The sequence below is a fragment of the Bufo bufo genome, chromosome 10 (genome assembly GCF_905171765.1).
Source record: "Bufo bufo chromosome 10, aBufBuf1.1, whole genome shotgun sequence".
NCBI lineage: Eukaryota > Metazoa > Chordata > Amphibia > Anura > Bufonidae > Bufo > Bufo bufo.
In genome coordinates this window covers 142,050,845-142,195,023 of record NC_053398.1, presented here as the reverse complement: position 1 = coordinate 142,195,023, position 144,179 = coordinate 142,050,845, and the positions used below count along the sequence as shown (strand labels likewise).

At 47.3% G+C, this 144,179-nt stretch overlaps 4 protein-coding genes across 10 annotated transcripts; 2 read left to right on the top strand and 2 right to left on the bottom strand.

The window, feature by feature from the left end:
• Positions 1–27,465: 27,465 nt before the first annotated feature.
• Positions 27,466–68,747, top strand: PKD1L3 (polycystin 1 like 3, transient receptor potential channel interacting). The gene is made up of 24 exons (XM_040409411.1): positions 27,466–27,929; positions 29,203–29,331; positions 29,636–29,852; positions 31,386–31,579; positions 34,508–34,738; positions 36,402–36,503; positions 36,693–36,868; positions 42,892–43,038; positions 44,756–44,946; positions 46,140–46,342; positions 46,980–47,163; positions 47,238–47,430; positions 47,520–47,739; positions 49,960–50,059; positions 50,142–50,285; positions 52,229–52,411; positions 54,252–54,534; positions 54,620–54,753; positions 61,054–61,181; positions 62,454–62,614; positions 63,576–63,786; positions 64,925–65,026; positions 66,453–66,584; positions 68,467–68,747. The coding sequence occupies exons 1-24, from the start codon at positions 27,606–27,608 to the stop codon at positions 68,572–68,574; spliced, it is 4,197 nt and encodes a 1,398-aa protein (XP_040265345.1). The 5' UTR covers positions 27,466–27,605; the 3' UTR covers positions 68,575–68,747.
• A 566-nt stretch (positions 68,748–69,313) lies between these two features.
• Positions 69,314–92,508, bottom strand: IST1 (IST1 factor associated with ESCRT-III). Of its 5 annotated transcripts, none has more exons than XM_040409412.1 (10): positions 92,357–92,508; positions 85,809–85,908; positions 80,779–80,959; positions 79,661–79,748; positions 79,426–79,509; positions 79,238–79,348; positions 75,072–75,245; positions 71,844–71,960; positions 70,008–70,050; positions 69,314–69,908 (listed from the first exon to the last, which is right to left on the bottom strand). In XM_040409412.1, exons 2-10 carry the CDS (start codon positions 85,894–85,896, stop codon positions 69,727–69,729), a joined length of 1,068 nt encoding a protein of 355 aa, XP_040265346.1. In that variant the 5' UTR covers positions 85,897–85,908; positions 92,357–92,508; the 3' UTR covers positions 69,314–69,726. The 5 variants fall into 5 exon arrangements, with proteins under 5 accessions (XP_040265346.1, XP_040265350.1, XP_040265347.1 ...); XM_040409416.1 differs by having other exon boundaries at positions 71,844–71,957; XM_040409413.1 differs by having other exon boundaries at positions 92,353–92,497.
• A 4,630-nt stretch (positions 92,509–97,138) lies between these two features.
• ZNF821 (zinc finger protein 821) lies at positions 97,139–106,162 on the top strand. Its single transcript, XM_040409043.1, has 7 exons — positions 97,139–97,354; positions 98,052–98,138; positions 99,451–99,558; positions 101,098–101,231; positions 101,890–101,991; positions 102,146–102,312; positions 105,157–106,162. The coding sequence occupies exons 2-7, from the start codon at positions 98,099–98,101 to the stop codon at positions 105,791–105,793; spliced, it is 1,188 nt and encodes a 395-aa protein (XP_040264977.1). The 5' UTR covers positions 97,139–97,354; positions 98,052–98,098; the 3' UTR covers positions 105,794–106,162.
• Positions 106,163–116,190: 10,028 nt separating this feature from the next.
• On the bottom strand, positions 116,191–129,622 carry ATXN1L (ataxin 1 like). Of its 3 annotated transcripts, none has more exons than XM_040409042.1 (2): positions 129,494–129,622; positions 116,191–118,919 (listed from the first exon to the last, which is right to left on the bottom strand). In XM_040409042.1, exon 2 carries the CDS (start codon positions 118,800–118,802, stop codon positions 116,727–116,729), a length of 2,076 nt encoding a protein of 691 aa, XP_040264976.1. In that variant the 5' UTR covers positions 118,803–118,919; positions 129,494–129,622; the 3' UTR covers positions 116,191–116,726. The 3 variants fall into 3 exon arrangements, with proteins under 3 accessions (XP_040264976.1, XP_040264975.1, XP_040264974.1); XM_040409041.1 differs by having other exon boundaries at positions 129,433–129,619; XM_040409040.1 differs by having other exon boundaries at positions 129,449–129,619.
• Positions 129,623–144,179: the final 14,557 nt, after the last annotated feature.

Below are 144,179 nucleotides of genomic sequence, written 5' to 3'. Positions count from 1 at the left end.
CAGATTGCTGTGCAGCACTGTGTGGGCGGAGCTTATGCAGATTTCCAGGCTGTAGGCTCCACCCACACAGGCTGGTAGCGCCATCTGTGTCTGCAGGCTGAATAGTGAAGCGGGGAGAAGTCTTCCTGCTTCACCATTCAGTGCGGGAGAGACAGAGCGCAGGGAGCTGAGTGACTGAGTGTGCTCCTGCAATGAACGCTTCCATCTATATTGATGGAAGCGCTCATTGCTTCTAGGCTCTGGCACCCTGAGAGCTGGCAGCCGGGGTTGGACCCCCACCCCTCCCGGGCACGCCACTGGTAACATAACAAGTTAATTGTGCTTTCATTACCTTCTAATTTATAGATCACTTCAGACATCGTAGCTGAGCTGGGGAAAGTAGCGCCAGACATCTGGGATGTGGCACTTGTATCAAAGGCTTCGGATATCCTGGCACAGCTTATCAACACCAGTAATCTGTTGTCACCGGAGACTCAGGTAAATGCATATGCTAAGGTTCGTCTTGGACAACATTACTCTGGATTGTATTACAGATCTGCAGGTAGAAACCTGTTAAAGCTACTGCATATGTCCAGGACTCATGCACACAGTTGTATTAGGGTACGTCCACACAGGACTTAATTTGCTGTGGATCAGTGGCTAAATCCGCAATAAATCTGCAGCAAAATCTGTGGGTTATATGCAGATTTTTTGTGGATTTTGCTGCGAATTTCACCCTGTGCATTTCAAAAGGGTGAAATCCACAGTGAAACGCTGCAGCATAATTTGTCATGCTGCAGATTTCAAATTCGCAACACAGGTCAATTTACCCTGCAGATTTTTTTTTTGCCAGCATGTGAATGACATTTGCTAAAATCTCATCTACTTTTCTGGTAATGTAGTTTGCTGCAGATTTACTGCACACAAACCCGCAGCAGTAAATCCACAGCATATCCATCCCAATGACTGCTATAGAGGTCTAATTTTTATTTATATTTTTTTTAACAGTAGCATATGGGGTTTTTCTCTGTCAGAAACGGACAGAATAAAAAGGGTGACATACTCTGTGGGACTCAACGTGTACGGAGGACTTGCCCATAGAATCATTACCTGTAGGGGAGAACATCTTCACACATACAGTGTCTGACTGAGCCTGAGTCCTAAAGCACAGACCTCTCAAAGCTAACTACATGCCGCACTAACCTCAAACAGTGCAGCTACTGTACCATGTTGATTCTGCATGTTGAAAATTCATACATATGCACTTCAGGGATCTACATTGAACTGGTACCAGAGTAGTGGTGCAATTGGCCACATTAGCATTGGGGCCCCATATTTATATTTACTGTAGGAGCCCCTCTACTCTGAGCAGATTATAAACCATTAATTATCTTGCTGTTTGTATTAGGTCAACGCTAGTGATCTTCTGCTGACTCTCGGGGGGCAGCTGTCGGGCTCATTGGATGTTAATATCTCCAGTCAGGTGGTGATCGACGCAGCGCAGTCTCTATTCAACACCTTTGATCTCACAATGAAGGCGTCTCTGGAGAACTTTGAGAACTTGACCTCTGATCAGGTTTTCTCCCATTTTTAAATTTTGTGGTACTAAATTAAATACTATGGTCGAGATTTAGCAAGTCTGATTCTTTCTGCTCCTGTCTTGATATCCCCTGCGCTGCCGGAGGATGCACCTAATATACGATGAGTCGTACGTCTCATCACAAATTAGGCTCACCCTCCTGCAGTCTGTGCGCCTAACCAGAAATCTACAACAGCTTAGAGCTGCCATTGATTTCTGTCTTCATGTATACCAGAAAACTGAAGTAAATGAAGATAAATTTGTCACCGTGTCTGGCCACGCCCCGTCAACGGCTTTGCCATACCCCTTTTTTTTAAAGTGGCAAGGACGGCGGAAAAGGGGAGATGAGACAATTTTTTAAAAAGTTGCACCTGTGACTTTTTAACTTCACTTTTCAGGCGTAAAGGGAATGATAAATCTCCCCATTAGGGCTCATGCACATGAACATATTTTCTTTCCGTGTCCGTTCCGGTATTATTGCGAAACGTATATGAAACCAAACATTTCAATGGGTCCGCAAAAAAAACGGAAAGTACTTTGCGTGTTTCCGTATTTCTGTTCCGCAAAAAAATTGAACATGTCCTATTATTGTCCGGACAAGGATAGTACTGTTCTATTAAGGACGAAAATACGGAATGCACACAGACGTCATCCGTATTTTTCGCTGATCCGTTTTTTTGCGGACCGCAAAATACATACGGTCGTGTGCATGACGCCTTAGAGTTATAATGTTATTTTGTGTGGTTAGCAGTCACTGATGTGTTTTTTGTGTCTCTTTTTTGGTGATCTTAGAATTTTTTAGTGTGGACATACTTGTCTTTTTTTTCGTTTGTTTCCCATTTTACACAGGTGATTTGGATCATGGATTCTTCAGTATCATCAATGGATTACGTAGAAGATGCATTGTTGTCCCTAAGAAACAATTCTGTACAGAGTCACTCTTTTTCATCCAACTTATCCAGCATGACGTTGACCAGGTACAGTACATCAATCTAATATTTATTCCTTGTACCCTAATTTATTAAATAACATAGCATATTAAACTAATCATTGTGCTAGCAATATATGCCCATTGAACAATGTATGTTCAAACCATTCCACTCCCTAGGAGTCAGCATTATTAGACCTCCTTCACATGGGTATTTTTTTGTTTGGTTTTACCTTTTTTGTGGCTTTTTCCAGGATTTATAATGCCATTTTTTTTTACTTGTAATACATAAACATATGTTTTTTGCTGGTGTTCTTCAAGTCCTATAGAGAAGCCTAAGGGAAGAGCATTTTGCATATTTAAAAATGAGCGAGATACTAAAAACACTCAACCACAATGCAGACGTGCCCCAAAACAACAACAAAAAATGCTTTGTATGTAGTGCATTTCATAATGCTCTATATATTTTAAAGTATGGTCACATAAAAAAACGCTGTGAAAAATGGCTAAAATGCTCACACAAAAACATGGGCCAGATTGCAGTGCAAAACTAGACTACACACTAGAAACTTGGATGGTAAATTTGATAATCTAGTCTAAGTTTTTACCACTGATGTGGTGGTCTACTTTGTGCTACAATCTTGCATCAGAATTTTGGTGCATATTAAAGGGAACCCGTCAGTTCCAAAAACCATCCCAAGCCGCCAGCAGTACCTGACAGTAGCCAGCAGCATGTTTCCGACGATTATTTTCTAACTGAAGGCCGATGTGGCTAAAGCTCAGAAAACGTTATTTTATCCTTGCTTCAAGTCAAGATAACCACGCCCCCTTCCCTGCCCCTTTGCTGTGACTGACAGCCGGCAGTTCTGCTGGCTTTGCCAAACTCTCTGCATAAGAGCTGTCAGTCACAGTGAAGGGGCAGGGAAGGGGGCGTGGTTATCTTCAAGCATGACGAGAGAAGCGCGCTGGCAGGAGATAAAAGAACATTTTCTGAGCTTTAGCCGCATCGGCCTTCAGGAAGAAAATTATCGTCGGAAACACGCTGCTGGCTACTGTCAGGTACTGCTGGTGGCTTGGGATGGTTTTTGGAGGTGACTGGTTCCCTTTAAGCCACATTCCCTCTGTCGCTACGTCTCCCTATCTATTCATGGTTGGCCATTGCATAATAAGTAATGAATGTGGTACACAGCCTGTGCTATATTTCTCGCTCGTATCATTGGGGGACACAGGACCGTGGGCATAGCCGCTGCTGCCGCTAGGAGGCAACACTAGGCTAAAAAGTGTTAGCTTCTTCCGCCGGCTATATCCCCTCCAGCCTGGAGAGAGCATATCAGTTTTTAGCTTAGTGTCGTAGGAGGCAGACTTCCCTGCTCTACAGGGTCAATTCAGTTTTTTTTTATTTTTGTTTTGTTCCCTTTTCAGGTTGGGGGAACAGGGCCGTCTGGCCTCCCTGTTCTCCAGGGGACCATGACCTGGGTCGGCTTCCCTCCCAGTCCAGCTCCCTCAAGAAGAAAGAGGACCAGGGCAGCCTCAATCCCCTGCTTCTCGCCAGCCAAGGGGGTCAACTGGATCTGGCCCTTCCTCCTTGCCAGCTTCCTGCCACTTCGGTGCCAGCAGCTGAGGAGGTGACCCTGCTGGACCCGTCGAGGAAGGGTTAACAAAAGAGGAGGAAGATGGGGTGAGTAGGCCGGATTGGGCAAATATTTCTGTGTTCCCCCTATTCCCCACTGCCCGCTCCCCTTCTTCCCTCCCTGGGGCCCAAATGTCCACCTCCCTTGGGATCACCTGGCTCAGGGGGTTCCAGCCGCATGCCTCTCTAATTTAAGCCCCAGTCCCTATCTTTGGCCCCCTTTTCTTCTCCCCTGGCTGGTCTCCTGTGTGCGTCCTCTCTTCCGGGCAGCCTCCGCTTCTCCCGTGCCGCCTTTGGTTTTCGGCCAGCCGGAAGTGGTTCGCGGCCAGCCGCCGCAACTAATTTAGCCCACGACTTCCTTTGCAGCCTACCCCGGTTTGCGGCCCTCCCGGCCCCTGCATACCTCTTTTCTTCTCCTCTGGTGGGGTCTCCGGCGTGTGCCCTCTCCTCTGGGCAGCCTCCGCTCCTCCAGTTCCGCTCCCGGTGAACGGAAGTGCGTTGCGGCCGGCCAGCCGCTGCAGCTAATTTAGCTCCCGGTCTCGGGGCCTACTAGGCCTCAATTTCTCCGGACCCGCCCTCTATGCTTGCGGGATGGGGCCCTCGGCCGCCAGACACTCGGGCCCTGGGAGAATCTGGCATTCCCTCCCTCTGCACCTCGGTCGGCAGGAAGATTTACTGGGGGACATCAGGACCTGGTTCCACCTGCACTTGTCTGGTAGGACAACCCTATATCTCTCCAGCCCTGGGACCAGCTCTTAGAGCCATGTCCGAACCCACGTTTGACGCACGCCACCAGCCCCCACCCACTACGCATGCGCAAAATGCGAGCTGACGTTTACTCGTGGCCAGTCGGACTCCCTGTGTACTGCACGCTGTGCGCCCAGACCTGACCGTGTGGAACCGGAGTGTCCCAGGCAGTAGAAGACCTATCGAAAGTTTCCCAATACCAATGCCCATGACCGTGACTTCTTTACCGCATGCAGTTGCCTGCGGTTTTGTATGGGTGTTCAACCACGGGTGAGGGCCGCTTGTCTGTGGCCTCACTTGTGGTTGCCGCGGGCAACCAGTGTTGTATTTTGCAGCAGAGCAGCCTGAGCGTCGCTAGGCAGCTTGCTGCCCTGGCATGCGGTCACACCTAGCAACCTTTATGTTAGGTGTGTGTATGTTATGCACGTTGTATGTATTGTGTGCACTTCCCATTTATGTGTCTTTCCCTTCTGTGGTACTGGAAGGGTTAACTTCCTTCCCAGTGTGTGTGTGATGTCACTGGGTGTGTCCAACCCTTGGGTGTGGCCACTTGGGCCTATATAGACCCTCTCTCTAGCAGGGCTCAGTAGGTTGCTTCAGTCTTGCTAGCTGAAGCAGCCTCCTGTGTTTTCCATCCGTCTGTGAGAGCCACCACTGTGGTCATAGTTTATGTTTTCCTGTACTATTTAGTGCTGCCATGTATCTGGGTTCCGGTGTGTGGATGAGTTTGTGCTGACGTCTGTCTGCTATTTGTGGACTTCAGCTTTCCTGCACACGGATCCAGTCAGCAGGGCTGTGGCAGGTGGCTGGAACTAGTGCAGCACCTGCCATATACATAGGCTGTTTATGTTTCCCCTTTTCCAGCAGCTTGGCCGTTGAGACTCCTGCTCCTCCGTGCTTAGGAGGAGTGGGTTGTCTTACTCAGCTCCTAGCTTAGGGCCATCTTGAGGGCTAGCAGGGACTTCTAGGTTCCGGAGCATGAGCCCTCCTACCATCAAGGTTGGCTCATGTAGCTAGGAGTCAGGGTCAGGTTAGGGATGCGTTTAGGAGGTGACCTGCTCCCTAATCCTGTCTTCTTGGTCAATCAGCCATAACATCACCTGGCTCCACACGGCTGAGGATTTCCCCCATCCTCAGCCGTGACACTAAGGCTACTTTCACACTGCCGTTCAGAGCGGGTCCGTCTGATGTCTGCTCAGACGGATCCGCTCCTATAATGCAGACGTTTGTATCCGTTCAGAACGGATCCGTCTGCATTATAACTTAGAAAAAATTCTAAGTGTGAAAGTAGCCTGAACGGATCCGTCCAGACTTTACATTGAAAGTCAATGGGGGACGGATCCGTTTGAAGATTGAGCCATATTGTGTCATCTTCAAACGGATCCGTCCCCATTGACTTACATTGTAAGTCTGGACGGATCCGCTTGCCTCCGCACGGCCAGGCGGACACCCGAACGCTGCAAGCAGCGTTCAGGTGTCCGCCTGCTGAGCGGAGCGGAGGCTGAACGCCGACAGACTGATGCATTCTGAGCGGATCCGCGTCCACTCAGAATGCATTAGGGCTGGACGGATGCGTTCGGGGCCGCTTGTGAGCCCCTTCAAACGGAGCTCACGAGCGGACACCCGAACGCAGGTGTGAAAGTAGCCTAAGGCGGTCTCTGAATGGGCCCTTCGCCTGCACCAGGACATTGTGGCTGATCTTCCCCCGGCGGACCTCCAGTCTTTGGCCCTGCAGATCTCTCAGGCGGGGAAGTACCTCTGTGAGGCCTCTTTGGATGCGGGCTCTCTTGTTGCCCGATCATCCACGCTCGTGGTCGCCTTACGGCGTGAGGTGTGGCTTAAAGTCTTGGCTGCAAACTTCTTGTCAAAGCGTTCCCTTACGGGGCTTCCCTTTTCGGGTTCTCATCTGTTCGGTACTCGGTTGGATGAGAACATCTCTGAGGCCACGGGCGGTAAAAGTACCCACCTCCCACAGGGCAAGGCCAAGCATTCGGTTCACTCCAGGACCTCGAGCTCCCGTTTGCACTCCTTTTAATGCTTCTCCGGCACACGCCCGTCGGCAGGGGCGCCACCCAGGGTTTCCAAATCAAGAGCAGAAGAAAAAAACGTCCTATAAAACCCAACCAGCCTGGCACCCGCGGGCACAACCCGCCCGCGCCCAGGCCAATAGACAATCTTCAGCATAAAGGGGCGCCCCCGCCCTTTCTGGTGGGGGTCGGCTCCTCCTTTTCCAGGAATGGGTACTCAAGATAGTAACCTCAGGTTACAAGATCGAGTTGGCCTCCACCCCACCAGACTGATTGTTAAGGGGGAATATTAATTACCAATATTTATGCAAATATTAATAATTAATATTCATAAATAGGAGGAGTCGTCTACTGATGACTCTGCCTATTTATACCTTAAATAAAGATAACACACTATTCCTTTGCTTTACACTACCCGCTAAACTAGCTGCATGCGCCTAACTGAACTAACTACCGCTAATAACCACACGTTACACAGTAGGTACAAATAATACAAGATATTTATTAACACCTACAGTATACCACGCACGCAATACACTAACAATACAGCGCTAACTATACTACACAATCCCAAATTCCACCCACAAACTCTAACTAATACACACACACACATACACATTAGCAGCCCACCCAACCTGGCTCTAAACTATCCCTATGAACGAAGGGTTAACGGTGGCACTGCAGGGGTTAATGCAGGCCACAGACGCAGGGTAACAGCAGGGGAGAAAGGGGTAAAGGGGAGCAGGGATGCTCCTGCAGGGATAGGACAGGGGATTGGTGGTTCAGGGGTGATAATTGTTGGTGGGATAGTGGGTGGAGAATATGGGCAGGTAGTGGGTAGAGATAGGGGAGAATATGGGCAAGTAGGGGTTAATAGAGTGGGTTGAGGTAGGGGGGAGTGGTAGTGTCACGGATGGTGTACAGGAAACAAGACAATGCAATACAATAATGACTCACTGGATCCACAACTAAGGAACAAAAGGGAGACCCCTACATGAGACCTGCCACTCTCCCTAATTGCTCAGCCTATGCGAACACCCCAAAGGTGGATGGGCGCATATCCACGTACCTCGGCTATCTAATACCTGAAGACCCTACAATAGTGAGGGGACACGACCACCGGCTCCCTACACTAGACACGGAGGGAGTCAGGGTCACCTGAAAATCCAGCAGACAGAAAATCACAAATAAAGGAACAGCACTTATCTTGCAGAGGACTGGGAAATAGAAACAGCAAGCACACACACTCCAGGAAGTTGTATAAGCCGCAACCTAATGCATCATGGGGAGGAACTTAAAGGGAAGCAATCAGTCCAACTGCATGACAGCTGAGATAGACTAACGAGATGAGGAACTTAACCAAAACAAAGAAACTCAAGGAGGAGGATCTGGAAAGCTCCTGTCAGAGCTTCTCAACTGTCTGGGTGTGACAGTACCCCTCCCTCTACGAGTGGACTCCGGACACTCAGGGCCCACCTTCTCAGGATGGGACCTATGGAAAGCCCTGATGAGACGAGTGGCCTTAATGTCCGTCACTGGGACCCACATCCTCTCCTCAGGACCATAACCCTCCCAATGAACGAGGTACTGGAGGGAACCGCGGACAAGACGAGAATCCACAATCCTAGAGACCTGAAATTCAAGATTTCCATCAACCATAATCAGAGGAGGAGGCAAAGGCGAGGGTACAATAGGTTGAACATAAGGTTTCAATAAGGACTTATGAAAAACATTATGGATCTTCCAAGTCTGAGGAAGATCAAGACGGTAGGCAACAGGATTGATGACAGACAGGATCTTGTAAGGCCCAATAAACCTAGGACCCAACTTCCAGGAGGGAACCTTCAATTTGATATTCTTGGTAGACAACCACACCAGATCACCAACATTCAGGTCCGGACCAGGCACACGTCTCTTATCTGCCACACGCTTATATCTCTCACTCATGCTCTTTAGATTATCCTGAATCTTTTGCCAAATAGATGACAAAGACGAGGAGAATCTGTCCTCATCAGGTAAACCAGAAGACCCCTCTCCCGAGAAAGTCCCAAACTGCGGATGAAACCCATATGCACCAAAAAATGGTGACTTATCAGAGGACTCCTGACGACGGTTATTTAAAGCAAACTCAGCAAGGGACAAAAAAGAACACCAATCCTCCTGATTCTCCGCCACAAAACAGCGCAGATATGTCTCCAGATTCTGATTGACGCGCTCTGTCTGGCCATTCGACTGCGGGTGGAAAGCAGAAGAGAATGACAACCGAACCCCCAAGCGAGAACAGAAAGCCTTCCAGAAACTGGAAACAAACTGCGTGCCCCTATCAGAGACTATGTCTGAAGGAATACCATGCAATTTGACAATGTGGTCAATAAATGCCTGCGCCAGCGTCTTAGCATTGGGCAAACCAGGAAAAGGGATGAAATGCACCATTTTGCTAAAACGGTCCACCACCATCAGAATCACAGTCTTCCCCGAGGAACGAGGCAAGTCCGTTATGAAGTCCATGGACAGATGTGTCCAAGGACGGGAAGGAATGGGTAAGGGAAGGAGAGGACCTGATGGTCGTGAATGAGGGACTTTGGCACGAGCGCAAGTCTCGCAAGCTGCCACAAAACCCTCAACCGACTTACGAAGCGCAGGCCACCAGAATCTCCGAGCGATGAGATCCAGTGTGGCTCTTGCCCCCGGGTGCCCAGCAAGGACCGTATCGTGGTGTTCCTTAAAAATCTTGTGTCTCAAAGCGAGAGGCACAAACAACCTCCCAGGAGGACAAAGATCAGGAGCCTCTGACTGGGCTGCCTGCACCTCTGCCTCCAATTCAGGAAAAAGAGCAGAGACCACCACACCTTCAGCCAAAATGGGACCCGGGTCTTCAAAATTCCCACCTCCCGGAAAACAACGTGACAGGGCATCTGCCTTCACATTCTTAACCCCAGGGCGGAACGTGACAACAAAATTAAACCTTGAAAAGAACAAAGACCATCTGGCCTGTCTCGGGTTCAGACGCTTGGCTGACTCCAAGTAGGCCAGATTTTTATGGTCAGTAAACACGGTAATAGGGTGTCTGGCTCCCTCTAGCCAATGGCGCCATTCCTCAAAAGCCAACTTGATGGCCAACAATTCCCTATCTCCCACATCATAATTTCTCTCTGCGGAGGAGAGTTTCTTCGAGAAAAAGGCACATGGTTGCCATTTGGCAGGAGAGGAACCCTGAGACAAGACCGCACCCACCCCTACCTCAGAAGCATCAACCTCAACTATGAAGGGTAACGAAATATCAGGTTGTACCAGGATGGGAGCTGAAGCAAAACTCTCCTTGATATTAGAAAAGGCCTTACGCGCCTCTACCGACCAGGAAGAAAAATCTACCCCCTTTCTGGTCATATCAGTGAGTGGTTTAACAACAGAGGAATAATTCAAAATAAATTTCCTGTAATAATTGGCAAAGCCCAAAAAACGCATCAGCGCCTTCTGATTCTCAGGAAGCTCCCACTCAAGCACAGCGCGGACCTTCTCGGGGTCCATGCGAAAACCAGAAGCGGAGAGAAGAAACCCCAGAAATTGAATTTCTGGAACCGCAAACACACATTTTTCCAGTTTCGCGTATAATTTATTCTCCCGCAGGATGAGCAAGACCTGACGTAAATGTTCCTTATGAGTCTTGAAATCAGGAGAAAAAATCAAAATGTCATCCAAATACACTAATACAAATTTTCCCATTAAATGATAAAAAATGCTGTTCACGAAATGCTGAAAAACGGCTGGGGCATTCATCAAACCAAAAGGCATAACCAAATTCTCAAAATGGCCCTCAGGGGTATTGAAAGCCGTCTTCCATTCGTCTCCTTCTCTGACCCTGACCAGGTTGTATGCCCCTCTTAGGTCTAATTTGGAAAAGACTTTAGCCCCAACAACCTGGTTAAACAGGTCCGGGATCAGAGGAAGCGGATAAGGGTCACGAATAGTGATACTGTTCAGCTCCCTGAAATCCAGACAAGGTCTTAAAGAACCATCTTTTTTCTTAACAAAGAAAAAACCAGCGGCAACAGGTGACTTCGAGGGTCGTATGTGTCCTTTTCTCAGACTCTCAGAGATATAAGCACGCATAGCGACCCTCTCAGGTTGGGAAAGATTGTATAAACGAGATTTAGGCAGCTTGGCGCCTGGGATGAGATTAATAGGGCAATCGTACTCCCTGTGCGAGGGCAAATCCTGAACTCCACTCTCAGAGAAGACATCCGAAAATTCAGAGAGGAAAGGTGGTACAGTCTTAGTAGAAACCTCAGAAACAGATGTCATGAGGCAATTCTCTCTGCAAAAGTCACTCCAACCATTTATTTGCCTCGCTTGCCAATCAATGGTGGGGTTATGTTTAGTGAGCCAGGGTAGCCCCAACACTAGAGGAGTAGGAAAACCGCTAAGGACGAAACATGACACATCCTCAACATGAGCATCACTCACAATTAAACGGATATTGTGAACTATGCCCTTTAATGATTTCTGAGAAAGTGGAGCGGAATCAATAGCAAAAACAGGAATATCCTTTCCCAAAGTGCATACCTGAAAACCATGAGTTATTGCAAATTGATTATCAATGAGATTGACAGCTGCTCCACTATCCACAAAAATCTCACAAAAAATGCTTTTGCTCTCTAGCGCCACCCTAGCAGGCAGGACAAAACGGGAACTACAAGCAAACGGAAAACCTTCAATTTCCGCCTCAACCCTGCCAATAGTAACAGACGGAACATTTTTAAAAGATTTTTTCCTTTTTGTTTCTTTATTACTCTCAGAAAACTGCCTGAATCTCCTAGAGGGACAAACATTTGCCAAATGATTTATACCTCCACAACAAAAACAAACCCTCCCATGCGGGCTGAATCTTCTATTGTCAGAGGCAATCAACCCCAGCTGCATGGGCTCCTGCTCAGAAGGGGCTGACAGCGACTGAGACCCCTGCGCACAGAAAGAGACCGCTGCACTGTCCCGGGACTGAGTATGACAGGAAGGAGAGATCTCTCCTCTCTCTCTAAGACGCCTGTCAATACGAACGGCCTGAGACATAGCAGAATCCAAGGAGGTAGGTCTCTCATGAAAGGCAAATGCATCTTTCAATCCCTCTGAAAGACCATGGCAAAATTGACTTCGGAGTGCAGCATCATTCCAACCAGTATCAGCTGCCCATCTCCGAAATTCTGAGCAGTATATCTCTGCGGATTGTTTACCCTGGCATAACAGACGTAGTCTAGACTCAGCCAGAGCAATACGATCCGGATCATCATATATATTTGACCCAGGGCTAAAAAGAATTCATCCACTGAACGGAGGGGCCGTGCCCCCTCCGGCAGCGAAAAGGCCCAGGATTGAGCGTTACCCCTGAGCAGCGATATAATGATCCCCACCCTCCGTTCTTCATCACCAGAGGAATGGGGAAGAAGGCGAAAATGGAGTTTGCAAGCCTCTCTAAAACGCACAAAATACTCACTACCCCCGGAGAACGTATCCGGGAGCGAGATCTTAGGCTCAGAACAAACTCCATGAACACAAGCTGAACCGGTCACTTGAAACTGAGAAAAAGTCTTACGGAGATCAGCTACCTCCAATGAAAGACCCTGGAAGCGCTCAGCCAAAAGTGAAACCGGATCCATGCTTGAGACGGTTTTGGCGGCTTATAATGTCACGGATGGTGTACAGGAAACAAGACAATGCAATACAATAATGACTCACTGGATCCACAACTAAGGAACAAAAGGGAGACCCCTACATGAGACCTGCCACTCTCCCTAATTGCTCAGCCTATGCGAACACCCCAAAGGTGGATGGGCGCATATCCACGTACCTCGGCTATCTAATACCTGAAGACCCTACAATAGTGAGGGGACACGACCACCAGCTCCCTACACTAGACACGGAGGGAGTCAGGGTCACCTGAAAATCCAGCAGACAGAAAATCACAAATAAAGGAACAGCACTTATCTTGCAGAGGACTGGGAAATAGAAACAGCAAGCACACACACTCCAGGAAGTTGTATAAGCCGCAACCTAATGCATCATGGGGAGGAACTTAAAGGGAAGCAATCAGTCCAACTGCATGACAGCTGAGATAGACTAACGAGATGAGGAACTTAACCAAAACAAAGAAACTCAAGGAGGAGGATCTGGAAAGCTCCTGTCAGAGCTTCTCAACTGTCTGGTTGTGACAGGTAGGGGATAAGGGTTAAATATGATAGTGGTAGGGGAATATGGATAGTGGTATGGGAAAATAAGGGTTCATTGGTGGGATAGTGGTATGGAAAAATAAGGGTTAAATATGCAATATGCGTTGGTGGGATAGTGGTATGGGAATATAAGGGTTAAATAGGAATATCGTTGGTGGGATAGTGGTAATACTCGTTGTCCTGGGGGTCTTCTGTGGGGGGGCAGCTCGGCTCTTCTGCCCCAGTGCAGGGCCTGCCGGACATTTATGTCCGGCGGCCCGCACTGCCGCACCGCCCACACTGGGGACGCAGTGCCGGCGCAGTGAGATGACGTCACTGCGCCAGCCCGCTCGTCCCTGCATGAGCACATCGGGGCCGCGCCACTTGCTGACAAGCGGGAGAAGCCTTTGATCTCCCGCCTGTAGCACTTTGCATTCCGGGCAGCGCGATAGTAATCGCACTGCCGGAATGCACATAATAGAAGGAGGGGAGGTTTCTCCCCTCTTCCTATTATGCATAATTATCTCCAGTGGCGCTGGAGATAATTAATACAAAGGACTCCGATTCTATTGAATCAGAGTTCTTTGAAGCATGCAGGATGACCGGACTCTTGTCCGATCATTCTGATGCAATTACCCAGATAGCATCAGTGTGAATGCTTGGGGCACATTCACACTGATACCTCTGGTTTCAGGTGACATTTTCCCATCAATGGGGCCTATGGATAAGGGGGTATACGATTTATAAGGGGACATATACTATAAGGGGACACATATAAGGGGGCACATGTATATTAAAGGGACATATAAGGGGGCACATATTCCCCACAGGGTCCACAATGAGCCCCTGTGGAATATTAAGGACAGATGTGCGCAGATGTTGGGCACATCTGCGCACATCATCCTATAATGTGCCTATTTATGTATGCATATATATTATACATACATGCACGCACATGTTCGCATGCATATACATATATATATGCATATATTTCAACCCTTCCTCAACAGATTCTTTCCCAGCCGCCCAGAGACCGAGTTCGGGCTGCCGCCTTTTTTCAGGCATTGCAGTCCCTTCTCGCCTGGGGAGTTATCTCCCTGGTTCTGCTTGCGGAGCAGTTCACAGGTTTTTATTCAAACCTGTTTGTTATCCCTAAGAAAGAGGGATCCTTTCGCCTGGTTCTAGTTAAGTTGCTGAACCGGTTTGTCAAGGTCCAGCACTTCAGATGGAGTCTCTCCGCTCCGTGGTTGCCTCTCTGGAACGGGGCGAGTTCCTTTCCTCAGTGGACATTCAGGACGCGTACCTTCACATTCCCATTGCTCCCGCGCACCAGCCTTTTCTTCACTTTGTGGTGGAGTCTCAACACTATCATCAGTTCGTGGCTCTACCCTTTGGCCTAGCAACAGCACCGCGAGTGTTTACGAAGGTGCTCGTTCCTCTCCTCTCCCTTCTCCATTCCAGGTGCATCGCCCTGATCCACTATCTGGACGACATCCTCGTCAAGGCTGCGACCTTCGGTCAGAACGGACGATTTTGTCACCCTGGAACAAGATACCGAGTTCCTTGGACCATACCATCGCCCTTCCTCCGCAGGTGCGGTCGGAACTCAGGTGGTGGCTCTCGTCTCCGGCAAATCCTTTCTCCCGGTCTCATGGTCGGTCATCACCACCGATGCCAGCCTCCACGGTTTGGGCGGAATCTTCCCACCTCGGACAGTCCAAGGCAAATGGTCTCTGTTGGAATCCAGACATCAACATCCTGGAACTTCGGGCCATTCATTTGTCTATGCTTCATTGGACTCCTCTCCTGAGGTGACTGCCGGTCCGGATCAAGTCGGACAATGCCACAGCGGTGGCGTACATCAACCGCCAGGGGGGAACCCGCAGTCGAGCGGTGATGGCGGAGTCGGCCAAAATTCTAAAGTGGGCGGAGGAACATGTACCAGCGCTATCGGCAGTCTACATTCCAGGAGTGGAAATTGGGACAGTGGACTTCCTCAGCTGGAAGACTGTGGACCCAGGCGAGTGGTCACTGCACCCAGAGGTGTTCGACTCCATCTGGTCTCCGTTGGAGTCAACCAGAAGCTTCCCACCTTCATCTCGCAGACAAGAGATCCCCGGGCATGCGCAGTAGACGCTTTGGTGGCCCAATGGGACGTATTTTCCCTCTTGTACGTCTTCCCCCTCTCCCTCTCCGACCCCGGGTCGTTCGCAGGATCAAGAGGGAGGGCATCCAGGCGATTCTCATCGCCCCGGATTGGCCGCGCCGAGCCTGGTACAATGATCTCATCCTTCTTCTAGGAGACGCTCCGTGGCCGCTTACGCTCAGGGATGACCTTCTCTCTCAGGGACCCTTCTTCCACCAGCATTTAGAATCGCTACGTTTGACGGCATGGCTATTGAAACCGCCATTCTGAAGCTGCGGGGTTTCTCAGATGGATTCATTTGCACCATGATTAAGGCCAGGAAGCCGACGCCATCCAAGATATATCACAGGACTTGGAAGTCTTTCCTGCGCTTCTGTGCGGACTGTCGCCTCCCTCCACTCCGTTTATTCCTTCCCACAGTCCTCTCCTTTTTGCAAATGGGGCTGGATTTGGGTCTTGGTCTTAGTTCCTTAAAGGGGCAGGTGTCGACGCTTGCAATCTTTTTCCAGCGACCTCTGGCGCAAAAGGCCCCGGTTAAGACCTTTCTCCAAGGGGTGGCTCACACTGTCCCTCCTTATCGCCCCCCTTTACCCTCTTGGGATTTGAACCTTGTGCTTGGTTCTCTCCAATCAGCTCCCTTTGAGCCTCTTGACACGGTTTTTCTCCGCCTTCTTTCCTGGAAAGTGGCCTTTCTGGTGGTGGTTACCTCCATCAGACGTGTGTCGGAATTGGCGGCGCTCTCCTGTAGGGAGCCCTTTCTTATTCTGCACCAAGATAAGGAGGTGCTTCGCCCTGTGCCTTCCTTTCTTCCGAAGGTAGTCTCCGCCTTCCATGTCAATGAGGACATCGTTCTCCCCTCATTTTGTCCCTCGCCTTCACATCCTATGGAATGGGCCCTCCACCAGCTGGACGTGGTTCGTGCCCTGTGGACTTATTTATCCACTTCAGAGTTGTTTCGGCGTACCGACTCGCTGTTCGTTATTCCTGAGGGTCCTCGCAAGGGTTTGGCAGCCTCCAAAGGAACTATTGCCAGGTGGATCTTCTTGACCATTGCCGAGGCGTATTGCTCCTGGGGCAAGGCTCCACCCCTCCGTATCACGGCTCATTCGACCAGGGCGGTGGGCGCTTCTTGGGCCCGTTTCCACCAGGCTTCCACTTTACAGTTGTGTAAAGCGGCAACCTGGTCTTCCTTGCACACGTTCACCAAGTTCTACTAGGTGCATACCTTTGCATTGGCAGACGCCGCTCTGGGGGGCAAGGTCTTGCGGGCTGCGGTGTCTTAGACTCTCGCAGCTGTGACTTCCATGGGAATGTGGTTTCTCCCTCCCCGTGGACTGCTTTGGGACATCCCACGGTTCTGTGTCCCCCAATGATACAAGCGAGAAAATGAGATTTTTATGGACTCACCTGTAAAATCTCTTTCTCGCCGAGTTCATTGGGGGACACAGCTCCCACCCTTTGTTTTTGTTTCTAATTGTGCTGCAGGTGACTGCAGTTAATTAACTGGTAGGGTCCTCAGTTTTGAATTCGGACCCACTGGTTATTGTTATGTTATTTCATTTCTGATTTCTTTTCCTCCTACTGCTTGTGCACAAACTGATATGCTCTCTCCAGGCTGGAGGGGATATAGCCGGTGGGAGGAGCTAACACTTTTTAGCCTAGTGTCGCCTCCTAGCGGCAGCAGCAGCTATACCCACAGTCCTGTGTCCCCCAATGAACTCGGCGAGAGAGAGATTTTACAGGTGAGTCTGGCTCAGTATTTCCAATAGTAAATCTAACCCTATGTGTAAAACACACCGAGGGGGGATTTACTAAGACCAGTGCTCATACTCCAGTCTTATTGCAAGGTGTGTTGGAGTAAATGCTTCAAACATGATTGATGTAAAAAATGAAAATGAGACATCATATAGTACATTGCACTAGAACCAGCCCTGTACCTCACATGGGTCCAGAGATCTCCACATTCACTGTTCCAATTGTTCTGCTACATTATCTTCAGCCTGATTGTTCAAGGAGCGTGTCCTTTCTGCTGCAGCTGTCTCCCTGTAACTGCCACAGCTTCTAACAGAAGATATGGCTGGTAGCAGTTGAAGATTTAAACTGAGCATGTGCGACCAGCTCAGTGAGAAGGATAAAGTATAAGGAAAAGAACAAACAGCAGGTGGCGCTATATGGAAAAAATGTAGAATATGTTTTGTGACACAACCCCATTAAGAGGCAAAAGCCTCTTAATAAATTTGTTGACTAAAGCGCCTAAATTTGTATCTGTCTGCTGCCAGTTTTATTGCACAGAGGCAGTGCTAAATTTTCCCATAATGTTTTTAGTAAAAAAAACATTTTTGAGGATTTTTTAATTGCAAAAAATGCAGTAGCCAGGTGTTAGTTGTAACTAAATAGAGAATTATGAAACATATTGCGAACACTGTTTACTGCAGTTTTGCGCTTTTTGGGTTCATGGAGGTTTCTTTCAAAATGAAGCACGCTCTAAGTATAGCATTTTTCAGGCTTTTTCCTATATACTGCTCTGTAGGTAGAAACATGACAGAAAACACGAATAAGAAATGCCGGTTTCCTCACTGCGACGTATTCGGCGTAGTGAGGAAGCCGGCGAGCGTCCTTCCCTCACTGCACCTGCGCCGAATACTTTCCCCCGCAGACAGGGCCGGCAGGAGGAGACCAACGCTGGCCCGGCCCTGTCAATCAAGCGTAGAAGGCCGTGGTAAGAGGTGGGCGAACAAAGCCTCTAGGAGCAGGTGCAACCTCCCCCCTGCTCCTAGAGGCTCATTTGCATATTATAAAAGTTCTTTTTTCTAAATAACGGTGGCACATAGTGACATGGGACTAATATAGTTATGTTCAGAAAACCCTTTAAGAAAACCTTAGCCGAGCTGTACTTCCATGTTTATGGTAGAGTTGGGTGCAAATCAACATCTATCTCATGTGTATGGCCAGCTTTAGGTGTACATCTGCTACTTGCAGTCAGTCAAATTCAACCTGCTGTGATTTGGCGCTGGATGTCTCCGGTGGCATTCTGTAATGTAGAAGACACTGAAATTATGTATTGTTAGAATTTCTTTATTTTCTTGCATGGAATCTGGCTCATTAGAGTGGCGTCTTCAAACCTGACCTCAGGATCTTTCACCACTGACAGTCCAGCTGGCTGCAGAGTCACCTTCCCCACTTCTGCAAATCTGCAAGAAAAACTTGCGCCCTATGAGACGGTAACTGTAATGGTAAGTGACATTTATGTGGCTGGGCTGGACAGTAAAAACGAGATTTTTGTACTTACCGTAAAATCTGTTTCTCTTACGTTCATTGGGGGACACAGGCTTGACCATAGGTGTAGCTGTTGCCACTAGGAAGCGGACACTAAGCACAAAAGTGTTAGCTCCTCCCTTCAGCTATACCCTTCCTACAGGGACTAAGCTAAATCAGTTAGTGCAAAAGCAGTAGGAGAAGCAAGACAAAAACAGGAAAACCAAACTATGTACAAACCCAGAACCACATAGGCCATAAGAGGCCCGTAAACAGGAGAACGGGTGGGAGCTGTGTCCCCCAATGAACGGAAGAGAAACAGATTTTACGGTAAGTACAACGGTAAGTTTGTTCATCCGTATCATTGGGGGACACGGGCTTGACCATGGGACGTTACAGAGCAGTCCTAAAGGTGGGCATAACAAGAAACCCTCCTGCCAATCGGAGAACCGCTGTCTGCAAAATTCAATGCCCCAGAGAAGCGTCAGAAGACTCAAAGGCATGTACTCTGTAAAATTTGGAAAAGGTGTGCAAAGACAACCAGGTAGCCGCCTTGCATACCTGAAGGGCCAAAGCCCCATGATGCAGTGCCCAAGAGGCCCCTACTGCCCGAGCAGAATGAGCAGTAACCCGGAAGGGTGGGGCCCGGCCACTGATGCGGTACGCTTCCACAATGGCCAAACAAATCCATCAGGAAATGGAATTTTTGGATGCAGCCAGACCTCGTCTCGGCCCCTCTGGAATGACGAACAGAGAATCCGTCCGTCGAAAAGATGACGTCTGGGACAGATAGTGTCACGACTGTGACTGATCCAGACAGGTCTGGGAGGAGAAGGTCGCAGCGACTTGCTACTCGCGATAGCTTGTGAGTTTGCTCCGTGGTTCAGGGTATTTCATCTGGGTTTTGCCTTGTGAACCTTTTTGTCCTGACTGGGAGTTTGTAGGCATCCTCCTCAGGTGAGTCCTGTCTGCCACTCCCAGCTACTATATTAGTTTCACTTTCACTTTCAGTCATTGCCAGATATAGTCCTTACTACCAGTGCTACTCTGACCTTGGAAGGAGATCGTTTGATGGTGTTGCTGTGGAGCTCTTGTCCGGCGTGGACTGTCGTGTTTGGGATCGCCTTCTCTGCTCGTGACTGGATAAGTCTATCACTGCCATAGATTGTTTGTTGCTGTCTTCCCCTGTTGTTTTCCTAGACGTGAGTGATGGTGACTAGCGCTCCCATCGGCCTTTCCTCAGTCCAGTCTAGTTAGGGCGACTGAGGGTTTTAGGTATCCTGCTCGCCGCACGGGTTCACACCCCGTCTAGGGTATCAGGGCAGACAGGTGCCAGCTGAGGGTTAGTCAGGGGTGGCCATTCTATTTCCCATCCATAGATAAGGGTCCCCCTTCCCCTCTGTCTGGTGCGACACGACCGCTGCTGGGATAGCGGTCGTGACAGTATATCTGGCCTTTTAAAAAAAAAAAAAAAAGTGACATTTCTTTTTTTTTTTTTCTCTGCTTGCTGTTTTGCTTTGTATTTTGTCTGTTCCACTATGGATCCGGTTTCGGTTTTGGCGAAACAATTACAGGGGTTATCCCTTGAAGTGGCAGGATTAAAAGCAACAGTGCTGCAGCAGCAATCCTTGGGTTCCACCGTTGCTACGGGTAACCAAGGTACTCCTGAGCCAAAAGTGGCTTTACCTGATAGGTTCTCAGGAGGGAGAGACCAATTTGTAACCTTCAGAGAAGCTTGCAAGTTATTCTTCAGGTTACGCCCTAGATCCTCCGGCGGTGAGGAACAACGGGTGGGCGTTGTAATTTCTCTCCTGCAAGGAGATCCGCAGGCTTGGGCTTTCTCCCTACCATCAGACTCCCCGGCCTTACGGTCAGTGGAGGAGTTTTTTGAAGCCCTGGGTCTCGTATATGATGACCCGGACAGGGTCTCACTGGCTGAGTCTAAGCTACGTGGACTTCGGCAGGAGAACCGGTCTGCTGAACTATATTGTTCCGAATTCCGTAGGTGGGCTACTGATACCTTATGGAACGACTCGGCCCTTAGGAGTCAGTTCTGCCAGGGGTTGTCTGAAAAATTAAAAGACGCGCTGGCGGTATACGAGGTCCCTGGGTCTCTTGAGGCTGCTATGTCTCTGTCCATAAGAATCGACAGACGACTCAGGGAGAGACTATTTAATTTTACGGAGGCCTCTATAGGGCAGGGATCGGTCTGTTATGGTCCAGTCGAACCAATGCAAATAGGGGGCGCCACTAGACGGGTGAATCCTCCTAAGTTCCGCCGTAGGTCAGAGGTTTGTTTTCGTTGTGGGGGGAGGGGTCATTTTGTAAAGGTTTGTCCCTCGGAACCCAAGAGACCACAAACTAAGGAGCCGCCGGAAAACTAGAGTCCCCAGATTGTGCGGAGGAGAACAGTCTGGGCGTATTCGTTTCCTCCATACGCATGTCTCAGTTTTTGTTGTCCGCTACCGTTGAGGCGGGCAATAAGACTGAGATCTGTTCCGTCTTTTTGGACAGTGGGGCGGGGGTCAACTTGGTGGATTCACGGTTTGCTCAGGCTCTGGGTTTAACTCCGGAACCGGTATGCAGAAATATTCCTGTGTTTGCCATCGACTCCTCCCCTCTTACTCAGAGAGAGTTAACTCAGATCATCCATAATATCCATCTGCAGGTAGGGGACCTCCATAAAGAGCATATCTCGTGTTATGTCCTGGACGGTCTTCCGGCTCCTATGGTATTGGGGTTTCCCTGGCTGGTGACTCACAATCCAGTGGTGGATTGGCAGGCCGGGGAGATTGTGGAGTGGAGTGAACATTGTAAGGACAACTGCTTGAGTAGTAGGTGCTCTACACTCTCTGTAACATCTTTACCTGCCTTTCTGTCAGATTTTATGGATGTGTTCTCTGAGAAGGGTTGTCAGGGGTTACCACCTCATCGTCCATATGATTGCCCGATTAATCTATTACCTGGGGCAAAACTACCTAAAACCCGGTTATATAATCTTTCCGGCCCGGAGAGGAAGGCTATGAAAGATTATATTTCGGAGAGTTTGGCTAAGGGACACATCAGACCCTCTTCTTCACCTGTGGCTGCAGGGTTCTTTTTCGTTAAAAAAAAAGATGGGGGCCTACGTCCTTGCCTGGATTTCCGGGAATTAAACCGGATAACTATCCGAGATCCCTATCCTCTTCCTCTCATTCCCGACCTCTTTAATCAGGTTGCTGGTGCTAAATGGTTCTCCAAAATGGATCTCAGAGGAGCCTATAACCAGGTTCGCATCAAAGAGGGGGATGAGTGGAAGACGGCTTTTAATACTCCGGAAGGGCATTATGAAAATCTGGTCATGCCATTTGGTCTTACTAATGCGCCTGCGGTATTCCAACATTTTGTCAACGATATTTTTAGTCACCTTATCGGGAGATTTGTTGTGATATATCTTGATGACATCCTGGTCTATTCCCCGGATCTGGATACACATAAGGTCCATGTGAGACAAGTGCTGCAGATATTAAGGGCCAACAAATTGTTTGCTAAGTTAGAAAAATGTGTGTTCGCCGTAAAAGAACTGCCATTTCTGGGGTATGTGTTGTCAGATTCAGGTTTCCGCATGGATCCAGAGAAAGTCCGGGCGATTATAGACTGGGATCTGCCTGAGAACCTGAAGGCATTGCAACGTTTCCTGGGGTTTGCCAATTTTTATAGGAAGTTTATAAAGAACTATTCCTTGGTGGTCAAACCACTGACGGACATGACCCGAAAGGGATCCGATTTTTCCAAATGGTCACATGCAGCCAAAACTGCCTTTGCATCTCTGAAGGAGAGATTCACCTCGGCCCCTATTCTCGTACAGCCAGATGTCTCGCTTCCTTTTATTGTATAGGTTGACGCATCAGAGGTGGGGGTTGGAGCGGTACTATCTCAGGGCCCGTCCCCTGGTGAATGGCGTCCGTGTGCTTTCTTTTCGAAGAAATTGTCTACTGCTGAAAGGAACTATGATATTGGCAACAGGGAACTTTTGGCTATTAAGTTGGCTTTTGAGGAGTGGCGTCATTTTTTGGAGGGGGCGGTTCATCCCGTCACGGTGATTACTGATCACAAAAACTTATTGTATCTGGAGTCTGCTAAACGTCTCACCCCTAGACAGGCTCGGTGGTCGTTATTTTTTACTAGGTTTAATTTTGTAATAACCTATCGCCCGGGGGCAAAAAATACTAAGGCGGATGCATTGTCTCGAAGTTTTCCTGGAGGGGGTGATGTTGAGGTACCAGAGCCCATTTTGCAAAAGGGGGTGGTGGTCTCTGCATTACACTCAGGTTTGGAGGGGAGGGTGTTGGAAGCTCAGGGGGACGCCCCGGCCTCCTGCCCCTCGGGGAAACTGTTTGTGCCAGAAAATTTACGACTGGAGATACTAAAAGAACACCATAACTCCACACTGGCAGGACACCCAGGTAGTAGGGCAACCTCTGAGTTAGTGTCTCGTCGGTTCTGGTGGCCTAAATGGCGCCAGGAGGTGTTGAATTTTGTGTCTGCATGTGCTACCTGTGCTCGTTCTAAGGTAGATCATACTCGTCCGGCAGGGCGTCTGTTACCTCTGGCCATCCCCAACAGGCCTTGGACGCACCTGTCAATGGATTTCATTACGGATCTACCAGTATCAGCGGGGAAGACTGTTATTCTTGTAGTTGTTGACAGATTCAGCAAAATGGTGCACTTTATTGCTCTTGCCGCATTGCCTAATGCTAACACACTGGCTCAGGTTTTTATTGACCACATCGTGAAGCTTCACGGGGTCCCTTCCGATATTGTTTCGGATCGTGGCACCCAATTCGTTTCTAAATTTTGGAAAGCTTTTTGTTCTCGTTTAGGGGTTCATCTGTCGTTTTCTTCATCTTTCCATCCACAGTCCAACGGTCAGACTGAACGTACCAATCAAAACCTAGAGACATATTTGAGATGCTTTGTTTCCGAAAATCAGGAGGAATGGTCATCTTATTTACCGTTAGCCGAGTTTGCCATTAATAATCGTCGTCAAGAATCCACCGATAAGTCACCATTTTTTGGTGCATATGGTTTCCATCCTCAGTTTTGTACGTTTAGTGAGGGGGGGCCGTCTGGGATTCCCGAAGAGGAACGATTTGCGTCTTCACTTTCTTCAGTGTGGCAGAGTGTGCAAGAAAGTTTGAAGAGAATTGGTGGTAGATACAAACGTGCGGCTGATAAGAAGCGCTCTGAAGGTCCGGACCTTGGGGTGAATGACTTGGTGTGGTTGTCTACCAGAAATATCAAGTTGAAGGTTCCCTCGTGGAAATTAGGTCCGAGATTTATTGGTCCTTATAGGGTAATTAAGATCATTAACCCGGTGGCTTTTCGTCTGGAGCTACCTCAGACTCTAAGGATCCATAACGTCTTCCACAGATCTCTGCTTAAGAGATATGTAGAACCTCCTGAACCATTGCCACTACCGCCTCCACCGGTGGTTGTTGATGGCAGTCTTGAGTTTCAGGTAGAAAAGATTGTTGACTCACGATATGTTCGCCGCTCTCTTCAGTACCTGGTGCACTGGAAAGGTTATGGTTCCGAAGAGAGAATGTGGGTTCCAGCATCAGAGATAAAAGCGGACAGACTCATTCGGGCTTTTCATAGCTCCCATCCGGAGAGGCCTGGTCTTGAGGGTCCAGGGGCCCCTCGTAGAAAGGGGGGTACTGTCACGACTGTGACTGATCCAGACAGGTCTGGGAGGAGAAGGTCGCAGCGACTTGCTACTCGCGATAGCTTGTGAGTTTGCTCCGTGGTTCAGGGTATGTCATCTGGGTTTTGCCTTGTGAACCTTTTTGTCCTGACTGGGAGTTTGTAGGCATCCTCCTCAGGTGAGTCCTGTCTGCCACTCCCAGCTACTATATTAGTTTCACTTTCACTTTCAGTCATTGCCAGATATAGTCCTTACTACCAGTGCTACTCTGACCTTGGAAGGAGATCGTTTGATGGTGTTGCTGTGGAGCTCTTGTCCGGCGTGGACTGTCGTGTTTGGGATCGCCTTCTCTGCTCGTGACTGGATAAGTCTATCACTGCCATAGATTGTTTGTTGCTGTCTTCCCCTGTTGTTTTCCTAGACGTGAGTGATGGTGACTAGCGCTCCCATCGGCCTTTCCTCAGTCCAGTCTAGTTAGGGCGACTGAGGGTTTTAGGTATCCTGCTCGCCGCACGGGTTCACACCCCGTCTAGGGTATCAGGGCAGACAGGTGCCAGCTGAGGGTTAGTCAGGGGTGGCCATTCTATTTCCCATCCATAGATAAGGGTCCCCCTTCCCCTCTGTCTGGTGCGACACGACCGCTGCTGGGATAGCGGTCGTGACAGATAGATGCGAACGGCTCTTACCAAATCCAGAGTGTGGAGCGACTGTTCACGAGGATGAGACGCTTCAGGACAAAAGGAAGGTAGAATGATCTCTTCATTGTGATGGAATTCCGACACAACCTTCGGAAGGAAGGACTGAACAGGGCGAAGCACTGCTTTGTCCTGATGGAGGATCAGGAAGGGCAACTGACAGGAAAGAGCCGCTAGTTTCGACACCCTACAGATGGAAGTGATTGCCACCAAAAAGGCCACCTTGTAGGACAGGAAGCGAGGGGACACCTGCTGCAAACAGTGAAGACTGGAGAGTGCTGAGCACTAGATTAAGATCCCAAGGATTTAACGGAGGACGGTAAGAGGGTACAGCGTGTGCAACTCCCTGCAGAAAGGTCCTAACCACGGAGAGCGAAGCCAAATTCCGCTGAAAAAGAATAGAAAGAGCCGAAACTTGCCCTTTGAGGGAGCTAAGAGCCAGCCCCAAGTCCATGCCCGACTGCAGGAAAGACGAGATTTGCAGCAACGAGAAATGAATTGGACACAGCTGGTGACTCACCAACAAAAATAGGACTTCCAGGTCCAGTGGAAAATTTGAGAAGACGACGGCTTTCTGGTACGAATCATGGTCTGGACAACTGCATCCGAGAAACCCCGAGCCCTTCGTACAGCGGCTTCAACAGCCATGCCGTTAAATGTAGAGACCTTAAGTTCGGATGAAAGATCGGTCCCTGCAACAAGAGGTCCTCCCGAAGGGGGAAGATGCTAGGGTTCGTCGGCGAGGAGGGTGATTAGGGATGCATGCCACACTAGGCACGGCCAATCTGGGGCCATGAGAATGACGAGTAGACCTTCGGATCTGATTTTCCGGAGGAGACGCGGAATGAGGGGAAGAGGGGAAAACACGTAAGGAAACGTAAACTGACTCCACGGAATCACAGGGCCCTGGGATCCTTGGAATGCGCGACGAAGTTCTCTACCTTGAGGTTAAAGCGGGAGGTCATGAGATCCACGTCCGGTCGACCCCAACGCTCGCAGATGGCTAGAAAAACTTGAGGGTGAAGAGCCCATTCGCCGGGATCGAGACACTTCTAGCTGAGGAAGTCGACGATCCAGGCATCCGAGACGTGAGCCAGCCAGACATGACGAAAAAGATGAAGACGGCCGCCCACTTGACTGGAGGGTGCTGAAGACCGCAAGTCATGCAGAGGAGGTCTTGGGGTTATAGGACTTGGAGCCCTGTTGACAGGGACGCCAGGAAGGTCGGGGTTTAAAGGAAGGCTTGCTTTTCTGATCCAGGGTGGACTTGGGGCTGGAAAAACTCCAAAAGGGCCAAAAAAGAGGTCTACGCTTTTTTGACTTGTTAAAACGCGCCCTGTTTTGTGGTAAATGAGTTCTCTTACAACCTGTAGCATCAGAAATGATCTTGTCCAGGCGTTTGCTAAAAAGTCTGCTGCCGGTAAAGGAGAGGGCCGTCAAGGCCTACTTTGAAGCATTGTCTGCCGCACAGCAGGAGAGTCATAGTATACGGCGAATAGCTACTAAAAGGGAATACGAACTGGCATGAGAGAGCTGCAGGGCAATATCGGAAAGTTCCCCTGAAGAGAGACCCTGACGTAGTTTTGTTGCATACTCACCCATAGCTTTGCTCACCCATGTAGAGGCAAAAACCACTGCTTCAAAGGATGATTTTGTGAAGGATTCCAATTTTTTATCCCTGATATCAGAAAAGGAAGCCACATCCGCTATAGGCAAAGTGGTATGTTTTGCTAAGCGGGATACTGGCGGGTCAACTATAGGAGAGGACGACTACTTCTTAGCCAGATCCTCCGGAAATGGGTAAAGGACGTCTAAGCGTTTTGGTAAAGCAAAACATCTGTCAGGAAAATTCCACTCCTTGGAAAGAGAGGAATCAAAATCCGGGTGGTTGGGGAAACATTTGGGCAAGCAATGGGACCGCCTGAAGGAAAAACACGAACCGGCCAATGAGGGTGCAGGGTTTTCCACCTGTAAGTTTTCTATAACCACTGTAATGAGATTGTCCACCATAGAAGACTGGTCCTTTCCTCGGAACATGCCTCTTCCAATGAGGACAAGTCAGAGTTAGACTCTCTGGGAGGTGGCTGAAAGGTAGAGGAAACGGGGGACGCAGACACCCTTCTGGGAGAGAGTGGCCTGGCCTGTTTAGCGGGACGATGGCAATGGGAATGAGCCCCAGGATCCCCAGAGTCGGACTGGTCAGAGGATGGCCTTGCGGACAAATGCCCCAGTAATTCCACAATGGCTTTGTTGGTATGGGAGACTTCCTGTACCATCTTTGACAGGGAGCGTACTCCGGTTCTACCATGGGCTGGGCAGCAGTGGGTGACTGGATCAGGGGCAGAGCCACTTGGTGGTGGAGTAGAGCACGAAGAGCAGAGGGGATCTAACTGACCGGAGGAAAATTTTGTGTGACAAGATGTACAGGCAAAATGGCACACAGAAGTCGCCGCCTGTTTTGGGGCCTGGGGTCTGGGCTCGGACATAGTGTGTACCCTGTAGTGACAGGTAGGAGGATGAGGGGGGTAGGTTTAACCCTGTAGGAAGGAAAGACGGAACTTACCCGGCTTGTGTCCCTCAATGTAGTTTGTCCAGAGGTGCCTTGAATCGGCGTCCCGCAGAGGTCCTCCTGAAGCAGGCGGTGGGAGGAGCGTAGAAAAGGCGCTTAGAATTCACGCCAGGACACAGAGGAAGGAGGGGGAAGCGGAGGGAACTTTAAGCCCTGCCCCCAAAATGGAGTCGGCCCCGGGCTATAACGCGGGGAAGCGCAGGCCCGATCCCTCTCTCCCTCCTAAAGAGGCCTCCCCCTGCTTTCCATACAGTGGTGCAGACGTTAGGAACCCCGGCCGAACGGAGATGCCATCCGGGTGTGAAGAGCCCGCGGGGAGCAGGAGTAGGCCGCAGAGAAGCCGGAGCCTCAATTACAATGGCCCCGGCAGAGGACTGGATCGGAACGCCGCAATTAGAAGAGAGGGGCCCATAGAAAGATGGCATTGTGGGCACGGAGGGCCTCCCTTCACCCCCCCACTCATGACAGGAGATGAGTGCATGGAGGGGGTAAGCGTTGGTGGGGGTCATTCACTAAAGGTAACCTGAGAAGGGGAGGAAGGAGGAAGAAAAAGGGGTCTGGCGTGTTCTGCCCCCCTGGTTCCAGACGGAAAACAGAGGGGACTTATCGTGGGCGGCCGTGGTGACCTGAAGGCTGGCGGGAGGGATGCAGAGGCTTTGGGAACCTTTGGTCCTCCTTGTCTTCTGGAGACCGGAAAGAAGCAGTGAGCTTGGGGACCCCCTGGTCTCCCGTCTCCTGGGTGGGGATGCAGGCAACTAGGACTGCCTGTAATCCAACTGGAAGAAAGAAAGGAAAACAAAAATTGAAAAATCAGCAGACCTGCAAAGCAGGGAGGTCTACCTCCTACAGACACTAAGCTAAGAACTGATTTAGCTTAGTCCCTGTAGGAAGGGTATAGCTGAAGGGAGGAGCTCACACTTTTATACTTAGTGTCCGCCTCCTAGTGGCAACAGCTATTCCCATGGTCAAGCCTGCGCCCCCCAATGATACAGATGAGAAAATATTTTAATGTGTTTCCTAGTGTAACACTGCAGGAAGATGGCACATATTACTCTTTCTTCCAGCCTGGGGATCTGGGTTTCTGTTGTGGTTTTTTTTGTTTTTTTTTAACCCAGACAGTTTTTATTGAGATTTTCAAGTACAAGAGCGGTACAACAAGTACAACACATTAAACAACCCCTCCCCCTTCCTGGTGGTGTAAAGGGGTTGTCTCTCCTCAGCAAATGGCATTTATCATGCAGATAAAATAATGCAAGGCACTCACTAATGTATTGGGATTCTCCATATTGCCTCCTTTGCTGGCTGGATTCATTTTTCCATCACATTTATACACGGCTCATATCCAGGGGTTAGGAGAAGAACTGGTGCACATGTGTACCATGCGCATGGTCCCGGCCACCAGAGAGGCCAGCGCATTTTACTATACAGCACTGTGCAATCACGACCACCGCTGATGGATTGCAGGGTGGTCGTAACCCTAGAAACGAACAGTGTATAATGTGATGGAAAAATGAATCCAGCTAGCAAAGGAGGCAATATGGTGAATCTCAATACATTAGTGAGTGCCTTGTATTAACTTTCTCTACATGATAAATGCCATTTGTTGACGTGAGAGGACCCCTTTAAGTTTGGATCCGAAGGACCACGTGGTGTCTGTGGACCAGGCGTTACATTTTGTCTGTGATATATTAATGTGTGTTCTGTAATTGATTGCACACTCAGTCTCCACAGCGTTAACCCCTTCTCTGCTTTTCTTTTTAGCTCTTGGCTCTGTCTGTTAATCCATTTAGTCACCTGAGTCCTGTGGAAATAGTGGGCCCTGTGGTTAACATAATTCTCGGGTCTGATCAGGGTGGCATTGACGTTGACAACATACCAGAGTACATTGAGGTGGGTAGAACTTCTGGATTAATGTATTCTCAGTGTGCCAGAGTCTGAGACATCCACTTGTGTGTCGAAGAGATGACTGCCAGGCGATGAGGCACAGCTCTGCTCTTAATTTGTTATTGACTTAATCTTTTTTCTACATTAGACATATTTGCAAGTCAAGCAATGAATGTCCTTGCAAGTTTGGCATTTTCATCCTGCCAGGCCTTTGCAGTACAATGTGTGAGACGCCATGTGCCAGCGATATCAATTATATTAGAATATGTTTTTGTATTTCCCAGTGCAATGTTGTTTTCTTGCTTTTTAGATCGTGTTGATAAAAAACCAGAGCTCACCATCTAATGAATCCCAGATGTACCTAACCAAAGACAAGAACATCATCCTGACTGTAAATGTCACCTCTGCCAACCAATCTGTGGTCCTGAGAGTGGAGCCAGAACTTCCAATACAGCTTATCCTCTATCTCGGATTTGAGGAAAAACCCAACAGCAGCTTCTTCCTGCAGAACATGTCCCTGCCGAACAGTAAGGACCTGTTCATTTACTTTTACACCTGCGGCAGAGGGTTCCAGCAGGCAGTTCCGTCGCCGGAACTGCCTGCCAGATCCATCAAAACGCATGCAAACTGATGGCATTTGTCCTGATCCGTATGACAAATGCATTTAAATGCCGGATCCGTCTCTCCGGTGTAATCCGGAAAAACGGATCCGACATTTATCTATTTTCAAATTTTTTGCGGTCTGAGCATGCGCAGACCGCAATGCTGGATCCGTTTCTGGCATTAATGCATTTCAATGGGAAAAAATGCATGCTGCGGTATTATCTCCGTCCTGAAAAGTCAAAAAGACTGAACTGAAGACATCCTGATGCATCCTGAACGGATTGCTCTCCATTTAGAATGCATTTAGGCCTCTTTCACACTTGCGTTGTCCGGATCCGGCGTGTACTCCACTTGCCGGAATTACACGCCGGATCCGGAAAAACGCAAGCATTTGAAGACGGAGCCATCTTCAAAATGCGTTCAGTGTTAAAGTCCTGGTTGCCATAGTAGGAGCGGGGAAGCGGTATACTTACAGTCCGTGCGGCTCCCGGGGCGCTCCAGAATGACGTCAGAGTGCCCCATGCGCATGGATGACGTGATCCATGCGATCACGTGATCCATGCGCTTGGGGCGCCCTGACGTCACTCTGGAGCGCCCCGGGAGCCGCACGGACGGTAAGTATGCTGCTCCCCGCTACACTTTACCATGGCTGCCAGGACTTTAGCGTCCTGGCAGCCATGGTAACCATTCAGAAAAAGCTAAACGTCGGGTCCGGCAATGCGCCAAAACGACGTTTAGCTTAAGGCCGGATCCGGATCAATGCCTTTCAATGGGCATTAATTCCGGATCCGGCCTTGCGGCAAGTCTTCAGGATTTTTGGCCGGAGCAAAAAGTGCAGCATGCTGCGGTATTTTCTCCGGCAAAAAAACGTTCCGTTCCGGAACTGAAGACATCCTGATGCATCCTGAACGGATTTCACTCCATTCAGAATGCATTAGGATAAAACTGATCAGGATTCTTCCAGCATAGAGCCCCGACGACGGAACTCTATGCCAGAAGAAAAGAACGCAGGTGTGAAAGAGCCAAGATAAAACTGATCAGTTCTTTTCCGGTATTGAGCCCCTAGGACGGAACTCAGTGAACGTACCCAGTGAAAGCACGCCCTATACAGGAGGGGCAGACACAGACAACAGGCCCCCTGTGAAAGAACAATATATTAGCTCCATTGGCTCTTCCTAGTGAAACCAGGACTCTTTGCAGCTGCACATGTTGCATGTCTGATATGTCTGCCACTGGTTGACAGCAGTGGTGTATAGGAGATAGACCCAAATTTAGCATCCGGACTAGGACTTTGGTACTTCAGGATACATCTATAACAGGGCGGTCGGGTTGCAACAGACCCCATAACAATACATTGAACCACACAAAGCCTGCATTATTGAATTAAAACACATCTCCCTGCTCCCAGTTTGTGATCAGGTGTATATTAACACGTTATGTCTTCTCTCTATTGACAGGTGGTTTATATACCTGGGTATTGACTCCAGAGTACTTTCTAAATGGCACCGGTGTTTACTATGTCTGTGTGACTTTGACTAATGGAAGTATATGGGAGCACCGGACAAGTTTGGCTTATTCCGTTAGCCTGTTTGCTGCACAGTGTGTTTACTGGGAAGAAGATTTGAGAATATGGAATGATTATGGCTGCAACGTGAGTACTTGACCTTATCCAGCATTTTTATGGCCAGTGTGTCCCCAATATCACAGAGGGGAGTGGCTTCGTGGAAAGTGGGTGTGGCTTGCTGGTAAAAGAGCATAGATTAATATGCGATACTGTGTGCTAACCAGCTGCTCATATGTGAAGATCACTGTTGGAAACAGTAGCTTTATTTTATTTATTTTCCGCATTTATATAGGATACCTACGCATGATGAGGAATAAATGTAGCTTTTTTTTTTCTCGAAAAAAAGCCCAGCCCCGCCCCGCATCCTCCGAATCTCCTCCTTGCTCCCTGACATCACACAGTTAGAGCGCCGTAATCTAGCACATGCGCAAGTACGCCGCATGTTAGTGCCAGCATAGTGTTCCTTCCCTGTGCTGGCATCAGCCTCAGGGAGTGAACTGCGCATGCGCTAGCTGGCATGTGTGAAATTACAGCTCTCTGTGTGACGTTGGGGGAGCAAGGAGGAGATTCAGAGATGCAGAGCGGTGCTGGGCTCCTTCAGAGTGGGCGTGGCTGGGCTCCTAAAAGGTTTGTAACAGCCCATTGGGCTCCTTACTAGCCTCATTTGCATATAAAAAAAAAAATAAATTTTTACTGAGCTATGGGAAATGTATCTTGTGGATGTGCTAGTGGCGATCTAGCAGCGCATGTCCTCAGCTCTATAGGCTAAACCTAGCTGACAGAATCCCTTTAGACAAGTCTCATGTACACTTTGCGGATGTCTTCTGTGTGGAAATTGACCTGCTGTGCGAATTTACAAATCCGCAGCATGTCAATTATGTTGGGTTTTAGCTGTCGATTTCATCCTTTTCAAATGAAGGGTGAGATCTGTGAAAAAACAGATCAGAACCGCTATTAGGGTTCTTTCACACTAACGTTATTCTTTTCCGGTATTGAGTTTCGTCCTAGGGGCTCAATACCGGAAAAAAAATTATCTGTTTTATCCTAATGCATTCTGAATAGAGAACATTCCATTCAGGATGCATCAGTTCAGTCCCTCTTACGGTGTTTGGCCGGAGAAAATACCGCAGCATGCTGTGGTATTTTCTCCGTCCAAAATTCCAGAACACTTGCCGGAATACCGGATCCGGCATTATTTTACATTGAAATGCATTAATGCCGGATCCAGCACCAAGTGTTCCGGAAAAACAGATCCGGTTTCACGGTCTGCGCATGCGCAGACCTTTAAAAATGTGATAAAAATAAATACTGGATCCGTTTTTCTGGATGACACCGGAGAGACGGATCCGGTATTGCAATGCATTTGTGAGACAGATCCGCATCCGTCTACAAATGCTATCCGTTTGCATACGTATTTCCGGATCCGGCAGGCAGTTCCAGCGATGGAACTCCCTGCTGGAATCCAACAATGCAAGTGTGAAAGTACCCTTAGAAATTGCGTTTTTGGGTGCAGAAACGCACAGAAATCTTCACAAAAATTTGTGCAGGTACCCTAAGGGTACAGCCACACGTTCAGGTTTCGGCATGCAGTTTTGGAAGCAAAAATTAGGAGTGAAAGGAAAGAGGAGAGAAAGTATAAAGAACAGATACGACTTCTCTTATTTGAATTCACTACTGGTTTTTGCTCCAGAAACCTGGCCGTGTGGTCGTACCCTGAGGATACAAAATCTGGCACCCCCGCCGATCAGCTGTTTGAAGAGGAGGCGCGCGCTGTGCCAGCGCTGCCTCCTCTTCATTGTTTACCTTCTCGCCGTCGCCTCTGCAGCGGTGAGCAGGTGTAATTACACCCAAGCCGTCCCATTCATTTCAATGGGATGGATCGCTCCTATACAAGTGTATGGGAACGATCCGTCCCATTGAAATGAATAGGAGGGTTAGGTGTAATTACACCTGCTCACCTCTGCAGAGGCGACAGCGAGAAGGTAAACAGTGAAGAGGAGGCAGCGCTGGCACAGCGCGCGCCTCCTCTTCAAACAGCTGATCGGCGGGGGTGCCGGGTGTCTGATCCCCGCCGATCTGATATTGATGACCTCTTCTGAGGATAGGTCATCAATATTAAAAGCCCGGAGAACCCCTTTAAGGTAGGTCATCAATATCAGATTGGCAGGGGTCTGACTCTGGGTACCCCCCACGATCAGCTGTTTGAAGAGATTGCTGCCCTCATACGAGCGCTGCCTTCTCTGCTCTGTTTACCTGCTCGCCGTCAACATTGCAGCGGCAAGCAGTGTAATTACATCACCTGCGACACATTCACTTGAATAGGACGGAGTGTAACTACAACTGCCTGTTCCCATTCTAGTGAATGGGGACAGAGGAGCTGAAGTTACACCTGCTCGCCGATGCAATGTCAACTGCGAGCAGTGAAGAGAATGCAGCATTTGTTGTAGCACTGCATTTTCTTCAAACAGCTGATCTGCAGGGGTACCCATAGTGAGACCCCCGCCGATCTGATATTAATGAGGATAGGTCATCAATATGGGAAACCGGATAACCCCTTTAAATGTGAGCAGCGCTGTAGAAACCAGGCATGGACACTACACAGTGTACAGACTTCTGGCAACATTTATCTGAATGGGGTTTGCAGAAATCCATGGGCATGCTGCCATTCACATGTGTAAGACAGATTTTTAATTGCAAAAATTTCTTCAACTAGTCTGCTAAATGAAAAATATGTAAATGTAACCCATCCCGCCCTACACCTCTTTCAGTTGGACATAAGCAGCACCAGACTGCAAACAAGGGTCTTGGAAATGGTAAGATTAAGTATATTAGAAAGTTGCATCAGTCTATGCATACAAACGCTTAGGTAATAGAGAACTTTGTAACGTATGGATAGAATACGAGTCACGACATTGATCTTTAATACAGGGCTCCATTTTATTCACAGGCAAATCTATGCTAATTTTTTGTAAAGTTTGCAGCCTACATAAATTAGAACTCATTTTTCTTTAAAAGGTTGGACCCAGAAGCACAGAGTCTGAGACCCAATGTCTGTGCAACCACCTGACCTTTTTTGCAAGTTCTTTCTTGGTCATGCCACATGTTGTGGATCTCAGTGACACTCTTATGCTCTTTGCAAATGTGGCAAATAACCCAGTTGGGCTGGCACTGCTCGGTAGCCTGATAGGATTCTTCCTGATCGTGTTATTTTGGGCCTGGAAAAAAGATAAAGAGGATCTTAAAAAGGTAAGATGCATGACTGGACTGTGGACATGAGGATATGGCTGCATGTGTTGATATTAACATTATGTATTTTTAGATCCTTGTTATGGAAAAATAAAAATAGTAGAATCCGATATGAAACATTACAGCGTGGTAAAGAAGCGGGGGGACTGGCGTTACCTAACCCCTTTATATATTTCTTAGCAGCTCAGTTGCAACACTTTAAGGGCTGGGGGTCCCTGAGAGAGATGGGAAGATGTGGAGAATTGGTGAAGTGGGCATCTGGGGTCTGCCAGCCTATTTCGGCTCTTTTAAACCCCTCCCAGTAGTAGGATTAATGAGGAGGGTCTGGGGAAAGGTTAGGGAAATTCTGGGTGTTCAGGAACTATTGGACCTGTCTCCTGTTTGGAATAACCCTCATTTAATACAATTGTCCAAACTGCAGGGATTTTCTGATTGGGAACGTAAAGGACTATGGAATTTAGGTCAACTATATTCACAAGGTATCCTAAAACAATTTGCACAACTTTGCACTGAATATGGCCTAGTGTCTACCCATTTTTATAAATACCTTAAGTTAAGGCACGCTATCAGTTCACAGGATAAAGTGCGCCCCCTACAATTTGTATCACATCTCATGCTTAAAAAACTGATAGAAACAGGTCCTGTAAGAGGAGCTATTTTGGATGCTTATAATACTTTGCTATATGAGCAACTGAAAAAATATCTGCTCAAAAGTAAGTTGAAATGGGAGAGGGATGTGGGCCCCATCTCAGACAGCCAATGGGAAGAAGTCCTTACACAGATTCCTACTCTAACCCCTAGTGAGGCGGCTAGACTATCTCAACTCTATATGATACACAGGGTATATAGAACTCCAATCTTCTTATGGAAGGTGGGATATAGATCTGACTCCAAGTGCCCGAAATGTGGGGAAGAAGGGGCCGGATTGCTCCATATGCTGTGGAATTGCAGTGCGCTACATGGCTATTGGACGGATATAATCAACCTACTAAACAAAATTTATAGCGCTAATTATAAATTGGATCCTAGGTTTTGCTTGCTTGGTATGCTAGAATCGGATAATTTGCAACCAAATATTACAATTGGAATTAACAGAATCCTATATCAGGCACGCAAAACTCTAGCTGCTAAATGGATACAGCCGCTTCCCCCAAGCATATCGGAATTCATTACCAGAATGAATACAGTCATACGATTGGAAAGAGGAGTATACATGAAGCGTAATAGCATGTCGAAATTTTATACCGTTTAGGGCCCCTGGATTGACAGATCTGGAGTTTGTAGTACATGGCTATCTAGTTTGAGGATCTTCTCGGGCTAGCCCGGGAGAGGAGAGATGGGGCTGATTGTGTTTGTTTAAGCCTAGTGTGCTGAAGCTTTATAGTGCATAGGTGATGTCATGGTCTGTTACTAAAACAATTAGGTCTATGCTTATTTACTCACAACAAGGTTTCACAGTGGGTGGGGGTGGGGGGGGGAGTTTGATCTTTATGTTAAGGATCCTGTTTTTGACTATCCTGTTTTGTACAATTAGTATTTTTGCACTGTGTTGAACATAATATATTACACAAGAATTTTGTAAAATGATATTGTTTATTTTTACAAAATAATAAAAATGTATCTGATTTAAAAAAAACATTATGTATTTTCTTTTGATCCTCAGGTCAGGGTTGCCATCCTTACAGACAACGACCCTGCTTTTCACCATAGATATATGGTCAAAGTATGCACCGGCTATCGTATGGGATCTGGCACCACCTCACAGGTACATACTGTGTATATTAAACCTCATATGGGCATGTGATGCACGATTTCCACTACAGAGAATAAGTCTTGGATACATTAATCTCAGAGCTTTCTTCAGAGTTATTTCACATTTCCATTTTTATACAATTGTTATATAAGCAAAACCATGTGATGGATTTGCCATTAAATTATATCTCTGTTCTCGTAGGTGGTCCTGACCCTATATGGTTCAGAAGGGCAGTCTGATCCCCATCTCCTATCGGATTCTGGGAAAGAAGTGTTCCACAAAGGAGCAGTTGATGTTTTCCTCTTGAAGACACGTTACCTGGGAGAGCTTCACAGCCTGAGACTTTGGCACAGTAACTCTGGAGTCAGTCCTTCTTGGTAAGAGCCGAGGGACGATGCAATAAGCTAGGAACAGATTAATGTAATCTAAAAACGAGATTTTTGTATAACTTACCAGTAAAATCTCTTTCTCGCTCTTTCCTTGGGGGACACAGAAGACCTTGGGTATAGCTCATCTCCATAGGAGGCGTGACACTAAGTGAAAACTGTTAAGCCCCTCCTCCACAGCTATACCCTCAGCCTGGAGAGAGAGACTGCCAGTTGCGTGTCCAAGTAGTGAGAAAAGGCAAAGTCCAACAAGGAACCAACAAGCCAACTACCCAACGGGTAACAAAAACTCGGAAACCGTACAGAGAAAAAACAATGAATGGGTGGGTGCTGTGTCCCCCAAGGAAAGAGCGAGAAAGAGATTTTACTGGTAAGTTATACAAAAATCTCGTTTTCTCGCCCAGTTTCCTTGGGGGACACAGAAGACCTTGGGACGTTCAAAAGCAGTCCAAAAGGGGGAGGGACCACAGCACCAAGGTGAAGCACCCGAAAGGCATCAATGAACCGCCGCCTGCAGACCCAGGCGGGCCAAGGCAGCATCTGCCAAAGTCAGAGTATGCACCCTGTAGAACTCGGTAAGGAGTGCAAGGAAGACCTGTGGCCGCCTTGCCCAAATGCATGGCCGAAGCCCAATGCCTCCGGCCCAGGAGGCACCGACCGCTCTGGTGAAATGAACGGTGACACCAAAGACAGAATCCTGCCCTTGGTGCGGTAACCTCAGCAATAGCCAATCTGATCAAGCGGAGGAAAAACCACCCTGGAGTCTGTCAACCCTATGCACAGACCTCCTGGAAACCCAAGAGGCCGAACGTCGACAAGAGTCGGAGATCTCCAAGTAAAAACGGCAAGGCCCAAACAACGTCCAAATAGGTGAAGTGTTGAAGCGAAAGGCAAACACCACCTTCAGAAGGAAGGAAGGAAGAAACGGGATGTAGAACAGCCCTGTCCTGGAAAAGACAGAAGGCTCGTAACAAAAAAGGGGCCATTCAGGCACCCGTCGGAGACACGACTGATACGGAAACACAACCGTACAGGACAGAAGGGGTAGAGAGAACTTCTGTAACGGCTCCAAGGACAAGATTGGAGCGCCAAGAGCTCAGTATATAGTCCCCAGGGCGGTACCGAAGGACAGTACAGAGGAACCAAAGAGCCACTCCGAGGAAGAAGGTCTTGACAGGCCCAGAGGGCCGGGGAACGCTGGAAGAGGAAGAACAGCGCCGACACTTGACACCTCAAGTAAAGGAGTCCCAGTCCCAGGTCCAGGCCGGACTGGAAAAAAGACAGAACCATGGGGAGAGAAATTCAGAGTGGGGAATGCACAGCTTCCCACAGAACCCCAGACAAAAAACCCTAAGTCTTACGACAGATCCTGGACGAAACACAGCCAGGAGCGGACAGTAGCGAACCCGCTGGAGTCGCCTGGCAAGCGGGCGAAAACCCAATGTGATCAGGCGCAGACCAGTAACACGGGCAGAAGGGTCGACAAAACTAGTCCCGTCGGCCCTCGAGCAACGTTGTCCCGTATCCACCCGAGTGGGGGAGCAGAAGGACAGACGGAAAGAAACCAAAGGATCCGCCAGATGCCAGGACAAGACAGGCTAAAGTCCATGCTGAAGTAACCACGTTGTACAGTCCCGGTGTGGGAGATCAAAGGACAATCTGGACCGAAAGGTAGTCCCCCCAAGTTACCGAGAAGGTAAGTCTACAGCAGGACCATTGTCTTAGAATGGACCACGCAATCTGCACTCAGCGGGAGGACAGAACGCGGTAGACTCGGTAAATAGGCACACAGCTAATACAGCCAGTGTGAACAAGGGAGACAGTACGAGGCCAAAAGGAACACCGGAACCATCCACATGAACAACCATGCTCTCCCCAGAGGGGAGGACAGTGAAAGAACAGCCTCTGAAGTCTGGCGGGAAGCCACATCGGAGTGATCTGTACCGAGCGGGAGCCAAACAAAGCCGGCGAGATAAGGTAGTCGAGACCGGCATAACACCCTCCAACCGAAAGGAGGAGGAGTGGGCAACAGGGAAGCCATAGGACAGCTCAAAAGCGGAACCCGCTACACTGTGAGACGCCCGGTTCACTGCCTCGCAGAAGGCGAATACCCTGAAGAACCCAAGGCGGAGGTCCTCCGGACCTGGGTAATCGAGCACCCAAGAGAAGTTGGGTGACCTTCCCGAGAAGAGCGGCCCGAACCTGGTAGCAGATCAGACAGAAGCGTAGAGGCGCCAAGAGGAAGGACTCATACCACACTGCATCCGAAGAGGAGGAAATTGCAGCAGGCAAGGGAACCGCAGTCCTGCCAGAGCCAACGAAGAATTCGAGAGGCGCTGCAGACAACAGCACTCTCGACCATGTGACCACTAGCGCAGGGAAGCAATGCCGCGGAAGGACGAATGGGCACGCATCTAGGACCCACGAACACTCCCTGGAATGAAAGGCCAACTAAATGAATGAGTACCACCCAGCTCGGTGCAGCAGAGAGCAATAGAGCCTGTCCGGTCAGGTGGACAGAATGAACTCCTTAGAGACGAGTGCAAGGCTTGCGGCAAGCATCGTATCTCAAGAAAACAAAAGTATGCCGCAGGAAGCAGGTGAGGCATACGTACGAGCAGCCCCGTAAGCAGCGAGAAGGCCAACCCACCTAGAAAAAGGGGGGCTCGCCCCAGAGTGCCACAGCATGTACGGAATTGCAAAGTGCAACCTGAAAGGGAGTTATGCACAAACCTAGTATAGCATGCGATGGAACGCAATCAGTCCGCCCCGAAAGGGGGGAAATTGTACCTGGCCAACTGCAGTCGGCAAGAGTGCAAAGGCCCGTCCCAAAAGGGAGTGATGCCTAAGGCCGTACCTACTTCAGAGAAGCAGGACATACCCTATAATCCAGCAGGAACGCAGGAGGTCCACCTAGTGAAAGGGGAACATGCACAGGGGTATCCTAGCATTAAGTGAGTGTGCAATAATACACCCAACACTGAACTCAGCGAGAGTGCCACTACTCTGCCAATGAAGGGGGACATGTACAAGTCCAGCGCAGCCATACAAGGACAGCCGTGAATCTCATGAGCGTGCCAAATTCTGCCCTTGAAATGAGGGGTGGTCACGCACAAGGCCAGCACCGTATCCAATGGAAGTGCAAGCGTTCCACCCATGTTAGAGGGCCATTCTCATGGCCAGTAATGTATCCGGTGAGAGTGTAGCATGCCGCCCAGAAAAAGGGGGGTAAAGCACATGGCCAGCATCTCATCCAGGGAGAGTGCGAGCACACCGCCATGTATGGGAGTCATACACATGGCCAGCAACGTACTGGCGAGTGACAAACACAGTCAGTAAGAATGTGTGTATGTCGCCTGAGGAAGGAAGGCATGCCCCTGGCTGGCAGCGAATCCAGCAAGAGTGCGTACACCGCCCACGGAAGAGGGGTCATGCATATGGCCGACAGCGGATCCAGCGAGAGGTTAAGCACCCTGCCATGTATGGGGTACATGCACATGGCCAGCAACGTACCTGCGAGGAAACAACCACAGACAGAGGGATGTATGTATGCTGCCTGAGGGAAGGAGGCATACCAAAGGCCGGCAGGGAATCCAATGAGAGTGCAGCATACCACCTATGAAATGGCCGGCAGCGAAACCAGTGAGAGTGCAGCATAGTAACATAGTACACAAGTACATCATAGCACATCAGTGAGAGTGCAGCATTCCGCCTATGGAAGGGGGTCGTGCACATAGCCAGTACCGTATCCGGTGAGAGTGCAGTATTCCGCCTAAAAAAGGGGGTCATGCACATGATCGGCAACAGATCCAGTGAGAGTGCTGCGTTCCGCCCAGGAAGGGGGTCACGCACATGGCCGGCAGCGAATCCAGTGAGAGTGCAGCGTTCTGCCTAGAGAAGGGGGCACGCACATGGCCGGCAGCGAATCCAGTGAGTGCTGCGTTCCGCCCATGGAAGGGGGTCACGCACATGGCCGGCAGCAAATCCAGAGAGAGTGCAGCGTTCCGCTTATGGAAGGGGGTCGTGCACATGGCCAGCACCGTATCCGGTGAAGGTGCAGTATTCCGCCTAAGAAGGGGGTCATGCACATGGCCAGCCGGCAGCCAGGGAGAGTGCAGTATCCCGCCTAGGAGGGGGGGGAATGCACATGGCAGGCACCATAACTGGAGAGATGATGAATGCTGCCTACGGAAGGGCCGCATGCACTTGGCCAGCGCCGTATCCTGGAAGAGGCAAGAAAACCGCCTAAAAGGGAAAATGCCCTAGCAGCGACGCAGGCTGGGAGCGCAACACCATGCCGCCTGTGGAAAGAGGTCATGCAGACATGCAGCACTACTGATGAGGCTGCAGCGTCCTGCGCAGTCCAATAGAAATCAGTGATCTGTTATTATTTATTATATTATTATTAATATTATTATTTTTTTTTAAAACACAGCCTCTCTGAGGCTAAAGGGGAGCCACCATATAGGGGCACCTGAGAGACAGGAAAAAAGGGGGGCCAACTATACAGGCCCATTTGGGAGCCGGCCTGTACCCAAAGGGTTAACAGGGATCCGGCCTGGAGGGCGGCGTGCGATCCCCAGGGGGCGGAGGAACCTCCAGGCGGGAAGAATTCGCGCCTGGAGAAGTTCCCGCCCCCTCCACCAGAGACCGGAATATTGCGGCCTAGTAGGCCGCGAAGCCGGGGGCTAAATTTGCGGCGCCCGGCCCGTTATACCGCCGGGGCCTGAGGCGGAATGGCGCTTCAAACCGGCCGCGGGAGCCCACCCCGCGGGCCGGTCGGAACTGCGGCCCAGCAGGCCGCGAAGCCTGGGACCAATGCCGACTAGTCAAGCCCAATGCCGGCCGCGGGAGCCCACCCCGCCGGCCGGAAGAGACAGGGACCCGGAATGGCGGCTTGCCGGCCGCGGGAGCCCACCCCGCCGCCGGAAGAGACAGGGGCCCGGAATGGCGGCTTGCCGGCCGCGGGAGCCCACCCCGCCGGCCGGAAGAGTAAGGGGCCCGGAATGGCGGCTCGCCGGCCGCGGGAGCCCACCTCGAGCCCACCCCAAGCCGCGGAGCCTAAAATTTTTGCGGCACCCAGCCGCACCGGAATATTAGTGCTGGCCGGAGGTGAAGCCTTACTCCACTGCAGCGTCCTGCACACTCCGGTAAGGCCCAATGTGATCAGGTGAGATGGGGGGGGGGGGGGACCAGAGACGGGGTGCCCGTGAGGAGAAGGCAGGCGACGGCAAAAACTATGTCGCAGCTTCTGCAGCTAGCTGTGGGGAGACAGCCACTAGCTGCATGTACTATGAGGGCCAGGAAAAAGGGGCAGGGAGCAGATTGCCGCTCTGCGGCACCCCAGGGGCCAGCCTAGGTCCAGCAGGGGAAGTCCAGAGGCCCAGTATGGGGGGTCAGGCACGCAGGAGAACAGGGTGGGGGACGTAGGGCTGGAGGGCTGGAGAAGCCTCTCTCTTACCACAGCCGTCTTCACCCTCGGTCCATTCCAGCAGGGTCGCCCCTTCAGCTACTGGCACCGTAGTGGCAGGACGCTGGAAGAGGGACTTGGCGTGCGGGCGACCCTTGCGCTGGCGGGATGTAGGGGAGCTGGGCTGCCCTGATCCACCTTGCCTTCTGTGGGGGAGGCAGCAGTGCGGGTGACCGGCACTGGCGCAGCTCAACCCCGGGAGAACAGAGAGGTCTAGTGCGTCTCTGTTGTCCCTGATGATCTGGAACAAAAAGAAAGAAAAAAGTAAAAATCTAAAATTTAAACAAGGAGAAAACAGCCCCAGCAGTCTCTCTCTCCAGGCTGAGGGTATAGCTGTGGAGGAGGGGCTTAACAGTTTTCACTTAGTGTCACGCCTCCTATGGAGATGAGCTATACCCAAGGTCTTCTGTGTCCCCCAAGGAAACTGGGCGAGAAATGTAGTTTGAAAAATTTAGAAAATGAGAACAGCAAATTTACCATTAGAGCCTTATAGGTCTATGCCATAAGCAGCAGTTGAATCACACCGTTTGACTCCCTCTGACAGGTATGTGCACCGTGTTACTGTGACTGATTTGGCTGCTCAGAAGACGTGGTATTTTCTTTGCGACTCTTGGCTTTCCGCCGACTTTGCTGATTGCCAGATGGATCGAATCTTTGCTTCTGCGTCTAAAGCCAACTTAATGTCTCTGAGGTATGGAATCACATAAGACAATGAAAGGAAGTGCCACATATGCTTTTTAATGGAAGTGAACCACACAATTATGTACATTTTCCAACATTAGATCTCTACACAGCCTCATATCTGCAAGTGCATCTTTTAAATGCCTAATACACAGACTTGGCCAGTGACATGTACCCTTGAAGAAAGATGTGCAGTAATTAGCCCTGCAAAATTAAATCCAGCTGCCTAATATAAGTCCCACTCATGCTGCAAAAACAGCTCTGTCCGTCCCAGTAATGGACTCCATGTGACCTCTGAAGATATTCTGTGGTATCTGATACCAACACATTAGCAGCAGATCTTTTAAATGTTTTGTCTAAGATTTTGATGTTGAGAGTGTATCCTGATAGGTCATCAATATCAGATCGGTGGGTGTCCAACTCCCAGCACCCTTGACAATCAACTGCTGAAAGAGATGGCGGCGCTCCAGTGAGCGCTGTGGACTCTTCCTAGGCCAGTGACGTTACGTGGCCTTTGTGCAGTTCAGTCCCGTTCAAGTGAATATGGCTGAGCAGCAATACTAAGAACAGCCGCTCTCCAATGGGTGACGCTGTGCATAGTGAGCTGCGGTGTGGATGAGCATTATGGTGCCGAAAGAGACCTTTGTCATTAGTGAATACTGCTGCCATTAAATGGGTTGTCTCATTTCACCATTACTAAGGCAGGGTGAGACTAATCCCCAAACACCAGGTGGCTGGGAACAGTGAAGCACGCCAGCACTCCGCTTTTTCAGTAGTCCTCATTGCTGTGCATGAGAGCTACAAAAACAGAGTACCACAGCGAGCTCTGCTGTTTCCCTAACTCGGAAAAAGCATAGATTCTTGTGCTATGCTGTTTAAGTAGTTCTCATGCACTGCAATGGGAGCTACTAAAACAAGGGAGGGCTAGCCTGCTTCCCTGTTTCACAGCCCATTAGTGGTCGGAGTTTAGTTTAATCTCGGCTTAGTGACTGTGAGATGAGACAACTCCAGTAAGAGTTTTCTTGATCTCTACAGTGATTAGAGGTGGAAAGTGCCACATTTACATGAAAGCCAAAGTTTCCCATAGAACAATGCCCACAGCATCACACTGCCTCCCCAGCTTATATTTTTATGTAGTGCATCCTGGTAAACATGCACCCACCTGTCAGCATGATTCATCAGACCAGGCCATCTTCTTCCATTGCTCCTTTGTTTGGGTTGATGCCTTCACAGACCCATACACAGCAAGCTGCAATGCTCTGTATGTTCTGACATGTTTATATTATAGCTGGCACTATCATTTTATCAGATTTGTGCTATGTTATCTCTGCTGTAGGATCAGCTCCCTTTAGGCGCCAATGTTGCCCGTTAACCAGTCGGCCTTCCTTGGACCACCCTTAACCATTGCATACCGGGAACACCCCACTGATCACAAGACCTGCTGTTTTGGAGATGCTTTGACCCAGTCATCTAGCGATCACAGTCTGACCCTTGTCAGGGTTGCTTATATCCTTATTCTTGCAAATTCTTCCTGCTTCCAACTCATCAATTTCAAGAACTGACTGTTCACTTGCAACCCTTGACATGAACTATTGTCACAAGATAATCCATTTTATTCACTTTACCTTTAATGCTATGGTACATGTGCCTCTGTTTATTTTATAATACTTTCTCATCTGCATTGCTCTTACTGCATTCTAGCTTTTCTCCCCATTTTATGTTTGCAGGTATCTACTTTTCTCAGGCACAGTTGAGAAGATCTTGAAAGATCACCTGTGGTTTTCTGTGTGGACTCGTTGCCCCTGGAGCCCATTCACCCGAGTGCAGAGGATCTGTTGCTGCATGTGTCTCTTGTTCTGTGGCCTGGTCATTAATATCATGTTCTGGAATGACCATTCAGATGAGGACTCACAGACAGGTACACAAGAACAGACTTTAGACCTAAAGGGCTTGGCCTATTTTCAGTATTAATAACCTATCCTCAGATAAGATCATCAGTATCAGATCGGCGGGGGTGCTGGGAGTCGGACCCCAACTGGTCTGATATTGGTGACCTGACCTGAGTTACACTCCGTCTGCTCCTTCCCATTGAAGTGAATGAGGCTTGAGGAGCTGTAATTACACTGCTTTCCACTGCTATGTCGAGGGCGAGCAGGTAAACATTAAAGAGAAGGTAGCACTGCATTCTCTTCAAACAGCTGATCAGCAGGAGTTGGACCCCTGCCAATCTTTTATTGATGACCTATCCTGAAGATGGGTCATCAGTATTGGAAACTAGCCAACCACTTTAATTGTAATTCTTTTTAATATTTTAAACCGAGTGGTAATTCTGTTCTCCTGACCAGATGCCCCATTCTCTGTAAATTTACACCCACATTACAGTGACCCTTTTCTGTACAGCCCAAAAAAATACATTTAAATTTTAGGAATCACTGTGTCGATGTACTGACAACAAGCGGAGATTATAAAAATGGTATGGAAGTGAAACACAAAGTAAACTAAAAACGTATAGAAAGAAGGGACTAATGGACACTGACTGATCAAGCCCAATGACTTATAATGGACTTCGTCATGGTGCCATAAAGGTTGATTAGATGGCAAGAATGGTACTGAATGCTGCTTTAGGGCTCTTTCACATAAGCGGGTGCCGTGCGTGGAATCCACTGCGTGAAAGACTGCCAAACCCCGCACCGGACAGCAGAGACCCGGAGCATTAACATGATTGATAATGCTCTTTGCCACTCAGTGACCTTTTTACTACAAAATTACAGTGGCAACTTTATCTCACTGTGATTTTGTAGTAAAAAGATGACAGAGAGGCACGGAGCATTATCAATCATGCTAATGCTCCGTGTCTCTGCTGTCTGGAACGGGGCTTGGGTCTATTTTACGCAGCAGATTACCCGCACGGCATCCGCTCGTGTGAAAGAGCCCTTACAGTTCCCGTAAAAAGTGACAGAAACCAAGACAGAGGCTCTGAGCAACAATGTGAACAGAGCCATACCTAAGCCATGTCATGGTAATTCTAGTTAGAATTTACAGTGTATGCTCCTCTGTATTCTCATATGCTTGTCTATACTGTAATCCTGTATGTGATCTATTTGTTTGTAGGGAAGTTTTTTATAACATTCACTCAGATTAAGATCAGCTTCCAGTCCTCTGCCATCCTGCTGCCTGTGAACCTTTTGATTGTACAGATGTTCCAGCTTATCCAAGTACAAGTGAAACAGGTGACGCCAACTCTAAATAAACTGCGTGTCTTCCGCCCTCCAAAACCACCAACCAAAGAGGCTGTGGCGCAGCAGCTGCTTAAGGTAAAAGTATTCAATTGCTACTATTATATACTTGAGTAAGGTGCTGTACATGGTGTGATCCGGCCACCGGACATGTACTTGCTACTTATGGACTTGCAATCAGCTGTGATCTACGAGCAGATTTCAGAGCTAGACTGCACTGTGCATGGGCATCCATACCTTCGGGTATATCCTTATGGGACCGAAACCTTGTGGATTTACTGCCACAGACATGTGTGCTCCAAATACGCAGAGTAAATGCAATTTAAAGAAATCTCGTCCAGACGCTACAAAAACAATCTGCAGATCAAAGGATTTTAAATCCCCAGCATGTCAATTTATGCAATACACTGTGGAAAAAAAATCTGTGGTTTTAAGGGTTTTAAATACCCAGTGTGTCAATTTATGCAATACTTTGTGTGAAATCTGCAGTAAAATTTGCTACAAATCCAAATGTAAATTATGTGATTTTTGCCATGGATCTGCATTAAAATCCTCACCAGATTTTTGGGCCGCAAATTATATCCCATGTGGACATATACCCTAAATACTATTTAAGTTGATTTCTGGATAAGCGTGGCAACCATTACAGTGTCCAATAGGGTTGTCACCCAGATTTCTGTCTGCTTTATCTTAACTCTCTGTTCCTTTTTTATAGGATTTAAAAGGTATTGTTGACTACCTACAGAAGTATATAATCCATGTTCTGGGTGAGAGTGCCGACGATCTACCGTCTCCAAAATCTGATTCAGTGATTGCTTATATAGAGACCATGTCCCATCTGGTAGAATCTTATATTTGTGTTCCAGGAGAAAATTCCCAGAGTAGCAAACATGTGACTGGTGCGTATATCCTACAACCTCGTAAGCGAACAACTCTCCTAATTGAAATGATTAATTCCTGTCTCCTGTTGCAGTGATCACCCCACATCAGTGTCACTTCTTACATTACTTCTACAACGTCTTGGAGAACCTCCAGTATCAAGTCTCTTTGGTGGATCTGAATTATGTTCCTAAACCTATTGATTACATACAAGCCTCAAATATTCTCTTTAACTTAAAGGAACTTTTGCAAACCTTTAATGTATCTGGGGCACCTCTCCCAAGCAGGTACCCATTACGAACCATGACCTGTGAGCTCAATGTTACAGTAATAAGCGAAGGTTTAATATATATATATATATTTTATATTTTTTCAGCTTGACCACCAGTTTCCCTGTTACCACAAATCAGAAAAGATGTCAGATGCCAAAATTTTTTACCTTCTTGTGTTGGTTTTTTCTGTTTGCAATCAGCTCTTTTTCTGCCTATTACATGGTGCTGATTAGCCTGGACATGACAAAAGACAAGGCCACCAGCTGGCTCATTTCCATTCTGCTCTCACTCTTACAGAGTATCTTCTTGATACCACCTATTAAGGTATGAAGCCGCACCTAAACACTCTGAAAACTGCTCTTTTTGTATTGAATTTTGGGAATATTCAGTGCAACAGCATTTCTGATTACCACAACAGTCAAAATGCACCACCAAAATGGTCACACTTTCTGAATTTGATTAGGATTTTGGCACAGATTCCTTGCCACAATCCTCAATAAAGTCGCCAATATTCCACTTCTAACACCTGTGAATAGATAAATATTTAGTAACCCTGTTCACATACGTTAGAAAAAAAATCTACACGGATCTCAATACAAGAAAAAATGTTGCATGCTCCTTTTTCATGCAGATTCTGCACAGAAAAGCTGCATGTTGGCTCCACATCAGAATCCCTCATTGTATAACACTGTTCACTTCTGGTGCTAAATAATGCACCATACGCCCTTCTAAAGCGTCCGTCACATAAACTTGGTTACACTTTTTTGCATGTGACCGGTATCAGGCGCAGCATTAAAGGACATTTCAAGAGTCATTCATTAAAGAAAAATTTCACTGCACCCAAGGAATGCATCAATAAAACCTACAATGAAAGTGTTATAAAACCCGGCGTTATAGTATAATATACAGAGTCCTGTCAATCCTAGGAGATCTGCTAAACATGTGCAGATGATGTATAGATCATGGATCTCTAGGAGCTTCCCCTGAGCACATGCTGGAAACCCTCTCACTACCCCGACCACCGGATTCTTCTCTCCATGTATATAGAGTCCTCATCAGGTGCAGGACAGCGAGAGATAAGTCAACATGAGAAATGAATGTTCCAACCAATAAAACCAACTAACTGAACAGTGGTCCATCTCACTCTCCCCCTCCATCCAATCAGTATCCGGATGATCACAGAGGGATCAGACATTTTTCAGCCCAGTCTGATCTTAGCGCACCCACTATCTGCAGGCACGGGAACGTGCGTTTTTTTCATGTTATATGTGTTTTAAAGACTATATACGCCTTTAGAGGCAATTTTTGTTTTAATAATTTTTGGCTAGAAATCATATTTTCAATTGGCTTTTATTAAAAATATTGAGCCGTTCTGTCACAAAGGGTTAGCTGTTTTTCTAACTGTGTGACGAGTACTTTCACTTTGTGCCCCATCTAATAAATATTATCTCTAAACTACAAAGAGGTCATAAACACCTATTTAAGCCACATTCTTATCAGTAAGATAAGAACTGAGCTATAATCAGTATTTATAATGTCAGAGAGAAGGAGTCCATCAGCTCCCCAGATAACAGAAAAGAGAGAGAGAATCCACAGGCTGCTTCTAGACCAGAGGTAGGCAACCTCCGGCACTCCAGCTGTTGTGAAACTACAACTCCCAGCATGCATACTTGTTCTGCTCTTCTAAGAACTCTCATAGAAATGAATGAAGCATGCTGGGAATTATAGTTTCACAACAGCTGGAGTGCCGAAGGTTGCTGATCCCTGTTCTAGAGCATCTCGGCTCTGTACAGAAAAAGGGCTCAATACTTTTAATAAAGACCAATTAAAAACATGATTTTTAGCACAATGAGTACAATGCAATAATAATTTTTTTTAAATTGCCCCAAAGGTGTACATAGCCTTTTAATTGTGTTTTGGGTGCCTTTTATGGCGATTTTTTTGAAAGTAGTAGGGGAAATTTATCATACGCCCTCCCTCATACTACTTGGCATAAAAAAAGTCAAACTTTTTAAACGTCATTGCACCGGTTTTGTTGCATAAATCTACGCCAGCTCGTAGCACAGACTATTAGAGGATGAGGCGTGCAATCTCTCATAAACTAGGTTGGAGCATCCTCCAGTGGCACAAGAGGATATTGAGACTGGCGCACAAACGCTGCCACCATGTGATTTTAGTGCATGTGTTTTTTGTGGCCATGTGTTTGTAAAAAGGAAAATATGTGCCGCAAGTGAAAAAATATAAAAAATAATGCCGCTACAAAGAAAGTGCATGTTTGTACTACAGTACTTCTGTGGTGGAATAAAGTGCATTATATGGAAACTGCAAGGTATTAGAAAAATTCACAGTAAACCGCATGTTGGGAAACATTCATGTAGAATATCACCCTGAAAATAAATATAATTATTTCTTTAGCTAGAGGAACCCCCAGAACTTTGTGTTTTTGCTTTTTTTTCACTAGTCAAATGTCACCATTTATTTGCCTTAATATCCTCTCCCAGGCATGTCTGTCCTCTGACGCTCTCACTGATTTCTCTATCACAGGTTTTTGCACAGACTATCTTTATGTATCGCATCCTGAAGAGAAGCAATATTGAAGATTCATCCGAGGAGCAGCAGCTGTATGGGATTATTGACTTGCTGGGTTGGTACAGGTTCTTTATTGCCTCTATTTGGGTGACACCTTCTCAATGGACAGCCTTTTTATTGCATCCGTTCTGTTGCAGTAAACCGTGCAGACTGGGAGCTCTCAGGCTTCAGGGACCCGTCCAATCCAGTGTATCAGGCGCCAAATAACAAGAGCATTACCAGCTTGAAGAAACAGAGGGCAATGGAGTCGAAACTTTACAAACTTACCCATGAGATTGTTGGTACAGTAAATTATTCATTTGGGGGAATTGAGTCAGCACAACCTGCATATAGGTGCAGATCACTATGGCGAAATACATATACAAACGAAGAATACAAATGTGATCGCACTCTATATCCAGCATTCTGCCCTGCCTCCATGCTGGATGAGACATTGGTGTACATTTTGGCCAAAGCGTAATAAGCCACTCACCGCGTCAAGGTTGCCTCCATTTGAGTGGTCCCTAACCCTAGTTCCCACCTGTTCATGGGCCATGACAGCTAGGAACTAGGGTTAGGGACCACTCAAATGGAGGCAACCTTGACGCGGTGAGTGGCTTATTACGCTTTGGCCAAAATGTACACCAATGTCTCATCCAGCATGGAGGCAGGGCAGAATGCTGGATATAGAGTGCGATCACATTTGTATTCTTCGTTAGTAAATTATTCATATTTCTCTGATTACAGCAATCTGTGATGTCTGAGAGGGAAAAGTGCTGCCAATCCTCTGTGCTGCATCTTTCTCTTTAAGTAGCTGTACTGCCTTGAGATAAAGACCAGAGTGACTTGAGACTGACGTTGCTAGGGACACACCGCCTGACAAATCCATTGACAACACTGTGGTTGCTGGTCAATGTATTCCTAATACCCTTAGCAACCAAGCACATATGGAAAAGTATTCTATCGGCATTACAGCATACATTTAAATTGCATGTGTTCATTAAATGAAGACTACTACACCAATTTAAAGAGGACCTCTCCCCGCTCCTGACAGGCCTGTTTTAATAGCTTCATGCATTCCCCATGTAATAACAATTCTGGCACATCTAGTCTTATGGCTCTATGTTGTGCCGTTCCTTTATTATTTCTACTAGAAGTTATGAATGAATTGCTAGCAGTCTGCAGTAAGGGTACAGGGGGCGGTAACCAGTTGGGGGCGTGTACCTGCACAGACTCACTCTATCCAATCAGTGCTGCCATTCTCAGACTGTGCAGGTACACCCCCCCAACTGGTTACCTCCCCTCTGTACCCTTACTGAAGGCTAATAGCAATTCATTCATAACTTCTAGTGCAAATAAAAAAGGAATGGCACAACATAGAGCCATAAGAATAGATGATCCAGAATTGTTAGTACGCGGGGAATGCATGTAGCTATTAAAATAGGCCTGTCAGGAGTGGTGAAAGGTCCGCTTTAAATGGTGTCCACTTTAACTCCTGTCCATAAAAATGGCTGCAGATGGAGGGGCATCTGACGCCTCCTCCACACAATGCGCCTGACTCCCAGCACAGAGGGCACTGTGTTTGAATCACATTTTCTACACACATACAGTGTGTTTAGTCACATATTCCTCCTCCCTTCTCCAGCAATTTTATGTTTGGGAGCACCGTCCAAAGCGAACAGTAGGCTGGTCGAATGGGTTGTGTAGTACTACGTTGTAATAATGATGAATGCTCCTCTGTGGGCATTTTTATCTAGGCCTATCAGAACCACAGATCTGTCGTATTGTTATCCATATCTTACAATATACCATTATACCTGCAGATAACATCTTTCCTTCACAGCAGCAGTAAACTGACGGTGAATTACCTATCTACATAGGAGTTTTATATCTCTCTACTGACTGCTACAGAAAGACAATATTTTGTAGTTAATTTTAAATTTTTCTATGCATATTGAGCTTTAAAAATACCTATTTCTGACAGAAATGTCCCTTTAAATTCTTCAAAGTGTATATAACAAGATACCTTGACCTGCAGGGCCCTTCTTCTCTCTAATGACCAATCTGCCCTCTGATGGGACTGAAATGTATTCCCATTTCTGGGTTAAAAAAAAAAAAAAAGCAAAGCATTACACCACACTTCACCCTGCAACCAATGTTCGTGAAGAGATATTAGTAAAATTATTTTCATAATTATTCTTTTATGTCTGCAATCTAATGTCCGTTTCTTTATTTCCTTTGCTAGTGCACATTCTTTTTCTGGTCACCACTATGATCATGGTGTATGCAGACAAAAGTCCAGATGAGTATAACCTGTACACAGCCATTCAAAACAGCTTCTCAGACTTTAATAACATTGAGTCCATACCAGACTTTTACTTATGGTCAAAAGGCACATTGCTATCAAACCTGTATAGCCAATACGATGGTAAGTGGTAGTCTCTTCAATCAGATTGGAGGTGTATTGGAAGCCATGTTGGTTATCAAACAGCTTTCACAGAGTCAGGCACAAATCTTCTGAAGCTACTGTTTATTATACAAGGTTATCCCACTAAAAGCAATTATCACATACCCACGGGATAGATCGTCAATATTGGATTGTGGGTGTCCAGTTGCTGGCACTCCGAGCGACCTAGAGAACAGAGGGTCCGAGAGCCCTCTTTCTGAATGTAGCAGGGTGAGCATGTTGTTCCACTGCTCCATTCACTTCTATGGGACTGATGTAGAGAGTACTGTCAGTGTCATAGAAATGAATGGAGCGGAAGACGAACATGCACATTATAGAGGCTTTGTAGCATGGTAGGGCTGACAAAAGCCATACCTTTCTTTCTCATGTCGGTGGTCCGGTGTTGGAGAAAAATTAAACTTTTAAAAATACGCAAATGAGATATTCCAGCACTCTGAGGTGGGCTTATGCCGTCCGAGCACTGCTTCAGTGATACCCCCGTTCCTTCCTAATGCTGGCCTTTTCCACTTCATCATGCCCCCATGCCTTTTGATTGACAGCGTTAGACCCCCCTGTCTATCGCTGAGATCCAGCGCCTGCGCACTTGCTTCCTTAATGGCGCATGCGAACAGGATCTTTTCCTTCCTTCCCGGCTCGTGAATATGTCTAATGCGCACCCACCGTCACGTCACTGAACCCAGAAGTGGCGGCGCGTGCACACTAGACATATTCACGAGCCGGGAAGAAAAGAAAAGATCCTGTGAGCATGCGCCGTTAAGGAAGCGAGTGCGCAGGCGCTGGATCTCAGCAATAGACCGGCGGGTCTAGCGCTGTCAAAGGACATGGAGGCGCGATTAAGTGGAAAAGGCCAGCATTAGGAAGGAACGGGGGCATCACTGAAGCAGACTCGAATACCTCATTTGCATATTTTTAACAGTTTATTTTTCTTCAACACTGGACTGCCGAGATGAGAAAGAAAGGTATGGCTTTTGTCAGTGTCATCAGCCCTACCAGGCTACATGCCTGGTAGGGAGGTTTGATCCGGGTGACAAAGCCTCTTTAAACTCGTTTAGAGAGACAGTAGGAGCCTCTGTTCTTGGGATCGCTCAGGGTCCCTGTGGTTGGACCCCTCATCCCAATCCAATATTTATCACCTATCCACAAAAGGTTATTCTTTTTTGTGAGATAAACCCTTTAAAGAACACTTGTCAGCAGTATAATCTGCATTAAACCAGACTTACTTCATGGTAGGGTTGATCTTGTTGATTAAAGTGATACCTTTCCTGTGAAAATTAGTTGCTGCATTCCCAACAAAAAGATTAGTATTCCTTATGCAAATGAGCCTAGTCCCTTAGTGCTCCTCCACTTTGTGCTGGCCCCATGCCTCGGTGCACCTCAGCTCCTGAGCTTTCCTATGCTGGCCCTGTGCCTCGGTACACTGTAGCCCTCGTTTGTATGAAGAATAAAAGGTTTTTTTTTTTTTATTATCAGGAATGCCACAACTAGTGTTGAGCGAACTTGTGTTTTAAGTTCGGCGTCGGGTTATCGAAGTATCCTGTTATGGATTCCGCTACCATGGACCATAACGGAATTTAGAATCCATAACGCGATTCTTCGATAACCCGAACTTTAGACGCCGAACTTAAAACACAAGTTCGCTCAACACTAGCCACAACTAATTTTCACAGGACAGGTATCACTTTAATTAGTAGGATTAACCCTATCAGGCAGTATGCCGGGTTTAACAGGGTTGATCCTGCTGACAAATGCTCCATTTCTAAACATAAGGTATTTCTTTTCTATGACTCTTGTTTTTAATTAGGTTTCATTACTGATGGAAATTGCTTCCTCCTGGGGAGCCCCCGTATCCGACAGCAGCGGAGACCGTTTAACAGTGCAGGGAACCAGAAGCTATACAACTTGGAGGATATGAGCAGCTATGGGCCTAAGTGGAGCACATTGGACGGCAGCAATGATTCAGCAGACATGTGGGTGTACCACACGGAGGATGAACTGGGAGCTCATCCAGTCTGGACGCAGATGGGCTACTACCTCGGAGGGGGTTATGTGGTAGAGCTGGGCTTAAACAGAAGCTCTGCAGCCAGGTATGACATGGAACACTTTCTGTGGGATGTATGGAACTGAATAGGGTTTAACTGGGCGCTTTGCTTCCCCTCTTCTTTTCTGCAGTGTGATTACAGACATGGAAACAAGCAATTGGCTGGACAGCTACACCAAAGGGATTTTTGTGGAGTTCAATGTGTATAATGCCAATGTAAATCTCTTCTGTCTTGTGAACTTTATCTTGGAAACCACTATGATCGGTAGGATGCGTGTGCGTGTGTGTACGTGTGCCTACTACTGGCAATGGCATCAGTCTTATTTTGTTGGTTAGACCGCCCACTCATATGATAAAGTTCATACCTAATCCTCAAGTATCCCTGAAAATTACTGAATAAGACACTGGGGGACATCTATCAAGCCCTATACCGCACAATAGTGGCGTAAAAAAGTCGCACATTAAGGCGCACAGCATCTGTGCACCATAATGTGCGACTTTTTGAGCTTTTCGGCACATTCCCGAAGTGCCGAGAAAGAAGTGTGACTTAGCGGAAGGGGGTGTGGCTGAAGTATACGCCAGCCTGTAGCTGGTGTAGACTTCTTTTTCTGGCGCACAGCAGGGCAGAGATGCGCCTGATTTATTAAGAGGCTTCTGCCTCTTAACAAATCAGGCGCATCTCACGCCAGTGCATGGAGATGATACAGCATGGATCCGCCAGTCTTGATATATCTCCCCCACTGTGTCCTCCATGCGTCTTGTGCCCCTCATCAGAGCAGGGATTTCATTTTAAAGGAAATGTCACATCAGAAAATGGCCTATTGTTTAATGGTTTTATGGTTAGCATATTTCTAAAGAATTTTTGGTGGTTATTTTTAATTTTCCATGTCAATATCTATATTTTCAACAAATATCTAATAAAATCCTGCCGTTTTCACACTGACCACTTAGCCTAATAATAGGTGCCATTTCTTGGTTTATACAGATCAATTTACTGCAGTTACCTGCTCATCTATACACAGAGGTCATATCATTAAAGGCAGGATTAGAATGACAGATAATGCAGGATCCACCATTTACAATAGGTGATTGTCAGAGCTTATCTATTCTTTCCTTGTACAATGACCTCCGCACAGGTCACAGAGCATGCCCGGAAAACTGTCCCGTAGAAGTCAGTAAGGTCCCCTCCTGTCCACTGTGTCTATGGACCATGGGGCTGCCGTAAAGCAATTTTCTTATTGTTTTCTAAAGGCTGTTTAGAACAGCTCAGGCAGAATGCCCGCCCCCATAATAATGTTCAGGAAATAGAATTTAAAAAATCTGTGATCAGAAAAAAATATGTCGCTATCTGGTTTTAAGTGGGAGAAAAAATGTTTGGTGACACATTCCCTTTAAGGTAGCCGAGACCTTCTGCTGCCAAGTGGACATCGGGACGTACATACAGTCCCTGACAAAAGTCTTGTCGCTTGTGTACAAATTGACCTGAAGTGCCGCTAAAATATATTTCTAATCAAGATTTTGTTACAAGAAATAGGTCATTTTAATACCAACAGCTTTTGTAATAATGTTTCAGTGCAAAACTAAACTGACAAAAAGTATTCTAATATTCACAGCTTGGTAAAGCCCATTGAGTCAATTTTTGCCAAGACATAAGTGTTGTCGCCTTGTCATATGAGCTTCACCTGTGACTAATAATGGATCAATTAGGTCTCAGGTGTGTATAAAAAGAACCCCAGTACACTAGACCTTCACATCAACTGCAACTAGACCTCTGCAAACAGGCCTAAGATTCACTCGGAGACTAAAGTGTTGATTATCAAGAGGCTGAAGACCAGATCCACTGCTGATGTGGCAGACACCTTCAATGTGTCTCAGCGTCAAGTTCAGAGGATAAAAAAAAGATTTGAAGAGACTGGAGACGTTTTGGACAAGGCCAGGTCAACTGCTCGAGAGGACCGTTTGTTGGCTCGAAAATCCAAGGCCAGCCCATTTTCCACTGCAGCAGAGCTCCACGAGACCTGGTCACCTGAAGTCCCTGTGTCAACCAGAACAGTTTGTCAGATTCTGTCTCGAAATGGCCTTCATGGTTGAATCAGTGCCCATAAGCCAGCACTAAACAAAAGACAATTGAAAAACCGTGTGGCATTTGCCAAGGGCCACAGCCTGCTAAAAGGATGGACGCTGGAAAAGTGGCAGAAGGTGGATTTTTCAGATGTATCTTCTGTTGAATTACACCACAGTCGCCGCAAATATTGCAGGAGACCTGCTGGGACCCGCATGGAGCCGAGATTTACCCAGAAAACAGTGAAGTTTGGTGGAGGCAAAATCATGGTCTGGGGTTGCATCCAGTATGGGGGTGTGCGAGGGATCTGCAGGGCGGAAGGCAACATCAATAGTCTAAAATACCAAGAAATCTTAGCTACCTCTTATATTCCCAACCATAAAAAAGGCCAAATTCTGCAGCAGGATGGTGCTCCATCGCATACTTCCATCTCCACATCAAAGTTCCTTAAGGCGAAGAAGATCAAGATGCTCCAGGATTGGCCAGCCCAGTCTCCAGACATGAACATCATTGAGCATATGTGGTGTAGGATGAAAGAGGAAGCATGGAAGACGAAACCAAAGAATATTGATGAACTCTGGGAGGCATGCAATTCCTGAAGACTTCATCAATAAATTGTATGAATCCTTGCCAAACCGCATGGATGCTGTCCTTCAAGCTCATGGAAGTCATACAAGATATTCAATTTGGATCTCACAGCACCACTACTTAATTTGCTGACATATTTTTGGATTTGCAGTAAAGTTGTTCAATTTCTGTATAGGCGACAAAACTTTTGTCTTGCCAAAATTTGACCTTTCTGTCTTGATTAAATGATAAAAAAAAAATTCGGTGAAACTAATTTATTTCAGTGCATTAAACATCATTTGGGAGGGCTTTAGCTTTTCATATGAGCTATTTCTAACACCAATTGATTAATTAAAAGTCAGGTTAGGGTCAGGTTAACCCTAATAGCAGGAGTTTCTACAAAATAGAGAAGCGACAAGACTTTTGTCAGGGACTGTACACTCGGTGTGGTCCTGTCCCTTGGACATTCATTTTTGGTCAGAGGTCCTACTATTTTAAATACTCCCTTCCAATTCCCCAGGATCCAGATATCCAGGCATTATAGAAGAAATAAAAGGGGGGGGGGGGCTTTTCTTTTGCTTCATCCTCGTTTGCGCTTGCAAAGTATTAATAACGTCTTGGAAATCCACGGTCTTGCCTAACTAAATAAATATGTTCCATTATACTAAATCTTGTAACCAACAGAAAGTGTCCCCAGGAGTTTGATAACATATGGACACGCTGGATGGATCCAGACAATACTGCTCTTTAATGGCATTATATTCACGAGTCTCTGTGAGCTGCCAGTGCTATACGAGAGGACGTATGACTGACAGTGTCATGGATTGTTACATTTCTTTTTGTTTATTTTTATTTTCTTAACCCTTTAATAACCAGGAAATATTCAAATTTTTTTACTCCCAGTTAGGGCTGAAACGATTACTCGATTAAATCAAGTAATTTGACACAAAAAAATCCTCGATGCAAATATTTTGCATCGAAGATTCGTTTGGGTCATGTGACCACGGAGCGGGAGTGAAGCGCTTGCTATTACTCCCGCTCCGTGGTCTCCCACGGCGCTTGGAATACTTACCTTTCCAGCAGGCGGCCTCCAGACACTCCACAGTACGTCCATGGTCCCGCGCTGCTCTGACCTCCTGACGTCCGCACGCCGTGACCTGACGCACTGTGTGATGTCAGGAGCAGAGCAGCGCAGAACGATGGAGTGTCGGCAGCGCCCCTGCTGGAAAGGTAAGTTGGTGAAACCGAGGGGGTGGGGGTGCAACTAAGGCCAGGCGCCTTGAGTGCACAGCGTCATAGAAACCAGTGACGCTGTGCAATCCGGGTGTCAGGAGGAGCATGGCACAATGGGAGCAGAGCTGATGGCACAAGGGGCAGTGCTGATGGCACAAGGGGGCAGAGCTGATGGCACAAGGGGGCAGAGCTGATGGCACAATGGGGGCAGAGCTGATGGCACAATGGGGGCAGAGCTGATGGCACAAGGGGGCAGAGCTGATGGCACAAGGGGGCAGAGCTAATGGCACAATGGGGGCAGAGCTAATGGGGCAGAGCTGATGGCACAAGGGGGCAGAGCTGATGGCACAATGGGGGCAGAGCTGATGGCACAATGGGGGCAGAGCTGATGGCACAAGGGGGCAGAGCTGATGGCACAAGGGGGCAGAGCTGATGGCACAAGGGGCAGAGCTGATGGCACAAGGGGCAGAGCTGATGGCACAATGGGGGCAGAGCTGATGGCACAAGGGGGCAGAGCTGAAGGCACAAGGGGGCAGAGCTGAAGGCACAAGGGGGCAGAGCTGATGGCACAAGGGGGCAGAGCTGATGGCACAATGGGGGCAGAGCTGATGGCACAATGGGGGCAGAGCTGATGGCACAATGGGGGCAGAGCTGATGGCACAATGGGGGCAGAGCTGATGGCACAATGGGGGCAGAGCTGATGGCACAATGGGGGCAGAGCTGATGGCACTGGGGTGAGGGAGAGCTGATGGCACTGGGGTGAGGGAGAGCTGATGGCACTGGGTGGGGAGAGCTGATGGCACTGGGTGGGGAGAGCTGATGGCACTGGGGGAGTGGAGCTGATGCACTTGGGCTGATCGCACAGTGGGGAACAAAGGGTGTTGGGGACTAATGGCAGGGGGTCTGAGTTTTTATAAAGGAAAACAGTCTATTATTTTTTTCTTATTAGATTACTCGATTAATCGTAAAAAATAATCGATAGAATACTCGATTACTAAAATAATCGTTTACTGCAGCCCTACTCCCAGCCCTCCCAAAGCCATAACGTTTTTATTTTTTCACTCACATAGCTGTATGATGGCTTGTTTTTGCAGGACTAGATGCACTTTCTAATGGCCCTATATACAGTTGCATAAAATGTGGTGCGAAAGGGAAAAAATTCCAAATGGGGTGGAATTCTAAAAAAAAAACACCATTCCGACACAGTTTTATGTTTTTGTTTTTTTACACTATTTCCTATGCGGTAAAACTGAACTGTTACTTTTATTTTCCGGGTCATTACAATTATGGCGATGCCACATATGTATAGTTTTTCTTGCATTTTAATACTGGATTTCATCTCCATATTCTGACCCCTGTACAGAGCTGTGTGAGGGCTCATTTTTTGCCGGGCGTAATGTACTTTTCAATTATACCATTTTGGTGTATGACTTTTTGATCACTTTTTACTTTGTTGTGGGAAGTAAAACGACCAAAAAACAGCAAATCAGCCATTTTTACTTTTTTTTGCCGTATGAAAATATATTTTTATATTTGTATGGGAGTTTTTGCACGCGCCGATGGCCATGATTAGAGATGAGTGAATTTACGCTTATGAAATTCGTTCACACTTCGTTTGTTGGTAAAAGGTGAATTGCATTAAAGATTCCGTTACCACGGACCATAACGCAATTCTATGACGGAATGCCCTTAGAGCCCGTTATTCATTCCGTCATAATAGAAGTATATAGGCTGCAAAACGGATCCGTCCCGTTTCCGTTATTCAGGGGAGTCTTACTTCTATTATGACGGAATGAATAATGGAATGCCTCTAAAGGCATTCCGTCATAGAATTGCGTTATGGTCCGTGGTAACTGAATCCATAACGCAATTCACCTTTTACCAAATGAAGTGTGAACAAATTTCAAAATATGAAATTCGCTCATCTCTAGCCATGATGTATTTTTTTTATTGCTTACATATTTTTATTTACATTTTGGGAAAGGGGATGATTTGAATTTTTAGATTTGTTTTTTTATTTAAAAAAAAAAACTTTTTTACACTTTTATAATTTTTATAGGGAACAATAACAAGCAATCATCAGATTGCTTGTCTCATAGACTCCAATGCATTAGCGTCAATGAGAATTTTAATATGTTCCTATGGGCCCACGAGCAGGGGCTCCATAGAAACAAATAAGCAGCAGCCTCCTGTCACACAGAAGGACGGGGGCTGCTGCATACACGCTCCGGCTCCCCGATCCCTGCTGGAGGGAGCCGGAGCACACCCAGAAGCGCAAGCTTCTCGGTTTCAGGGCAACTGAAGGGTTTAAAAGTCCACGACCAGCATTACTGCTAGTCGCAGACATTAGTAGCGGGTGTCCGCTGTTTAAAACAGTGGACACCCGGCAGTAATGGCACCCGCTGAATGTGCCAGCGGGCGCCTTTTTTAAATGCCTGGCCGCCAACATAAATTTACGTTTGGCAGTTGGGAAAAGGTTAAAAATGATAAATAAAGCCTTTGAGAGCTGAGACCTTGAACAGCATATGATCGGTATATTCAATACTTTGCTGGTTCAGTGTATATATTGACAAGTGGGAAGGTCACTCATAGACTGAAAGACAGCAGCACAAAGTATTTCAGAAGAAATATATATTGAACTTCTTATGTAATAAAAAGTTGTTTTCCATTTTTTACATGTTCACTTCTTGCTCAACATCACAGGAGGTTTATTCCCGTCGAGTGAATTGCAAATTATGCGTCTGTATCAGTCAACCGAAGGAATCACAAACGTAAAGTTTGTTAGTGAGATGCTGTCCATGGTGATCTTTGTGTACATCATTATAGTTCAGGTAAGAATGAAGCCACACTGATGTTTCTGTGACATGCAATGAAACCGTACCCCCAGGGGCGTACTCAGAAATTGTAAGATCCCCTAGCAAAAATTCAGAATTCTGTAATAAATGTTTATACTACATTATGTGCTTGCACAACAGCCATATAAATAAATGGTAACATTCTGGATGCCCGCAGCCACCACTACGGGGAACTTGCTGCATTCGGAGTTATACAGCTACTACTGAACTCGTGTTGACTGCAGGCAAACACTATGGGGGAGATCATGAGGGGGTTTGTAGTCAGTTTAGCTGTAGTCTGCATTGTCCTAATTTGCGCCAAATTTAAAGGGGTTTTCTCACTTCAAACATTGGTGGCATATTACTAGGAAATGCCACCAATGTCAAATAGGTGTGGGTCCCACCTCTAGGACCTGAACTCAAAGTGAAGGTGAGAGCACGGTGCACACGTGGCCACCCTCGCATGCGTGGTGTGCTCTTGTTCACTTTGGGAGCTCCATTCTAAAGATGTGGGTCCAGCATCTATCTGACATTAGTGGCATGCCCTAGCGAGACACCACCAATGTCTGAGGTGAGACAACCCCTTTAGGTCTAACACTTCTGTATTAAAATACTTTCTACACTACCCCTTTACTGTTAGGCTACTTTCACACTAGCGTTTTGCTGGATCCGGCAGAGTTCAGCAAAAACGCTTCCGTTAATGATAATACAACCTTCTGCATCCGTTATGAACAGATCCGGTATATTATCTGTAACATTACCAAGACGGATCCGTCATGAGCTCCATTGAAAGTCAATGGGAGATGGATCCGTTTTCTATTGTGTCAGAGAAAATGGATCCGTCCCCATTGACTTGCATTGTGGGTCATGACGGATCCGTCTTGCTCCGCATCCCATGACGGAAAGAAAACCGCAGCTTGCTGCTGTTTGCTCTCCGGTATGAGAACGCAACCAAACTGAATGGAATGCATTTTGGAGCACTCCGTTCTGTTCAGTTCCGTTTTATCCCCATTGACAATGAATGGGGAAAAAACAGAAGGGCTTTTTTCCGGTATTGAGACCCTATGACGGATCTCAATACCGGAAAATATTAACGCTAGTGTGAAAGTAGCCTTATACGATGACAAAACTAGATTGAGTGGTGAAAAATGCCCTCCCACCAGCTTCCCATACTAATCGCAGGCCTGCCTTTATAGGGGGTAACGCCACTGCTTAGCAATGATACTAGATTCCCTGCCTCATACAAGTGGCTTCTTCTGATCTTTACAGGTGATACGTTTGAAGCAACAAAAATGCTCCTATTTTTGCCAAACAAGGAACCTGCTGGATTTGGGCATCATTACCATCTGCTCTGCCATCACAGGGCTGTACATTAAGCGTGCATTTCTGAGCCAACGGGATGTAGCTCGTTACCATATGGATCATACACGGTGAGACTACACTTTATACTGTTCATGTCTCGGTATCTACAACAGGAAGGACTATGTCTGTGCAGGTTACAAAAAGACTTGTCTAACCTGACACCATGTTTTTACTCATCGTAGTATATAAATGCCTAGATCACCTGTACTGATGCAGTAGAGCTACGTCTGTCATGTAATTGTGTGGCTGCCTTTTATATGTATCGTGGTAAAGGGGAAGATGCAAAGTATTCCGCGTTGCCACACATTGTGAGCTCTGCAGATAATAAACTCCCTCAGATGCGGACCCATTCATTTTATTTGGACGGCAAAAGATGGGGACAGCACACGGCGCATATCCGTTCTGCAGCCCCACACAAAACAATAGAACATGTCCTATTTTTGTCTGTTTTGGGTGGGAAGATCATATTCTCTTGGAGGCTCCAACAGCTGAATACACAAAAACAATTATGACAGCATGCATTTTCCTGACACTGCAAATCTCATACACTGTGCAATGCCTAAGGTGGAGGGCGGTGTTTCTTTTTATTAATCCTTGTCATGTTCCTCCCCATTAAGCCTTGCGCTAGACGTACATTATCAGTATCCATTTTGCTGAAGTGTTCTTTTAAGTTGATGGGCAATGCAGAGTTGATTATTTATAGCATGTAAGGATCTGTGCACATTAGTGGTGGCCGAGGAAAAAAACATATTCTGATATGTGCAAATCTTACCCCGGATCCTCCAGTCAGTCCCTTAGTAGGCAGACGATGTATAACCATACAGGATGTTGCCACATGTTCCAGAGTTTTAGAAGCCAGAATCAGGAGTGGATCATTCAAAAAGAGGGAAAGTAGTATCTGTCCTTCGACTTCTTTTATGTTCCCTGTCGGATTTTGGCATCAAAAACTGGATCCTGAGTGTGTGGCAGCACCTTCATACTTTGTGTGCTGCCTATGCCTGGTCAGTAATGATTCATCCTTCCCTGCAGATTTGTCAGCTTCTATGAGACTGGCACTCTGGACAGCGCCTATAGTTATTGTATTGCCTTCTTGGTTGCACTACTAACCATCAAACTCTGGCGTCTCCTCAACCTGAACCCAAATCTGCACCTGATAACCATGACACTGCAGAAGGCTTGGAATGAAATCAGTGGCTTCCTTCTCACTATCCTCATCCTCCTGGTGGCTTACTCCATTTCTGTGAGTACCATGCACTAGCACTTCTGCACTACAGCAACTACTGCTCCTCTGGAGCGTGGTGGTCTTGCCTACTGACGATGGTGAAAAAAATGTGATTGCTGCCTAGTAGCAAGCAAAACAATTTCAGCACTTTAAGAAGAAATGTTAAAGGGGTTGACCCATAAAGAACATTTATGACCTATCCACAGGATAGGCGAAAAATGTTTCATTGCTGGAGGCCTCATTGATCAATAGAATGTGGAACCCAGGACCCCTAATCATCTTTATTGCATAGTTAGGAAGAGTTTGAATGGAGTGGTGGTCGCCTCTACACACTGCTCTATTCAGTATCTATGGGACTAAAGTGCCTTTAGGCTACCTGCACATGGTGTGAATCCTCTTGTGGAAAAATGCACCGTCATACAGTACCAGCAAAGTGTAGGAGAGTAGACAAATCTCATGTACACTTTGCTTTTTCGTTCCATGTTGAAATCCGCAGCATGTCCGTTTCTTTTGTGCAGATTTCACAGTTTTCAGTGCAAGCGTGAGATCTGCAGCCAAATTGCATCAAGTCTGCACCAAAAATATTGCAAGTTACGTGGTTTTTGGTACAGAAATGCTGAAATCTGTTTGGATTTTCTGTTTGTAACCTTAAAGGGGTTGTCTCACTTCAGTAAGTTGCAATTATCATGTAGAGAAAGTGAATACCATCCACTTACTAATGTATTGTTATTATCCATATTGCTTCCTTTGCTGGCTGGATCCATCAGTGGTGGTCGTGCTTCCACAATATAGGAAAAAAAGCACCAGCCTATGTGAGCTCCCATGGTCCCGGCCACCAGAGAGGCTGACGCTTTTTCCTATAGTGTGCAAGCACGACCGCCACTGATGGATTGCAGGGTGGTCGTAACCATGGAAACGAGCAGTGTATAATGTGATGGAAAAATGAATCCAGGCAGCAATATGGATAATAACAATACATTAGTAAGTGGCTTGTATTAACTTTCTCTACATGATAAAGGGGTCCTTTCACTTCAGTAAGTTGCATTTAATAGGGCTTCTGTTGCATGGCATGGTCAACCCATAGCAAAGAGTGTTACTAGCGTTAACCACATATGTCATGCTTAAGCAATATAATAAATATTTTTTTCCTTTTTAGTGCAATTTACTTTTTGGCTGGTCCATTTCCAATTACAGAACTGTTACAGACTCTGCAGTGACCATTATCAGCCTTTTAATTGGCATTTTTAATTATGAGGAGGTAAGAAAAATAAAACAGCAATATGCTCATTCTCAATAGTTTTCTCTTGCAGATGTCTATAGCCTCTATCACGTGGCTTTGTTTTGCATCAATATCAAGGGCCCTTTACACGTGCTGACAATTGAACAGATCGTTACTAACCAGCGTTACTAGTAACACTCGTTAACGATGATCTGGCGGTGTAAATGCACCACCGATTACCTTACAAGCAAAATGCTTGTTCATCGGGTAATTGTATCTTTTGTGCTACACAAAAGATCATCGTTTCCCAGTGGCCGATTGTGCAGTGTAAACATGCTCTGCTGCCTGGAAACAACGAGACCGTATGGGGAAGAGTGATGGCATTAGCGATCGCTCCTCCCCATACTCTGGTGGAGATCGGTGCATGTAAATACAGCAGTCTCCTCTGCTAGCGATCAGTAGATGGTTAGATCTGCTAGATCGTCATGCCATGTAAAGGGACCATCAGTGTGCATTCACATGACCGCATGTTCAGTCCACATCCAATCTGCCAATTCTGCAGATCACACCCAGACCTATTCATTTCTATGGGGCCGCCAAAAAAAAAAAAACGTGGACAGCACATGGATGTCATCCCTGTGCTGTACGCATCTGTGTGGCTGGGATGCAAATTATAGAACATGTCCTATTCTGGTCGGTTTTGCAGGCAATAGGCATATTTTTTTCAGTGGGGCCCACAAAAAGTGCAGGACACACAGACAGCATTTACATTATACATATCCGCGAATGCAGCCTTAGTAATTAAAAAACAGGAATGGGTCCAAAATATGGAAGATATGTAAATCTTGCATTTATACTTTGTAGGTTGCACTACTGGTTTTGGCTTAAAAAAAAATTATGATGAAAAGTATGTACCAAATATGCAAGTGTGACAGTGGCCTTATGCACATAGCACCATTAGGGATCCACAATAGATAGAGTTCTGTGGGATAATACTGCACCTCTCATGGACCGCAGAAATCAATACTCATTGTTATGCATCGCTCCGAGAGGAGAATAATAAGGCAGATTTATTAATCCTCTAGCCAGCATAAAATTAGAGGCGATGTACACCTTCGGGGGCAATTAATTTATTATGGTTGCATTTCACTCATTTTGGGCTAAAAATAATGTGGGTTTGCAGGTGCTGTGAAACTGACTTACGGATGTAGACAGCACACTGTGTGCTGTCCGCATCTTTTTCAGCCCAATTGAAGTGAATGGGTCCTACAAAAAAAAAAAAAAAAAAGTCATGTGCATGAGCCCTGATGTTTTGGCCCAGAAGAAATTAGTACTGAAAGTAGAGAGTGAATTCGGCAGCACTGCCAGAAGAAATTAGTACCAAGTTTTTTATATACAGTAACTAGACACATATTTCCTACTAGAGCATTTGATGTTTTTGTGACATTTCAACTTGTGTTTGCAGGTTATCAGTCTGGACCCGGTCCTGGGCTCTTTGCTCATCTTTACCTGTGTCATCTTTCTCGCGTTTATAGTTGTCAATATCTTATTGTCCGCGCTACTGAATGTCTTCTCCCGTGAGCGCAAGAACCCAACGGTAAGAACAAAGCAGTAACTTTATTAAGGTGGAAGGATGTTCTATCATTGCAGATTGTGGCCACATGGCAAGTAATACACCTACAAATACTGGGCTCAATACCACAATATGGCATCATATATTCACAACACTTAGCTCCAAAAATATTTTTGGAGCTACACCCATCTCTGTAGCAGGCATTCCAGTATTCTGTTCCAAGGAAGAGAATACTGTAATGGCAGTATATGGAATAGGAGCTGTTCAAGTCTCGTTTTTAACGTATGTTTAAGTTAGGTGTACATAAAATATGCAATATTATAGTCCTCTTTCAGGCTTTTTTTTTTTTTTACGTAGTATAAGTTTAATGGATGTGCGTACCTTTGTACCGGTTTTCTAGAAGAAAAAAAAAAAAATTATCTTGTTTTAAATGAAGCGTTGAAGGCTTCATCTGAGAACAAACAGGTATGTTTAATGGATGGAAGCATAATAATGTCTTATGGTTCCATCCATCTCTCATTGATGGCAATGTAAAAAAAAAAAAGTATACGTTTCCATACTTTTATTTACAGGACTGAATAGTCTGGTATATGGAGCTATTCTGTTCTTAAAAAAATAAAATAAAAAGGTAAACATGGACAAACTTAATTCAAAAGTGCATACTTTCGACTAAGCTGGTTTCACATTAGTGTGAATAGCTTTCCAGAGCTCTCTGGATGTTACCACATGCCCGTCTGACCCATTGACTATAATGGGATCCAGCAGAGATCTGGTCGCTACAAAAACCACTGCACATAACCGTTTTAGTTTGGTGGAATCCTGGCATATTTGCTTCATCTGGGCCCACTACAAGCGACGTTTCGGGAGTTTTTGCCCCCTTTGTCATCATGCGTATCGAAAGAGGCGGTAACCATGTTTAAATAGTATCATAAGAAGCAAAGAGGAATCTCTCAGAAAGGAGAACCATCTCACCACCTATTAGAGGATCCAACTTTCCAATAAGCTTTGGGATTTCACAAGGGAATAAAGCCAAGTGGGATATCCATCTGCAGACAGCTGTTTGGGGATGCATACCGCTCATCAGTATGGAGTAGGATTCTGGCTGGTTCAGTGCGACTTGGAAGGAGCTTAGTCGGGGTGCCGGGTCTCCTTAAAGAGACCAGTAATGTATGGGGCCTTACTGAAAGTACTCCACAGTATGGACACTTATTGGCAGTGCTCCATGGGATACCTCTGTACATATTCATTTCCCATTGAGCATTGCCAATAAGTCTCCACAAATGGCTGGTCTCTTTAAGAAGATTCAGCACCCTACCAAAGATGCAGAAGTAGTAACATACAAATTACAAAGCCATTCTACTAGTAAGGTACAAAATTTATATAGAAACATAGGGAACGCTCCACTCTGAAAACAATCATATAAAAACATTACGATTTCATTTAACCCTTTTGGTTCAATACAGCCCTCTCTGCAACAACCTTCTATCCCTGACCCCCACCAGTATCGGTCATCTCATAAATATGATGTGCCAAGTAAAAAGGTTGGAGAACAGATGTTTACCTTTGTTTTAAAACTCTCATACTCTCTTTTCATCCTTTATCTCACTTATATTTTTTTATATTTGCCCTGCTCTCATTAGGACTTATCTTACTGGAGGGAGTATGAATTGCTCAGACTTGCTGATATGACAAATATGTTTAACTGTACATCCGTCATTTTTTTGATGAACTGGTCACATGAAGTTTGCTTAGGTGCAATAACATCAAAATGTGTGATGCAATTTTAGAGTCGGTTTGCCCCTTCAATAAATGAGGAGTAAAACCAACAAGATTAAAAAATATATATATATTTGAGATTCCTCCATCGTCATCCACATCTCATACTTGATATTCACTCTTTCACTAGCCATATGAAGAAAAAGAAATTGTGGACATGCTCTCACTGAAGCTATCGGGACTGCTCGGTGCACACAAAAAAGAGGACCCGTCAGCAGTGAAAGAGAAACAGTCCTGATCAAATATGGAAAACTTTAGTCTGATTGTAAGTCATTACATATTGAGATAAAGAGCTGCTACTGTTCACCCCCTTAAACGCTTCATCCTCTGCAGGTAACAGCTGTATAATAGAGCCGTCATCTGCAGTGACTGGGATTAGAGTCGACTCCGATCCTGGTCATGTGGACAGAGGCAGTGGACTCCCTCAGCAAAATTTCACGTCTTCAACCGGTTGCTATGGGAGCCTGGGGAATTGTAAAGGCTCCCATGCTTGGCATAGCAGACTGCCTGTCAAAACCCCATATACTGCAATAGTATACTGATGCTGTCTATGAAACAAGCGATTCAGAAGATGGCATATTCAAATCCTCTAAGGTAGTGTTCCCCAACTCCAGTCCTCAGGGCCTACCTGCCGGTCAGGATTTACTTAGTATTCAGCAAATGATATAATTAGTGTCAAAGCATCAGGATTTACCTCAGGTATTCATTCTGTGGGATATTCTCAAATTCTCTGCTCTAAGGGGGACTAAAAATACTCATTCGTGGTGAATCAGTGCAGATGGGGTTGTGCCCAGGTTCAGCTCTGAACCTGGACAATCCCTTTATTTTAAATAAAAAAATTGAAATTACTCACATTGCCAATTTAACATATTAAAATAAAAACAATTATTTGTGTTGCCAAAAAGTCTGAACTATTGAAATATAAAGATATTCTTGGTCACATTTCTGCTCTATATATGACACACATGACAATCTAGAAGGCCACAGCTTTATTTTTATTCGTGCACGCTCATACAAGCTCCACACAAGTCTGTAAATGTTATGTACAAAGGTTAGAAAATCAGGTAACAGAGCAGCTCATTATTAGCAGAGGCAAGTCCTTTGGGTCTCGCTTTGATATTCCTGCATAACATAGAAAATATGGCAGCTTTGGAGAAATGGGTCCTCAGCTTAGACTCGCCAAGGCCAATGGCCCGACTAGAAATCAGACTGGATCTTTTCTCCAAAAGTCACAGCCACGGAATCAACAAACCTAGAGAAACCATTTCCACCCTCCGTTAGGACTTGAGAGCAGATCCACTGCATATAATGTACAAAGGGAGTTTTAGATTTATCTCCTGAGCAGAGGTCAGGTCGAGATGTTACAGCAATACAGAATCTGCCAAACCACTTAAGTTTTCTTCTTCAACTCCTCAAATCTGCGCGACAGGTCGTCAAAATCAATATCTTCTGAACTGGAAGTTGCAGCTCCGGCAGAAGCAGCGGGGAGTGTGTCTGGAACGGAGGGTAATTCTGGAAGGACAAAGTTATCCTGTATTTTTGTTCTTGGTTTGGCGACAGGGAGTGCATTACCTGAAGAAACAGAAATGTTGTTCATGGCTGGACTTTATCTAAAATATGCCTAATAAACCATTACTGCTCTATTAATTGCGCTCATCCTTGTAAACTCACCATCTTGAGGAGGAGCGTTTGCCTCTGGTGCATAGTCACCAATCTGTTCGAGAAAGACAATGTGTTAAAAGGCAAGAAATACAAAAGTGTACAGCTCTATAGTGCACGTACAGGCTCATACTGTAACTGTGCGCCTCACAGTTGGGTAAATGATAAATGCCCTTTGCTAAAATAGAGACAAACCCTTTAGATTGTTGTGGGTTTGTGGTGTGAAATCCAAAATGCAGACCCACTACATCTTTCTGTAAAATGCACCCATATAGACACTGTGCGCGAACACTTACAATCACAAGGGCTTTACCAGCTTTTAACACTAAAAAGGTGTCTGGGAGTTGCTGATGGGGTAACATAACTATCCAGACCACAAACGTATGTAAATCTCCAGCATAGTTAGTCTTAAGGTCTCATTTTTACAACGCTGTATTAAGGACATGACCACTGCAGCCATAGTGCCATGAGGTGTACGTAGTGACATCATCAGTGAGGTTTATATGTCAATATATAATTATAATTTACAAAGGTGTGAACGAGGCTATTATTCTTTACTACAAGCAAATATCTGAAAATAAAAACTTAAGAGGGGAATTTATCATAAGGGGAATATTTGAAGTCAGTTTTGCCCGAGTCCGTGTTGGGAGTACTTTATGCCACATTTATTAAACGTCTCATACCGTGTGATAAATGTCTTATCCTTAAACCTAACACTTGTCTAAAAAAGCTCCTCCAGTTTTCCTACTCCACCCTCCTCCTGGAGTGACATTGTGACTTAGGCCTCTTTCACACTTGCGTTGTCCGGATCCGTCGTGCACTCCATTTGCCGGAGGTGCCCGCCGGATCCGTAACACCGCAAGTGAACTGAAAGCATTTGAAGACGGATCCGTCTTCAAAATGCGTTCAGTGTTACTATGGCAGCCAGGACGCTATTAAAGTCCTGGTTGCCGTAGTAGTAGTGGGGAGCGGGGGAGCAGTATACTTACAGTCCGTGCGGCTCCCGGGGCGCTCCAGAATGACGTCAGAGCGCCCCATGCGCATGGATGACGTGATCCATGTGATCACGTCATCCATGCGCGTGGGGCGCCCTGACATCACTCTGAAGTGCCCCGGGAGCCGCACGGACGGTAAGTATACTGCTCCCCACTTCACTTTACCATGGCAAACAGGACTTTAGCGTCCTTGCAGCTATGGTAACCATTCAGAAAAAGCTAAACGTCGGATCCGGTAATGCGCCGAAACGATGTTTAGCTTAAGGCCGGATCGGGATTAATGCCTTTCAATGGGCATTAATTCCGGATCCGGCCTTGCAGCAAGTGTTCAGGGTTTTTGGCCGGAGCAAAAAGCGCAGCATGCTGCGGTATTTTCTCCGGCCAAAAAACGTTCCGGTCCGGAACTGAAGGCATCCTGAACGGATTTCTCTCCATTCAGAATGCATGGGGATAATCCTGATCAGGATTCTTCCGGCATAGAGCCCCGACGACGGAACTCTATGCCGGAAGAAAAGAACAACGCAAGTGTGAAAGAGCCCTTAGTAAAAAGTTTCAATGATCAATCTTATTTCAAAACTGGAGTGAGTGGTGTAAAACTGCAATAAGTCGTACGAGCGCATTTCAGCCCGCGATTTCATTAAATAAAGTAGATGTCTCTACACATTTGCAAAAATTAAAATTTGGTAGTCACACTTTAAAGTTGGAAAACTAAGTCTGAACAGAACTTGAAGGGGGTTAAATAAAAAATGCTTGCTATGGGTACCAACCAGAAAGATCAGCTGTGCCACACTGATCAGACCACAGGGGCCCCTGAAACAACTGTGGTGCATCTTATATACCCCCAGCTACTTACAGAGTCATATGTAGGAGGCAAAGATGGGATTGGTGGAGGCCCCATGCCCATTGCTGGTGGATTTTGGTTACCAAAAGGTTGATAGATTCCTACTGGCGGTCCATTGAAGGTCTCCTGCAGTAAATCAGAATATAAAACTGAAACCTCTGCAATAAGGCAAAAGGAAACCCATCTGAAATCTAATACACAGAGGGAGATCTACTAAGCGAAATTTACCAGAAACGGGATGAGCGTGCCCTGCATCAGATTATATGCTTTAGACAGTTATGCCTCACTGGGCACAAAATATTGGTTTAAAGTGAGCCAACCCAGAGGTGTCATAAGACAGTGTATACCGTAATAATACATCACCTCCACCGTGTTATGCTCTGCCCCTCCCGGCCCTGCATCTGCCATAACAAATTTACCCCCTCAGGTTTTGCTTGGATATTTTCTGCATTAAAAATCTTAGAATTACTGACTGAACATCTCATCACAACCTATTAACAAGCAGCGCATTTTAGGACTAGTGTGACATACAACATTAAAACAGTTGTGGCCCGTTACCATTTTACAGCATGCAATATCCAAAAGCTTCACCCCAAGGTAACACATATATATATATATATATATTTTTTTTTTTCTTTTGGAACCACAATGCTGAGAGCCACATCGTGTATGTATCCTGCAGCCTGACAGACGCAATGTGCTGTGCTTGACTTATATTCATACTTCTAGCGGCAAGAAAATAAGAGATACAGGTGAAAAGCAAAAAATTAGAATATCGTGCAAAGTTCATTTATTTCAGTAATGCAACTTAAAAAGGTGAAACATGATAGACTCATTACATGCAAAGCGAGATAGTTCGAGCCTTTGTTTGTTATAATTTGGATGATTTTGGCTTACAGCTTATGAAGCCCCAAAGTCACAATGTTGAGGTCCCCTTTGCTCAGGGGGTATGGATTAATTAGCTGACTAGAGTGTGACACTTTGAGCCTAGAATATTGAACAATTATCAGGGGGAGAAAACAGAACTGGATCGCACATCCACAGCGCTATGCTTTGATCTAATTAAACTCTCTTCTCAGCGCTATATTAAAGTGTACAGCCCCCCATACTGCATGCTGTACAAGAGGCATTAGTGTACATTTTGATCAAAAGGCATAAGCCCGCTCACCACGTCAAGGTCTTTGAGTGGGACCTACTCTGACAAAGAGGCACAGTGACAAAGCGGCACTGCCCTAGTAGGCGGCGGGACCCAGGAGTCAAACAGCACTGCTGCTGTGACAATGCCACCCTTGGCACTGGGTCCCACCAACACAGCGCCACAAAAACAAAGGCCACCACGCAGTACTGCACCATGTGAACAGTTGTCTAACACAACATATCCATTGCTATCAGGAGCTACAGGTCAATGACCACTTATATGCAGACTTCTGTGATTAAAACCACCTGTGCCGAATGGGAGGAGTGTTGATACCAGTAGTAGTGCTGGTGGGTTGGTTGGACCCAGTGCCATGGGTGTCATTGTCGAACAGCAGGGGTGCTGTTTGACTCCTGGGTCCCGCCGCCTACTAGGGCAGTGCTGCTTTGTCACCGCATTGTGCTGCGCCTTTTTGTCAGAGTAGGTCCCGCTCTAAGAGGCAACTTGACGTGGTGAGCGGGCTTATGCCTTTTGATCAAAATGTACACTAATGCCTCTTGTACAGCATGCAGTATGGGGGGCTGTACACTTTAAAATGGCGCTGAGAAGCGAGTTTAGATCAAAGCATAGCGCTGTGGATATGCGATCGAGTTCTGTTTTTCTCCCCTTGATAACTAGAATATTGAACCTTTTCACAAAATTCTAATTTTAAGTCGCATTACTGAAATAAATGAACTTTTGCACAATATTCTAATTTTTCGAGTTTCACCTGTATTCACACTTTTTTTTTTTAAATCAGATAATTTATTTGACATTTTTTTTGAAAATTACAAAAATACAAAGAAAGAAATTGGCCTGCACATTATACATGCAACAGTTGATAATAATAGTATCATAGTATTACATGATCGGCAAATAGTTACTTCCATGAGTATGTAATATGACAACAGGCATATCATAATATGCACCTAAGATCAAGTAATCTAGTTACACAGTATACCATGTACAAACCACCTTTCCATCCACTGTAATTAATGAACAAAGGATCAACCCTCCCTGCCCAACTATAACCCAATTCCCCCCCCTCCCCTTACCCGAGCGATGGAACGGGTCCGATCTCCAACATCAGTTATTTTATTAATGCATCTTAATCATAGCCATTGGTGTACATCTCCTATCTGTTTAACATTCTTCTTGACACCCATCCTGTGTAATGCTGAACACTTTCATACATCATACGTCTATAGCTGATTAAGCTGAAGAACAAATCGGGGACTGTACCTCTACCTTCTCATAGTTCAACTAAGATGAGAGGCTAATCCGGACACTGTATCCGAAATTTCTCCCACTTATCCCATATTTTGGTAAACTTCGTTACACATTGCCTTTTAACATATACACCTTTTTCTAGGCGTATTATATCTGACATCCTATGAAGGAATTCTCCCCTAGACTGTATTCATACTTCTAGCGGCAATAAAATAAGATATACATTCAAGTTTGCCCTGTAAATATTCTGCCTGACCCAAGCCACTGAGAATAGTCCACGTCTGTGACAACTATGACTATTGCACGAAAGAATACAACCAATAAAACAACCTAAAATAACAAAATATACAAAACCTTATCAAAGGAATACATTTTTACCAGCAGTTTCCTATAATCTGTCCAACACCACTAAGTGTCAAAATATCATCCTACACTCACCTGGTTCTCCCCTGCAGCTCAGTCCTCCTCCCGTTATTTCTATACAAGGCAGCAGCAGTGACATGCGGGTATATGGCGCATCACTGCTGCAGCCAATCACTGTCCTTAGCAATCAGATGCCGTATACCTGCACATCACTGCTGCAGTCTCGTATATAAACCGTGCAAGGACGCCGGCAGGGGAGTATGGATTTTTTTAAAATTTATTTTAAGGCATTTAGTAGTATGATTTTAGGATAATTCAGAAAGCACCTTTAAATATCTTACCAAGTTACCAATTACTGCACGCGAGGATAACAAGTGCCCATATAAAACAGTTACAGGTACATTACTGTAATTCTACTCAATGCCAATGACGTTACCGTTATTAGATATCGGCCAGTAGGATCACATACATACCGGTCCACCAGGTGCAGGGTAACTGAATGGAATAGTAGGGGTGGGCATCTGCATAGCTGGCATGGTTGGCAATGGTACTCCAAATCCTCCACCCCCTCCTCCGCCTCCTTTCTTTATGTCGTCTGAAAATCCAACATCTATAAGATCTGCCTCCACGCCTGTGGGAACCTCAGCCTTAAAATGTAAAGTGGAGATTAGTAATTCCTTAAATTCTATTAATTATCTCATATCCCAATCTAGAGGTTTACAATAGTGGTAGGACTTAACGAGCCGACACGGGAACTGTTACTGAGAACATAGATATACTGTGTACAGGCGAGGCCACTGCAGACATGCTTCCTCTATACCTTCTAAGCTTCAGAACATTGAGTTATTCTGCATTGTCTTTCCAAAAGTTGTGGGTAAAAAAATAAAATAAAAAACTGTAACCAGAATTCAGCTCATTTTTGCAGAGGCCCTTTGGAAAATAAAAACAGCAAACTGCTGACAGCACCGGGTTGGGGAGAGCAGGACAACTTTTGTAGAGCTTTTATTATCAGCAGTAGTGTGTATCTGAATTTTTAGCATGTCAGATTCTGCTCCTTAAAGGGGGGATCCAGCTTTTGCAGTTTTTAAAATTCAAGCTCAGCAACCTGTACCAGTTAAAAAAAAAACACACCACTCACTTGCTTCCTGCCTCCATGCTGTGAATTTCCGGATGTCCTGCTTGGGTTACATCACTACTGAAACTAGTAACCGGCTGCAGTGGTGCATGTCACCACATCTGTCCAGAAGTTCATAGGACAGACACCAGAAGTGAGTCGCAAAGGAGCAGCTCAGAAGGAACTGATCAACAGGTACAGCTGTCTGGATGTCAAATGTAAGAAGTACAAAAAGCTGGAAAACACCTTTAAAATAGGGTTGTCTTAGAATGGATAATTAAAAGTCTTGGAAAAAACTTCCTTTAGCCCAAAATAAAAACATTTTATACTCAACCCTTTCTCTAGCACTGGTCCAGTCCACCTGCCACACCACATCACATGACAGCCACAGCCAATTACGGTCTTCAGTGGTCTATACCAGCAAATGACCACTGCAGCCAATTGCTGTCCTCAGATGTCTAAACCAGCATGTTACCTCTGCAGACAATTACTGTCCTCAGAGGTCTATAATAGCTTATAAACTGCAGCTGTGATGCGCTATCAGTGGCAGAAGGGCCCGACCAGCGCTGACCCTTTGTATTTTTTTTCCGTTCCATTTTTTTTGCAGTCTGTATGTGGAACCATTCACTAAAATGGGGCTTCAAAAATAAATAAACGGTGTGCATTGTGTCCACATGGGCTATTATCCGCATTACAGACAAAGATAGGAAAGTTGTATTAGGGGCCGGCCGTTCCTTAAAAGGCAGAGATCACACGGCCGGTATCCGCGGTTTTGCAGATCCGCAGTTTGCGGAACACAAAACATTCAACGGTCGTGAGCATGAGCCCCTAAAAAGAAGTTACTGCTTTCCTCTGGGAACAGTGCCCCACCTGTCCATGGGTTGTGGTATTGCAGATTGGATCTACTGAGGTGAATCGGACTGTGCTGCTATACCACACACACCTAGAAGAAAACAGCCATGTTTTTTTCATCCTGTGCAACCGTTCTATTTGTTTTTGGCATATGCTCCAATTTGATGAAACTTCTGCAATGTTTTAGACGTTTACCCTGCTTTTTTTTTTTTTTCACTATTTGGCGCTGTGGTCGGGAGTTTAGTGGATGCAATTACATTCACCAATATAAGGGCTCTTTCAGACGAGTGCGTCCTGTGTAGAAATCGTGCTGTAAGTACCGAGATAATGCTGTCCGTATAATTCTGTAGAAGTAAGGTCAGGCAGGGACACCGCATTATAAGGGCTCATGCACACGAACGTATTTTCTTTCCGCTTCCGTTCCATTTTTTTGCGGACACATTCACTTCAATGGGGGTGTAAAAAATACAGAAGTTACTCCGTGCGCATTCCGTTTCAGTTTGTCCTCTCTGCAAAAAAGTAGTGCATGTTTTGTCCGCAAATCACGGTCCGAGACCCCATTCAAGTCAATGGGTCCGCAAAAAATGCAGAACGCACACGGAACACATCCGTATTTTACGGATCCATACTGTAGAAATGCTATGCCCAGCCCATATTGCTCATGTGTTTGGTGATTAATAAGTTACTGTTTCTGTATACGATCCGCAAAAACTGATCAAATGCAGAAACCATACGGATATGTTTTGTGCAGTAACTGAAGGGAAGAGGACTTGAATCAGAGGGAAAAAAAAAAAACAAAAAAAAAACTCAGATACGGAACAACGGATCCGTGAAAAACGGACCGCAAAACAGTCGTGTGCATGAGCCCTAAATCAGCGGTGTCCATAACAGGGATCACGTTTACACAGGCCTTAGGGGATCACATTGATGTTTTAAGGGAATCTGTCAGCAGAACATCACTGTTAGCCAAGCTAGCCCTACAGTGCAATGTGCCTGGTTTGAGTGCAACTATACCTGCCCCTTTCCAATCCAGAGCTTCAGTCTGGAGAAAAATTACTTTTAATACATATGCAAATGAGCAGTTAAAGGGATATTCCCACTTTGGTTACGTTCACATCTGCGTTGTGAAATCCAGCAGAGGAAAAGCCTGCCCGAGTTCACCTTATCCGGCATAGGTGGATAACACCACGTACCACCAGATCACCTTACAGAATATAAAAAGTCCTGCATGTACAACCATTTGTCTACACAAAAGCCGGCACTATGGTGGGAAGTGGCCGGATTCCCGGTAGTTCACAGCATTATCTAGCTATTCTGGACACAGTTAACTTCGGCAGGCTGTTGCAGATGTGAACTTAGGGTAACAGAAAAAACTCAATTGATCTAAAAAAAAAAAATTAAAAGTTGTCAGTCTGCAATTTCTTTGCAAAAATTTTCCACCAGCGACACTTTGTGTAGGTGGTCACGGATGCGCAGATCGCACTGGTTCTCCGTTACTAGTAACTTCCGGTTTAGGCACAGTCCTCCCTCTGCACATGCAGTGAGCTCACAGGCCGCAGAGTGCTCACAGGGGGATGTTATATCTCAGACACCGCTTAATATGCAATGCAAATAATTAAAACAGCCATCATTGTTACTGCAAACACAGCCAAAGAGCCCAGTGTAATTCTCCTGGAGGACTCTAACCACCAGTAGAGTAACTATGTGCCCAAGCCGCTGCTCACCTGTAATCTATTGTCAGACTTGTCATTACACAGCCTTTCTACCTTTACGATGCAGGTGGTACAAACACACACAGCATTTTTTTTACAAAACTAGACCCCTATATATTGGGCAGTTTTTTGGGAGATCCCCTTTAAGGCTACTTTCACATCTGCATTTCTGCTGGATCCATCATGGATCGGCAAAATTCTTCTGTCTAGATAATACAACTGGCTGCATCCATTATGATCGGATCCAGTTGTATTATCTCTAAAATAGCCATCATCCAGCACGAAAACCATTGTAAGTCAATGGGGGACAGATCCGTTTTGTGTCCGAGAAAATGGATCTGGCACCATTGACTCCCATTGTGTTTCATGCCGGATCAGTCTTGCTTCACATCCAATGATGGAAAGAAAACTTGTACTTTTTTTTCTGTCCAGCAGGGGAAAGCAATCAGACGGAATGCATTCTGGTGTACTCCGTTACTTTCAGTTCAGTTGTCCTCATGACAATGAAGCGTTTTCCTCCAGTATTGAGATCCCATGACGGCTCTCAATACCGGAAAGGAAAAATGCAGATGTGAAAGTGCACCAAGGGCGGGCCCAAGCCACTTTGTGCACTCTTGCGCCTCCTGCTTTATCTGACAACCCCTCTCTCCTTGATGGACAAGGCCATACGAGATGACTATGCAGGAACCTGGCAGTCTCAGTATCCATCGTATGAGGAACAGCTGGAACTCCATCTAAAATTCCCATGCTGAAAGTTTGGTAAATGCTGTGGACTTACCAGGTCCCCGGACAAAGCAGAGAGTCCACTGTATACAGGACCCTTCCGAAAGAAGACTGTACACAGTACATCACCGCTACATTATCAACAGCCATTTAGAAGAAGAAGAAGAAGATCACAGACAAGAGGCAGCGATGCTTAAGGACCACTTTAGCAGACAAACGCGATCAAATCTTCACCTACCAAAACCACAGAATCCGGCTCGTAGGGCACGTTGTAGTTCTTAGCAATCTCTATGAGGTACCTCTCCACAAGGATTTTTGGAGGAGCCTCCACGCTCAGCTTGTGCATCAGCTAAAAAATAAAATGGTTTCCAAAATTAGATATTGCCTTCTCCCATATAATAAGCACCCGGTGACACTAGAACTCACCCGGTCGTTGACGGTTCCAATCTGGTTTGTCCTGCACAGTTTGCCGTATTCTTTACTATACTTGGCACACAGCTGATCGGCCACCTGCGGTAAGAGAGATGTAGTGTCAGAACCAGAGCGGTTCAGGTAGCGAGTGTGTATAGCACCCATTCACACAGTTATATCATCCCGGACCCAGGAACGTCTTTGTATTTTACATTTCACATGCAATATAACATGTGTATGAAGGACTCACTATTTTCAGTTCAGACACTTCAGTCTGCAGACGAGGAGCTGCCCATATCAGTGTGGAGACCGCTTCACCCAGACCCGGATCCAGCTCCCTGGGAATAGACAGATTTTTATATATAGTTACACACCTGTGCAGTATTACTGAGTTTTACGCCAATATTATGCTGGATTCACACACACAGAATACTAGGAACAGCGTGTTTAGACAAAGTCAGGATTGGAACAAAGAGACATTGAAGTAAATACAAGACTTTTACAGTTCATCTCTATTGCTCTCTATTACATAGAAAACAGCACAAAAACTGCCTGTGTGAACCCAGCCTTAGGGCTCATGCACACAAACGTATTTTCTTTCCGTGTCCATTCAGCTTTTTTTTGCGAACTGTATACAGAACCATTCATTTCAATAGGTCCACACGTTCTGTCACAAAGGGTTCACTGTTTTTCTAGCTGTGTGTATCCTACTTTCACTTTGTGCCCTCATCTAATAACCCTTATCTGTAAATTACTAGAAGGTGAGCTTTCCTTGTCGATTTTTTTAAAGGGGTTTTCTGAGATTTTTATACTGATGACCTATTGTCATCTGATGTGGGGGTCCGACACCCGGGACCTCCTGTGACTGCCGCGGCCTTCTCTCTGCTTTTCCTAGGCCTGTGATGTCATGTTCATCGGTCACATGACCTAGGCTCAGCCTCATAGAAGTGAATGGGGCTGAGCGCGACACCAAGCACAGCCGTTATACAATGTACGGCGCTGTGCTTGGGGAGCAGGGAGAAGGCCGTGGCGCTCACAGCAGCACCAGTGCCTTCTCAACCAGCTTATTGGCGGGGGTCCCGGGTGTGGGACCCCACCTATTAGATACTGATGACCTATCCAGAGGATAGATAATCAGTAAAAAAAAAAAAAAAAAATCCTGGAAAACCCTTTTAAGGAATCGCTGTGGAAAATTTCTGCAGCAAATCGCCAACATTTGTAGAAGAGTGAACTGAAATAACAGTACCCTTGGTGTGTCTATACCGGTCGTCTGCGCACGGGAAGCCATTTCCCCCACTTTTTGGGAAAGGCTGTGGCAGGGAAGGGGGTCTTAGCAATGTGGCATTCACAAACCAAATGCAGACTTACTTCATGGACTGAATTAATCCAAATCGGGCCAGGAGCAGATCACAGTACAATTCTAGGATCTCCATGGCTTCCACCAGGTAATCTTCTCGGATAATGTGCTCCACCCGGATCCTCGCCCTCTCATCCTTCCCAGTAGATAAATAGTCCGCAATCTCCTTTCTGGCTTTCTGCGCTAACTCGGCTGCAGGGAGAAGGTGAGGAGGAAATTTACAAAAGATGAAAAGTCTGCCTTAAAGGGTTTTAAAGCCTAGCAAGGTATTTAACTCAAAGCTTACAGCTCTACAGTTATTGAAATACTACAATTCGCATCATCTTTTGGGCAATTTAGCGCAGAAAACGTAATGAAGAGCCATCAATAATTTTAACAGGGAAGCCATTCTGAATTTGGCTCCCATGACCCCTGCCAAAATCAGCTGATGGCCAAAGCAAGCTGGAAATCTAAGTGGACATTGAACTAGACGTAAAACAATAAGACTGAGCTTCTTCTGTGGCCCAGACAAGCCCTTTAAGGCCATTCGTGTACCTGGTCTCCAGTAAGCTGCCCTTCTGAATATAGTTTTTTCCAATCCCCCTCCTTACAAAGTTTGTTAAAGGGGTTGTCCAAGTTATTTTTATAGATGACCGGACCTCAGGATAGGTCATCAATATCAGATCAGAGGGGGTCCAACACCCTGCACCCCTGACTATCAGCTGGTTGCCGCGCTCCTTGCAAGCGCTGCCTTCCCTGGTTTGTTCACCTGCTCTCTGTTGATTGCAAGCAGCTGTAGTTACAAGCCGCCCCATTCACTTCTATGGGACGGCGCTGTAGTATACAGGTGAAACTCGAAAAATTAGAATATCGTGCAAAGTTAATTTATTTCAGTAATGCAACTTATATATGAGATCGACTCATTACATGCAAAGCGAGATATCTCAAGCCTTTATTTGTTATAATTTGGATGATTATGGCTTACAGCTTATGAAACCCCAAAGTCACAATTTTGAGGTTCCTTTTGCTCAGGGGGTACGGATTAATTAGCTGACTAGAGGGTGGCACTTTGAGCCTAGAATATTGAACCTTTTCACAATATTCTAATTTTAAGTTGCATTACTGAAATAAATGAACTTTTGCACAATATTCAAATTTTTCGAGTTTCACCTGTACACTAGGAAGGAGCCGTCCAATAGGAGTGAATAGAGCAGCTTCGTGTAATTACACTGATCACCACTTGACAGCGAGCAGGTAAACAATGAAGGGAAGGCTGTGCTCCCACGGCGCACAGCCTTCTCTTCAACCAGCTTGTCGGCGGGGGTGCCGGGTAGGTCATTAATAAAAATAACTGATATATATATAAAAATTTGAAAACGGTCAATAAATAAAATGACCTAATGTCAGAAGTTTTAGGTTTCATGCACATGACTATTTTCGGTCTCTGTCCAATCCTCATTGTTTGCAGACCGCATGTGGACTCATTCATTCATGGTTACCCACAACACACGGATGTCATCTGTGTGGTCCAGCAGAAAATTATAGAACCGGTCCAATTCTTGTGTGTTTTTCAGATTATTTTTTTTACCAGTGGGTCCTGCAAACAATGCGGACCGCAAAATGGATAGGGTTATGTGCAGGAGGCACAAAGGAACAAATATAGGCCTTTCATTGCTGAAATGGGAATAACCCACAGTGAGCACCAGCTCCAAGTTACGGAAGAGATGAGCGGCCTGCGCCCTGCTGTTTCACTGGTCCTAACATTACGATATTAACCTGACCATGAAGGGCTTTATTAGGAGATGTCAGGGCGCTTTTCACATTGGCTGCTCCGTTTTCCCGATCACTTTTGCTGCCCTGTATGCCAATTAGCAGCATCAGTACAAGGAGGAGGAGACGGCCATGTTTTTCCGTGGGTGTCTCCTTCTCCCTGGCTGTAGCGCAGTCCAATCGCACTGAAAGCGTCACAGCCATTGAGGGAAAAAAAGCTCACCTTCTCCCGGGCTCTGACGCTCTCCACTGCGATTGGACTGCGCTACAGCAGTGTATGTGAGCTATAAAAACAGCATACCAGCAAGCTATGCCGTTTCCTTTAAGAGTCGCTGTATTTTCACAGAATTTTATTGAATAGAGAATGGTTTAACTAGAAAATTTCTAAATCACTTCATTTAAAAAAAAAAATCTGCCTGCATCCACCTGGAAAAAAAAAGCTGTAAAGTCAGGGACACTAGGGCCCTCACTTCCACCTAACTTGCATTCCTCTGCCTGCTGCCAGACAAGATCCATCCCTGGTAATAGAGACTGAGGGCTGTGAGGAAGTGGGGGCATGTCAGAGCTAGCTGAGACCCTGATAAAAGTACTGCCTTTACACTGCCTTTCTGTAAGTGTGATCTCCCCCTACTTATCTGTTCCGTGAGCTCAAAACATAACGGAAAGTAAGCGAAGTGAGGTCACTGCATACATGCCGGCAGAATGGAGACCCATCCTGCTTCTGAGTGAAATGCATCTAGCTGTGCAGCTGAAACAGGGAATAATATTGATGAAAAAAACATTATGGAAGCCCAAACATAACAGTTCCTTCACAGTTATGATTGTACAAAGAAGCACAGCCATTATGCAAACCTTTTTTTGAAAACTCAGTTATGCTTTAACTCCTGAGCTACAGAAACAGCATAGCCTGCTGCGTCATGTGTAGCTCACATGGGACTCATGGAAACAGCAGAGCGCAGGACGCGCCACCTTTTCTATAACTCGGGGCTGGCGCTCACTGTGGGATATTCCCATTTTAGCAATAAGCCAAGATAGAAACCTAGAATGTGTCGGCAGATAAGAACCATTTGGCCCATCTAGTCTGCCCAATATACTGAGTACTATGAATAGCCCCTGGCCCTATCTTATATGAAGGATGGCCTTATGCCTATCCCATGCATGCTTAAACTCCTTCACTGTATTTGCAGCTACCACTTCTGCAGGAAGGCTATTCCATGCATCCACTACTCTCTCAGTAAAGTAATACTTCCTGATATTACTGTTAAACCTTTGCCCCTCTAATTTAACACTATGTCCTCTTGTAGCAGTTTTTCTTCTTATAAATCTTCTCTTTTACCTTGTTGATTCCCTTTATGTATTTAGCAGTTTCCATCATATCCCCTCTGTCTCGTCTTTCTTCCAAGCTATACATGTTAAGGTCCTTTAATCTTTCCTGGTAAGTTTTATCCTGCAATCCATGTACCAGTTTAGTAGCTCTTCTCTGAACTCTCTCCAAAGTATCATTATCCTTCTGGAGATATGGCCTCCAGTACTGAGCACAATACTCCAGATGAGGTCTCACTAGTGCTCTGTAGAGCGGCATGAGCGCCTCCCTCTGTCTACTGGTAATGCCTCTCCCTATACACCCCAGCATTCTGCTAGCATCTCCTGCTGCTCTATGACATGGTCTGCCTACCTTTAAGTCTTCTGAAATAATGATGGGACAATCCTTTTAAATGTGGAGACGCAGGTGCAATGTTTGTCATTTTGTGGTTAAGAAGAATAAGTAAAGAATGCGGTAAATCTTACAACATTAAAATCATTGACTGCGACTCCCACCCAGTTATGCGCAGCACATGCCGTGGACAAACCACAAGGAAAAAAAAGAGGGAACAGTGGAACATTTACCAGACATTGGGAACGGACTCAGCAACTCACGAGGGGCTGCAAAACATGTTATTGAGTATCATAAAGGAAACACTGACTGTTTTTAAAAAAAATTGGGTTTGGAATGTGTAAATCAGCCTTGAAGCAGTGAGGATGGGGAAAAAGCTGTATCCAGAAGGGAAGCCTGCTGGACACTGACGTGGGAGACTAGGTACCAGAATGAATGGGTATTTCCATCTGCGACAATGGGGGCATATCGTTAGGATATGTCCCTATTGTCTAATAGGTGCGGGTTCAACCGCTGGGAGAATGGAGTGGGGAAAGTGGAGGCTGGAGGCCCCCAGGTTTCCCCGGGTCTGGCCACCACCGAGCGCGCTCTCCATAGAAGTGAATCGGAGTGCACCGCACTTGCGCGGCCACCGCTCCCATTCATTTCTTGGGGCAAACTGAAATAGCCAAGCCAGTGCTGAGCTATTGTCGATGGCCCCATAGAAATGAATGGGGAGCAGCACGCACGGTGCGTCCTCTGGAACTTTGCAAGATAGATGCCCACTGCTGGGACCTGCACCTGACAGACAATGGGGGCATATCCTAGAGATATGTCCCCATTGTCCGAGATGGGAATACCCCTTTAATTTCAGAACCAATCTATTGTGTAGTTACATATGTTATGTAGTTTCCTCATTATGATTGTATAATATGTAGATCTCAGCCTTGTCTTTCTATATTCATTATGTGACGGCACTACCTTTAATTGGTTTTACTGGGTTTTGAATTCTTGCACTTATTCAGACCAGACATGAATAACATGCTCCTATTCGGTGTGACAGTCCTTCATGGATGTCTAAATAAAGGACTGATTTTGTTGCAGAGGAAGCCAAATTATATTGTGGGCACTGAACTAGAAATTGACAGATGAATGGCCCTCCATGTAATATATAATCGGAGCCCACCACATCCGCTGCTTGTCAGAGGGTCTTTCTGCCTCAGAGGGGGGACCTGAACAGGAGACACCATCCGATGACATCCTAAAGGACCAACCCTTTTAATAGGGGATATGGGGAAGAATGGGTTTATAAAAACAATAAAAAAACAAAAACTAATTTATATAAAATAAATGATTTACTACTCACCTAACTGATCCCCCCCCCCCTGCTGCTGCTGCTCAAACGCTTACTGGGTCCCTGCTGCTTCCTGGTCCCGGCTCGACACACAGGAAACAGCAGGAGATGTCTGCTCAGCCAATCACCAAAGTGGTGACACCCTTAAGTTAGGAAGTGGAAACCAGCAAGGACCCAGTAACGGCTGCAACTGCAGCAGCCAGGGGATCAGTGACGTGAGCAATGCTTCTTTTATTTTGCCCCATATATAAAAAAAATGTAAGCATCCAGAAAACCCCCCCTTTAACTGCTGGCTTTTTACTCACTTTTCTTCTTCTCCAAGAGCTTCAATCGGTTTATGACAAGCCTCAAATTCACTCGCAGACGCTCGGACTTGAACCCGGAGCCCAACATTGTGTTTATCTTCTGAAATTAAAAGAAAAAAAAAGATTCTAAACGGCTCAACAGAAAATTAAAAAAAATATATATATATATTTGTGCTGAAATTAATAGAAAAGGGGAATTTTGCAGTAAAGACATAGGGGGACATTTATTAAGACAGACAAGTTATACGCCAGTCTTAATCGAACTGTGCTGCCGGTGGATGCGCCAATGTTCTGTAGAGGCACAGGCTCCCTTGCTGGCGTGGTTAAAGGCCACTTTCGATGCCATAAACTGGCCTGGAAAAGAATGAATGAAACCGGCCGGACCGCCATCTGCCGCGCTTCACAAAAGTGGAGTGAGTGGTGTAAAACACCTTTGCGACAAAATCTGCAACCTAATTATGCCAAAATCTGGAGTAAATTAGATAATAAATGACTGCCATAGATGCTATGGTAAGCACACAGGATGCAGATGTGTCAGGACCCTTCATGAATCAGGAAGATCAGACTGAACAGTGCTGGAGATCTCCCCCAGGCAGTGATGTGTGTGTGAGGGTTAATGCCTACAGCCGATCACAGAATTTAATGCTGCAGGCTTTGCAGAATGTCTTCAGTCTCTGACTGCTGCGAACCCCATGAGGCCTAGAATGATGGGGGAGCTTGCATTACAGTCACTGCAGTAAAGTGAAATCTCAGTGCTGCGATTTCAATACGGTACAGCAGCGCAGGCTGCCACTTCAATGAAGGTGCTAGCCCGCTCATACATCGCGGCTGGCGGCTTCACTCATTGCAAAATTATGCCAGCAGCCACGCTTCCATCTATGGTACCGAACGGGTACATTGCTGGGCGGCTTCTCTACCCTGTACTGCCGCCAGCCCGCACGTTCTAACTTACCCCTACCGTATGTCCTTCTCTCTGCTGCCTGCGGTGCTAATTGGTGGTGAGCACGTCCTGCTCCCTCCCCCGCCTCCACCGATCAGCACGCTGTCATCTCTCGCGCCGGATCTCCCTGGTAACGTGCCGTACACATTGCTGCCTAGGGTCTCGGGGGCAGTGTATGCACGGTACCAGAAAGAAGTGTGGCATTGCCTGCCAGAGTACTGTACCGGTATCATACCGTAGTACTGTGCCACCCACTGTGATTATACTGTATTTGAATAAGTCTAGATTTTTCGTCCCAGCATTAATGTGTGATGGTTGTTCATGGAGCCAAAATAAGCCCTACCCCGATAATAAGCCCTAACCCTTTTCTCGGAGAAACACGGTAGTGAATATTCATATATACTGAGCCAAATGTGAATGTCTCTGTGGATGTCAGGGGGGAGGTGGCGGTATTATGTGACACCATTAGTCTGAACAGTGTCAATAGCTGTCAGTATAGCTGGACATATACTGCAGATATCAATCACCAAATGTGCATTCAGCGACAGCTCTCACTCCCATGTGATGCACAGGTAAGTCACCGTTAGAGGAGTCACCGCGGCCGCGTCACATGGAGGATGAGTCAGTCTGCTTGGAGATTATTAGAGCACCTCCTGAACTCTGTAACCTCCTCCGTTACGACATCTGTCACTAAAGAGTGCGACGTCACGGAAACATTCCAAGAAGAGGACAAAAGAAAGTCTAAGGCTCCTGCGGCTCGGCCGAGATGGAGGAACAGATCGGCGAGTGCATTATAGAACATGTTCACCACTGAAACCATTTTCCCAGTGCAACTAAAGGGAATAAATGAAGCAAGTTTGCAAATAGTCCTAAACAGAACTCTCGAACCATATTGTGTCTGCAGCTCCCATGCAAACCTATGTGTCTCCACGGTTACAGGCTGCAAACTGTGTGTAGTCATGTATTACTGCCTGAGGGCTTGATCACACGAACGTAAGGGCTCCGATGCCCGTGCTGTGGACCAGCTGCATGCAAGTACTATCTTTTTGCGGTGCAGAGGCACGGAACGGAACCCCAGTAAGCACTCCGTAGTGCTTCTGTGGGGTTCCGTTCCGCATCTCTGGACCCATTCCAGTGAATGGGTCCACATCAGGGATGCGGAATGCACACGGCTGGGGCCCCGTGTATTGCGGACCCGCCGTATGCGGGCCGCAATACGCTAACAGCTGTGTGAACAAGCCCTTAAAGAGATGCTGCCACCTCTCCTGACATATCTGCTGTAGTAACTACTCGTATTCCCCATGTAATAATTGTACCATTCCTCTATTATCCCTGCTAGAAGTTCAGTGAATTACAATCAGTTTGCATTAAGGGTACAGATGGGTGTTGCCAGTTTGGGGGAGGGAGGGGTGTCCCTACACTGTGACAACAACAGCACTGATTCGACAGAGTCAAACACCAGCTACTGGTAACAGTGACTGCTGGCAATAAAAAAAAAAAAAGAATTCTAGCAGGAATAATAGAGGAATGGCACAACATACAGTCATGAAAATAGATGCTCCAGAATAGTTAATACATGGGTAATGTCAGGAGAGGGGACGAGTCCTCATTAAAAAGTGTCCAGAATTAGTAAAACATTGTTGCTTTCTTCCAAAAACAGCATCACCCCTGTCCGTAGGCTGTGTGCGGTATTGCAGCTCTGCCCGATTGTCTTCACTGGAGCTGGCTGCGCTAGCACACACACACACACAACCCATGGAAGGGGGTGGTGCCGTTTTTGGAAGAAGGCGGCCATGTTTTACTAACCCTGGACAACCCCTTTAAAGGGGCTCCTTCTTTATAAGCTACTGAAGGTATGTTACCCAAAAGTAAAACTACAGCAGAGTGTTTACAGTCTGTCACCATGGAGACACATAGTTCAGCACAGGAGCGGACAGTGATTTCTATGCAAAACTATTTGCGATATTACTTAATCTTTATTATTTTTGATGCTTCAGGGTATAAAACAGATATAATGACATCTATAAGAACATCATCCTGGACAGGGAGGACACAATCCACAATCAAGAATCAACACGTCAATGGCTGGGAAGAAATGTAAAATCTATTACATATTTAAAACTATGATTGATTTTGATGCAGATTTTACTTTTTGGGGTTCCTCCCCAGTTTACAGTGGTGCAGCAATGACATGTGACTGTGTCAGCCAATCAGAGGCTTGGTAATTGCAGGTATAATTCAGCTTCAGTGATTCCGGGAGCCTCAGCTCAGGACGTCACTCAGCCGGAGAACAGACAACGCTACCTGCACCATGGGTAGAAAAGAACAACTTCCTCATGACTGATCGGTGGAGAGAAGGTGACGGCCATAAAGACATCATGTGACCGAACCTCGAGGCAATGAGATAATGCAGCACCTGACTACAGGCGGAGACCGGCCGGGGGTGGAACGATACATCGTAACAGACACGGCTAGAATTCTTCACATTCTTGTATCACTGGGGACGCTGAATTGTAACATCAAGGAGGACAAGCCATAAGGTTATGCAGATTGGGGAAGTAGTAGGTGTCTCCAAGATCTGCAGATGATCACATTTTCAAGCACCTAGCTCCAATCTGTGGCATGTGCGAGGGGCAAAAAAGCCAGAATAAAATAAGTTTTCTTAGCCACATGAAACCTCTAAATTCGTTGTGCGATGCCGCCTTCGACGTGCCAGTTATCACCACTTGTCGCAAAATGAGAGGGAAAGAATTCTTGATCGGAGAGACCCTGGTTTTTCACCCTGGCAGATCACTATGCGCCTAGGCCGAGTTGTCAGCGCTGTTCAACGTACAGTGTGCCGGCGGTTGGGAGAATAACGAAAAACCGGAACGACAGCAAGAAGTGCACAGAGGCGAACCTCCGCCCGGACGGATTGCCTGATTAGAAGAATGGCGCATAGTGATCCATTCCCAAGCCTAGGGCAGCAAACAGTATCTACACAAACCATCAGAAAGAGTCTGCATGACATTGGGATATGCAGGTGTTCCAATGACCTCACACCACCACGCCCAAAGTCTATCATGGTGCACAGCAGGAAAGTAATGGAGATCTATCCTCTTCCGTGATGAGTCCTGCATTTGTCGGAGACGCCATGATGGCTACACATTACTCTGGAGAGTAAGGCTGGGTTCACACGGGCGAGATTTCCGTGCGGGTGCAATGCGTGAGGTGAACGCATTGCACCCGCACTGAATCCTGACCCATTCACTTCAATGGGGCTGTGCACATGAGCGGTGATTTTCACGCATCACTTGTGCGTTGCGTGAAAACCGCAGCAAGCTCTATATTGTGCGTTTTTCACGCAACGCAGGCCCCATAGAAGTGAATAAGGCTGCGTGAAAAATCGCAAGCATCCGCAAGCAAGTGCGGATGCGGTGCGATTTTCACGCATGGTTGCTAAGATGACAGTCTATTCACTGTATTATTTTCCCTTATAACATGGTTATAAAGGGAAAATAATAGCATTCTTTAATACAGAATGCTAAGTAAAAGTTTAATTGAGGGTTAAAAAATAAATAAAAAATAACTCACCTCCTCCTCTTGATTGCATAGTTGCCGATCTTTTCTTACTTCTTTAATCATGAGCTGCCGGCTAAAGGACCTGTGGTGATGTCACATCACATGGTCCAATCACATGATCCATCACCGTGGTGATGGACCATGTTATTGGACCATGTTATTGGACCATGTTATTGGACCATGTTATTGGACCATGTTATTGGACCATGTTATTGGACCATGTTATGAGCTCAGTGACGTCACCACAGGTCCTGAGGAAAGAACAGGAGACCGGCAGCTACGCGATCAATTGGAGGAGGCGAGTTAATTTATTTTACTTTACCCTCAATTGAACTTCTACTAAGCATTCTGTATTGAGAATGCTATTATTTTCCCTTATAAGGGAATATAATAAAATCTACACTACAACTAATCCAAACTTCATTGAAGAAGTTCGGCTCTGGGTACCACATTCAGTTTTTTCTCACGTGCTTGCAAAACGCTTTGCACTCGCGCGGAAAAAACTGAATGCAATCGCAGTCAATACTGACTGAAATTGCGTACCTACTCGCGCAGGTTTGCCGCAATGCACCCGGGACGCATCCTGAGCCAAAACGTGACGCCTGTGTGAACCCAGCCTAAGTGTGCAACGTCATGAAGAGGCCTTCTCAAAAGGAAGACACAGTGGTCATACTCCCAGGATTATGGTGTGGAGTGTCATAATGTGCTACAGCCGGACCCCTCTAGTCTTCATTTCAGGTACTAACAGCTCAGAGTTAGGGCTCAAGCACACGTGTGCCGTCCGTGCCCGTATTTCGGCCTGCAAACAGCGGGTCCACAATATATGGGCCCCAGTGGTTTGCTCACCATATCACGGATGCGGACCCATTCACTTAAATGGGATATGATATGGAAAAGATATGGAGTGGAAGGCCACGGAAGCAATACAGAGCGCCTTCGCACTACAAAAATAAATAAATAGAACATATTCTATTTTTTAACGGATCGGACAGATCACAGATCCATTCAAGTTGGCCTGGTCTGCAACCGTCAGTGCCGGCCACAATGGGGACCACAATTTGCGGTCCCCAATGTACAGCACGGGAATCACAGGTTCGTGTGCATGAGCCCTTTAAATTGATTTGGTCGTGGAACTAGTGGTCCGGCCATTTCAGCAGCACATTCCCGATTACACAAGGAGCTGACGATAATCTGACACGTGTCGTCCCGATGAAAATCAGCAAAGACAGCGTTTACAGGCCGATCGGCGCCATGGTCACATGGACCAATTATTGGGAATCTGCATGTTCTTATGAATTAAGGTCCCAAAAATCGTCCAGTGCAATAGAGGCTTTATCCACAGATGTGTGGCCGGGGGTCCCGTTTCTGAATACCGCCATCTCCGGCAGCCCAAAAGACTGTCTGATGCACATGTGATCGGCCACACTGGACCCCTGTTCTCATGATGAGTAGGGGTCCCAGAGGTGGGAGCGCCAACACTGTGAGTGGGGGAATAACCTCCGATTCTGAGGGTTCTCCGAGACCAGGATATTGTCAGGCTTCCTAATCCTCCGCTCCCCGCTGGCCCAGAAACGTGTCACGCCATCAACACGCATGTTAGCACCGACGATCAGCGGTAGCGTGTAGATGGCGGGGAGCGGAGGAGGTGGGTGCTCTGCGCAGGGATGGGGTTTAGTCTGACCTGCACTGCTACAATGTATCCAACAGAGGATTGTCTGGACTGGACACTATTGTAGCAAACTCTCAGCAGTGAGCAGCATCACACCTGTGCCTGTTCTGAGCCTCACAAGCGTTCTCTGACAGCAAGCAGAGGTCTTGAAAGTGAGGAAGAATGGAGAAACAAAGTGTAACAGGAAGTTACAGACCCCATTTTTCCCCCGGGTTGTAGGGTGGAGAGATTTCCATGCCTGTAATCCGGGGTACGGGCTGCACCCCACCGTACAAAGCCCAGAGTGGACCGGGGCCGAGGTAAGGACAGCCATCATTAATAAGGGGGCTCCAGGAGGCGCAGTCACATCTCCGCACAATACACACAGCACGTACCTACCTCCGCTGCGTCTCTTTCCGGTCAGGGAACCCGTCACAGCACCCGCCGGTTGTTGAAGGCCTCACTGCGCCCAGACAACCGACCGCCGTACCTGTCAGGCACCTAGAACTGCTCCAGCACACGCTGACGTCACGGTCATGTGGCAAGCTCGTGGGCGGGCCCGTGGAATCGATTCGGTGGTAAAGGCCTACCTGATGACGCCATGGTCATGTGCCTGCGATGGGCGTGGCCGGGAAGCTGTAGAGAAGAGATGGGTGTGTAGAAAGGGTACTTCCTGATGACGTCACTGTCATGTGATCGAGTCCTTCTGTTGTGCAGAATGTGGACATGGCTGGTTGATCAGGATCCTGATGATCAGTCTGAAAAATGTATTGAAATGCCGGATCCGTCTTTCTGGTGTCATCCGGAAAAACGGAACCGGAATTTTATATTTTTTACCTTTTTTTTCGGTCTGCGCATGCACAGACCAGAAGGACGGATCCTGCATTCCGGTATTTTGAATGCCGAATCTGGCACTAATACATTCCTATAGAAAAAAAATGCCGCAAGTCTTCAGGTTTTTTTTTAGCCGGAGATAAAACCGTAGCATGCTGCTGTTTTATCTTTTGCCTGATTAGTCAAAATGACAGAACTGAAGACATCCTGATGCATCCTGAACGGATTACTCTCCACTCAGAATGCATGGGGATATGCCTGATCAGTTCTTTTCTGGTATTGAGCCCCTGTGACGGAACTCTATGCCGAAAAAGAAAAACGCAAGTGTGAAAATACCCTTAGCGCAGCTTCTGTACATCAGCAGAGTGAAGGGACTCATCCGACAGTTGCGCCCTCTAGTGGAGAGATCCTGGAAGGCACTATTCAGAACAGGGGGCCCCCATTGTGGGGACGCGCTCCTCCTGCTTCCTCTGCCAGCCTCTCTGATTGACATGGTTCTTGCATTGCCGTCAATCAGGAAGGCAGTGGAGGGGCTGGCAGAGGATCCAGTATTTTCAAGGATGCACAAAGTGGCTCGGGCCCGCCCTTGGTGCACTTATCCACTCATTTGCATATGGAATAAATATCCTTTTTCTCCAGAATGAAACAGATCACTAAGTGAAAGGTATCATTACAGCAGCGGAGCCTGGTATAGCAGTGACTGTCCTCACCCCCGCCGGGTGGATGTAGCATCAACATCGGACTACGCAACGCCGTCAACTGCTGCTCATTATTACAGCGCTGCTACCATTAAAGTCAGTGGGAGCTGCAGGGTAGTAACCAGCATCATCCACTACGCTGCTGATGGCGCCGTGTTGTACCGCTACAGCTGATCGGTGGGTGCGCAGGGCGTCGGACCCCCGCAGATCAGCTAGACTATCCCGAGGATAGGCCATTACTTAATAAAAGGTGGAATACCCCTTTAAACTAGTGGCATGCTGGCTGTGGCCCATAAACCATATCCACTGGTGTGATCCGATCCCGAACATGTAATGAAGAGGATCGGAGGAGCGGATCAGGAAAGTATCAGACGGCTCGTCTCTGCTTCCTCTAATCCACTCCTGGGCCTGTGCTTGTTTTCAATGGTTCTCCTCCACCATGCCCCCCCCCCCCCCCCCCATTGTTCTAATCACACCCCGCAGAGCCGCCAGCCATGTGGTCACTGCCATAGTACTGACCCCCGTCCTTGCTCTCGATCCCCCCTCCAGCCCCTGTCCTAGCAGTAAATCCAGATGTGAAATTGCAGCAGAAAATCCACAGCGTTTTACGGTGAAGTTGATGGCTGCATGGACAGCGATGGCATAACGATTCGCTGCATGTGATAGCAATGGTCTCCTCCACTAGCAAGCAGGCGATTGCCAGGAGGGAACGCCCCTCTCCCAACAATCGCTTGCTCAATCGGCCTGTGTAATACAGGATTTATAATCTTTAGAGCAGGTCAGTTTACGACGCAGACTTTTTCTTATTTTTTTAATTCTCCTCCACTTTTCTGCTACTGAAAAATATTGCAGATCCGCAGCTTCAAATCCGCGCGTATTCGTCCATTGAGAACGCCCCCTTGTTGTTCCTCTCTGTGTCCAATTGCTGCGCAGAGCGTCACAGTGATTGGACAGCGCTACAGCCAGGGAGACGGAACGCCCAAGGAGAGAAGCTGATGTCTCCTCTCCTCCCTGGTGTTCCGATAGTAGTAATTAGCATACAGCGCGGGAGACGGTAACGGGGGCCACAGCGGGCGAACGGAGCGGCTCCCAGATATAATAGTAAGTGCAGGGACATCCCCGGGCGCCGCTCTACATGTCCTGCTACTTAGTTAATAAAGTCTGGACCCATGAAAGGTCCTCTTACAGATACAGGAAGCAGGTGCGGCACCTAAGGGGTTAACTGCCGCTGATCGCAGCTCCCTGTCAGAGGTCGGGTGCCAGCTATGTGATTCTGCTGCACCTCCTGTATCTGTATTAAAGGTAAATCATCATTGGCGCAGTGCACCCCCCCCCCCAATATTAAAATCATTGGTGGCAGTGGCCACAGGGTCCCCTCTCCCCTCCTCCTCATTGGTGGCAGTGGCAGCTTCTGATCGGAGCCCCAGCAGTGTAATCCTGGGGCTCCGATCGGTTACCATGGCAGCCAGGACGCTACTGAAGTAATCTCCCTGCTGCTGTGTGCACTATGCACAGGGCAGCAGGGAGAGTGTGAGGTCCTATTCGCCCTAATAGAGCTCTATCAGGGTGAATAGGACAAGGGATGAAAAGATCCCAGGTTCTAGCCCCTAAAGGGGGAAATAGTTATTAAATAAAAAGTAAAAAAAAAAAACCACACACCAAAATATTAAGTATACATCAACCCCTTTCCCAATTTTATATATAAACAATAAATAAATAAACATATTAGGTATCGCCATGTCCGGAAAGTCAAAACTGGTAAAATATCAAAAAAAAATCTTATGTGGTGAGCGCCATAACAGAAAAAAAAACAAACCCTAAGGTAGATTCAACCGTCCAGCGATGCACAGGTAAGCCCTTACCTGTGCCAGAAGCCGGTCTGAAATCAAATGCGGCCACCGGGAGCAGGCAGTTCCGAGAACAGCCCGATGAAGGTCCCCGGCGGCTGTTCTCGGAACTGCCTGCTCCCAGTGACTGCACTTGATTTCAGACCGGCTCCCGGCACAGGTAAGGGTTTACCTGTGCATCGCTGGACGGGTGAGTCTACCTTACTAAAGATGACAGCCCGCATGTGTTTGCTGGCCATCACTGTTGGGGACCATTGCTCTAGTGCATGGTGGCTGCCTGTCTTTAGGGGGTGCTCTAGTGGATGGTGGCTGCCTGTGTTCAGAAGGGCTCTAGAGGATGGAGGCTGCCTGAGTTTAGGGGGTGCTCTAGAGGATGGAGGCTGCCTGTGTTTAGGGGGTGCTCTAGAGGGTGGAAGCTGCCTGTGTATAGGGGGGCTCTAAAGGATGAAAGCTGCCTGTGTTTAGGGGTGCTCTAGAGGATGGAGGCTGCCTGTGTTTAGGGGTGCTCTAGAGGATGGAGGCTGCCTGTGTTTAGGGGGTGTTCTAAAGGATGGAGGCTGCCTGTGTTTAGGGGTGCTCTAAAGGATGGAAGCTGCCTGTGTCTATGGGGTGCTCTAGAGGATGGAGGCTGCCTGTGTATTGGGGGGCTTTAGAAGATGAAGGCTGCCTGTGTCTATGGGGTGCTCTAGAGGATGGAGGCTGCCTGTGTTTAGGGGGTGTTCCTGAGTATAGAGGCTGCCTGTGTTTAGCGGGTGCTCTAGAAGATGGAGGCTGCCTGTGTCTAGGGGGTGCTCTAGTGCAGTGTTTCCCAACAAGTGTGCCAAAGGCTGTCCGGGCATGCTGGGAGTTGTAGTTTTGCAACAGCTTGGAGGCACACTGGTTGGGAAACACTGCTCTAGTGGATGGAGGCTGCCTGTGTATAGGGGGGGGGGGGGCTCTAGAGGGTGGAGGCTGCCTGTGTATAGGGGGGGGGCTCTAGAGGGTGGAGGCTGCCTGTGTATAGGGGGGGCTCTAGAGGGTGGAGACTGCCTGTGTATAGGGGGGGGGCTCTAGAGGGTGGAGGCTGCCTGTGTATAGGGGGGGCTCTAGAGGGTGGAGACTGCCTGTGTATAGGGGGGGCTCTAGAGGGTGGAGACTGCCTGTGTATAGGGGGGGCTCTAGAGGGTGGAGGCTGCCTGTGTATAGGGGGGCTCTAGAGGGTGGAGGCTGCCTGTGTATAGGGGGGGGGCTCTAGAGGGTGGAGACTGCCTGTGTATAGGGGGGGCTCTAGAGGATGGAGACTGCCTGTGTATAGGGGGGGCTCTAGAGGGTGGAGGCTGCCTGTGTATAGGGGGGGGCTCTAGAGGGTGGAGGCTGCCTGTGTATAGGGGGGGCTCTAGAGGGTGGAGGCTGCCTGTGTATAGGGGGGGCTCTAGAGGGTGGAGGCTGCCTGTGTATAGGGGGGGCTCTAGAGGGTGGAGGCTGCCTGTGTATAGGGGGGCTCTAGAGGGTGGAGGCTGCCTGTGTATAGGGGGGGCTCTAGAGGGTGGAGGCTGCCTGTGTATAGGGGGGCTCTAGAGGGTGGAGGCTGCCTGTGTATAGGGGGGCTCTAGAGGGTGGAGGCTGCCTGTGTATAGGGGGGGCTCTAGAGGGTGGAGGCTGCCTGTGTATAGGGGGGGCTCTAGAGGGTGGAGGCTGCCTGTGTATAGGGGGGGCTCTAGAGGGTGGAGGCTGCCTGTGTATAGGGGGGGCTCTAGAGGGTGGAGGCTGCCTGTGTATAGGGGGGGCTCTAGAGGGTGGAGGCTGCCTGTGTATAGGATGCTGCTGGACGTGGAGTTGCTATGTAAGCACTTGTATCCCTCCTGCTCTGCGGATCACAGACCCCGCATTATCAGCACTTCCCATCCACCCCGGTCACATGACCGCGTGACGTCATCAGAGGGCCTCTCTCCCTCCGGCAGGCTAGCAGCATTCGCCGTCTGTGTGGAGCAGGGACACCGGCGGGTACCGGGGCCGGGCGGCTGCCGGGGATCATGCAGGTGAGTGGTGGGGAGGGCCGAGGACACCCCGGGCACCAGAGCTCTGCCTGCAGATGGACGGCCGCAGTCTCCCGTGAGGTGCACAGTGCAGGGCTCCCCCTAGTGACGAGGAAGCCCGGCACCATGGATAGGCTATACACGAGCTGCCGGTATGGGGCTGCGATCACTGGGAATGTCATGGGCTGGGGGAGTATTGCATATAGTATATGGGGAGACCCCCACTGACCCCTGAGGATTGGGGTGTCTGCAGGGGTATTTATCACCCACCTATCTACAGAATAGGTGACACATTTAATGGGGGGGGGGTCCTGACCTTAGGGACCCCTATCAATCTGTATGGACCCCAACCCACATCCTGCTGCTGGTGGGGAGGGATCAGCAGCCTTCAGCTATGATGAAACTACAACTCCCAGCCTGCACACATGCTTGGCTATTTTCAGAAGGCCCATAGATGTGAATGGAGCCTGCTGAGAGTTGTAGTTTAACAACTGCGGGACTGCTGACCCCCAGTATCCTCCATCGTTAACCTCCTCGGTAGCTGGATCATGGGCGTCCAGCTGGAAAGGTGCGGACGAGCCTTAGGGGGCTTTCTCTCGCCCTGGTTTTGGTAAATATCGCCCATTATGACCTGATACATAACACCCGGCCGTTTTCTCGCCTGCGTCGTTTGACTCTTCGTCTTTTCTCCTGATTTCAGAGCTGCTGTGTGTAGAGGGTCGGCGTGAATGTAGCCAGCTCCGTAAGATGTCCCGGAGGAAACAGACGACTCCAAACAAAGTACATTGTGAGTACCGGGTCAGCGCGGAGTACGGCCGGATCCGGATGTTCCTGTAGGACATGGACGTGAACGCGTTGCACCCGCACTGAATCCTGGCCCATTCATTTCAATGGTTCTGTCTACATGAGCGTTGTTTTTCACACTTCAGTGAAAAACGTGTTCTATATTCTACGTTTTTAACGCAGCCCTGGCCCCATAGAATTGAATGGGGCTTCAGTATAAAACGCCAGTGCGGATGCGATGCGTATTTCACTGATGGTTGCTAAGAGATGGTGTTTGTAAACCTTCAGTTTTTTTTATCACGCGCGTAAAAAACGCATCAAAATGCATTGCACCCGCGCGGGAAAAAAACTGAACGCAATCGCAGGCAAAACTGAACTTGCTTGCAAAATTGTGCGAGTTTCACTGAGCGCATCTGGATCTAATCCGTCACGCTCGTGTGAAAGAGGCATTATCGTCTGCTGAGGCATGGCACCCCACTCTTCTGGAAGGGCGGCCCTCAGGTCATTGAGGTTCCGGGGTACAGAGTTACGAGCCTCTACACGGCGACTCAGCTGATCCCACAGGTTTTGAATGGGGTTTGGCGAAAGTGCAGGCCACTCCAGTTGAGGTCCCCCAGTCTCCAGCAGCCGTTCCCTAATGATGGACCTCGATGAGCTGGTGCATTGTCCTCCATGAAGATGACATTAGGCCTGTGTTGTTCCTGCAGAGGCACAATGACTGGATTACTGATGTTCTTCGAGTAGTATGGGCTGTCACTGGACCATTCACACAGTAACTGATGCACAGCGCTCTCCTTGACGTCTCCAACATCATTGGCGGCCATCATTTCTGCTCAGCGTGAATGGACTTTCATCAGTGAACAGCACATTTTCAGTTGGTCCTGAAATTTCACCCACAAGCCAAATATCCCAAACTTTTATATATATATTACATACACACACACTCAGGCACCATTACCCACTGATAGTGACCTAAGACAGAGCAGCAAGACACGTCTGGTGTCACTTACCTCGGAGGAACCAAAGGTACACATCAGACCTGTCAGATGGTCATGGATTTTGTTGGTTGGTTGGTTGGTTTTCCTGTGGGCCTTACCTAACAAGCCGTAGCCCAATTTTCTGCGGTCCCATAGATCAGTACTTTAACCCCTTATGGGCTCAGGCAGTTTCCTGCAGTTCTTTGTATTTGGCATTACAGCGGCGATGCTCGTAACATTAGGGGATCGCTTTGCGCGCAGTTCTGTGATACAGCAGTGTGTCTCCAGAGGAAGGCCAACCATGGGTCGTGTGTCACGGGCTTCTCTCTCCCTTTTCAGGGGAGAACATGTTTGCAGGATTGGAACGACAAGCTTGTGAAGCGATGATGAAAACGGAGATTGTAAAAGAGGAAGCCACCGACGTGGAGCAGAACGACCGGAGTAGCAGTGAGTCAGGCGCAGCGTCACTTCTCTTCTTCCTCAGAGCAGTAAAGGGGATGATGGTTGAACGCATTGCAAATGAAAAAAAAACATCCCGGTCCTACATTTCACTGCGGTGTATATAGGCTTTAAAAAAATGTAAAGGGGTTTTTGCTATAAACGTGTACGTCATAACAGTGGAAAGGCTGGATGGCGCTGAACCCGCAGCATTATACAGATGACACCCGTCTGCAGCAGCGGGGATAACTCTCATCATGCTCCTTTAACCACTCCTTACCTGAGCTTGTGGGTTCTGTGTGAACAGTGCAGTCGACCAAGGGCCATCAAAAAAAAAATCAAAAAAAATCTGCCAGTTAAAAACAGATAGTAATACACATTCTTTTTTTCTGATTGCATATTTTTTTTTTTTTATTCTCTTTCCTGAAATTATGGGGGCGGCCATCTTGCCTGAGCCGTTCTTAACAGCATTTAGAAAGCATTAAGAAAACTGCTTTACGGCAGCCCCATGGGCCATAGACACAATGGTCAGGAGGGGACCTCATTGACTTCTATGGGGGAGTTTTCGGGGCATGCTCTGTGACCTGTGCAGAGGTCATTGTACAGGGAAAGATAAGCTCTGAAAATCACCTACTGTGAATGGAGGATCCTGTGTTATCTATACACACAGGTGATAACATTATAGGCAGGATTAGAATGACAGATGAGCAGATAACTGCAGTAAAGTCATCTGTACAGACCAAGAAGTGGTGCTTATTATCAGTCCTAGTGGCCAGTGCGAAAACTGCAGGAGTTTATGGTTTTTGTCAAATATAGATTATAAATAAATAAAAATAACACCATCAAAAATTCTTTAAAAATATGTTAGACGTAACAGCGTGACTTAAAGAATAGATCATTTTCTGATGACACATTCCCGTTGAAGTGTTTTACCGCAGCAGTGAAGGAGGATTTACGGAGTATTGTGCATTGCGTTACTTCACTGCATTTTGGGCCTATTTATTAGGGTCCATTCACACGTCCGCAATTTCTTTTCGCATTTTGCGGAACGGAATTGCCGACCCATTCATTTCTATGGGGCAGCACGATGTGCTGCCCGGATCTGCACTTCCAGGTTCGCAATTCTGATCCCGAAAAAAAATAGAGCATGTCCTATTCTTGTCCGCAATTGCGGACAAGAAAAAGCATTTTCTATTAAGTGCCGGCGGTGTGCGGTCCGCAAAATGCGGAACACACATCGCCGATGTCCGTGTTTTACGGATCTGTGGATCCGCAAAACACACATGGATGTGTGAATGGACCCTTAAAGGGATTCTCGAGAAATAGCACCACTCTTGTCTACTGTCTGGAGCTGCAGTACCGGGCAGAGCCCATGAACAAGAGTGGCACTGTTTCCCATAAAAAATAAATAAATCAAACCCATTGTTCTAATTGCAACAATCTCTTTAGAGTTGGCCGTATTGCTGCCCTGTGTGAACCTTGCTTACAGTTTATAGTTCCTTTTGTAAGTGCACTGTAGCCTCCACCTTGTTGTTTTCCTTATTCCAGGCGACAGCGACGATGATACTACCATTGATGAGCTGTCATCTCCGGCCTCTGAGGAGGACAACCCTGAGAGAGAAGAAGAAGAAGAAGAACCGGGTGTAAGCAGAAAGATCATGAAACGAGAAAATATGTCTATGGTAAGAGGTGGGGGGGTAAAAGATACTTCTAGCGCCATCTGCCTGCTGTGGTACTACACCACATAGTCCACAAAATGGCAGAGGATTCCGGCAGGCAGTTCAGTCGCCGGAACTGCCTGCCGGATCCGTCAAAACGTATGCAAACTGATGGCATTTGTCAGACGGCTCAGGATCCTGATCCGTATGACAAATGCATTGAAATGCCGGATCCATCTCTCATCCGGAAAAACGGATCCAGCATTTTGTATTCAATTTTTTTGCGGTCTCAGCATGCACAGACCGCAATGCCGGATCCGTTTTGCCGGAACACTCAGGGCCGCATGTCAATGGGAAAAAATGCCGGCATTCCAGCAAGTGTTCCAGCATGCTGCAGTATTATCTCCGTCCTGGAAAGTCAAAAAGACTGAACTGATGCGTCCTGAACGGATCGCTCTCCATTCAGAATGCATTAGGATAAAACTGATCAGTTCTTTTCCGGTATTGAGGTGGAAGTGTCTCTTAACTGGTTAGGCTCTTGCCTATTCCTTTCGCTCCCTTTCCTTAAATCCTAGTATCACACAGGGTTGACTGGGCCTATACGACTATCTTATCTATATAATTATCTGAAATATTGTACAAAAAAAATAATCTTAGTAACACTTCCTTCCTCTTTTGTTAGACCTCTGAGTCTCTTGACGGTAGCCTGGATTCTGCACTTATTTGCCCACTTTGTCAACTGGACTGCGAGAGCCGCGAGCAGCTGATCACTCACGTGTATCAGGTAGGTGACGTACAGTCCTAGTGCTCCCTTCTATCACAGTGCGGTCCTCATGCAGTAATGTATCAGGACCACCCCCATATCGGACCGTGGGACTTTTTATCTTTTTTTATTTTTTTATTATTATTCCGCTACTAATCTGTCATCTTGTCTTCAGCACACAGCTGCTGTGGTGAGTGCAAAAAGCTATCTGTGTCCAGTGTGTGGCCGGGCCCTCAGCTCCCCGGGGTCCCTAGGGCGACATCTCCTCATACATTCAGAGGATCAGCTTTCCAACTGCGCTGTGTGCGGTGCTCAGTTCTCCAGCCACGATACCTTTAACAGGTGAGGATTGCAAGCTCAAAAGTTTGAGATTACAGGGCTCATCCAAGATTAGAAAAAAATAAATAATTGCTGGTCCTATACCTCACATGGATCTAGAGATCACCCCATTCATTGCTCCGCTAGATTTATATCAGGCTGACAGCTCAGGGAATGGGAACGAAAAGAGGCGATGGCAGCGTCTTCAGTGCATTCTTTATTGGACGAGCTTCACAGAAAGTAACATAGTACATAAGGCCGAAAAAAGACATTTGTCCATCCAGTTCGGCCTGTTTCACCATAAAAACCAGACGGCAACGTTTCGGCTACATGGCAGCCTTTATCAAGCCTAGCTAGGGAATGTGTTCAGTCTGCTTCAGTGGAAAGATGGAACTGAGCATGTGTGTCCACCTCAGTGAGCAGGGACAGAGAAAGTAGAAAGGAAAAAAAAAAAAAAGCAAGAAGCGGGTGGCGCTGTACAGATGGCCTTAATTTAATAACTCCATGTATACTAAATTTACATGGAATTACAAAAAGTATTCAGATGCATTGTTTAAAACTGGAAACATTTTTGTGAAACAAACCTTTTAATTGTGGCCCTGAAAGTGTTTAGTATAATAAAAAATAAAGGCACTGGCCTTTCCACCTGCGCTCCGTAGCAGGGGCAAGACCCTTGGCACTGGAACAGAGCACCGGTGGACAGGGGAGTCAATTTTAGGCTGGTTTCAGACCAGCGAGTGTCACGCTCCGGACTCGCAGCACAGCCGGGCTCGCATAGCATTATATTGATTTATGATGCTATGTAACAGTTCTGGAGTGTATTGGATAACACTGACAGCAATATGTCAGTGTTATCCAGTATATTCCAGACTTCTAAGGCCTCTTTCAGACGGGCGTTGCGGGAACACGCACGATTTTTCCGCGCGAGTGCAAAACATTGTAATGCGTTTTGCACTCGCGTGAGAAAAATCGCGCATGTTTGGTACCCGAACTTCACAGAAGTTCGGGCTTGGGATCGGGGTTGTGTAGATTGTATTATTTTCCCTTATAACATGGTTATAAGGGAAAATAATAGGATTCCGAATACAGAATGCATAGTAAAATAGCGCTGGAGGGGTTAAAAAAATAAAAATAAAATTTAACTCACCTTAATCCACTTGATCGCGCAGCCCGGCATCTCCTTCTGTATTCTTTGCTGAACAGGACCTGTGTTGACGTCACTCCGGTCATCACATGATCCATCACCATGGTAAAAGATCATCCCGATCGTCACATAGCAACCGTGCGTGAAAATTGCTTGCGGATGCTTGCGATTTTCACGCAACCCCATTCACTTCTATGGGGCCTGCGTTGCGTGAAAAACGCAGAATACAGAGCATGCTGCGATTTTCACGCAACGCATAAGTGATGCGTGAAAATCGCCGCTCATGTGCACAGCCCCATAGAAATGAATGGGTCGGTATTCAGTGCGGGTGCAATGCGTTCAACTCACGCATCGTGCCCGTGTGAAAGGGGCCTAAGTGTTACATAGCATCATAAATTTAAAAGGGGCCTTAGGGCTGTAATTAAACTGCTTTGGGGTTCGGACAACCCCCTTTAATCATGTCTGCCTGGTTTTACAGCTCAGTCCCTTCAAAGTGAATATGGCTGAGCTGCAATACATGACAAAAGCCCATGAGCAACAGTGATGCTGTTTTTGGAAACAGATTTTTTTTTTCCCTAATCCTAGCAGCCCTTTTAAGGACATACTAGTTGTAATAAAATGGCGCAATTGAAATCCTCAATCCTTCATTCACCAAACCGTGTTAGTTTGACCTTTTAATTGAAGGGGTTGTCTCACCTAATGATTTTAGTCCTCAGCGCGCACGGCTCCTGGTGGCTCTGCTGTGACTGATGGAGCAGTCAAGCGGTTCTGGCATAATGTAACGCGCACGCTCCTAAGGCTGCTAGTGTATCAGAATCACTAGGAGTCTCAAGACCCTGTACAGATCGTGACAAGCAAGTGGTTGCCGCGATCTGTTTCTTACAGGAGGGGATGCCAGTGGAGATTGAGAAGTGGCCAGGAATGGGAACTAATGCGCATGCGCGTGGTCCTGTGCGCACTCGTTCCAGCAATTCCCGTCCAGCAGAAAGGCCAGCTTTTTTTTCTTGCTGTGCGCAATCGTGGCCATAATCCCTAGAGTTGAGCAGTCTGTAAAAAAAAAAAAATTAAATTGTGGGGACCAGAGCCATTACTGCTGATGTTACTTTTATCAATGTTGGGGTGCAATCACACGTCCGTAAGTGTTTTGTGGTCCCACAAAACACTGATACCGGCAGTGTGCATTACGCATTTTGTGGACCGCACATGGCCGGCCCTATGATAGAAATGCCTATTCTTGTCCGCAATTTCGGAGAATAATAGGACATGCTCTATATTTTTTAAATAAATAAATGGGTCCGCACCCCTTCCGCAAAATTGCGGAACGGACGCGGACCCAGAATAACAGATGTGTGAATGGACCCTTATACACCTAATAACTTGATGAGGAGAGACAACCCCTTTAAAGCTGTCTAGGTGGCATGAGCGGGCTGAATCTACATGCCCTTGTGTAGCTCCAGCATGGTCGCTGCCTGCAGCCGCTGGTATCACACAGTCAAAGTTCTGGGTGAAGCCTGCCATTTCTTGTCCACCATCCAGACATCTGGCTTTTCTGGTAAAATAACTTGCTATGACTATGTAATATAAGGGCAGAATCACATGCACCTGCCCATTCATCTTACTGGGGTAGGCCGCAGGAATAACCCCATTCAGATGAATGGAATGGAAATTTGTGCCATCAAATCTGCCACGATTCACCCTAATAACCGCACTCTGCTTACTTCCAGTGAAAAGCTGCCAGAGGTTTTGTCCCCAGAAAACTGGGATCAGAACGACCACAAAAGCCCCAATGGTACGGACTTCAGTGCGGTTTACCCTGCGGGAGTTTTACTAGTGTGCAATAACTGTGTGGCCTATAGGCAGATGATGGCAAGCCAGACCCCCACGGTGCGCAAGTGGGCTGGTCGTAGACAGAACGAGCCTGTGCAGGCAAGAATGCAAAGGCTGGAGAGAGAGCGTACCGCCAAGAAGAGCAGACGAGACAGCGAGACCCCCGAGGAACGAGAGCTGAGACGGATGAGGGACAGAGAAGCTAAGAGGCAGCAGAGAATGCAGGAGACGGATGAGCAGCGAGCAAGACGCTTGCAGCGAGATCGCGAGGCTATGCGCTTGAAACGGGCCAACGAGACACCGGAGAAGCGGCAGGCGCGGCTCGTTCGGGAGCGCGAGGCCAAACGGTTAAAACGACGACTTGAAAAGATGGACATGATGCTCCGAGCACAGTTTGGGCAGGACCCATCGGCAATGGCGGCATTGGCCGCCGAAATGAACTTCTTTCAGCTTCCGGTGGGGAATAATGAGCTGGATCAGCAGATTCTTGGGAAGATTGCACTGGACGATCAGAATAACGGGACGCCGCACTGATCGGGCACAACGTCATTCCTGTCAGAATGTGATACACTTTAGTCGTGTTTCCTCTATACCTCTACTGGGTCTCTCCAGAATTGAGAAGCCCCTCTCCTCCCTCCTCGGGTGGTCTGTGTTGAAATCCACTGCTCAGGATTACAAAGCTGCTGGAGGGGGGGACGCGCTCAATGTCTGCAGTTGTAGTGTGGATATTATAGGTTCGTACAAAGAGACTATTATAAGATCTGTGCAGGGTCCGAATCTATGGACTCTATTGTACTGAAGACGCAGCCCAGACTCCTGATCTCCTCGACCAGCGCAGTCCTGAGACTGGGACATACAGGGTATGGATAAAAAAAAAAAAAAAAGCCGAAATCACGTTTTGCTCACATGGCTCCTGTTGTGCTGTGTCTGACCTGAGCTGTGTGTGTGTAGTATGTCTTATTTATGTGAGTATGACCGAGCATCCGTGTACAGTGTGGAGCCAATAAATTATTTTAATATGGGGTTGTGACTGCCGGCGCTTCTATCCTCATTTATTCTAGTGGAGAGTTTCACACGTTATGGATGTTTTTTATTTCAGATTAAAACTTGGCATAAATAGCAATCGCTTGTTTAGTATTGGAAGAGAAGGTGCCAGAAGCACCGAGCTTACCCGATTATCGGTGAATTTACAGGCCGGCAGCGGAGCCCAGGCTGAGGGAACCCGTGTACTGCAGACCCGGAACCTCACTCACAGTTTTGCGTCAGTTTTTTGCATGGAAGTCTATAGGAAATGCTAAATGTATGATAAACAGGTGGTTGGGTGAGTGCTGGTGATTCTTAAAGGGAAACGGTCGCCATGAACATGCAGCATGTTAAAAAATAAAAATGGATCTCAGATGGAAATAGCTCAAAGGGTTGCCAAATGTGCATAACTGATGCACAGGATTTATTTTATTTTTTTCTACTCTTCTTACGTATCAGAAGAAGAGAAAAATAACAGTGATGTGAACTCTCCTTTAGGGTACTTTCACACTTGCGGCAGGACGGATCCGACATGCTGTTCACCATGTCGGATCCGTCCTGCGGCTGTTTCGCCGTGCCCCCGGGCCGCCGCTCCGTCCCCATTGACTATAATGGGGACGGGGGCGGAGCTCCGGCGCAGCACGGCGGTGCACGGAGAAAGCCGCCGGACTAAAAAACCTGACATGCAGTAATTTTAGTTCGGCGGCCTTAAGCCGCGCTGCGCCGGAGCTCCGCCCCCGTCCCCATTATAGTCAATGGGGACGGAGTGGCGGGCCGGCGAAACAGCCGCAGGACGGATCTGACAGGGTGAACAGCATGTCGGATCCGTCCTGCCGCAAGTGTGAAACTAGCCTTACATAGACTACCTGTACTTTGGGTGATTTCTCCCATAGGGGTGTAACCCCCACCCTGTAATGATCTAGATACGAGGGTGCATTTCCAACAAGAACTATTATTTTGTGTTAAAGGGGTTGTCCAATTTTTTTTTTTTTGTTCTTTGTTTCTAACTAAGCAAATGTTAGGGGTTTTCAGTTCACTTCCTTCCTCTCCAGTGGCCCTGTTCTCCTAGTTAGCTGAGGGTCACATGACCTGTGATGTCATCTTATCTCGTGCACAATCCTGGGGGAGCAGGTCTGCCTTTGTGCAGGAAACCACTGTAGGCTGTGCTGGTTAGAACAAGCCACACCCCCTGCACGATCTGCTGTCTGCCCTGCGTATCCTCCCACAGGATTCTTAAGCAATTTAACTCCTTTTACCATCAGCAGCACAGACTCAGGGCTGGAGGCCCTGCCTCAGGTACTGAGCAGTTGCAAAGGTACAGGATCCTCCCTCCTTACCCTGCAGACACAGGCCACAGGAGTTCTCTCTTCTGCGGGCTGTGAGGAAGTGTCTGCAGAGCATTGCACAAGAACAGGTAGGGGGAAGATCCTGTGCGTATCGGCAATGTCATTGTACTGTACAGCTGGGACCTGTAGTCCCACACATACACCACGAGTATCCCAGCAGTCAGACTGCAGACCGGGCAGCTAGTCTATTCACTCCCTTTGCAGAGCAGCGGGAGAGGAAAGGCACCCACAAATATTCATAAGAAAACCTCAGACACTGCTACACGCCCCCGCAACTGCACGTCAACAAAGGGGCCAGAACAGAACTAAGGAAATTAGGAAATAGAATTTTTGTTGCCTAAAACTTGCTTAGTTTAGGTATATATTGCTGACCATCAGATTTACACTGCTTTTATATTTTTTTTTACACCACTCTGATAACCCCTTTAAGGCAATTAAGGAGTTTCCTGATATTTATGGTGCTAAACAAAGAGCTATGGGCAAAGTGCACACTGAAGGGTCTGCATTACTCAACTGCATCAGGGCTGGAAATGCCTCTTGCTGTTTCCAGGGCTAAAGAATGAACAATTATGGGTCGGCCGTATCCTTAGGCCTCATGCACACGACCGTATGTATTTTGCGGAACGGAACAGCTGGCCTCCTAATAGAACAATCCTATCCTTGTCCGTAATGCGGACAATAATAGGACATGTTCTATTTTTTTTTGCAAAACGGAATGCACACGGCGTAACTTCCGTTTTTTTTTTTTTGCAGACCCATTGAAATTAATGGTTTCGTATACGGTCTGCAAAAAAACACGGAAAGAAAATATGTTCGTGTGCATGAGGCCTTAGGGATCATAGTGGTGAAAAAAGCCACCATATTTTATACTTTACATCAGATATACAAGTGATTCAAGCCTCGGTGAGGTCACTGCCGCCTGATGAGTGGTGATCTAATAATGCACTAAATGACACCCATCTGCTGGGTATTAACACTAGAAGAGCCATGCACTGCATTTGCTTCAGGATTGACCCCATCCTACCCAAGCCTCGAAGATATTTCAGCCGAGAAGCCCAGTTATTTTCATACATGGCAGACTTCTGCCAGAATTTGTCACTGCCCCTTAACCCCTTTCCTGATCAGCACCATACATGTACGGCCATGCAGGACGTGACTTAAGCCCCAGTGGCAGGGGCCTGGCATTTACTGATAGCTGAGCCCCTGATGTATACGTCGGCATTGGTGAAAACGCATGCCGACGCATTAACCTCTCCATGCCACAGGGACCCGATGCCTTAGGGGCTAGCCTTCTACAAAAGCCTGTGAGACCCAGCACCCTAGGTCTCACAGGCAAGAAGGCCATCAGTGTATTACACATGTATTGTAATGTGTTGCAGAGGGGATCAGACCCCCAAAAGCTGAAGTCCCACAGGAGGGACAAAAAAAAAAGTTTCTCCCCCCCAAATTTTTTTTTTTTGAAGCAATAAAAAAAAAAAGCACCATTTTCCCATAATTGAGGCTACATGCACACGACCGTATGTGTTTTGAGGTCCGCAAAAAAATAAATAAAACGGATATCATCCGTATGCCATACGTTGTTTTTTTTATGCGGATCCATTGTAACAACGGACGGTGGTACGGTTGTACCACCGTAAAAGGACCTTGCCATAGGCACATTATTACAGACCACCAAGGGCACCTCGAACCACCATCTGGCTTGCGCCACTTACACCAGAGTATTCCTGTGCAGGCCTGCCCAGGGACGACGTAAAAGTGAGTAACCAGAACTGTATGTACCTCGGCCCACCTACTGCTCACACCGTGACCTCACATATAATTCCCCTGTCGGTCTGGCTCACTGCACTTCTCATCCTGCAAAAAAATTAGCCCCTACCTAAGACAATCGGAAAAAACTAAATATGGCTCTCAGAAAATGGCCACACAAAAACAAGTTGTTTTTTTCTTTGCATAAATGATTTTACTGTGTAAAACTTAAAAATAATAATAATAAAAAAAAGAAGACATTAGGTATCACTGCGTCCGTAACAACCAGCTCTATAGTTCTATCATTTGATCTACCCTGTCAGGTGAACGCTGTTAAAATAAATAACTAAAAACCGTGCCAGAAGAGTCATTTTTTGTCACCTCACCTTACAAAATGCGTAATATTGAGTGATCAAAAAGTCATATCTACATCAATAAAAACGTCACCTCATCCTGCAAAAACAGGAGCCGCCACATACGAAAATTGCCCAAAAATATGAAAACCTATGGCGCCCATAAACAAATACATCAAAATCTCCGCTGGGAAAAGCCTTATGGCGCTCCTTCCCTTCCCAGTCCTGCCATGTGCACCTACAGCAGTTTACCACATGTGGTGTATTTCTGTAAACTGCAGAATCGGTGTAATACACATTAAAGTTTATTTTGCATGGATTAAAATAAAAATATTGCAAAAAAAAATAAAATTTACATTTTGATATTTTACCTCAAGGGTTAACATAGTTTGTAACATCAGTTTTAAATAATTTGAGGGGTGTATTTTCTAAAATGGGGTAATATCTAGGTGGTTTATAACTGAATTGGTGCTTAAAAAAATGGCTTTGCTTCTAAAATTCTAAGGCTTCTAACGTGCTAAAAAATAAAATGACAAAAAAAATAAAATACTAAATGATGCCAACATGAAGCGGATATATAGGAAGTGTTGATTGATAACTATTTTATGAGGTATTACTATCTGTCTTAAAAAGTAGAGAAACTCAAATTTTGAAAATGGTGAATTTTTCCACATTTTATTTTTTTATTTTTATAAATAAAGGTGAAATACACTCACCTAAAGAATTATTAGGAACACCTGTTCTATTTCTCATTAATGCAATTATCTAGTCAACCAATCACATGGCAGTTGCTTCAATGCATTTAGGGCTGTGGTCCTGGTCAAGACAATCTCCTGAACTCCAAACTGAATGTCAGAATGGGAAAGAAAGGTTATTTAAGCCATTTTGAGCGTGGCATGGTTGTTGGTGCCAGACGGGCCGGTCTGAGTATTTCACAATCTGCTCAGTTACTGGGATTTTCACGCACAACCATTTCTAGGGTTTACAAAGAATGGTGTGAAAAGGGAAAAACATCCAGTATGCGGCAGTCCTGTGGGCGAAAATGCCTTGTGGATGCTAGAGGTCAGAGGAGAATGGGCCGACTGATTCAAGCTGATAGAAGAGCAACGTTGGCTGAAATAACCACTCGTTACAACTGAGGTCTGCAGCAAAGCATTTGTGAAGCCACAACACGCACAACCTTGAGGCGGATGGGCTACAACAGCAGAAGACCCCACCGGGTACCACTCATCTCCACTACAAATAGGAAAAAGAGGCTACAATTTGCACGAGCTCACCAAAATTGGACTGTTGAAGACTGGAAAAATGTTGCCTGGTCTGATGAGTCTCGATTTCTGTTGAGACATTCAAATGGTAGAGTCCGAATTTGGGGTAAACAGAATGAGAACATGTCTCCATCCTCTGATGGCTACTTCCAGCAGGATAATGCACCATGTCACAAAGCTCCAATCATTTCACATTGGTTTCTTGAACATGACAATGAGTTCACTGGACTAAAATGGCCCACAGTCACCAGATCTCAACCCAATAGAGCATCTTTGGGATGTGGTGGAACGGGAGCTTCGTGCCCTGGATGTGCATCCCTCAAATCTCCATCAACTGCAAGATGCTATCCTATCAATATGGGCCAACATTTCTAAAGAATGCTATCAGCACCTTGTGGAATCAATGCCACGTAGAATTAAGGCAGTTCTGAAGGGAAAAGGGGGTCCAACACCGTATTAGTATGGGGGCACTAATAATTCTTTAGGTGAGTGCATATCAAATCAAGTTTACCATTGTCCCGTCCCCCCCCCCGGTACACATGTACGCTCAGCTTGACCCTGTGTGTTCTGAATAGGGAGAGGGGTGAGAACAAAACGTTTGGGCAACTGCCTGAACTCCTCCTGTCCCCCAACATCTACAGGCGGGGGCAGGGCCCACCCAGGTGGTCGGCAGCTCCCGTCAAAAATCTGCAATTCTCATGGTTCCAAAATCCCAAGCTATTGTCAGATTTAGGGCACGGCTTCATGGAGACACTGGTCACGCGACCAGTAGCTGTAGCAGCCAAGTTAGCGGAGTAGCGGTGATCCCATAGAAGTGAATAGGATCGCTGCGCCCGTTGCAAGAAATCCAACACTGCTGGATTTCTTGCAACAGGCGTGGAGATCCCATTTATTTCTATGGGATCGCCGCTGCTCAGCGAACCTGCGACCAGTGTAGTCGTACTCTTAGACCTAACTTGGTTCATTCAGTGCATACACATCACAGACAATTACCTTGTGCAAAAACACTCAGCTTAGAAATCACATTCACAATTCTGCTGGTTGTCATTGGCAACAGACTACAAATCTGTCGTCACCAGATAGATTCTCCTACACCCGATTACTACACAGTGCCTCTGATCTGACTTTGAGCCACATAGGAATGCTGGGAGATTTTAGCTCTGAACCATAAAACAGATCTTAAGTATAAGGCCGAATGCACACGGCCGTGAACGGTCCGTGGTATGCCGGCCTGGATTCCTGCTGACAGCAGGAGCGCACGGCGTCATTGGTTGCTATGACGCTGTGAGCTTCATGGCGCCGCTGCACTACAGTAATACAGTGGTATGATCTATACGAGTGTATTACTGTAGTGCAGCGGCGGCATGAAGCGCACGGCGTCATAGCAACCAATGACGCCGTGCGCTCCTGCTGTCAGCAGGAATCCAGGCCGGCATACCACGGACCGTTCACAACCACGGCCTAAATCACTCATAGCCATAATGTAATAAACCGCCACCACAGATGTCTGGCAGCAGCTTTCTCTTGCCATTGAAAACATGCACACTTAGGGGGGGGAGTAGCTCTCATCTGGCCAACAGCTATTGAAGGTGTATGAGCACCATAACCGCTGCGGCCGCTGGAGAACAGCCCGATTCTCGGAGGAAAATGACTTCATGCACATGATTGTATTTCTCATCCATGGGCCCATTCATTCCTATGGGGCCATGCACATATGAATCCGTTTTGCCATACCGCAAATCAGGGGCGGACTGGCCATAGCCCCTACAGGGAAATTTCCTGGTGGGGCGATGTCCAGAGGGCCACCTAAGCCCTCCTCTTAGCCAAAAGCCAGGTACATAAAGATCTGATGATCTCAGCATTAATTAATTGAGGCAGTATTTTGTGCTGCCCTGTGGTATCTGGTTCCGTTGCGGTAGTATTTTGTGCTGCCCTGTGGTATCTGGTTCCGTTGCGGCAGTATTTTGTGCTGCACTGTGGTATCTGGCTCCGTTGCGGCAGTATTTTGTGCTGCCCTGTGGTATCTGGTTCCGTTGCGGCAGTATTTTGTGCTGCACTGTGGTATCTGGTTCCGTTGCGGTAGTATTTTGTGCTGCACTGTGGTATCTGGTTCCGTTGCGGTAGTATTTTGTGCTGCACTGTGGTATCTGGTTCCGTTGCGGTAGTATTTTCTGCTGCACTGCGGTATCTGGTTCCGTTGCGGTAGTATTTTGTGCTGCACTGCGGTATCTGGTCCCGTTGCGGTAGTATTTTGTGCTGCACTGCGGTATCTGGTTCCGTTGCGGTAGTATTTTGTGCTGCCCTGTGGTATCTGGTTCCGTTGCGGTAGTATTTTGTGGTGCACTGTGGTATCTGGTTCCGTTGCGGTAGTATTTTGTGCTGCACTGTGGTATCTGGTTCCGTTGCGGTAGTATTTTGTGCTGCCCTGTGGTATCTGGTTCCGTTGCGGTAGTATTTTGTGCTGCCCTGTGGTATCTGGTTCCGTTTGGGTAGTATTTTGTGCTGCCCTGTGGTATCTGGTTCCGTTGCGGTAGTATTTTGTGCTGCACTGCGGTATCTGGTTCCGTTGCGGTAGTATTTTGTGCTGCCCTGTGGTATCTGGTTCCGTTGCGGTAGTATTTTGTGGTGCACTGTGGTATCTGGTTCCGTTGCGGTAGTATTTTGTGCTGCACTGTGGTATCTGGTTCCGTTGCGGTAGTATTTTGTGCTGCCCTGTGGTATCTGGTTCCGTTGCGGTAGTATTTTGTGCTGCCCTGTGGTATCTGGTTCCGTTTGGGTAGTATTTTGTGCTGCCCTGTGGTATCTGGTTCCGTTGCGGTAGTATTTTGTGCTGCCCTGTGGTATCTGGTTCCGTTGCGGTAGTATTTTGTGCTGCCCTGTGGTATCTGGTTCCGTTTGGGTAGTATTTTGTGCTGCCCTGTGGTATCTGGTTCCGTTGCGGTAGTATTTTGTGCTGCACTGTGGTATCTGGTTCCGTTGCGGTAGTATTTTGTGCTGCACTGTGGTATCTGGTTCCGTTGCGGTAGTATTTTGTGCTGCATTGTGGTATCTGGGGCCACTTTTAGTTTTTATTTTCCAGGGCCACTTTAAGTTTCCAGTCCGCCCCGGCCGCAAATAGACTATGTCCATCCTGGTCTGTACCGCAAATGACAATAGCCCTTTCTATTAAGAAAAACGCAGAATGCACACAGAAGGTATCCGCTCACGGCCTAAACTATACCGCAAATACAACTTACTACCCAACAATAAAATGACAAAATCTAATAAGCAGAGGCACAGAGGTGGCGGTACTTACCATGCACTGATCTCCAAGGCGTTATATAATATTCAGGATGGAAAGTCGATTATAATACAGCCCCTATAGAAATAAAACCGTCACACTGTACTCGCCTTACAAACCCACATCCGCCCCTCAACTGGTGAAGATGGCCGCCGCTATTACAGGATTTAAACCCCTCACACCTGCGGACAGGTGCAGGACCTGGACGGAGGAGCACCGGATTATCAGAAGGCCCGAAAAAGTCACACACCCAGAGGAAAAAAGAGCCATGTGTTTATATAGGCATATTGGTACAGAGAAGGCTTACATATGTTAAATGTGTCTTAGCACGAAAATACAGTTGTTTTTTTTTATATATATATATATATTTATATAGAGCTCAAGTACAGAGAAGAAAGAGGGAGGAAAAAAAGGTCAAATAAAAACCAAAAAGCTCCTCAGCTGGAATACAAATATACAGTACAAATTGATTTATTTAAAACAGTTACAAAAAAGCACAACAAAATATAGATTAATGCTCTGGTAAAGATCAGGTAGCGGAACAGGATCGAAGCACCTGCCTAATCTAAGGCTTTGTAGGATGCATATCAGGTTATTGGTTAATCATATGAAGTGGGTGTTCTGGGCGCCCAATGCCATGACCTACATCGCCCCCTATTCAGGGAAGTGGTATGATCCATGCCACTCGCCGTCTGAAGCTGTATTTAACACTGTGGTCTGCGGCAGGAAAAACTCTTCTGCTCGCACGACAGTTATGCAAAAGGCATCCGATAAACCCAGCAATGCGTTAAGCTCCGCCCCCTGCGCCCTACCCCCCCCCCCCCCTTGAAGAAAGGGGGGGGGGGGGGCACTGAAATTGCTTTGTGAACAATATTTGCTTTTGCTCCTATTATAGCATCTATATAATTATTAAAGACGTGGGTGATCTTTAATTTATCCAGTGACTCGTCCGGCCTTCTTAGAAGGAAATGTCGGGAGTATATGTAGTGTCCAGTGATGTTCAGAGCGGGATCTGGTGTCTTCTGAAGCCAGTTTGGCAGTGTGGAAAGTCGTCGTTAAAAAAATAGCATTACTACTACACGCCAAGTGTATTCCAGATCTGAACTCAATATATAGAATATAAGATGTCTCTGCAGGTAAAGCTTTCGGTCAGAAGTCAAGGTGCAGGAGAGCCAGGGTCCATGCTACAACAGGACGTATACCTTTTATTGCACTCTGGGTATATATATATATATTTTTTTTGGGGTGACCAAGGCACCTTGCTGTATCACGGCCGTGGTGCTGGCTCGGGAATGTCAGTTACTATTACAGCTGGCTTCGAAAAGTCCTGGGTGTGCCGAACTGAAATACTTCTTGCAAGGAACCACCACCTATATTAAAAGGGCAGCTGTCAGCAGTTTTGTCCCTATGACACTGGCTGACCTGTTACATGTGCGCTTGGCAGCTGTGTTGGTCCCGTGTTCATATGTGGCCGTATTGCTGAGATTTTTTTTTTTACTATATGCAAATGAGCCTATAGGAGCAACGGGGGCGTTACCATTGCACCTAGAGGCTCAGCGCTCTCTCCCTCTCTGCAACTGCTGCGCCCTCTGCAATTGATTGACAGGGCCAGGGAGTGAAAACATCATCACACCTGATCCTGAAAAAAGTGCAGAGGGCGCGGCCGCTGCGGAGAGAGCAGAGCCTCTAGGTGTAATGGTAACGCCCCTGGTTGCTCCTAGAGCAGTGATGGCTAACCTCCGGCACTCCAGCTGTGGTGAAACTACCACTCCCAGCATGCTCCATTCATTTCTGTGGAGTTCTGAGAACAGCCAAGCAAGTGTGCATCTTGGGAGTCGTAGTTTGACCACAGCTGGAGTGCCGGAGGTCAGCCATCACAGTCCTAGAGGCTCATTTGTATATATTAAAACATCATATTTCTCAGTAATGCCAACACATATGAACATGGGACCAACACAGATGCCTTCAGCTGCCGAGCGCACATGCAACAGGTCAGCCAGTGTCATAGGGACAAAACTGCTGACAGATGCCCTTTAAGAAATGTACTCGCCTGCTGCCTGTGCCCGTTCAGCAAGGTAGGGGAGATTTAGCGGTCAGATCTGGAAGCTTCAAATCCCAGGAAGACGCCTACCAAAAAACAACCTCATATCCGTTCTCCTCAAAATAGTCATGATTCAGACATCTCAGACGTTTCCGCTGTGCCCTATACTTAACACACCAGCAATAATTCATGGAAATGTACAATATATATGTAAAAAATATGGTACAATAGGGTTCCAATGATTACCAAGAAAATAAAAAGCTCAGCGTCTTCTTACTGGAGAACGGGCGTGCCTGTGCAGAAGACATCACCCTCCCCTACCCCACCTCCAGCAGCAGGGACCCAGCCTCACATCAATGATTATCCCTGTACTCTAACTGTGCAAATTTATTATGTCTGCAGAGAGTCATAGACTACTTCCCTGCATTTGACCGGCCCTCGATGGACAGCTTCACCTCTTGTGGAATGAAAGAATGGCGTGAAGGCGAGGGTCGGGCTTCAGTGCTCTGTCCGCTATATCTTTGGACTACTGGGCTGGACCAGCTTGACGGAGCTGCGGGAAGAGGACACGGGGCCTGGGCCAGGGAACTCTGAGCCAACCCGTCTCTCTGAAGAGGGTGCTGCTTATCGCCATCTCTCTCGGATACCGCCGGGCACTCCCTAGATTGTAACACTGCTTTCTCAATAGGATGCGGCAGAGCCTGATGCGTGGAAGCGCCGGCTGCAGGTGATGCACCGTTTTTGGATATACTCTGCAAACTTATCGATATACATACATCTCCCACTTGAAGCCGGTGGCAGGGAAGTGCAAAAAGCTGAGCAGTCTGTGACGGGCTGCACGAAGACCAGCCTTGTCCATACACAAAAAACGGGTGTTCAGGAGGGACATCGAGACACACTTTACTTTGCTGCTCTCCGACTACAAAATGAAGAGTCACAAATCCTGGCCACTGACTCTCCTGGATATCCACCACTGTGCTGGAATCGATTTTAAGGCCACCGCTAACTTCCGCACTTCGCACAAAATCCTGGGTCTGTAGGTCCTCCACCCTCTTCAGTTCTCCAGTGGCAAGCTGGATGATGGCTCCTTTCATGAAGTGTGATGGTAAAGTAGTGGAATGAGGAGGCAGTGGGGGGCCCGCGGGTGGCGAGTCTCTGCCTCGACCACGCACTTCTGGAGATCTGGTCTCTTTAGAGGCATGCTGTGGAGCCGCTGTAGAAAATCTCTCGGCAGAACTAAGTGTTCCTCGGGCTGATTCACCGTTCGAAATAAGTGCATTGTTGTCTGTATATTTATGCGGGTGCTGTACGCTGTACGCGCCTCGAAGATCTGCTCTTGGCGGACTCGTCAGATTACTATTACTTCTCTTTGAGTTATGCTTAACATCATTGGATAGATTTAATGGACTCATCCGTTCTTTTCTCTGAACTGAAGGGGCACAGTATTCTTGTGAAGCCATTCCTCCGACAACTCTCTGAACTTCGAGGTCCGTATCGGGGGTGCTCCTATGGGTCATCAGAGCCACCTCGCTCCTTTGTGTTGCATGGCCTGAGTACGTATCACAGTCCAACAGATTGTCGCTTTGACCTCTTACCATCTCTTCATCAGAATTATGAATATACTGTTCTACGGCCTGGCTCCCTCTTCTGCTAGAGGCACATTCAGATCCTCTCTGGGACCCGTTGGTAGAAGTCATCAAAGTCAGTTTGTCGCTGGGGGAGGATGGATTATGTTCTGCATTAGGAGGAGGAGGACATGCCAGGATCATTTCATGTACAGGATAACCCGCCGGAATTTGAGAAGAATGCTGATAAAATACGGGAACTCGTCCCTTTGTGATATCAACAGGCACCATGCCCATGAGAACGGAGGGGGATTGTGCTGTGGTAACTTTACTATAAGCTTGAGGAGATGGAGGCTGTGGGGGAGGGGTCACTCCCTCGGTCAAGATGGAGTTATATGGCACATAATGGGGTACATGAGAAGTAGCCAGTGTGGCAGGAGGAGATATTACAGCGCGTTGAAGGAAGCCTGGAGGAACGGTATATGGAACGGCATAAGGTGACCCAAGAAACTGCACAGATGTGTGAGAGATGGGAGCATAATGGATGGGTGGATACGTAATTCCTGGGTGTTGGATCAATGGCGATGCTACATTAAAGGATGGAGGGATGGACCCCATGTTCACAACAGAGTGGAGGCCTTGAGGGGAGAAGGTAGGTGGCACAGCAATTTTGTACATATTTCCATACTGATCCACTGTGACTGCCTCAGCCCCATCTCCAGCCACTTCATATCTCACCCCATGTCCTTGTCCTGAAGCCACCAATACTCCTCGGGGCCAGTTTGGAGTCTCATTAGCTGAGCTTTCACTACTGGAGGAGTTATTGACCTTGGGTGCTTGCTGCTCTATGTTTATAGTGCTTTGAGCCAGATCCCGTTTCTTTGGTGGAAGACATTCCTGGCTCCGTTCGTATGCAGGCTTCATGATGCTTCCTGCTTTTAATGGGGTCTCTATAACTTTCGGTAAGCTTCATGGGTGTCTGGCAGCAATTGATGGTGATGACACCATGTGTATTCTGTCGGCATCTTGTTGGTCTAAGAACTGGAAGAGAAAAGACAGACATCAGTAAGAGACAAATTAGGCGAGACAGGAATACAGAAGGATGGACAAAACTAGTGACGGACTATGCCATCAGGTTCTGCTCAAACCACGGCCAGCATGAAACCCCGACCAGGACTCTCATGACAGAGGGCTTCGTTTTACTCTGAAATGCTATGGCATGGGGGAAGGAGTTCAGGCACAGGTGGAGGAGCGCAAATGCTATGGCATGGGGGAAGGCGTTCAGGCACATGTGGAGGAGCGCAAATGCTATGGCATGGGGGAAGAAGCGCCGGCATAGGGAGAGGAGCGCCAATGCTAAGGCATGGGGGAAGGAGCGCCAATGCTAAGGCATGGGGGAAGAAGCGCCGGCATAGGGAGAGGAGCGCCAATGCTATGGCATGGGGGAAGAAGCGCCGGCATAGGGAGAGGAGCGCCAATGCTATGGCATGGGGGAAGAAGCGCCGGCATAGGGAGAGGAGCGCCAATGCTATGGCATGGGGGAAGAAGCGCCGGCATAGGGAGAGGAGCGCCAATGCTATGGCATGGGGGAAGAAGCGCCGGCATAGGGAGAGGAGCGCCAATGCTATGGCATGGGGGAAGGAGTGCCGGCATAGGGAGAGGAGCGCCGGCATAGGGAGAGGAGCGCCAATGCTATGGCATGGGGGAAGAAGCGCCGGCATAGGGAGAGGAGTGCCAATGCTATGGCATGGGGGAAGGAGCGCCGATGCTATGGCATGGGGGAAGGAGTGACGCATAGGGAGAGGAGCGCCAATGCTATGGCATAGGAGAAAGAGTGCCGGCATAGGGAGAGGAGTGCCAATGCTATGGCATAGGGAGAGGAGTGCCAATGCTATGGCATGTGGGGAGGAGCGCCAGAAGCATAGAGAGAGGAGCACCAATGCTATGGCATGGGGGAAGGAGCGCCGGCATAGGGAGAGGAGTGCCAATGCTATGGCATAGGGGAAGGAGCGCCAGCAGCATAGGGAGAGGAGTGCCAATGCTATGGCATGGGGGAAGGAGCTGGCATGAGGGAAGGAATGCCAGCGCAGGGAGAGGAGGATTCTCCCCACCCTGCTTTTTCTCCCAAAGGTCTCTCCCTATATGCCAATAGGGTGAGGCTTGTCAATCAAGCCAAGCAGTGTGGGGAGAAGTTGCACTACAGACTTCTCCTACGGGTCATGGTGCCCACATCCATCTCCCCATTGGCAGCTCATTTTTAAAGCTATGACACTGCTCTCTGTCACGGTGGGACCATGCTGAGATTTCATGCTGCCCATAATTCAGACAGAATAAGGCCTCATGCACACGACCGTTCCGTTTTTTTGAGGTCCGCAAACCGCGGATCCGCGAAAAACGGAAGCCGCCCGTGTGCCTTCCGCAATTTGCGGAATGAAACGGGCAGCCGTCAATATAATGCCTGTTCTTGTCCGCAAAGTGCGGACAAGAATAGGAAATTTTATATTTTTTTAGCGGGGCCGCGGAACTGAGTTATGGATGCGGACAGCACACAGAGTGCTGTCCGCATCTTTTGCGGCCCCATTGAAGTGAATGGGTCGGCATCCGAGCCGCCAAAACGGCGGCTCGGATGCGGACCCAAACAACGGTCGTGTGCATGAGGCCTAACCCTGATGACAGGTTCCCTTTAATGATGTCAAACACCAGGACAAAAACAGGCATAAATAAACAGAGGTAAGAACGGCTGGGTAGACTAAAGTAGTGCCCCCTACTCATATTGCTGCCTAGACCGAGCTGTTGGAGGAATCGCCAGGTCTGGCTAGCGATAAAACCAACATGCAGTAACTAAGAAGAGAGGGTAGAAGGTAACGATGAGCTGGCTGAAGGTAATGTGGTGGTCGGAAGTTGAAATGATGTTGGAGCAGAGGTGGACAACAACTGTATGGATATGAAGACCGAGTCAACCTACGTTAGGAGACAACTTTCATGAGCTAATGGAAATTTCCTAAACATCAAGAGAAAAGATCTCAGAACGTGAAGCACCATTTTACATTGACTTCATAAATTGTCCAGGACAATTCAAACACTGACCACAAATGAAGGACCCTGTAGTATCACAAAGCCCTCAAGAGATGTAGTCATGATCTAGCGAGACCAAGAACACGAAGGCACCAGAGCATATCAAGCAAGCTAAAAATGACAATGCTTCAGTGGAGTAAAAAATAAATAAATAAAATAAACAAAAATAGGCAAATTATCCAGATCTCAGAAATATCTATGGCCAAAACAAAAAATGCAGCACATTGGGTTATAGTTTTATGGGAAAAGATTGTAATTAGATTTTTTACTTTCCATGTCACTAAAATAATTCTAAAATCCTGCAGTTTTCACACTGGCCACTAGGCCTGAAATATGTCAAGGTTTCCTGTTCTTTGAGAGCGACCGCCTGGGCCATAGACACAAGGGACAGGCTCTGACCCCATTGGCTTCTATGGCAGAGTTTTCTAGGCATGCTCTCATTTGTGCAGAGGTCAGGAGGGAGCCGATAAGCTGCGATATCACCTATTGTTAATTCAGGATCCCGTCTTCTCTATATAGAGGTGTTACTTGTCATTGTAATCCTGTCTGTGATGATAATGCAATAGCTAATGAACACTTACCTGTATAGAACAGGAAGTCTCAACATATTTTGGGTGAGGTTATATAAAAAATGGTGTGAAGGAAAACTGACTTAGTTGCCCGGAGCAAAGTGGCCTTGAAAAATGAAAGGTGGAATCTGACTGGTTGCTATGGACAACTAAGCCAGTTTTTCTTTACACCAGTTTTTCTTAATCTCATCCTTTGGGCCTAGTGGCCAGTGCAACAACTGCACGATTTTAGATTTTTTATTTTTTTTTAATATTGATAGTGACCTTGAAAATAAAAAAAATTAAAAATAAAATAACCAAAAATAGATCATCAGCATCTGATCGGCGGGGGTCCCACACCCGGGACCCCTGCCGATCAGCTGTTTGAGAAGGCAGCAGCGCTGGCAGTAGCAGGCCCAGTGACATCACAACTAGTATCACTGGCCTGGGCGGGGCTAAGCTCTGTTCACTTGAATGGAGCTTAGCCGCGCCCAGGGCATTGATACTAGTCGTGACATCACTGGGCCTGCGGTAAACAGCGAGACGGCCGCGACGCTACTGCCAGTGCCGCTGCCTTCTCAAACAGCTGATCGGCAGGGGTCCCGGGTGTCGGATCCCCGCCGATCAGATGCTGATCTATCCAGACGATAGATCATCAGTTTAAAAGAACTGCAGAACCCCTTTAACAATAGGCAATTTTCTGATGACACATTCCTTTAGGTCTCAGCTCAGTTGTGCACGGAGTGCTGCCTTATCAGTGATCGATTACATTCTCTTGTGTAATGGCAGGAATTTCCGGGCTGATTATCGGGAACAAACGTTTGACCGCTCGTTTGTCGGGTGAAATGTTCCTTTAGGCAGACCCCAAAACCATGGCTTCTGGGCAGCAGGTTGTGCTGTGTGAACAGGAATCGTATGAATTGTATGAGGAGGAGCGGCAGCAGTAGCCTCGTCTCATACAGTGGAGGTGATCACTACATGTAAATGCAGCTCTCACTTTCTCTGCCGAGCAGGCAGTTATCAGGAAGGAACAGTTCCTTCCCAAAATTAGCCTGCTCAGTCAGTGCATGTAAATGCGCCTTTAGTGTGTGCACACACAGTTGTCTTCAGATGGTTATTTGTCTTGGCTTGTCTCCCTTGTCATGTTCCAAGGCGTGTTAAAAAGTAGAACACTGACTCATAAGAAGCTACTTCCAGCAGGTGGCACTAGTGAGACGGTTCTCGCCTTGCATACTATTTCCCATAGAGCACTGCCACTAACTCTCCATACACAGCTGTTCTCCTGGGGCAGAGTCAGGGCCTCCCCCTAGGCTATATAGATTTAGTAGAGATCAGATCAGCAAACACTGTTCCACCTATAGCAGCCTGACGAAGCGCATATTGCGTGAAACGGCTGTCGCTGCATTCAAGTGACTCCTAGCTCCGGTGCCGCCTGTGTTTTGCTTGATGCAGCAATAAAGGAATATCTTAGGTCTTCACGATGGCGAGTGCCGCCCGCTTTCTTTCTACAAAGAAGAATATTGTCCTGGACTAATTGTCGTTTGGGCTTGTGCACCGCTGAGATCGTGATATTAGAGGAGAACCGTGTGGGATCTGCAATTTCGGGTTAAAGTTAAAAGGAGAGACGTGGAGTGTGCCGCTCATAATTCTATTTAGAGTGCGACTGTTCCACCTATAGCAGGTCTAATGCTTGGGTAAATAGGTTACTACGCTCCTCAACACTGAAATTGCAACACCACGAAGGAAAAGTCGAGTATGAACACCACACGCAGAAATGCATGCACTTACATGCTATGAGGTTATTAATGGTTGTCTGAGGAAAGTTCTGCCACGCTGAATGCACTTGGGCACACAAATCATCAAGATCTGCTGCTGGCAGCTCCCTATGCAATTGCTGGCCAATGACGTCCCAGATGTGCTCGGTGGGAGACAAGTCCGGAAACACTGTAGGCCATGTGAGCATGTTTAGGCACGAAGGCGGGCACACCGTAGCACGGACAACATGCGGCCTGGAGTTGTCCTGTTAAAAATTGGCTCCTGGAACACTTTGGAGAAATGGCAGTACCACGGGTCCCAATAACAAATCAATGTAACGCCGAGCTGTTAGTGTACCTGAAATGAAGACTAGAGGGGTCTGGCTACCATAACCCCAGGAGTAGAACAGGTGTGACGTTCCCTTGTAAAGGCCTCTTCATGGCGTTGCCCACGTCTCCAGACCTATCTCTGGCCATCATTGTATCCAAGACAAAATCAGGACTCATCAATGAAGAGGATAAACCTCCATTACTGTCCTGCTGTGCACCATGATGGCCTTTGACAGCAGTGATGTGAGGTCAGTGAACAGCTGCAGCTGGACGTCCGGCTCCTAGCTCAATGTCCGATGGTTTGTGTAGACACTACTTGCCGCCCTAGGATTGGGTTATGATGCACAGTTTCACTTTCAGTAAAGAATGGATCCCTATGCGCCAGTCTTCTAGTCAGACGATTTGTCCAGGTAGAGGTTCTCCTCTGTACACCTCTTGCTGTCATTGTTCTCCCAACCACCGGGACACTCAATGTTGAACAGAGCTGACATCTCGGCCTAGGTGGGTGGTAACCTGCAAGAGTCATAAACCTCTCGGGTCAAATATTCTGTCCCTCTCAGTTTGTGACAAGTGGTGATAACTGGTACCTCGACGAACAGGAGGCATCGCACAATCATCCCATACGATTTGATCTGATTTCTGAGGGTTCATGTGTCTAAAAAAAACTTTGCTTTCAGTCTGGCTTTTATGCCCCTCCCACATTAAACAGATTGGAGCTATGTGCTTGAAATGTTGATCACATGCTACTTCCTCAGTCTGCAGAACCTTACGGCTTGTCCTTCTTGGTTGCAATTTTGATGTTGAGGAGTATATAAGGAAAGGATTGGCACAGTCAACACCAAATTACTTTACGCCCCAGTGCAAATTTAGATTAGGGACATATAACCCATAATGCCACCATTATGACTCCTACAGAGGTTCTCACCCTGCATTACCAGATAGGGGTGTCCCAGAAAAAGAAAAAAAAAAACGGACTTCCACAGATTCCCCACCGTTGCCAGTCTCTGCTGATCTCTACTTCCAGCTCCCATCTTGACAGGCTGGAAATGCCGCAGCAGTGACCGCCTCAATTAGAGATTAGCTGAATGGGCGTTTATAGGAATTTGATGAGTGTCGAAATGAGGACTAGATGTTGAGAGCAGTGGGCAGCATCAGAATGGTGAAGGTCTATATCTCTCCTCCTGCTCATCTGGAAGACCCCTTAACACTATGCTCATTGCAGGGTCTGAGGAGGTGGAGCGTGACAGGGATTCTAAAGGGCCCTTTACACCGAGAATCCACCAGATAATTGCTAATGAGGAGGGCCAGTTAATGATTATCTGGCGGGGTAAAGGTGTCGCCGATTACCCAATGAACACATAAAACGCCCAATCATGGGGTAATAGGATCGTTTATGTAGGCACCTAAATCGTTGTCTGCCGGCAGCAGACCGTGCTATGTAAACAGCCTCTGCTGCCGGCAAACAACGGGTCTGTATAGGGACAAGCGATGGCAATAGCGATCTCTCGTCCCCTAATACTGTGGAGTACTACATGTAAGTGCAGCGGTCTCCTCCACTGACGAGCAGGTGCTTCCTTCCAGACGATTGCCTGCTAAATTGGCCAGTGTAAAGGGACCTTAAGAAAACCAAAGAGAAATCCTGTGTAATGCTCCGTCCCCTTAGCCCCTCTATTAGGCCTCTTGCACACATGGCTTTTTCAGTATTTTGCGGTCTGCAAAAAACGGATCCGCAAAAAAATATGGATGACGTCCGTGTGCATTCAGTTTTTTGCGGAACTGAACAGCTGGCCCCTGATAGGACATGTTCTATCTTTGAACGGAAAGGAAAAATGGAAACGGAAGGCATACGGAGTACCTGCAGGTTTTTTTGCAGATCCATTGAAATGAATGGTTTCGGATATGGTCCGTATACGGAACGCAAAAAACGGACTGCTCCTTCAAAATGGCAAATCGAGAATACAATGGTGCAGGAACAGAGAAGATATCGCTGGAAAACTGGGCAGATCTACTGTTCATAAGCGTGAAAAAGAGGAGACAACCCCTGTGGGAACCGTCATGGAAGCCATAATGGTCATCACTCAGCTTTCCCAGAAATGGATACAACTAGGAAATGACTCAATAGAATATATAACGACATGACGGAAAAAGTACGGCTCCGTACGCGACGGAAGAGGACGGCTCCGTACGCGACGGAAGAGGACGGCTCCGTACGCGACGGAAGAGGACGGCTCCGTACGCGACGGAAGAGGACGGCTCCGTACGCGACGGAAGAGGACGGCTCCGTACGCGACGGAAGAGGACGGCTCCGTACGCGACGGAAGAGGACGGCTCCGTACGCGACGGAAGAGGACGGCTCCGTACGCGACGGAAGAGGACGGCTCCGTACGCGACGGAAGAGGACGGCTCCGTACGCGACGGAAGAGGACGGCTCCGTACGCGACGGAAGAGGACGGCTCCGTACGCGACGGAAGAGGACGGCTCCGTACGCGACGGAAGAGGACGGCTCCGTACGCGACGGAAGAGGACGGCTCCGTACGCGACGGAAGAGGACGGCTCCGTACGCGACGGAAGAGGACGGCTCAAGGATATTATTGATTTCCTTTACTGTAAGAAGAGAATAATGTACATAGCGTAACCTTATCCTTCCAGACGGCCGCTACGATGACTTCAGCACGAGGTTCCCTTGCAGACACTATTGTTACAAAACCGTGCACATCAACAAGATGATCTCAGTCTCCTCCATGCAGGGGTAAGGCGGGGAGTGCCTTCTACGTTACTGAGAAGAAGACAGGACTGAAGAAATCTAGGAATCTAAGCTTCCATTCCTGCTTTCTCGGAGCAGAGGCTGGACCTGCCGCCGCCTGCTTAAGACTGCTAACCGGTGTTGATAGCAACCTGGTGAGCGTCAGGATAACGGTGGATTTACACAAGCCTCTTATCAGGAAGATAATCATGGAAATAGAAGAAAACTCTGCCTGAAAACTATCCAGGCCCTGACCCTGCATCGTGCCGTCATTCTGACAACTAGCCTCTTTTATGCAGACGAGAAGCTTCCAAAACGTCCTCCGGGCACTAGCAGCCATTGGGGGTCATTTATTATTAGCAAATTTTTGGAGTAAAAAAAAAGCGGCAAGACCATAGAACTGGTGCAAATCTTTCCGTGATACCTTGCACTCCTAGTTTAGGATCACAGTCATTGATGGAAATAACTGATCAAAACACTGATGTGTGAACTAGGCCCAATGCACCAAGGTCCTGCAGCTGCACGTGATGTCGCCCCATGCCAAAAATAAAAAAATTCCACTGCACCCGAGTCCGTATAGGTAGCAGCCTGTGGCTTTTTTCTGCAAAGTTCAGATGCATTTCCTCCAGACCTAGCAAGGCCTAAAGCATTCAAAACCAGGAGTGTTGGAGTCTAGATCTTCTGCTCTCCATCTCTGCCGACAGTCACCACGATCCATAGGCTCCTCTAATGCAAGTAAACCTTGTGGCACTCTGCTTACTCTTCCTGGGAGTAGGGTTCCCACCACGATCCATAGGCTCCTCTGCCTTTCCTCTAATATCAGGCCAGGGTCCAGTTTGTCAAACATAAGCATATCAAATTGAATGAGAAAAGTCTGTGCGTAGCCCCAGGTGAGTAGATATTGGGGGTGCGGAGGTGGCCCTGAGGCGGTCCCAAAGGCCCTGCTGTCGCATAAAACACTGGTATTGAAAATGGCCCATGGCAGGCGGAGGTTCAGATACATATGCATCTGACATATGCCCAAGTCAATAAAAGAGTGATCCCTACAACAGTGGATTATCAGAGGACTGCTGAACTGGCTCCAGCAACAGATGAAGGGACCCCATAAATACAGTAAAACACAAGCAATCCACATCACCATCCACACCAGTATACACCCAGAGTCATCAGGACTGGTCTGCACTGGATTTTCATTTTATTTCATGTATCTCAGGCTGAAATCTTTCTTTAGTAAAAAGGTTCACATTAAAAATGTTGGATCGTTTGGTTCTGCAGCCGACGTATATTCCAATATATAGCAGGCTGAAGGGGGCCGTGCACTGGCAAACCTGTCAGACTGGCCACCTGACGGCTCGGGCTCCAGACCCCCTGAAGATCACTCCGAGGAGGAGAGAGAGAATCTGGAGAGCGAGCCATCAGATGAACAGGTGGTCCAAAAATTTTTTACAAATACAAACCTACGGTAATTTAAAAATTATTTTAAGCCTGAAACACATGCAATGGATGTAAAGGTCTAAATCCATCAAGGGAAATTGGGGGAAGTTCTGCTTTTAACTGCGTCTCCACGATACCTTGTGTCACCCACGGGCAGATATTAGGGCACACAGGGAAATATCAGGGGTTTGCACAAGACGTGACCATCCATAGGGATCATGGGTGAATGCACAGCTCGTGCAATATCTCCTTAGGCGTCTATGGTGAGCGTTACAAGAATGGATGCCGATTCTGGCGCCTTGCAAAGCCCTATACAAATGCTTTATATCTGGACCTTCATGTCAATTGCATGGTGCCCCCCAGGGCCAGCGTCAGCACTCGGCATACCCGGGCAAGTGTCGGGGCCCATTGAGCTGCTATGAGCACTTCCATCAATGACACTGCTGTCATTTCACTTATGCAGTACCCCTCTGGTGGGCCCTCTGATAGTCACAAGAGGCCGGCTGCTGCAGAGCTTTAGACACGTCCCCTCTACATAAGAGACCGCAGGCTGTGAGTCTGCACTGTGGGACAGGAGGGTGGGCAGGCTGAACTCTTCGAGTTGCTGCTGGATGCTGTATACCAGCAGCTTCATGCTATTTGGTTGTTTTACTGCCTCATTAAAGGGGATGTCCAGGTTCAGAGCTGAACCCGGACATACCCATATTTTCACCCAGGCAGCCCCCCTGATGTTAGCATCGGAGCATCTCATGCACCGATGTGCTCCCATGCCCTGTGCTAGATCGCACAGGGCAAGGGCTCTGTTGTTTACGCCCAGGTCTGAGGTAAGGGTACCTGTCAGTCCTAGCTACATCACTGCACAGCTCCTTCTCTCCTCCAGGCGGTGACGTCATGACGTGTGTCTCACTGCTGCAGCAGACCGGAGGAGAGAAGGAGTGCAGGGGGATGAGCTGCGGTTAGTAAATGAAAGGACCGCCGGCTCCCCTGTGCTCCATCAATGATAGGTATGTGAGAGGGCCACTGGGGGGTCATTACACTCTGAGGGCCCCTTACACAGTATAATGACCCCCAGTGCCCCCCATTTAGTATAATGATCCCCAATGACCCTCCATTCAGTATAACGACCCCCGGTGACCACCACTGGAGGTCATTATACTGTGGGGGGGGGGGGGGGGGCATTATACTGTGTGAAGGGCACTAGTGGTCATTATACTGTATAGGGGCCAGTGGGGGTCATTATACCGTGTGGGAGCCACAGGGGGACATATAAATGTTTAAAAAAAATGCCTCAAGGGGGCCCACTGAGATTTATCGCCGAAGGGCCCACATGAACCTGGACCCGGCCCTGGTGCCCCCCTTTTAAATAATTATTGCCCAAAATATTGTGCTCATACCCAACACCCACACATTTTATGGGGTGCCCCACCGCCCTGCTGTGCTATTCGCATCCATTTACTGGGCTGCAGTATGACAGCTGCCACCGACTAACCCCAGCTTTCAATGTCATGCCCTGGGACATCCTGATACTTGTAGTTCCACTCCAGCTTACAAGGTACCCAGCCCAGGCCTAGAGACCCAATGCCCTGCCTAGATCCAGAGCAGGTAGTACAAGAGGCTACAACTCCAGGGAACATGGCTGTAAGACAGGAGGCAGCAGGCAGCACACACACCGCTATGGCAGCTCACCGGCACATCTTCTCATGATGGAGTCGCCCTCCAGTCGCTACATACCGGGCAGCTACATCCCGCTTCTCCCTTTCCTGCTCCCGGCCTTTCTCTAGGTCTCAGGACAATCTCTATCCGGCCCCGGCGCCTCCTTGCGGCCTTGTCCAGGCACAGCAGCCGTCGCGTCACCGTGACGATTCCTTAGCAACCGACGTCTAAAAATTGCGTGTGCAGAACGTCATGCCTAGCAACCGCACCCCACGTGACTCTGCCTCGATGTCATCATCAAAACGAGCCGGAAGACAGTCTGAAGGGTTGTTATGGAAACGGGGGAGAAATACCAGCAGTAGTTCTTGTTTGTGCCACGGGAGGGCAGTGGTGCACGCAAAGGACATTACATTGTGACGTCCATTATAATTCATACATTCAGTGCTTAGGAAGTTTCATTAGGGAAATAAGTCAGTCTGGGAAAGCTGGCTGACAACCCTTAGCAGTATATTTACTAAATTTGTTGTCAGCCAACTCCTCAGGATAGGTCATATGCCATTGGTGAGGGTCCAACTCCCTGCTCCCCAACAGATCAGCTGTTCGCCAGACTATGGCCTAACCGCAGCGTTTACACCAGACTATGGACTGACCGCAGCGTTTACACCAGACTATGGACTGACCGTAGCGTTTACACCAGACTATGGACTGACCGTAGCGTTTACACCAGACTATAGACTGACCGCAGCATTTACACCAGACTATAGACTGACCGCAGCATTTACACCAGACTATAGACTGATCGCAGCATTTACACCAGACTATGGACTGATCGCAGCGTTTACACCAGACTATGGACTGACCGCAGCGTTTACACCAGACTATGGACTGATCGCAGCATTTACACCAGACTATGGACTGACCGCAGCATTTACACCAGACTATGGACTGATCGCAGCGTTTACACCAGACTATGGACTGACCGTAGCGTTTACACCAGACTATGGACTGACCGCAGCATTTACACCAGACTATGGACTGACCGCAGCGTTTACACCAGACTATGGACTGACCGCAGCATTTACACCAGACTATGGACTGACCGAATGCAGCCTTTACACCAGACTATGGACTGACCGCAGCGTTTAAACCAGACTATGGACTGACCGCAGCGTTTACACCAGACTATGGACTGACCGCAGCGTTTACACCAGACTATGGACTGACCGCAGCGTTTACACCAGACTATGGACTGACCGCAGCATTTACACCAGACTATGGACCGACTGACCGCAGCATTTACACCAGACTATGGACCGACTGAACGAATGCAGCCTTTACACCAGACTATGGACTGACCGCAGCGTTTACACCAGACTATGGACTGACCGCAGCGTTTACACCAGACTATGGACTGACCGCAGCATTTACACCAGACTATGGACCGACTGACCGCAGCATTTACACCAGACTATGGACCGACTGAACGAATGCAGCCTTTACACCAGACTATGGACTGACCGCAGCGTTTCCACCAGACTATGGACGGACTGACCGCAGCCTTTACACCAGACTATGGACCGTGTGACCGCAGCGTTTACACCAGACTATGGACTGACTGCAGCGTTTACACCAGACTATGGACTGACCGCAGCGTTTACACCAGACTATGGACTGACCGCAGCGTTTACACCAGACTATGGACTGACCGCAGCATTTACACCAGACTATGGACCGACTGACCGCAGCATTTCCACCAGACTATGGACCGACTGACCGCAGCCTTTACACCAGACTATGGACCGACTGACCGCAGCGTTTACACCAGACTATGGACTGACCGCAGCATTTACACCAGACTATGGACTGACCGCAGCGTTTACACCAGACTATGGACTGACCGCAGCGTTTACTCCAGACTATGGACTGACCGCAGCGTTTACACCAGACTATGGACTGACCGCAGCATTTACACCAGACTATGGACCGACTGACCGCAGCATTTACACCAGACTATGGACCGACTGACCGCAGCCTTTACACCAGACTATGGACCGACTGACCGCAGCGTTTACACCAGACTATGGACTGACCGCAGCATTTACACCAGACTATGGACTGATCGCAGCATTTACACCAGACTATGGACTGATCGCAGCGTTTACACCAGACTATGGACTGACCGTAGCATTTACACCAGACTATGGACTGACCGCAGCATTTACACCAGACTATGGACTGACCGCAGAGTTTACACCAGACTATGGACTGACTGCAGCGTTTACACCAGACTATGGACTGACCGCAGCGTTTACACCAGACTATGGACTGACCGCAGCATTTACACCAGACTATGGACTGACCGCAGCGTTTACACCAGACTATGGACTGACCGCAGCGTTTACACCAGACTATGGACTGACCACAGCATTTACACCAGACTATGGACTGACCGCAGCATTTCCACCAGACTATGGACTGACCGAATGCAGCCTTTACACCAGACTATGGACTGACCGCAGCGTTTAAACCAGACTATGGACTGACCACAGAATTTACACCAGACTATGGACTGACCGCAGCGTTTACACCAGACTATGGACTGACCGCAGCGTTTACACCAGACTATGGACTGACCGCAGCATTTACACCAGACTATGGACCGACTGACCGCAGCATTTACACCAGACTATGGACCGACTGAACGAATGCAGCCTTTACACCAGACTATGGACTGACCGCAGCGTTTCCACCAGACTATGGACGGACTGACCGCAGCCTTTACACCAGACTATGGACCGTGTGACCGCAGCGTTTACACCAGACTATGGACTGACCGCAGCATTTACACCAGACTATGGACTGACCGCAGCGTTTACACCAGACTATGGACTGACCGCAGCGTTTACACCAGACTATGGACTGACCGCAGCATTTACACCAGACTATGGACCGACTGACCGCAGCATTTCCACCAGACTATGGACCGACTGACCGCAGCCTTTACACCAGACTATGGACCGACTGACCGTAGCGTTTACACCAGACTATGGACTGACCGCAGCATTTACACCAGACTATGGACTGACCGCAGCGTTTACACCAGACTATGGACTGACCGCAGCGTTTACACCAGACTATGGACTGACCGCAGCGTTTACACCAGACTATGGACTGACCGCAGCATTTACACCAGACTATGGACCGACTGACCGCAGCATTTACACCAGACTATGGACTGACCGCAGCGTTTACACCAGACTATGGACTGACCGCAGCGTTTACACCAGACTATGGACTGACCGCAGCATTTACACCAGACTATGGACCGACTGACCGCAGCATTTCCACCAGACTATGGACCGACTGACCGCAGCCTTTACACCAGACTATGGACCGACTGACCGCAGCGTTTACACCAGACTATGGACTGACCGCAGCATTTACACCAGACTATGGACCGACTGACCGCAGCATTTACACCAGACTATGGACCGACTGACCGCAGCGTTTACACCAGACTATGGACTGACCGCAGCGTTTACACCAGACTATGGACTGACCGCAGCGTTTACACCAGACTATGGACTGACCGCAGCGTTTACACCAGACTATGGACTGACCGCAGCATTTACACCAGACTATGGACCGACTGACCGCAGCATTTACACCAGACTATGGACCGACTGACCGCAGCGTTTACACCAGACTATGGACCGACTGACCGCAGCGTTTACACCAGACTATGGACTGACCGCAGCATTTACACCAGACTATGGACTGACCGCAGCGTTTACACCAGACTATGGACTGACCGCAGCGTTTACACCAGACTATGGACCGACTGACCGCAGCATTTACACCAGACTATGGACCGACTGACCGCAGCATTTACACCAGACTATGGACCGACTGACCGCAGCCTTTACACCAGACTATGGACCGTGTGACCGCAGCGTTTACACCAGACTATGGACTGACCGCAGCATTTACACCAGACTATGGACTGACCGCAGCGTTTACACCAGACTATGGACTGACCGCAGCGTTTACACCAGACTATGGACTGACCGCAGCGTTTACACCAGACTATGGACCGACTGACCGCAGCATTTACACCAGACTATGGACCGACTGACCGCAGCCTTTACACCAGACTATGGACCGACTGACCGCAGCATTTACACCAGACTATGGACTGACCGACTGCAGAATTCACACCAGACTATAGACCGACTGACCGCAGCCTGTATACCAGATTATAATACATAGTGCTGATACTATTATAGGGTTTTCAGGTGTCACGCAGGCTTAGGTACGTGGGCATGCAATCGTCTACCATCGAGACCCTTGTATGTGCATAGCAGTCAGTGTCACGGAACCATGAACCAGACGTACAACAAGAGATAAGAGAAAATAGGAAGGCTTTATTGAAAATAAAGCTGTAAAGCAAAAGTCCAAACGGATGGTGAAACCGAGCAGAGTCTTTGCGAAGCCAGAGGTCAGGAACCAGAAGGGTAGTCAGACGAAGCCAGGATCAGGAACCAGCAGGGTAGTCAGACGAAGCCAGGATCAGGAACCAGCAGGGTAGTCAGACGAAGCCAGGATCAGGAACCAGCAGGGTAGTCAGACGAAGCCAGGATCAGGAACCAGAAGCAGCAGCAGTCTTAGAAGCATGTGTACACAAGAGGACCAAGCAAGGAACTGAAGCCACAGACCTCCTATATATATGAGCTAGGCATCCAGCTCCTCCCAGTGGGAAGGAGGAGCCGCAGGGTGGAAGGCTACAAGAAACCCAGAAACCAAGATGGCCGCCAGCACATGTCAAACGAAGGAGAACAGCAAGAAGGTAAGACCATGACAGTACCTCCCCCTCAAGGGCCCCTCCTCCGCGGAGCACAAAACGGTTTCTGAGGGAAGCGTGCGTGGAAGGCTCGGAGCAAGGCAGGAGCATGGACATCTGCGGAGGGAACCCAGGAACGCTCCTCTGGACCATAACCACGCCAATGGACCAAAAACTGCAACCGACCGCGGACCAGGCGTGAGTCCAGGATATTGCTCACCTCATATTCCTCACGATTGCCCACTTGGACCGGACGAGGCCGAGGAACCGAGGAAGTGAAACGATTACACACCAGTGGCTTCAACAGGGAGACATGAAACACGTTGGAGATCCGCATGCCAGGAGGAAGCGCAAGGGCATAGGCTACCGGGTTTACCCTGCGAAGCACTCGGAAGGGACCAACAAAGCGAGGCGCCAGCTTGGGAGTGGGCACTCGAAGGTTGAGGTTGCGGGTGGACAACCATACACGGTCTCCGACCTGGTAGGAAGGAGCAGGCGCTCGTCTGCGATCAGCCTGGAGTTTCTGGCGCTGCGCAGAGGCCTCAAGGGACCTCTGGATCTGTACCCAAGAAGCACGTAGGACGGAAAGGTGATCCTCCACAGCCGGAATATCCTGGGGAGAGAATACCTCCGGTAACACGGCAGGTTGGAACCCATAATTGGCCATGAAGGGAGACGTCCCAGAGGAAGAGTTCACCGCCGTGTTCCTGGCAAACTCAGCCCAAGGCAGGAGGTCAACCCAATTGTCTTGGTGGTCGGAGACATAGCAACGAAGGAATTGCTCCAAGGCCTGATTGGATCGTTCTGCGGCCCCATTGGACTGAGGGTGGTAGGCCGAGGAGAAGGAGAGATGAATCCCCAACTGGGAGCAAAAGGCGCGCCAGAACCTGGACACAAACTGACTCCCCCGATCCGACACAATCTCCTTGGGCAAACCGTGCAACCGGAAGACCTCCCTGGCAAAAATCGTGGCCAACTCTTGTGCAGAGGGTAACTTCTTGAGAGGAACACAGTGGCACATTTTGGAAAACCGATCCACAATCATGAGAATGACCGTATGGCCTCGGGATGCAGGGAGGTCCACAATGAAATCCATCCCCAGGTGTGACCATGGGCGCTCCCCGGTGGCTATGGGTTGCAGAAGGCCCAACGGAAGGTGCCGAGGGGACTTACTCTGGGCACAAACGGAGCATGCCGCTACATATGCGGCGATGTCGGAACGTAGGGAAGGCCACCAGAACAGACGTGAAACAGCCCAGGACAGCTGATTCTTTCCAGGATGCCCCGCGGTCTTGGAGTTATGGTAGGTACGCAACAACCGAGTGTGCAACTCCTCAGGCACAAAACATCTGCCGTTGGGTCTCCCAGAGGGAGCACCAGATTGAGCCGCCAAAATCTGCTCACCCAGGGGAGAGGTCAGGCTGGTGCGAATGGCGGCCAGGATCTGATTCGGAGGTATGACCGAAGTCGGAATCGACTCCTCCCTGGACAGCTCGGAGTACTGCCGTGATAAGGCATCCGCCCTGATGTTCTTGGAACCGGGTAGGTAGGAGACCACGTAATTAAAACGTGACAAGAACAGAGCCCATCTGGCCTGACGTGGTGTCAATCTCTTGGCCTCAGAAAGGTAGGTCAGATTCTTGTGGTCCGTCAGGATGAGAACCGGAACCACCGAACCCTCGAGCAAGTGCCTCCATTCTTTAAGGGCCTGCACGATGGCCAATAACTCCCTGTCACCAATCTGATAGTTGCACTCCGCGGAAGACAGTTTCCGGGAGTAAAACCCACAAGGAAGCAGAGGACCCTCTGGTGTTCTACGCTGAGACAGAAGGGCGCCTACTCCCGTCTCAGACGCGTCCACCTCGAGGACAAAGGGCAACCCAGGGTTGGGATGCGACAGAATCGGAGCCGACACAAAGGCGGACTTTAGGGCCTCAAAAGCTCGGATGGCCTCGAGCGGCCAGACCTGGGAATTACTGCCCTTCCTGGTCAGATCCGTGAGAGGCTTGGCCAGCATGGAAAAGTCCCTGATGAACTTCCGATAATAATTGGCGAAGCCCAAAAAGCGCTGCAGGGAACGAAGACCACTGGGCTGGGGCCACTGTAAGACAGCCGAAACCTTCTCAGGATCCATGGAGAACCCCTCAGCGGAAATGATGTAACCTAAGAAGGTTACCTGGGATCGGTGAAATTCGCATTTCTCAAGCTTACCGAACAGCTTGTTCTCTCGTAACCGTTGCAACACTCGTCTGACATCCAGAATGTGGACCTCCATGGATTCAGAATATACCAAGATGTCATCCAAATAGACCACCACACACTGCTGCAACAGGTCACGGAAAACATCGTTGATGAATTCCTGAAAGACTGCGGGCGCATTGCACAACCCAAAGGGCATAACCAAGGATTCATAATGACCGGTCCTGGTGTTAAACGCGGTCTTCCACTCATCGCCCGCCTTGATCCTTACCAGGTTATATGCCGCCCTCAGGTCGAGTTTGGTAAAGACCGTGGCCCCTTTAAGGCGATCGAACAGCTCGGAAATCAAGGGTATCGGGTAAGCGTTCTTGATCGTGATGCGATTGAGACCCCTGTAATCGATGCAAGGCCTCAACTCACCGCCCTTCTTTTTCACAAAGAAAAATCCAGCCCCTGCCGGGGACGAAGATTTGCGAATATGTCCGCGTGAAAGCGCCTCCCTCACGTACTCCTCCATGGCCTCATTCTCCGCTACCGACAGTGGATAGACTTTGCCACGAGGAGGAACGGCACCAGATTGTAACTCTATGGCACAATCCTATGGGCGGTGCGGAGGTAGGGCAACCGCGCGCACCTTATCGAATACATCCCGGTACTCCTCGTATTCAGGAGGCAACAGAGAGTCCGAGGAAGTACACAGCAACTTGACAGGCCCATGGATGCAACTAGCCCCACACTGCGGTGACCACGAGAGGATCTCGACCGATCTCCAATCGAAAGTCGGATTATGCTTCTGGAGCCAGGGGTACCCCAAGACCACCGAGTAGTGTGGAGACGAAATAACCTGGAGACAGACCGACTCTCTGTGAACGGCACCAATGGCTATCCCCACTGGAAGGGTCTCATGAGTCACGTGTGGCGGCAGAAGGGGTCTGCCGTCTATCGCCTCAAGAGCCAGTGGGGAACCTCGAGCCTGCAGAGGAATGGAATTGGCGGCAGCGAACACACTATCAATGAACAAACCACCAGCACCAGAGTCCACCAACGCCTGGGTCGTCACCGAGCCCCCGACCCAGGAGAGGACAACAGTGATCAGTGGTTTGTCAACACGGGAAACCGAGGACGAGGAGACTCCACCCAAGATCTGCCCCCGACAGACCCTAATGCCCAAAAAAAAACAGGATTGGATCTAAAACAGAGATGACACGTGAATGGAATATTTGCATGTCTTCTGTGTTTTGTACCCACTCCTGCTTTTGGATACCAAATCATAAGCCAATTCTGATGGGACCATACAGGCCTTACTTACAGCTGCTACACAGACAGGATCCGTTGTGCGTCTGATTTTTCCTTCCTTCTGACAGATCAGAAGAAGGGTCAAACAAATGATGATGTCAGCCAGGCCGAAAAGCAAAATAGTGCCCCAGTCATGAAGTGGGGAGGGTGGAAACAGCATGAGGAGACCACAGAGTGTCCCTATGACAGGGTCTGGAGGTGGCAGCATCAGGAGGCCAACTAGTGGCACAATGACAGAGTCTGGAGGTGGCGGCAGCAGCAGTAGCAGCATCAGGAGAAGGCCACCGAGTGGCACAATGACAGAGTCTGGAGGTGGCGGCAGCAGCAGTAGCAGCATCAGGAGAAGGCCAACTACTGGCACAATGACAGAGTTTGGAGGTGGTGGCAGTAGCAGCATCAGGAGAAGGCCACCGACTGGCACAATGACAGAGTCTGTAGGTGGCGGCAGCAGCAGTAGCAGCATCAGGAGAAGGCCACCGACTGGCACAATGACAGAGTCTGGAGGTAGCAGCAATTTGAAGAGGCCACCGAGTGGCACAATGACAGAGTCTGAAGGTGGCAGCAGCAGCAGTAGCAACAAACGGATGAGGCCACAAAGTGGCACAATGACAGAGTCTGGAGGTGGTGGCAGCAGCAGTAGCAGCATCATCAGGAGAAGGCCACCGAGTGGCACAATGACAGAGTCTGGAGGTGGCGGCAGCAGCAGTAGCAGCATCAGGAGAAGGCCAACTACTGGCACAATGACAGAGTTTGGAGGTGGCGGCAGTAGCAGCATCAGGAGAAGGCCACCGACTGGCACAATGACAGAGTCTGGAGGTGGCAGTAGCAGCATCAGGAGAAGGCCACCGACTGGCACAATGATAGAGTCTGGAGGTGGCGGCAGCAGCAGTAGCAGCATCATCAGGAGAAGGCCACCGAGTGGCACAATGACAGAGTCTGGAGGTGGCGGCAGTAGCACCATCAGGAGAAGGCCACCGAGTGGCACAATGACAGAGTGTGGAGGTGGTGGCAGCAGCAGCATCAGGAGACCAAACGCAGCCAAATTGATGCATTCTGAACAGATGATTTTCTATTCAGAATGCATTGGGGCTGAACTGATCCGTTTTGGGCTGCTTGTGAGAGCCCTGAAACGGATCTCACAAGCGGACCCAGAAACGCCAGTGTGAAAGTAGCCTTATGAAACCCCAAAGTCACAATTTTGAGGTACCCTTTGCTTAGGGGGTATGGATTAATTAGCTGACACTTTGACACTTTGAGCCTAGAATATTCAACCTTTTCACAAAATTCTAAATTTAAGCTGCAATAATGTAATTCCTTTTAATTAGCATTACTGAAATAAATAGACTTTTGCACGATATTAAAATTTTTCGAGTTTCACCTGTATAACCACAGAGCTGACCGCTGAATAAATGTTGTTTTTCGACCAAAATACTTCAATAAATATTTTAGCGCATATAACTGCAACGCTGACCACTGAATAGAATTAGTTTTTTTCACCGGAATACATCAATAAAGATTTTACCACATATAACTGCAGCACTGAACGCTGAATAAAATTATTTTTTGCACCGAAATACGTCACAAAATATTTTTATCACATATTACTGCAGCGCTGAACACTGAATAAAATTTGTTTTTCCACTGAAATACGTCACAAAAGATTTTACCATCTATAACTGCAGCACTGAATGCTGAATAAAATTTGTTTTTCCACCGAAATACGTCAATAAAGATTTTACCACATATAACGGAACACGGGGATGGAGAGGGTCTTTGGATTCCCCCAGCACTATACAGACGTCTCAGAAATGAAACGCTACTCCCGACAGCAGCTCCTGGGAAGGTCATGGAGCATCCCGGTCATCCTGCATCTATTCGCCCCGCTGAAGGATTATTTTAAAAGTGTGTAGAAACTACACGGGGCCCCCACGCTGCAGATTTATCATGGAGACATCATGGAGATTTTACTGCATATAACTACAGCGCTGAACGCTGAATAAAATTAGTTTTTCGACCGAAATACGTCACTAAAGGTTTTGCCAAACAGTGAACGCTAAATATATTTTGGTTTTCTACCAAAATACGTCAATAATGGCTCATTCAGATGGCTGTATGCGGATCCTTTTTTTGCGGATTAGATGCTGTCCAATTAATTTCTATGGGGCCATTTTCTTCCATTGCACAGCTCAGCAAAAAAATGAAACATGTCCTATACTTGTCAGTGAAAATCAGGACATGGCCCTATTGAAGTCTATGGATCATCCAAAAAACGGAATGCAATCCTTTTTTTGCGGACATGCTGAGCTGTCCGCAAAAAAACGGATCCGCATTTTTGTGGACAACATACGGCCGTCTGAATGAGCCCTAAAGGTTTTACCACATAACTGCAGCACTGAACGCTGAAAAACATTTTTCTTTCCACCGAAATACGGAAATAAAGATTTTACCACATATAACTGCAGCGCTGAATGCTGACTAAAATTTGTTTTTTGACCAAAATATGTCACAAATGATTTTACCGCATATAACTACAGCGCTGAACGCTGAATAAAATTAGTTTTTTGACCGAAATACATCACTAAAGGTTTTGCCACATATACCTGCAACAGTGATCACTGAATATATTTAGTTTTTGTACTGAAATAATAACTGCGGAAGTGAAATGCGTACATATTTTTCTTTTTGTACTGAAATAGGCCACTAAACTCTTTTATTACAAATAAATGCAACAGTGAAGTGCGTAATTTTTTTTCTTTTTGTACTGAAATAGGACACTGAACGCTTTCACCACATATAACTGCAGAAGTAATCTGAGAATATATTTTTCTTTTTGTACTGAAATAGGCCACTAAACGCTTTTAGCAGAAATAAATGCACCAGTGAAGTGCGTATATATTTTTCTTTCTCGACTGAAATAAGCCATTAAACGCTTTTACCACACATAACTGCACCAGTGAAGTGTGTATATTTTTTTCTTTCTGTACTGACATAGGCCACTAAACACTTTCAACACATATAACTGCAGAAGTGAAATGAGAATATATTTTTCTTTTTGTACTGAAATAGGCCACTAAACGCTTTTGCCACAAATAAATGCACCAGTGAAGTACCTATATATTTTTCTTTCTGTACTGAAATAGGCCACTAAACGCTTTTGCCACAAATAACTGCACCAGTGAAGTGTGTATATTTTTTTCTTTCTGTACGCTTCAATACATATAACTGCAGAAGGGAACTGAGAATATATTTTTCTTGTACAGAAATAGGCCACTATATGCTTTCACCAGAAAAAACTGAAACAGTGAAGTGTGTATATATTTTTCTTGTAGTACTGAAATACACCCCTATACACTTTCAACAGAAATAATGGCAACAGTGAAGTGTGTATATATTTTTCTAATTTTACTGAAATACGCCCCTATACGCTTTCAACAGAAATAACGGCAACAGTGCAGTGTGCATATATATATATATATATATATTATTATTATTTTTTTATTGAAATACGCCCCTATAAGCTTTTACCAGAAATAACTGCAGAAGTAAAATGCGTAAATATTTTTCTTGTAGTACTTATATAAGACACTAAAGATACTAAGATATAAGCCACTAAAGCCTTTTCAAGGTAGAAAAACCAAGAACAAATTGCTGGAATTACAGATGTATAATGGCTATTTGGATCCCCAAATAATCTTTCCCTGCACTTGTAAATCAATTTTCTATCACTGTCCCTAGCGCCTTCGGACGTTTCTCCCTGCACTAAGATGCTGTGAAATGATTCCTCCCTATCCTTTCCCTGCATGTATAAATAATTTTTCAGGTTTTTTTCACAATCAGGTTTTTCCTATTGTTGTCCCTAGTGCCTTCTCACATCTGTCCCTGCACTAAGAATGCTGGAAAATGGCAGAATCTAAAATGGCCGCCGTATTTATAGGGCTGTGACATCACAGGGCTGGCTGGCTGCTGATTGGCTGCATGCAGGCATGTCAATCAGGGTGATCCCACCTTCTCAGAGTTCCTTGCCCCATGTCCTCAGTCCTCACACGTGTAGCTGCCATTTTAGGAAAATTGCGATTCGTTACCACGAAGTGCGAGGAAATTCGCATTCGTTGCGAATCCAATTTTTCAATTCGCTCATCTCTAGTCAGGAACAAAGTAGAGATCAGAATCAGGGTCATTACCGTTGACAATAGCAACGCACAGGAATAAGGGCCAGAAAAGGACTGTACCACAATTACCAATCAAAGCATAGCCGGAAGATTCCTTTATAAATAAGTTGGCAGGATTGACATCATCTTTGGGCACCTGTTGTCTTGGCAAACCAATGTACAGCCAGAGCAGGAGGCTGCAAGCATTGGTGGTAGATGGTACTGCAAGAGAAGAAGCATCCGTTTGTCTTCTCAGGTTGCGGAAGGCTTTATGCACTTGACCAGGTTTGTTCTATGAAACAAGGTTTGTGCGTCGTCCACATTTCCGTGGCTCATTTGAGCTGAACTCAGAGGGTCATAGGTTACTATGAGGCAGTGAGAATGGCTCGGAGGTACGAACCTTGTTTCATGGACCAGACACGGCCGTGTCCATGAAGCCTAAAGCTCACAGGTATGGATTAGCAAGTGTGGACCCACTGTGCCAACTAACCAATTTGGCTTAGGACTTACCTTAAGGGTCCATTCCACAGATCCGCAAAACACAGACACCGGCAATGTGCGTTCCACTTTTTGCGGGCGCGCATCGACGGCACTATAATAGAAAATTCCTAATCTTGTTCGCAATTGCGGACAAGAATAGGACATGTTCTATTTTTTTTCGGGAACAGAATTGCGGTGTGTCCCCATAGAAATGAATGGGTCTGCAATTCCCGAGACTCGGGACCCCCACCGATCAGCTGCTTGAGAAGGCTGCGGCGCTCCCGTGAGCGCCGCAGCCTTCTTTCTGCTTACCAAGTACAGCGTGGTACATTGTATAGCAGCTGTGCTTGGTATTGCACTCATCCCCATTGAAGTGAATGGGGCTGAGCGCAATACCAAGCACAGCCGCTATACAATGTACGGTGCTGTGCTCGGTAAGCAGAAAGAAGGCCGCGGCGCTCACAGGAGAAATGTTGTGCTTTCTATGCCTTTTTTTTCCAGCAGTTCCCAAAATCACAGCAAAAAAAAAAAGATAAAAAGTAAAAATCGCAGCTTTGAGCGACAGCAAAAGGGAGGAGCTGTGAAGCAGCTCAAAGCCTAAAGCACTTCACAGTCCACCTTCTGGTCACTTGCAGGAACTTCGACAGAATAAAAGCTCATATTCACACTGCTCCTGATAATAAACGTTCCACAAAAGTTATGTTTGTCCTGTTCTCCCCAGCCCCCTACCTATTGCTCTCAGTAGTGTAGCATGGATAGAACTGCTACAAACTTTAGGATGGTTGTTAACTAGTTATTACAACATACATTGATTCATACATTTATTAATTCAAATTCATTTTGTTGTTTTTTAGTTTATTTTTTTGCTTGTTTTAGGAACACTTAAACAAAAGCAAGTTGTCAGAAAGGATGAAAGATTATCCTTACCTAAGATCCCAAGTCCGCCTCTCCGCCCAGAATTCGGTTATAATCCTACTACCAGCAGCAATGGAACATTTAGGCCTCTTTCGAACGAACGATATTTCCGCACGGGTGCAATGTGTAATGCGAACGCATTGCGCCCGCACGGAATCCGTACCCATTCATTTCAATGGGTCTGTGCACATGAGCGTTGTTTCTCACGCATCACTTGTGCGTTGCGTGAAATTCGCAGCATGTTCTATATTCTGCATTTTTCACGCAACGTTGGCCCCTTAGAAGTGAATGGGGCTGCGTTTTTTAACTGGCGGTTGCTAAGAGATGTTATTTGCAAACATTCCGTTTTTTATCATGTGCGTGAAAAGCGCATCAATGTGCATTTCACCCGCGCAATAAAAACTGAACCACTGGACGCAATCGTAGCCAAAACTGACTGCAATTGCTTGCGAAATGGTGCGAGTTTTCCTGAACGCATCCGAACCTAATCCGTATTGTTCGTCTGCAAGGGGCCTTAGTGTACCCAGGGTCAATTGTCCACGCTCCCACCCTGAATTCTGTTTATGCTTCTACTACCAGCAGCAGTTACATCTATGAAGATGTAAATCAGTAAAGACGATCAGCATTTAGAAACATAGAATGTGTCGGCAGATAAGAACCATTTGGCCCATCTAGTCTGCCCAATATACTGAATACTATGGATAGCCCCTGGCCCTATCTTATATGAAGGATGGCCTTATGCCTATCCCATGCATGCTTAAACCCCTTCACTGTATTTGCAGCTACCACTTCTGCAGGAAGGCTATTCCATGCATCCACTACTCTCTCAGTAAAGTAATACTTCCTGATATTACTGTTAAACCTTTGCCCCTCTAATTTAAAACTA

What these genes read in the sequence shown, in the direction of transcription:
- IST1 (XM_040409412.1), bottom strand. Translation starts at nt 85,896, where the DNA reads ATGTTGGGCTCCGGGTTCAAGTCCGAGCGTCTGCGAGTGAATTTGAGG. An exon ending in AGCCGGATTCTGTGGTTTTG is followed by an intron (nt 75,246 to 79,237) that starts GTAGGTGAAGAT and finishes TTACATTTTAAG; the next exon opens with GCTGAGGTTCCCACAGGCGT. An exon ending in AAACGCTCCTCCTCAAGATG is followed by an intron (nt 69,909 to 70,007) that starts GTGAGTTTACAA and finishes CTGTTTCTTCAG; the next exon opens with GTAATGCACTCCCTGTCGCC.
- PKD1L3 (XM_040409411.1), top strand. Translation starts at nt 27,606, where the DNA reads ATGGAGTCGGCCCCGGGCTATAACGCGGGGAAGCGCAGGCCCGATCCC. An exon ending in ACTTACCCATGAGATTGTTG is followed by an intron (nt 50,286 to 52,228) that starts GTACAGTAAATT and finishes TTCCTTTGCTAG; the next exon opens with TGCACATTCTTTTTCTGGTC. An exon ending in CTTGGAAACCACTATGATCG is followed by an intron (nt 54,754 to 61,053) that starts GTAGGATGCGTG and finishes TCAACATCACAG; the next exon opens with GAGGTTTATTCCCGTCGAGT.
- ATXN1L (XM_040409042.1), bottom strand. Translation starts at nt 118,802, where the DNA reads ATGAAGCCTGCATACGAACGGAGCCAGGAATGTCTTCCACCAAAGAAA.
- ZNF821 (XM_040409043.1), top strand. Translation starts at nt 98,099, where the DNA reads ATGTCCCGGAGGAAACAGACGACTCCAAACAAAGTACATT. An exon ending in TGATCACTCACGTGTATCAG is followed by an intron (nt 101,992 to 102,145) that starts GTAGGTGACGTA and finishes TCTTGTCTTCAG; the next exon opens with CACACAGCTGCTGTGGTGAG. An exon ending in AGCCACGATACCTTTAACAG is followed by an intron (nt 102,313 to 105,156) that starts GTGAGGATTGCA and finishes GCTTACTTCCAG; the next exon opens with TGAAAAGCTGCCAGAGGTTT.